The 107,568-nt window shown below is 63.5% G+C and overlaps 1 protein-coding gene, 1 long non-coding RNA gene and 1 pseudogene across 3 annotated transcripts; 2 read left to right on the forward strand and 1 right to left on the reverse strand.

Moving 5' to 3' along the window:
- Positions 1-301: 301 nt before the first annotated feature.
- LOC118552947 (thyrotropin-releasing hormone receptor-like) lies at positions 302-4,105 on the forward strand (annotated as a pseudogene).
- Positions 4,106-32,907: 28,802 nt separating this feature from the next.
- Positions 32,908-99,209, reverse strand: ZFPM1 (zinc finger protein, FOG family member 1). Its single transcript, XM_078063682.1, has 10 exons — positions 98,818-99,209; positions 72,309-72,437; positions 69,776-69,901; positions 49,320-49,453; positions 40,151-40,253; positions 38,289-38,495; positions 35,656-35,889; positions 35,235-35,330; positions 35,022-35,168; positions 32,908-34,837 (listed from the first exon to the last, which is right to left on the reverse strand). Exons 1-10 carry the CDS (start codon positions 98,855-98,857, stop codon positions 33,063-33,065), a joined length of 2,991 nt encoding a protein of 996 aa, XP_077919808.1. The 5' UTR covers positions 98,858-99,209; the 3' UTR covers positions 32,908-33,062.
- Positions 33,869-37,873, forward strand: LOC118532786 (uncharacterized). Of its 2 annotated transcripts, XR_013444413.1 has the most exons (5): positions 33,888-33,983; positions 36,053-36,119; positions 37,002-37,077; positions 37,187-37,311; positions 37,744-37,873. It is a non-coding gene; the product is annotated as an uncharacterized LOC118532786 (long non-coding RNA). The 2 variants fall into 2 exon arrangements; XR_004915886.2 differs by lacking the exon at positions 36,053-36,119 and having other exon boundaries at positions 33,869-33,983.
- Positions 99,210-107,568: the final 8,359 nt, after the last annotated feature.

Genomic DNA, 107,568 nt, shown 5'->3' on the forward strand with positions numbered 1-107,568 from the left:
CTGCCCCTTGTGTGTGAGGTACGGCTGCCACCTGTGTTGATGCTCCAGGAAGGCGAGGCTTGTAGGGAGGCTCAGTAATGTTGTCAGCAGAGCCTTGGACATGTATTCCCTGTCCCGTCCCCTCACCTGGCCAGGCGGAGCAACGGCACAAGCACAGGGCCCCGTGTGTCCCTGGGGGCCTGGCTTCTAGCAGAGGCCGGTGTTGGTTGGGCCCTGCAGGTGCACGAGGCCCGGCCCCACTGGCCGTGGATGTGTGCTGGAGCCCCCTCTTCTTGCCCCCTCCAGCACCTGGTCAGCCACCATGGAAAACGGGAGCAAGCTGGACAAGCCCAGCCATGTGTTGCAGGCACGTGGAGAAGCTGTCCTGGGCCTGACCGAGTACAAGGTGGTCTCAGTCTTCCTGGTGCTCCTGGTGTGCGTGACTGGCATCGTGGGAAACGCCACAGTGGTCCTGGTGGTGCTGACTGCTCGCGACATGCACACCCCCACCAACTGCTACCTGGTCAGCCTGGCCCTGGCTGAGCTCACCGTGCTGGTGGCCGCAGGGCTGCCCAACGTCTCCGACAGCCTGGCTGGGCAGTGGGCCTATGGGCATGCCGGCTGCCTGGGCATCACTTACTTGCAGTACCTGGGCATCGGCGTCTCCTCCTGCTCCATCCTGGCGTTCACCGTGGACAGGTGGGTGCTCCCCAGCCCTGCCCTGCCTGCATCTCCCTCCCACAAAGCAACCAGCCAGGACTTCCCAGCTGGGAGGCTCGGAAGCTGAGCCTCAGCTGAGCAGGAGGGCTGATTTCCCCTTTCCAGAGAGGGGAGTGGGGTGGGACCCTGGAAGCCCGGGCCCGGGAAGCAGGGGTCAGAAGGACTCTCCTCTCATCTCTGTTGCTGACTTGCCTTGAGATGCCGAGGCAATCCTCCATCTCCAGGCATCAGTTTCCCCACCTGGGAAGTGGGCATTTGGACTGGACATTCTCTGGGGTTCCTTCCGCTCTGATTTTAGCCCCGAGAGGTGGTGTAACCCAGAGTTAAGCATGTGGACTCCGAAGCTTGCTGACCGGGTTCACACCTGGCTCTGCCCCTTCCTAGCTGCATGGTCTTGGGCAGGCTGGCCCAGAGGCCGGGTGGCTTGTCCAGGGCCACATAGCATTGGGACATAATTGAGGCCTTCGGACTTCCAAATGCTGGCCTGGTCCTGATTCTCCTGGGCTGTGGCTGTCTGGGCTCCAGTGACCTCCATCTCCTGCCCGTGCTGGTTTACCCCAGGGCCTGGGCATGGCAGGGTGGGGACCCGCGTCCAGGCTGTGAGCCGGCTGAGAAGGGCGTGTGATGTCATTGGCTGCCTCAGTTGGTGACCTTTGGAGGTGGGCAACTAAAAACCCACGGGGCTCTCGCAGGGGTCAAAGGTCTTTGAAAGGGCCCTGGGGTCCCTGAGCCTGCAGCAGACACCGCTGAGCCTGGGGGGCCTCAGGGGCCTCTCGCTGCAGCACTTCCTACACGCCCTCAACACGGCCGCCTGGCCCCCTGGATCTTCAGGACCCTCAAGTCCTTCCATGACAGGACCAGATGGGGGATCTGATGGGCCAGGCTGGGTCGTGAGCGCGTGCACGCACACACACACGTGCTCGTTCACACGTGCACACGCCCATGTGCCCACACAGGGCTCCCCGACCCCGCTGCCCCAGCGCCCAACACGGCCACCCCGTGGCTGCAGGTACGTCGCCATCGGCCACCCAGTGCGGCGCAGACCATGTGCACCGTGGCCCGGGCCAAGCGGATCGTCGCGGCGGTCTGGGGGGTCACGTCTGTCTACTGCCCGCTCTGGTTCCTCCTGGCGGACCCGCACGTCAGCAAGAGACAGGGCCCGCAGTGCGGCTACGGAGTGCCCACAGCCCTACCTGCCCGTCTACCCGCTGGACTTCGCCCTGTTCTTCGCCACGCCCCTGCTGGTGGCCACCGCCCTCTACCGGCTCATCGGGAGGGTCTTGTCCCAGAGCGCGCTGCCCCACCCGCCCCACCCCGGGGCCGGGCACGGTGAGGCCTGGCAGGAGCCAGGAACCCAAGAGAAGCGGCCCCGGGGGCCAGGTGGGAGCCCCAGGTCTTCCAGGAAAGAGGTGGGTGAGGTCTCCGGGAGAGTTGGGTGGGGTTGGCCGGAGGGTGGCTGGTGGGCAGAGAGCAGGGAGAGGTGCGAGGCAGAGCTGGGCAGAGAGGGGATGCAGGCGGGACGCGCATTCGTTCACTCTCCACGCCGGGTTCTGGGCGCTGGGACTTGGGACCACAGGGCAGACCCCCACGCAGCCTGTGGGGGACCCGGGGACGAGGTGACGCGGGACGGGGCTCAGGGAGAGGCAGGGAGGCCTCACAGAGCTGACAGCGGAGGCTAGCAAAAGGGGCAGGCCAAGCATGTACCAGGAAGCACTGGGGGGAGCAGGGTGAGGCCTGGAGGCGGACACAAGCCTGGCGCACTGGGCTGGCAGGGGGCAGCGTGAATGGTTGGCGGCTTTGACTGCAGGGAAGCAGGGGCAGCGACGGGGGCTCTGAGACAGCGGGAGCCCCACACGTGGGGAGCCTGAGACAGGTGCACACTCAGAGACACGGAGGGAGGGAGAGCACTGAGCAGGGGGGACACCTGTGACCGAGCCACACACTCGCAAGAGGAGAGACAGAGACAGAGAGATAGAGAGACACAGACCCACGAGAGGAGAGACAGAGACGGGGAGAGACAGAGCCAGGCTCACAGAGTGGCCAAGACCCTCACTCTCAGGGACATAGCTCTGGACACACATGTGGTCACACCTCCTGGGGCAAAAGCCAGCGATGACTGCATGGTCCCCCTGCCTCACCACAATTCGGGAAGGAGATTGCTGACATCCTGATGCTGTAAGCTGGCAAAGGAGGCTCAGAGAGGCTCAGCGGGCTGCCCAGGGTCACACAGCAGGAGTCTAGGAGCTGGGATGTCACTTGGCCCTGCAAACCCCAGCACCTACACCCCCTGGAGACGGCAGCAGGGAGGGGCCCCCTGGAGACCTCTCCTCAGCTCCGGGGCCCCCAGGAGCCTCCCAGCATGGGTCAGGCTGGTAGCTGTCCCCCAGAGGCCCGGACGGGTGCCCCTTCCCCTTCCTGATGACCCCAACTCCCACAGACACCCTGGTCCTAGCAGACTGTCCTGGACTGCACGGAGGTGGGCTTTGAATCCCCCACAGGCCTTTCTGGGTCTGCGACTCACTCCTGAACTGAAGGATAGGACAGGGTGCAAGTAGGGGTCCCACCTAGAGGGTCACGGCTGCGGATGGAGGGGGCCGTTCGGACAGTCATGAGCATGGGCGGAGGCCTCTCTCGCCCTCCAAGCTGTGCTTCCCCATCCCGGAAGGGCCACCATGATGGTGCCACGTCCAGGGGAGCTGTCCCGGGCTTGCGGCTGCGTGGGGCCCCAAGCATCAGTGTTTGTCCCAGCTGGGAGCGTACGCGGTGTGGGGGCAGGGAGCCCCTGGGGACACAGGGCGGTGACCAGGGAGCACCCGAGGCGGAGTGTTTCACGATCTCAGGCGCCAGCACGGCCGGGAACGTTAGCCCTGGTCGGCGCCCGGGACGCAGCACGCCGCGTGGCAGATGTGCCGTCTCAGATGACTCTTCCAGTGACGTTCTCGTCCGGACTCAGCACACAGCTTGAGGCGGGAGGTGTGGCCGCCCCTTCCGGGGCATGTGCTTGGCCACCAGCCTGTCCCCGTGTCCCGCAGGTCACCAAGATGCCGGTGGGGGTCGTGTTGCTCTTCGCATGCCCAACCGCACGCTGGTGCTGCTCAGCTCCCTGGAGGCCCAGCCCTTGCTGGACCCCCGGGTGCCCCTCTGCTGCCGCACCCGCATCTCCACCAGAAGCGCCGTCAACCCCATCGTCTACAGCCTCGTGTCCCAGAAGAGCCGGGACGCCTTTTGGCGCCTGTGCTGGTGTCCGTCGGGGGAGCGACAGGGGCGCGCGGCCTGCCGCACCGTCACCAGCTGCAGTGCGGCCCGAGAGACCCCCCGAGGACGCAGGAAGACAGGAGCCAGGGCTGGGGTCCTCAGGCCGCAGGGTCCCCCCCAGCAGCAGGAGCCCTCAGTCAGCGGGGTCTGAGGGCAGCCCCCCTCCTGCCCAGCGCCCTGCCTCGCCCTGCCTCCGCTCCCCATCTGCTCACGTGCTGGATCCACCTGTCCACTGGGCCAGGACAGGCACAGATGCCCCTTTAGCCCCCGGGGCCCCCGCCGCTTCCCTCCCTAGGAACACGGGCCATAGGGTGGCCTGGGTCCGGGCGCTTGAAGTTCAAGTCTGGACTCCATGTGGGAATCCCTCACCTCCCGGGAAGCAGGGGAGGAGAGGAACAGGAGGACCACCAGCCTTCACCGGTGTGACACTGTGACCTTCTACCCACCAGCACTTGTTATGTTAAGCGTCTTTTCCAGGAGAAAGCCTGGTATTAAAGTGTTTGTCAACACTGTCCTCAGCTGTGGGTGGAGCCTGCCCAGGATTGCGTAGTCCCCTGCAGATAGAAGCTACCTGGGGCCCCATTGAAAGGCCCCCAGCTTCTACTGCAGACACCCAGAGATACTTCATGGGTCAGGGGAACCCCGACCCCAGGCCGCCCCAATGCCCTGGAGCCCCAGCCTGAAAAGCATATCCCCCTGGAGGGGTCAGCAGGGCTGGCCCCCTCCCTAGCCCACTGCCACTGCCAAGGTGCTAAGCAGGAGCTGGGGGTGCTGGGGTGAGCAGGGAGCCCCTGAAGAGGCAGGACCGTCCCCATGTGGTGCTCCTCAATGAAGGGAGGCTCTGGGCACCCCGCCGAGCCTGCCACTCTCACCCCAGCAACGGCCTGCTCAGCGGGACTCCCACTGTCCACGTTACGTGCGTGAGACCTGGATGCCTCCGGGCAGGCAGGCCCCTGCCTCCTGTGGGTGACCCGCTGTGCTCCCGACCTCCGAGATGGGCACGTGTCCCCGACCCTGTCCCTATTCCTTTCGAGATCACTTTTCTGCTGGCCTCTGTGGTGTCCATTAAAAGCAGATTTTCCGTGGAGTGGTTTGGGAGGAGGTGTGTCTCCCGCTGGCCAAAACCCTGAGGTCAGGCGGGGAGGAGGGGATGAGACGGTGAGGCCTCGCCAGAGGATGGGTCCCACGCCTGTGACTTCGTGACCAAGCTCAGTGGGCGAAGGCACCTGGATGTTCGTGCCTCTTCCGGCCTGTCAAGGTCGAGGTCCGTCCTTGGCGCTCAGTGGCCAGTCCTGAGTCAGTCTCGCTCTCTGAACTGTTTCTTTACTCTCTATTTTTTGCACAGGAACATCTCACTGATAGGGAGGCTGTGTTACTGTCCCTTACCCCGGACACAGGAATCAGGAACTAATTCGTGCGCCCTGCCTACCACACCCCCCCACCCCGCCAACAAAAAGTACCTCCCACATATCTGGGAGCTCAGCAAGCTGATGGACAGGAGTGAGCCCCCTGCTCCTGCCGTCGGGGAACCCAAAGCTGGTGCATACCAGCCCCTCTCCATTTCGCCAGTGGTCTCCTGGGACTGCGTCAGAAATGCAGAATGCTGGCCGGGGCGCCGAGGCCTGGGCGTCTGTGACAGATGGGCGAGGAGCCCGGGCACCGTGAGGTAGAAGACTGGGGCAAGGAGCTCTGCGTTAAGAAGCATGCGGGGTGGGGGGTGGGCTGACAGCTGGGCCCCCCACCCCCTAAACTGAGCCAGTGCCACTAACAGGCAAGGCCGCCATTCCAGGCATGATGCTCTGGATCTGTTTCCCCCCCCAAGTGGCTAACAGCCGAGAGCTCTCTCGTGCAGGCGTAACCGGTGCTCACGGCTGGCCGTGAAATCCGCACAGACGTGTGCTGAGCTCTGATTTCTGCGTGAAAATCATGCTGCCACAGCTCGGATGTGAGCTGTCCCTGTGCCGCCCACCAGAGGAGCGCGAGCCTCAGCCCCCCGACGGCGAGCGCGTGTCCAGAACGCGCCCAGAACATGCGCCCCGAGAGCGCGGGGGGTGCGAGCCCCCAGGGCGGGGGTGAGGCCGGGGGAAGCCGGGGCCATGGTTCACACCCTCGTGGTGCTGACCCCCACCTTCTGCTCTCCGGTGGGCGTGTGCGGCCTGCGTGGGGAGGGGACAGGGCCCCAGACCGTGTGACCCTGGCGGAGGCGACAACTGCTCTCCCCCAGGGGACAGCTATGAGGACAGAGGGGGCGCAAGGGGCTGCGTGCTTTCCGGCACAGCGTGGGGCTCAGGCAGCCGTGGGCCTTCCTCGGGGAAATGGCTGGACCAGCTGGGCTCCCTCTCAGCTTTTTAGGACGATGGGGAACTTCACCTGTGTGAGCCGCCGAAAAACAGGGACAATGAAAAAGGCTCCACAAACCTTTTGTTTTCCAAAGTCCCCTGGGGGCCAGCTTTCTGCATCGATCCCCTTCCCCTAATGACTTACAGGAGACTCCGGTCCGCTCTTCCTCGTGGCTCCACAAGACCCACAGATGACCCCTGGGTCACCAGGGACCAGGCCAGACCCTGCAGCTCCCTGTCCTCTGTCTCATGGTTGATTTGCTGAGACCAGCGGGACGTGGAGACCATTTCCGGATCAGCTGACCCAGATTCCCCTGATTGCAAGACAAGCCCAGCCGTGGACCACCCAGGCCCCCGTACACCACCCACCTGTCGCCTGTCTGTTCCTCCCTCCACGAGCCCAGGGCAGAACCACCTGCAGGACATGAGGTCCTCAGCCCCACGGAGCTCTCCCTATTTGATGGCCTCGCTGCAATCAAGGTTCTGCTTCTGGTTCTGTGTCTCGCGTCCTCTGAGCTGAAGACGCTGTTGGCCTTTTCCGCCCTTCCAAGCAGCCTCTGTTCCCTCAAAGCAGGGGCACCCCCCCAGCGTCTGGGCATGAGCCTCTGTTGGAGGCAGGCGGTGTTTTGGCTGTCAGCGTGGGACCCACGCGGCCCCTCCTCGAGCCCCGCCCCCACGCCGGCCGGGGACAGGTGCGCCTAATGTGTCCACGCCCTTGCCCGAGCACCCAGCAGGCACCGCGGCCCTTTTCTTCTCAATTCCCCTTCGCGAGCCCCACCCAGGCCTCGTCTGCCTGCACCCGGCGTCTCAGGCGTTTTCACGACGGCGTTTGGTTGTCGCAGGATTGGGCGGAGGCGTTGGTGTTTAGAGCCGCCTGAAGTCGTCCAGGAGCTCGGTGACCCTCCAGGAGCTCAGTGACGATGCGCTCCCACAGCTGGACCCTCGTGGAGGTAGGACTCCTGTTTGCAATTCCGCGTGCTCTGCGTGCAAACACCAAGCGCTTTTCTCGGGAAGTTCCGGGAGAGCAGGCCCCGTGAGGCCGAGGGGAGACCGCACTCCGATTTGGGGAACTTTACAGACGTGGGGGGTTTGCCCCTCAGGGCCATGCCAGGAACTTCCTCCAGACGCCCCAGGGGCAGCTCCTAGCCTGATAGCCTCTCTCCCCGCCCCTCCGAAGACCCTAATACGTTCCCCCTTGTGCTCAATCATGACTTCTGTGGCAGCTTCTCTCCTGTTTGAGACTGAAAATGTGGGGGTGATGAGCAGTTTGCTTGTATTGCTTTGAATTTTTTGCTTGAATTCTTGTCTGGAGGCACGAATGTCCCCTAACGCTGGGTCCAGGTCTCACCCGGGATGGTGTGTGTGGTCAGGTGAGCTTGGGGAGGCCCCTTTCCTCGGGGCTCTGGTCAGGGGTGGAAGTGGGCTCGGTTGCCGAGGCGGGGCCGGGTCTGCAGCCAACACTGGCCTGAGTCAGAGCATTCCAGGTGAGGCCCTGACCTCAACAAGGCCTTGGGGGTCTTCTTGCTGCTCTGTGTCATGAACAGAGCTGGTTCTGGAGGGTCCGAGGGCCTGAGAAGCCATGAATTAAATCACAGAGAAAAACGCAGGGCAGAACCTTCGTCCAGGAGATTGATTGACACTATGCAAATACCTGCAAATGGCACATGATTCGCTCCTAGCCCCCCTTATTTTGCACACCTGTAGATGGTCTCATGCTGTCCTAGAAGCCAGGTAACCACCGCAGGGGCCGACTGGGGGCGGGCAGGACACCGGCAGCCTTGCTTAGTTCTGGAACATTCTCAGGCCATGAGCACCTGCCCACAGCCCCCTCCCCCGCTCCCGTGGCAGAACACATGGGCTCTGTCTCCCGCCAAGCTGAGATAGCTTCAGAACCCTCCGCCACCCAGTATGCCCTGGTGCACCTACTGTTCATTCCAGGTGCTGCATTTTCTGAAGGCTTCTGTCACCCTACACCCATCGTCTGCTTCTAGGAGCAGGGGTGACCTCTCCTCCCTCCTCCCTGCAAGGACTAGGTGCTGAAGAGGAGCATGGGGACCCTGGTCCAGGCCACACCTGCAGGCCATGGGAGCAGCCGGGGAGGGACGAGTGATGGAGCGCTAAGGGGGGAGGGTGGTTCTTGGCAGGTGCGCTCCATCCAGCGCGGGCACGGAGTTCCCAGCGCTTTACCAGGGAGAACAAGTTTGCATCCCTCAGGCCTCTGACTCCATCTGGCTTAAGCAAAGGGATCTGGTGGGTCCACAGGAATTGCCCAGGAGGTGGGAAGCTGGCATCCAGGGGGAGTGACACTGCCTCAGTCACCCATGGAGAAGGGCCAAACGTTAACCCGTCCTGTGGTTGAGCCTGGGGTCGAGAGGGGCTGCTCCTGGGCAGGCACAGGGGAGAGGTGCCTGTGCTGACCCCCCAGTGCTGGCTTCCCAAGTTAGAGCTTGGGGGGATAGAGGCTGGGGAGACGTGGGGGGAGGGGCGGGTTAGAGTCACGCTGGGGCAGGAGAGCCTGGGTGGCCGCCGCGCCTCTCCAAGTCTTGGTCCCTCATTTTCTGCTTGGAATGGCCCTCTGGGTGCTCCGAGGATGAGGGAGGAGAGTCCTGGAATGCACTCTGGTGGGGAGGGGGCCATTGGGGACCCAGCTCTGTGACCTGGGCCAGTGGAGGCCACTTCCTGTGCAGGGGACCCAGGCCCCAAAGAGGTGGCCTGGGAGGGAGGCCTTAGTAGAGGTGAGGGGGTCAGAATGGAGGGCCGGACTTGCATGGCTGGGGGCTGCGGAGATCCCCCCCCAACCCCTCGGCTGGCCCTGTGTGGGGTGGGCGGTCTTCCCAGATTCCTGCCTGCAGAGACAGGAGGGGCGGGACCCCAGGGTACCCCGGGCGCGTGAGGCACAAGGGCTCCGGGCTCCGCACGTACCACCTTAACGTCACCCAGTCTCCAGTTTCTTCTTCGGCAAAACAGAGCTCACCCCCGTGACCTGGGGTGAGGGCTGGGGGTGGGTGAGTGTTTAATCTAGTGGTTCTCAAAGTGTGGCCCACAGAACCCTCAAGGTCTGTGACCTCAAATAGCAGGACTGTCTTTTCCGTAAGTTGACCTTTGCCCTGCAGGGACAGAGCGGCTGTGGTCTCAGTCTGTGCTCAGGCCTCCACGTGCGTGGCGTAGGAAACACGGCTTCCCGGAGCCTGTCCTGCATGAGGCAGCAACAAATACCAGTGGTTTTTCGTCTTGAATTCTTTTTTTAATATTTGAGAGCTTGTGAGTGAGCATAAATGGCAGTGGGTGGGGGAGCAGAGGGAGAAGCAGGCTTCCCGCGGAGCAGGGAGCCCGATGCGGGGCTCGATCCCGAGACCCTGAGATCATGACCCGAGCCGAAGGCAGACGCTTAACGACGGAGCCCCCCAGGCACCCCTTGAATTCTTTTCAGTGTTTTGTAGTGACAAGATGGGAAGTCACCTGAAACATTCCACATCTATCACTGGGAGCGAAGTGGGAGGGTGAGGCGCGTAGCGCGGTGACAGGGCTGCCCGGGAGCGAGGCTGTGCGGGGGCTCCGGAGGCTGAGCCGTGAGCCCGCGGCGTCCGCGTCTCCTTTCTTGTGTGCCTTCCACTCGCTTGGGTGAAACATGCGGTGAGGGTGAGGACAGACTTGCTCAGAACGTGGAACCCTAAGCCACGGGACCCTGCAGCTCCCCTTCAGGATGGCCCCAGAAGCCCCTGAAGCCAGTGTGTCACACAGGTGTCCCTGTGCAGAAGGTGGACACGGCCTCAGCCCGTCAGCGGCCGAGCGGACACACAAAGCGCACACGAAGCTCTGCCCGTGGCGGGGAATACCACTGAGCCGTCAGAAGGGACGAAACACGGACTTGTCGCACGGAGAAATCTGGACAACATGCCAGACCACAGAAGCCCGTCACAGAGTGCCACGTGGCCTATGATGCCACTTTTGGAAACGTCCAGAGAAGACGTCCACTGAGGCGCAGAGTGGGCTGGCGGTGGCCGGGGCCGTGGAAGGGGGAAGGGAGTGGGCAGCCACGGGCCCGGGCCTCCCTTGGGGGGAGTGAAAATGTCTGGGACGGAGCTGGAGGTGGCAGTGGGGATGGGCCCCCTGACAGGAACTTCCCTCAGAAGGAGGAAGGGAGGAGGAGGAAGAGCAGAGGGCCGGTTGCCGGAGATGGTCCGGCTGGGCCAGTCCCTCCCGAGCACAGCTTCCGGCCGACCGCACTCCAGCATCGGGGAGTTAGTCTCCGGATGGGAACGCGGTCCGGCCGGTGTGCCCACAGGACCTGGCCGACGTGCTCAGGTGCCTGTCCCCGTGACCCGGGGCAGGGCGGTCGCTGTCTTTCTGACGGCAGCGGGAGAGGACCATCACGGAGCTCCACGCCCGAGTCCACATTCCCCAGCAGGGCCCTCAGCTCTGAGCCCTTGTCCTCCCAGTGCCCCCCCAGCGCCCCCCGCACACCCTGGCTTTCCCGGCCTTCTCCACTCCTCAAAGATTCTGAAGCTTTAAAAAGTCGCCCAAGAGCGCCACCCGACGCCGTGGTTGTTGAGCAGGAATGTCCGTGGGGCGCCAGCAGAGCGGTGCTGGAGTCGGAAACACTCACCAACATGCCTGTCGCGGACAGAGCCTAGCCACTCCTGCGGCCACCATGCTGGCATGGCTCCCGGCCGGTGGCCCAGGTTCCCCGTCCCTGCCCGCAGGCTGAGGACCACGAAGCAGAACAGAGCTCTCATTTCACAGCGGGGAAACTGAGGCCCAGGCGAGGAAGGGACAGGCCCAAGGTCGTACACGGGCCGTGGTCCAGGCCCGGCGGTCCTGATGCTCACGGGACGGCCTCCGTCACAGCAAGGCCCCACCCAGATCCGGATGCTCCCGGGGTGTCCCCCTCGGCTTGCTGATAGTGCGTGTGTCCTAGCCACGGGGAGGCATCTGCTGTGGCTTTGTCCTCCTGGAGGGCAGGCAGGGCTCCGCAGCCGCCTCTGCCCGCCTCTCAGCCCGCCTGGCCCTGGAGTGTCCCTGGAGCTGGACTTTGAGGCCAGGCTGGGGAGGGGCCCCGGGAGCTCAGCCACGGCCCGGTGTCTCCAGCTTACAGTGTGAACCACACAATCAGAATCCAAACTGGCCCCATGAGCTGAGCTGTCCGTCCCTCCTGCTGGCTTGATTCAGCACCTCTGAAACTTACTTTGAGGTCAGGAGTGCGTGAGTACACGTGTCCCAGGCTGCTATGACAAAGTGCCCCAAACTGGGGGCTTAGAGCAACGGAGACGGGGCCCGAGTCTGAAGTCAGTCTCACTGGGTTGAAACCCAGGTGTCGCAGGCCACGCTCCCTCCGAGGCTCCAGGGGAGGGCCCGTCCCACCTCTCCCAGCTCCTGGGGGACTCCCGGGGGCTCCAGGTGTCCCTGGGCTGTGGCCAAGTGCGCCCAGTCCCTGCCTTTGTCGTCACACGGCCTCCGGCTTCCGTGTGTGTCTTGGCATCGGGTCGCCCAGAGAGTCCAGCATAATCGCTGCATCTCAAGACCTCTGATTTACTCTCATCTGCAGAGACCCTTTTTCCAAATAAGGTCACACTTGTCGGCTCTGGGGTGAGCATCTATCTTAGGGGCCACTACTCCACTGGCCACAGCAAGTGTGGATGACCAGACCAGATTCTGATCTGAGGCCACCCCGTGGTCTGTGCTTGGCGCTACGAGATTAGGAGGAATAAGATCAGTGGCCCCTTGGTGTGTCTGTGCCTTAATTTCTCTTTCTCCAGCGGCGTGTGTAGTCCAGGTGGGTCCCACATCTGAGTCCCTCGCCGTCACCCCGAGCCCTCTGAGCTTTCCTGTCCTTTCCCTGTAAATGGGGCTACAAGCAGAGCCTCCCCTGGGTGCCCCTGGGCAAGACGCCGTACGCAGGCTTGGTGGCAGCCTGGCCTGCGGTGAGCTCCTCAAAATGGGCAGCTTTTAGCATGAAACATGGCTGAGAATCCCCAGGGAAATGAAGGCCTGGCCTCCTTGTGAGGTCAGAGGAGCAAATTCTGGTACAAAGTGCTTTATAAACTGTGGTGTGGTCGTTGGTGGGGCCGCAGGGATGGATGGCATACCTTGGTGGCGACCTTGCGTCCTGGAAGCCTGCTCGTCTGGAGCAAGCCCTCGGTCTGCCCGTGCTCAGCTGCACAGCGGGCCCAGCAGGTGCGTCTGCTAGGGTCCAAGACGGGCTTCCCAGGACACGATCCACAGAAAGGGAGAAAACCACTCATCCGACCAGAGATCCAAACCCAACCACAAAACCAGACATCCGATGCAGAAATGGGCAAAGGACATGAATCCTGGTTTCTCTGGAGAAGACATACAAGCGGCCAGTGAGCACACGACGAGATGGTCCACGTCATGCACCATTGTGGCACCGCCCCCACAGCCACGATGATGGTTGCTGCCCGAAACTCAAGCGTGGTGAGGATGTGCAGGACCTGGGAGTTTTGTGCCCTGTGAGGAATGTGAGGAGGTGCGGCTGCTGTGGGAAACAGTGTGGTAGTTCCTAAAAAAATACACAATTACCACACGACCCAGCAGCTCGATGACTGGGTACACACCCGTGAGTTTTGGAAGCAGGGTCTTGGAGAGCTCCTTGCACCCCCACGTTCACAAGAGCGTTGCTCACAATAGTCAAAGGGTGGAAGCAACTTGTGTCCATTTTTGGACGAGGCACGAAGCAAAGTGTGGCCGATCCACCCAGTGGAACATTACTCAGCCTTAAAAAGGAAGGCTATTCTGACACCTGCCACGGCGCGGGTGGACCTGGAGGGGACGGTGCTCAGTGAGGTCAGCCCGTCACGGAGGACAGACACGGCAAGATGCCACTTGCATGGGGTCCCTGGAGGAGTCAGCTCCACAGAGCCAGGAATGGATGGGGCGCTGGGGCCAGGGAGTTAGGGTTTCATGGGGATGGAGTTTAGGAAGATGGAAACGTTCTGTGGAGGGTTGGAGGCGGCTGTGCGGCCATGTGCGTATGCTTGGTGCCCCGGGGCTGCACGCCTGGAAGCAGTGAAGGCGGGCAGGCCTCTCGGACCTGCAGCAAACAGGTGTTTAGAAAGGGGGAGCCCAGTCAGATGTGCTCTGTGGGGGCATTCGGTCACTTGCTCTGCTCTTGAACCAGGGCCAGCTACCCCAACCATGTCGGGTCCCCTTTGCAGATGCTGGATATTTGGGGGTGCCGCAGTGGTGGACTCGAGGCAGCGGGTGTCCACAAACTCTGACTTGAGCCCTGTGTGCACCTCAGCCCGGGCTCTGGGGACACAGGGTGATACATAAGACCGTGCAGGGGCTCCCCTGAGCTCCCACCCCCAGGCACAGCCTAGGAGCTTCTGGGGCCCAGGGAGCAGGGAGATGGGAGATGGGAGACCAGAGCGAGAAAGCTACTGGAGTAAGATGCAGAGAGGAGGAGTATTTAGATCTGGAACAGAAAAGTGGGAATTCAGATGAAATTCTGCTTAAAGGTTATATGCTCCATCCTGCTGTCATTCAGCAAGACGGAAAAGGCCAGTGTTTGCAGACGGAGGGGGAGGAAGTTGCTGCCGGGAGGGGGGCTGTGGGGCGCTAGGGGTTGGCTGGAGCTGAGGAACACTGGGAAGGGTGCAGGCGCTGGGGCCATCCGGCTGGGCTGGGTCAGACGGGGGCCATGGGTAGGGGGGCGGAGGCGGGAGGCAGCAGGTGCAGGGGAGGGAGCTGCAGCCAGTGTGGACGGGACAGACCCAGCCAGAAGTGGGAGTCCTTCGTTCACTCGCTCGCTCACGTTGGTGCCGTCTGTGAGGGGACACAGGCAAGGGTACTGGGCATCATGTCACCCGCATGAGATGAGCCTCCAGGTAGAGGCCTGACCTGGGCAGGGGGCTGGGGGGCTACAGAGGCTCCTGAGGGGTGAAGTCCCAGCAGCCACAGGAAACTCCTATAGGGACAGTGTCCTGGTCCAACCAGGGCTCCCAGTGACCCATTCGGACACCTGCTCTTCTCTTCTCGCTGGGCGGCTGTCAACATTGTGTATCTGCTGAGTGTGGCTGGCATGAGGTGTGTGTGTGCGGCTTTCTCGAACGGCGCGGGCCACGGCCTCCACGTGCCTGTTTCACCAGCTTTACATCGCAGCTTCGAGGGGCAAGCCAAAGTGTCCCTTCACTCGCAGTGCTTAAAAAGTGTGGCTTTGAAAGGTTGGTTCAACATCTGCAAATCAATCAATGTGATACAATCCATTAATAAAAGAAAGAACAAGAACCATATGATCCTCTCAATAGATGAGAAAAAGCATTTGACAAAGTACAGCATCCTTTCTTGATCAAAACTCTTCACAGTGTAGGGATAGAGGGTACATACCTCAATATCCTAAAAGCCATCTATGAAAAACCCACAGTGAATATCATTCTCAATGGGGAAAAACTGAGAGCTTTCCCCCTGAGGTCAGGAACACGGCAGGGACGTCCACTATCACCACTGCTGTTCAGCATAGTACTAGAAGTCCTAGCCACAGCAATCAGACAACAAAAAGAAATAAAAGGCATCCAAATTGGCAAAGAAGTAGTCAAACTCTCACTCTTTGCAGATGATATGATACTTTATGTGAAACCCAAAAGACTCCACCCCAAAACTGCTAGAACTCATACAGGAATTCAGTAAAGTGGCAGGATATAAAATCAATGCACAGAAGTCAGTGGCATTCCTATACACCAACAACAAGACAGAAGAAAGAGAAATTAAGGAGTCGATCCCATTTACAATTGCACCCAAAACCGTAAGATACCTAGGAATAAATCTAACCAAAGAGGCAAAGGATTTGTACTCAGAAAACTATAGAATACTCATGAAAGAAATTGAGGAAGACACAAAGAAATGGAAAAACGTTCCATGCTCATGGATTGGAAGAACAAATATTGTGAAGATGTCCATGCTACCTAGAGCAAGCTACACATTCAATGCAATCCCCATCAAAATACCATCCACTTTTTTCAAAGAAATGGAACAAATCATCCTAAAATTTGTATGGAACCAGAAAAGACCCCGAATAGCCAGAGGAATGTTGAAAAAGAAAAGCAAAGCTGGCGGCATCACAATTCCGGACTTCCAGCTCTATTACAAAGCTGTCGTCATCAAGACAGTATGGTACTGCCACAAAAACAGACACATAGATCAATGGAACAGAATAGAGAGCCCAGAAATGGACCCTCTACTATATGGTCAACTAATCTTCGACAAAGCAGGAAAGAATGTCCAATGGAAAAAAGACAGTCTCTTCAACAAATGGTGTTGGGAAAACTGGACAGCCACATGCAGAAGAATGAAACTGGACCATTTCCTTACACCACACACAAAAATAGACTCCAAAGGGTTGAAAGACCTCAATGTGAGACAGGAGTCCATCAAAATCCTAAAGGAGAACACAGGCAGCAACCTCTTCGACCTCAGCTGCAGTTATTTCTTCCTAGAAACATCGCCAAAGGCAAGGGCAAAAATGAACTATTGGGACTTCATCAAGATAAAAAGCTTTTGTACAGCAAAGGAAATAGTCAACAAAACCAAAAGACAACTGACAGAATGGGAAAAGATATTTGCAAATGACATATCAGATAAAGGGCTAGTATCCAAAATCTATAAAGAACTTATCAAACTCAACACCCAAAGAACAAATAATCCAGTCAAGAAATAGGCAGAAGACATGAACAGACGTTTCTGCAAAGAAGACATACAAATGGCCAACAGACACATGAAAAAATGTTCAATATCACTGGACATCAGGGAAATCCAAATCAAAACCTCAATGAGATACCACATCACACCAGTCAGAATGGCTAAAATTAACAAGTCAGGAAATGACAGATGTTGGCGGGGATGTGGAGAAAGAGGAACCCTCCTACACTGTTGGTGGGAATGCAAGCTGGTGCAGCCACTCTGGAAAACAGTATGGAGTTTCCTCAAAAAGTTGAAAATAGAGCTACCCTGCCACCCAGCAATTGCACTACTGGGTTTTTACCCCAAAGATACAAATGTAGGGATCCGAAGGGGCACGTGCATCCCAATGTTTATAGCAGCAATGTCCACAATAGCCAAACTGTGGAAAGAGCCAAGATGTGCACCAACAGATGAATGGATAAAGAAGATGTGGTGTACAATGGAATATTATGTAGCCATCAAAAAACCCGAAATCTTGCCATTTGCAACAACGTAGATGGAACTGAAGGATATTATGCTAAGTGAAGTGAGTCAGAGAAAGACAAGTATCATATGCTCTCACTGATATGAGGAATTTGAGAAACAAGACAGAGGATCATAGGGGAAGGGAGGGAAAAATGAAACAAGACGAAACCAGAGAGGGAGACAAACCATAAGAGACTCAATCTCAGGAAACAAACTGAAGGTTGCTGCAGTGGAGGGGGGTGGGAGGGATGGGGGGGCTGGGTGATGGACACTGGGGAGGGTATGTGCTATGGTGAGCGCCGTGAACTGTGTAAGACTGATGAACCACAGACCTGTACCCCTGAAACCAATAATACATTCTATGTTAATAAAAAAATTTTTTAAAAAGTGGCTTTGAGGAAAAGCGTACAAGACATGATGACTTTGGGGCTGCGAGCCTCCCAGGGTGGGTCCCCGTGTGTGGTGCGTGGTCCGGACCGGGCGAGCCTCACCCACTGTCCTGCCGCTCCTGGGTGCCCGCCGCCCGCGTAACAAGCAGAGATGCGGGTTTTGTCTTCAGGGGGCCTGTGTCTGAGGCGGGAGGTAAAATCCACACGTAAATAGCAATCATTCCACGTATACATTTGTGGGGCAGGTGCTTCCTGCAGCTGTGGGGGGAAGGACCCCATAGCCTGGCAGCCTGGCGCAGCAGGACTGTGTTCTCGCCCGTCCTGGGGGCTGCGAGTCTGCGATCCGGGTGTGGGCCGGCCGCCGCTGGAGGCTCTGGTTTGGGGGGCTGTGCTCTCCTCCCCCAGCACCTGTGGGTAGGGCCATCCTTGGCATCCCTTGGCTCGTGGCCGCCGGCTCTGCCTCTGTTGTCCCGCGGGGTGCTGGGTGTCTGTCCTCTTAGGAGCACACCCGTGATTGGATCAGGGCCCACCCCGCTCCAGCATGACCCCCTCTTAACCTGATTATCTCTGCAAAGACCCTATTTCCAGAAACGGTCTCAGTCACAGGTACCGGGGGTTACAACGTGGACATACCACTTTGGGGGACACAATTCACCCCATCTCGGCCCCCACATGAGGTTCCTGAGGAGCGGGCAGGATTTTGGTGTGGAGAAGATCTGGAAGGGCCCCCCAGATTGAGGGGACAGCACACAGGAAGGTGTGGGGGGCTGTGGGGGGGAGCAGGGTGTCGTGGGCAGGTGGATGTGGGGAGGGGAGGGCGAGGCTCCTGGACAGGGGCTTGTGAGCAGGTGTCACATGTCACAAGAGGAGTTAGACCCTGGGGGGATGCTGCCAGCTGGGTGTCCCACAACAGAACCCCTGCTTCCTGGAGAGATGGCCCAGCCGTGTCCCCTGTCGGGCAGCCAGGAGAGCCAGGGTTCAGCCCTACCGACCTCATGACTCAGAGCTGTCCCTGCCCGGCGGCCCATGAGCACATTTAAAACAAGACAGACCCCTGTCCATGGATGGGCTCCAACAAAGCGTGGTGTGTCCACATGGTGGAGCAGCACTCAGCCTTAAACCGGAGCCACGCTCTGACGTGGACGGACCTGGGAGCGTGGGAGCGAGGGAAGCCAGGCGCGGGGCCCCGTGTGCTTAGCTCACGTCCACGAAATGTCCAGAACAGGCAAACCCGTGGGGCCAGGCAGTGGAGGAGTGGTGGCTGGGTGTGGGGGGCTGGGGAAGGAGGGGAGTGACGCCAGTGGGTCCGGGGTTTTCTCGGGGTGATGGAATGAGAGGTGGGGTCGCACGTCACTGCTAATGTGCTAAATGCCACTGAATCATGCACATGAAGAGTGGACTTCGTGTCTTGACGGTTTGATCTCCAAGACATTACAAGAGGAGAGGGGCGTGGGGAAGCTGCCCCCGGTGTCCCTGGGTGATCTGTGCCCTGCTGGGGCCGGTCAGAACCGGCCGTATTCTCCCCGTTGGTGGGGCGGAGTTCGGTGGGCACCAGCCCCGGGTGGGAGGGCGATGGAGGCACGCACGGTGCTGGGGGTGGGAGACCCCAAACTGGGCCGCACCCCATGGCAGGAGACGGAGGAAGCTCCCTTACCTCTGAGCAGTTTGGGTGGGGCTCTGAGGGAGTGAGCAGGTGTGGGGGGCCTTCGGGAAGGTCGCCTGCGGACAAGTGTTTCCGGGGAGAGGCAAGGGCGTAGTAGGGGCTCAGTGCGCAGAAGAGTCCTGTGTCTTCCCAGATGGAAGGGTTCCGATCAGGGCCCCGGGGCCGCCCGCAGGCCTCAGGACAGGATAGGACAGGGGCCGGCCCCACGGGCGCCCCGGTCTCCATGCCCTGCTCCCCAGCCCCTGCGGGCACCTCACCCCTCCCCAGGCTCAGAGCAGCCCAGAAGTTCTCACTGCTATTTCAATGAGTATTCCCCAGAAAGCTGCATTCCTGACGATCTAACAGGGTGGAAGAGACGTGCTTCCTCTGTTGTTTTGATTGAGCCATTGAAAGTCAGCCCAAGGATTTCAGACATTACCGTTAAAGTGAGACAGCAGGACGACTCCTTTTGTGCAATTGACTCTGACATGGGACCTATTCTTAGACGGAGAAACCAACTTTATTCTGCTTTGGTATTTTTAGCGTATTTTGAAACCCAAGCCTCATCTCTTCTCTGTCGCGCGAGTTTTGGTGGCTTCTGGCTAAAGCGGACAGATTTGGGCGCCCATCTGTGGTATTTGTGATAAAGTTAGAGGTGCACAGGGGCCCTGCCTGGCGCTGAAGCTGCCTGCGCCTTTCACCACTAGGACCCTCTGTTTCTTCTTCTGTAAAACAAAGTGGGGGCTAGAAGTGTTCCGATGGGAGCAGATGTTCCCAAACCTTGATCCATGGATCTGTGCTTTTGTGCGAACGGTTTCATGAGTCTGCAGTGAAATGAGGAAAAGGAAAGTCGGGGATTTCGTGAAGTTGAATTAATTTCTTTAAAAAACTGTCTTTTGTTCTGAGTTCTGTCTTCCTAACATTTTTGATGTTAACATGTATTATTAGGAAACACTGAAATGATTAACCTGTAGTTAAAAAAAATCAGCATCTGGAAAAGCAGAAAAGAAAGTGACCCCAGAGCAGTTGCTGACCATTCCCTGGTTGGTGAATTTCTAAAGTCTGAGGACCCTGCTGTGGGGGCTCGACCTTCCAGCGTCCAGCTCCGAGTCCCCGTGCTGACCCCCTCGGATGGGCCCCAGAGGCCGCGGCGGGGAGGGAGGGGCTGGGGGCCCAGCTGTCAGCGTGGCCAGATCGCAGGGGCAGTGGGCAGGTGGGCCCCTCAGGGGTCCGTCGAGCAGCGGTCCTGCTCTGAGCTGGAGTAAAGGAGGGTCCCTGGGGTTCCACGGCTTGCGCTGCGTGGGAGGAAGGCACCGGACCCTGGGGGAGGCGAGGGGGCAGGAGGTGGGGCGCTCGCCCCGGGGTGGGGCAGTCTTTGAGGATGACGGTGGGTCTGGCGCTGATCTGGGAGGGTGTGGTGGGAGCCAGCGGCCAGCACTGTGGCCCCAGTGGCTGTTTCTGTGGGGCCAGTGGGACCCTCCCATTTACAGACCAGGCCAGGGACGCTGAGGGCGTCAGCCTTTGTGTTTTGTTTTTTCTAGAGAGAGGGATGAGGGGCCGTGGGAGAGAGAATCTTAAGCAGGCTCCTTGCTCAGCGCCACCAACGGAACCGTCCAGGCGCCGCTAGGGAGTCAGCCTGGAGCTCCCACCCCCGGGCCTTGGAGGCGTCGTGAAGGTCACCTGTCTGCCATGCTGTGTCCCTCGCCTCCAGTCTCTCTGAGCCCACCCAGAATCTGTGTGCCCCCAGCTCTGCTCCTGTCCCCCCCGGGAAAGGGGCGTTCATTCCTGCTGCTCAAGGTGCCCGACTGCCCCAGTGCCCACGGACGTGGACAAGGTCGCTCCTTCACTAGCTGTTGGCCGGGTGAGGGCACGGGGGTCCGGGAATGAACGCCCAAAGTCGGGCGGCTGGGAGGGGCCGAGGAGGGGATGAGCTGGGGTGTCTGAGGCCAGAGGTCATTCCTATAATTTTTAGACGCCAATGATCTTCAGCTGGTGTTCTCTCACCTTCAAGATGAACGAGAAGTTATAGGGACAGTCAGGGCATCTGCACAGACATTTCTCCAAAGTTATGTGGACGGCCAAGAGCCGTCAGGGAGACCCCACCTCACGCCCCTGAGGACGGCGGGACCTCGCACTCGGCGGCTGGGGACAGGGGGTGGGGGGCAGCCGCCACGCTGGACCGTCTGCCGGGTCCTGCAAAGGTGAACCCCCGAGTCCCCCTGCTGCACGTCCACCAGGTGAAACCAGACCCGCGTCCACGCAAACACTCGCATGTGGCGACGTTATTCGCAACAGCGGGACGGCGCCAACAGCCGAAGCATCTGTTACCTACTGAGCGACCAGGACGCGGCCCATGCACATGATGCGGTCGTGGCCAGTCCTAAACCCTCGGGGCTCTGACGCATGCCACAGCGCGGACGGCCACTGCGCGGGGGGCTGGACACAGGGCGGCGAGCGGTGGGAGCTGCGTCCGCGAGGCGCCCACGACAGGCAGGTCCACAGGGTCAGAAGGCAGGTGGCCCAGGGCTGGGGAGGCGGCTGAGGGGCACAGGGCTCCTTGTGGTGGTGATGGCCACTGAATTGTCCACGTACATGGGTGGATTGTATGGCAGGCGGGTGGTACCTCAGTAAAGCTGCTAGAAAGACCGCTTGTCTCAGTCTCCCAGCATCGTTCTGAGACGCGGCGGGTCTGCGCGTTGGGGCTTTGAAGAGACCAGTCACCGAGGTGCCCGACTGTCCAGGGCACAGCCGCGCAGGGCTTGGGGGCTCAGCCGTCCCCTCGGAGGGCGAGGGAACAGTCAGTGAGACCCTGGCTCTGGAGGGTGGGGGGCTGCCGCTGGGGCCCTCGGTATGATCCTGCAGCCCCACGCGGGGCGCCATGTCTGCGTGCCTTCCACCCCGTCACCTCCAGGAGCGGGCGGGGGTGGTGGGGGGGGCCCAGGTTCCTCCATAAAACTTCCCTTCCCCCTCCCCTTCTCCCTCCCCTCTCCTTCCTCCTCCCCTCCTCTCTGTCCTCCGCCCCTTCCTCCCTCCCCTTCCCCCCCTTCCCCCTCCCCTTCCCCCTCTCCTTCCCCCTCTCCTTCCTCCCCCTCCCTCCTCCCTCCCCTTCCCCCTCCCCTTCCCCTCCACTTCCCCCACCCCTCCTCTCCCACCTCCCTCCCCTTCCTCCTCCCCTTCCCCCTCCCCTTCCCCTCACCTTCCTCTCCCTCCTCTCTTCCTCATCCCTCCCCTTTCTCACCCTTCTCCCTCCTCCCTGCTTCCTCCCTTCTTCCTCCCCTTCCTCTCCTTCCTCCCTGTTTCCTCCTTCCCCTTCTTCTACCTCCTCCCTGCTTCCTCTCTCCTCCCTGCTTCCTCCCTCCTCCCTTCTCCCTGCTTCCTCCCTCCTCCCTCCCCTTCCTCTCCCTCCTCCCTCCTCCTTCCCTCCTCCCTCCTCCTTCCCTCCTCCCTCCCCTTCCTCTCCCTTCTCCCTGCTTCCTCCTTCCCTTCCCTCTTCCTTCTCCCTGCTTCCTCTCTTCCCTTCCTCTACCTCCTCCCTCCCTGCCCTTCCTCTCTCTTCTACCTCCTTCCTTCCTCCCCTTCCTCTCCTTCCTCCCTGCTTCCTCCCTCCCCTTTGTCTCCCTCCTCTGTGCTTCTTCTCTCATCCCTGCTTCCTCCCTCCTTCCTTCCTCCTCTCTCCCTCCTCCCTCCCCTTCCTCTACCTCCTTCCTCTCTCCTCTCTCCCCTTCCTCCTCCTCCCTGCTTCCTCCCTCCTCCCTGCTTCCTCCCTCCTCCCTCCCCTTCCTCCCTCCTCCCTCCCCTTCCTCCCTCCCCTTCCTCCCTCCCCTTCCTCCCTCCCCTTCCTCCCTCCCCTTCCTCTCCCCTTCCTCTCCCCTTCCTCCCTCCCCTTCCTCTTCCTCCCTCCCCTTCCTCTCCCTCCTCCCTCCCCTTCCCCCTCCCCTTCCTCTCCCTCCTCCCTCCCTCCCCCTTCTCCCGACTTCCTCCCTCCTTCCTCCCTCCTCCCTCCCTCCCCTTCCTCCCCTTCCTCTCCCTCCTCCCTTCTCCCTACTTACTCCTTCTCCTTCCTCCCTGCTTCCTCCCTCCCCTTCCTCCCTGCTTCCTCCCCTCCTCTCTGCTTCCTCCCTCCTCCGTTTCCTCCCTCCTTCCTCCTCTTTCTCTCCTTCCTCCCTGCTTCCTCCCTCCCCTTCCTCTCCCTCCCTCCCCTTCCTCTCTCTTCTCCCTACTTCCTCCCTCCTTCCTTCCTCCCTCCCCTTCCTCTCCCACCTCCCTTCTCCCTACTTACTCCCTCCCCTTCCTTCCTCCCCTTCCTCCCTGCTTCCTCCCTCCCCTTTGTCTCCCTGCTTCCTCCCTCCCCTTCCTCTCCGCTTCCTCCTCTCTCCCCTTCCTTCCTCTCCTCCCTCCTCCCTCCCTCCTCCCTGCTTCCTCCCTCCTCCCTGCTTCTTCCCTCCTCCCTGCTTCCTCCCTCCTCCCTCCACTTCCTCCCTCCCTTCCCTTCCTCCCTCCTCCATCTCCTTCCTCCCTGCTTCCTCCTCCCTCCCTACTTCCTCCCTCCTCCCTCCCCTTCCTCTCGCTCCTCCCTGCTTCCTCCCTCCCCTTCCTCTCGCTCCTCCCTCCTTCCTCCCTCCCCTTCCTCTACCTCCTCCCTGCTTCCTCCCTCCTCTTCCTTCTTCCCCTTCCTCTTACTCCTTCCTGCTTCCTCCCTCCCCCCTTCATCTCCCTTCTCCCTCCTCTCTGCCTCATCCCCCCCTTCCTCTACCTCCTCCCTGCTTCCTCCCTCCCCGTCCTCTCTCCTTGCTTCCTCCCTCCCCTTCCTCTCCCTCCTCCCTACTTCCTCCGTCCTCCCTCCCCTTCGTCTCCCTCCTCCCTGCCTCCTCCCTCCTCTTCTTCTCCCTTCTCCTTCCCTCCCCTTCCTCTTCCTTCTCCCTGCTTCCTCCCTCCCCCTCCCCTTCCTCCCTCCCCTTCCTCTCCCTCCTCCCTGCTTCCTCTCTCCCCTTCCTCTCCCTCCCTCTCCTTCCTCTCTCTTCTCCCTACTTCCTCCCTCCTTCCTCCCTCCCCTCCCTCTCTCTCTTCCCTGCTTCCTCCCTTCTCCCTGCTTCCTCTCTCCTCCCTGCTTCCTCCCTCCTCCCTCCCCTTCCTCTCCTTCCTCCCTGCTTCCTCCCTCTCCTTCCTCTACCTCCTCCCTGCTTCCTCCCTCTCCTCCCTCTCCTTCCTCTCCTTCCTCCCCTTCCTCTCTGCCTCCCCTTCCTCTCCTTCCTCCCTGCCTCCTCCCTCCCCTTCCTCTCCTTCCTCCCTCCTCTCTCCCCTCCTCCCTGCTTCCTCCCTCCTCTTCCTTCCTTCCTCCCCTTCCTCTCCCTTCCTTCCTCCCCTTCCTCTCCCTCCTCCCTGCTTCCTCCTTCCTCCCTGCCTCCTCCCCTTCGTCTCCCTTCTGCCTCCTTCCCTCTCCCTCCTCCTCCTTCCTTGCTTCCTCCCTCCTTTTCCTGTCTTCCTCCCCTCCCTCCTCCCTCTTCTCCTTTCTCCTCCCCTCCCACCTTCCTCCTTCCCTCTTCCCCCCATCCACCCCTTCCTCTCTCTCTCTCTCTCCCCCCCCTTCCTCCCTTTCTTCTTTGCTCCTCTTCTCCCTCTCCCCCGCCCTCCTCTCTCCCCTTTCCTGCCCCCTCCCTCCCAGGGTTGCAGGCTGGCTATCAGTAGACTAGCTCACTTAGGTAGGGGCTGGGGGAGGAGGGGGCCCACCCTGTTTGCCCCATGGTGGGGCAGGGGCTCATTTTCCTGTGGGGGACCAGGCTGCCCCAGAGCCCTGGATTAGGGCTGTCAGGAGTGCAGGCCAAGGATGCTAAGCACAGAGGCGGCTGAATTTGAAGCCAGGACGCAGACACGTGCACGGGGACTGCAGCCACGGCCATATGCCCATGGCCCCGTGGGTGCTGACAGGACGACATGGTGCGGTCCAGACGATGAACGGCCTTACGGCAGGCAGTAACCTTCATTCTGTGCACCTGACCTTGGCCAGCCGGCATCCTGTCTGGTCTTCCCCTTCCTTGGCTGTGGGACACTCTCCTGAAGTGAAACAGTGGGATCACCGGGTGCCGTTCTGGTCCCTGAGGATGGAGCTGCCTCCCTCCCCCTCCCACCGCCCCCAGGGTGCCTCATGGACCGCAGAGGCCCTGGGGCAGAGTTTGGAAACCAGTGGTGTCATCAAAAGCCTAGGGGCCTCCTCCCGTGTTCCTACAGCTGTAATGTGGCTGCGTCCACGCGTGTTGGGGCTCAGGGCTCGTCGGCACCCACGCGGCCTGGCGTGCCGTGCCCACCTTCCAGCTGCTCGGCGGCGGCAGGGTCTCCAAGGACCATCCTGCTTACAGCCTGGACATGCCGTGGGGTCCCAGGAACCATGACTTCCCAGATTCATGGCCACGTGGAGCCTCCGATGTGTCCTTGTGTGGAATCCATCTTCACAGCTGTAATGAAGGATCGGGGTGAGGTCACCCCTGATCAGGGTGGCCCTAAATCCAGTGAGCGTGTCTTTACAAGAGACAGGTGAGACACGGGCGGACCCAGAAGAGGACACCTCTTCCAGAGGCAGAGAGCAGTGATGCGTCTGCACGCCAGGGGGTACCAGGTGTGGTGGCCCCGGCCGCCAGCAGCGTCAGGAGGAGGGCCTGCAACAGACCGTCCTGGGAGGCTTCTGGGGGGCGGCCCTGCCTGCACCTTGACTTTGGACTCGTGCCCCGAACTGGGAGAGAATACGTCTCTGCTGTTTGGGCCCCAGGACACGCGTCCAGGGAAGGGGGCTGCGTGGGGAGGGGCTCAGAGGCCGGTGAGGCAGAACCCCGTCATCCAGGCTGACTTCTGGTCCCGCGTCCTCTCCCGCCGGCATCCCCAGACGCCCTGACCTGGGCCGGGCAGAATATGGAGTTCCAGCCTTCTAGAGCCTTCCTGTGCCTCTGGTCCCCGAGGTCCTCCACCTGCGCACCCCTCCAGCCACCCCGTCTCAGGGGAGTCGTGTGCCCACTTGCTCCTTCCTGCGCCCAGTGGTTTCCTCAAGGCTCCCACCATCTGGTGGCTCGGGCGGTCACACCCAACACTGGGTCTCTTTCCCAGAGCGACTGGCTGAGTGTCCAACGTGCGGATCCTGGGCTCCCAGTGGGCGGTGGGCGGGTGGCCCACTACCACTCACGCCTGCCCTTGGAGCTGCCTTTGGGCGCAGTCTCGCTGTCTTCCTGTGGGTGGGAGGGATGTTGGTTTTCCTCCTGGTGAGGGTCACAGCGTCCAGATGGACGACCACTGCTGTTGGTCTGTCCGTGGGCGTTATCCCCTCCCTGAGCAGCCCCCTGCTCCTGCCCCTGACGGCGGAGTCACCTGGGAAGGGCGGTGACGTTCACTCCGCAGGTGCAGGCCCCCCACGGGAACTGTGCGGCCAGCCTCCCCCGCGTTGGCGGCACGGTCTACTGTGGGCTCATTTGCTCTGAGAATTGGGGCGCTTCACACAGGGGAAGCGAACAGTTTCGCCTCTCTGTACACTGTGCACCCGGACACGTCACCGTCCCCTTTGATTTTGGCATTTGACTTTCAGAAAGTGTAAGGCCAGGACAAGAACTGAGTTTTAGGTTTCCGCGTTCACCCTGCGGACCCCGGCTCCCGCCGGTCTCCCTTCCCTTCCGCCTGAAGAACTTCACAAATTCACGTTCTGCTTCCATGTGTCACAGAATGACTGTTGGGCTCCCGTTCTGGAAGGACGTTGTCACTGGATCTAGAATCCCGGGTGGACGGTGTTACGATGTCCTTCCCTTCTTTAAAAACCAGACACTGTGGTCTCGTGGACTCCGCTGTTCCCCGCAGAGAAGCAGCTGTTATTCTCTCCATCACCCTGTGGGCTGGCGGGTGCGTCTCCCACCCACGCGTGATTCTGCAATGCCCTGCCTCTGTCGTGGGCAAGTCGTGGACTCCCTGAGTCACCCAGGGCTTCCCGCGAGGACCACCTTCATCTCCCAAAGTAAGAAAAGGCAAAAAAAATCTGGTATTTCTCCCCGTCTCGCCAGCAAAGTCTTTAAATATGGAGAAGCTGTTCGGTGATGGATGGAGGCATCCCCAAATTCTCATTTTCGCTTGAAAGCTCTAATCTCAGGGCAACATATTCTGCCCGCTGTCTTCCTCGAAGCAACGGGCTAGCTGTTCACGTTTCGAAAACGTCTTCCCGCTGCCCAAGTCGGCTCTGTCCTCCGTCCATCAGGCGGTGATGGTCCCTGGGAACATCGGGGACTCAACGCTCAGCCAATCTCCGGGGCCTTTACCTCGAGGCGGCCATCGTGAGCTTTCTTGTTCATCACACAGAATAGCAAAAAGACTGCGCTCAACAGTTGAGATTTAATGCAAGCCCAGAGCATCTGGGGGCGGTTCTCTCTGCCGCTCGGCCCCTTGCCCGCCTCTGCCGGGGAAATGCCTTCACTCTTACCAGCTGAGGTGGACGAGGATTACGGGTTGTGGCTCGGGCTGATCCCCTTTGCCTGGGGCTGCAAACATCTAGAAGGCCAGCTCACGCTGCGCTGTGCAGGGGCCTAGGACTGAGCTCCGTCCAGTGTAGGGTTTCAGACGTCTTCTCGCTTCCAGCTTGCTGCTAACTCAGGGAAACCCGGGCTCCCGGGAGTGTTGACTCTGGATGCTTCCAGGCTCAGACATGACACAGCGGTCCATGGTTGGGGGAAAGTGTGGCTGGTTTCTTCCAATCCCAGCCCAGCCAAGCCTGGGTGGCCGGGAGGCTCACTGCTCTGCCGGACCCGGCCAGTCTGCCTGGGCCTTGCTCACTGTGCATGTTGTCCCTCTGGGATCGTCCCCCACCTCAAGGTCATCTGACCAGCAACCTTGATGCCCCTTTTCTGTGTAGGCAACATAATTCTCAGGTTCTGGGGAGTAGGATGCGGATGCTTTGGGGACCGTATTCTGCCTATCATACCCTGTTCCTTGCAGCTCTCCATGGCTTAGCTGCCTGTATTTGAATCCAAAGCTATGCACGCACCTCTGTGCACCTTGCCCTCCCCCTTCGCGTCGTTGCTAAAATTTCTCTGCGCTGACTCACGGAGCCAGCCCCGTTGTACCCTGGAGTGTGGAGATGGGATTTCTGTGGAGCTGAGAGCCGCCTCCGTTTCAAGCAGGACCTGATGAAGTGGCTGGTCCAGCTCTGGTTCATCCCTCCACATGATAAATGGCACTCACATCAGCGGCAGGGAGCCTGGGTGGCCCCCGGGGACACTGCGGGGCCTCGGGGATCTTTCTTTCTCTGTCTCATTGTTAAGTGTTAGCAACCTGCCTGCACGCGATGTCCTTGCAGGGACCCCCGGGGGAGTGTGAAGGTGACATTCAGGAAGCCCGGGAAAACCCACAGAGGGACGTGCAGTCCCAGCCACAGTGCCGAGGAACTCCTGTCCCGGTGCTCCTTGGTGACATAATGTGGTTGGCTGTGCCCATCCTAGTCACAGGCAGGGTGTGCGGGCGCTGTGTCCCTGCTCACAGGCTCAGAGGCCACATGGTGTGTGTTGGCAGAGGACAGGGAGTCGGCTGAGGTGGCAGACGCCCCACCAGCTGTGGGTGGGCCGGGCCCCGGGCTGGCTCGCTCTTCTCTCTGCCCGTGATGCCCCGTGTTCTGCCGGCTGAGAGCGGGCGGCTGGAGGTGTGTGCCTTGTGGGGATGGTGGCTTGCGGCGGGGGTGAGGAGGATCTCGGGAGGAGCACGTCCTCCATGGAGCACATTCTCTGCACTGTCTGGGCTGAGGCTGGGCCTCGTCTAGGGTGGGTTTTGTTTCTGAGTGTCTGCGGACAGGTTGGGATGTCCACTGCCTTTCTCACCATGGGACTGACCAGAGAGCACTTAAAGATGGAATTCTAAGTACTGGACTGAGGGCTGCTGAGGATTCTTTGGATGTGGGGTTGGTGGGGCACCTGCGTACTGGGGATGAATCGGGGTCATCTGGGTGGCTATGGTCAAAGAAGTGACAGACCTGTGGGACCAAACCACAGCTGGGCTTCATCCTGTGTCTTCCGCTGAGCCTGGGCCACAGTCCCTTGGAGATGGGGTGGGCTTGGCCATAGGAGTCCGAGTAAGCAGGGAAGGGGTTTGCCCTGTGCCTGGAGGTGCTTGGGGCCTGGCTCTCCCTTGCCCATCCATGCCTCTGCTTTGATTCTGACTTAGTGATCTGGGTCCTGCCCCTCCCCCCGCAGCGGGTGGTCGGGGTCACCTGTGTCTCTAAAAAACGTGGTCCTCAGACGCTGGCATTGTCCAAGGTTATGCATTTGGAGTCTTTGGAAATAGGGCGCATGCTGCACTTCTGGGGGGGCAGTGACAGCACGGAGCCAGCCGGCGGCCCCCTCTCCTCCCTCCTGCTGTAGAAAGCTTTTACATTGTCTAGGGTCTCGATACGCTCACAGTTTCAAGCTTGTCTCTAGTTCTCCACTGTCCTCCACTGCCCTGACCTCTGAGCTTGTGAAGGTGTGCAGGGACCGTCCCCGATGGCCGTCCCCGATGGCCACTGCCCTCTCCAGACTGTCCGGGTCAGCCTTGCTGGGACCAGGGCTGGCCCCCTCCAGCGCGGCGGCAGCAGGCTCGTGGGGGCTGGCCCCTGTCCACCCGAGAGCGTGGAACCTGCGCCGTGGCCGCCTCTGTTCCGTGTAGTCTGGACTTCTGAAGTCTCAGCCGCGTGACGGGTGAATGGCAGAGCAGCAGCGCGATGGGGTGCAGGGCTGGGAGGGTCAAGCACGGGCTCCGCGAGCAGGTGCTGGTCTGGTCATCCCACCCCGGGTTCCGAAGGGCTGACACCTGCCCCGCCCCCCGGAAATACAATCTCCTGTTAGGTGATAAGAAAGGCGCTAACAAGCTCTGAGCACCTGCTGTGTGGGCCTTTCTCAGGCTGGCCAGAGAGCGTGTGTTCTCCGGGCTCAGGGACGCTCTCCTACGTGGTCCCCAGGAGCGGAGGGGTGGCTGCCCCATCAGGGAGAGGCTCGTTCTGGCTGGACAGGAAGAGAAGTACAGGGAAGCCCAGGGCCGCTGCTTCCAGTGAGAGCCCCGGTGAGGGTGAGGGCAGGTGTGCGCACAAGGCGGGGCCGCAGCTTCAGGGGACAGCCTGGTGGCCTCCTCCAGTGCGCCCCTCGCCCAGGGCCCCACCCCAGCCTGGCCCTCCTGTGCTGGCTGCTTCTCCTTTGTGCTCCCCCGTGTTTCCTCCCGGCTGGGACCTCACTGCCCCCATCGAGCCCCTCCCTCCCCTCCCCACCTGCCGGAGAACAAGGTCAGCTTCCTGGACGGCCTGCTGGCCCATGGAAATGAGTCGCTGCTGACCCCTGGCGTTAGGAATGCCCACCTGCAGGAATTGCTGGAACCAGCGGGTGAGCGGGCAGCCCGGGGATGGCCGGCGGGATGTGCAGGGAAGTGGGCAGTGGGCAGTGATGACCGGTGCGTGGGGCTGCACATCAGACTCTGGGGGGATGGCCAGTGAGGAGTAGATGGGGTCGGGTGGTGACCTTGAACGTGCACCGTGTGCTGTGTGTGCCGAGGAGCTGCGGCTGGGCACCACCTGGTCAAAGCTGGCTCTAGGGAGATGCGGTTGGCGCAGTGTGGAGGGCAGCCGAAGGCGGGAGACCGGCGGGAGAACGGGCTCAGGGTCAGGAAGGTGTCCTGGGTGTGGGCAGGTGGGGCTGGCTCACCCCACGGCCTTTCATCCCCTCATGCCATCGGTGACCCAGGGCCCCTCCCGGTGCCAGGTGTGCAGGAGGCAGGGGCCAAGGCAGGTGAGCCCGTGGGGAAGGCGTGACGGGCAGGGGTCCCAACGGTGACTCCTTTGTGGTGTGACGGTGGAGGGTCAGGGTCGGTCCCTAAGCCGAGAGCTGTGTGCCGTGAGGGGCGGCCCTTCCTGGGGAGCGGATCCTGGCGGCCAGGGTGGCACGGAGCAGCGCTGCGCGGCGTGGCGGGTGAGCAGGGCTCGGAGGCCACCTCTGTGAGGCGGGAACTCCCGAGAGCCTGAAGCAGGGCGCGAGGCCAGCCCCGGAGCACAGCAGGGGGAAGAGCCGTGGCGGCTGGGCGGTGGCCAGGCCCGGGGTGGGGGGAAGCGGCCGCTGTCCCCAGCGGTAGAGCCTGTCAGACCTGCCGATAGTGTTTGGAAGTGGGGGTTGAGGGAGGACAAAGGCAAAGTGGCAGCCCTGGGAGCCAGGTGCAGCTGGCGGCTGGGGGAAGGTGCGCTTGGGCAATTCAAGAGCTGCTCCTGAAAGGGAGGCGGGAGTGGGTAGGGTGGCACACGTCCCCGGCTTAAGGAGCAAAGGCTGCTGGCAGTGGCCGTGTCTGCGCAGAAGCAGGGGAAGACAGGAGGGGCTCTGGAGGGACAGGTAGGGCAGGTGCTCAGAAGAGGCTGGGCTGGAGAGAGATGGAGGGCACTGAAATCCTGTGCGACCCCCTCCCCCGCGAGAGTTTCCACGGAGGGCCCCGAGAGCCCCGAACCCCCCTAGTTAGCCTGCGGGTTTGGGGGTGTGGTCTGGGAGCAGGGAGCACCGGGTTTCCTGGAGAGGGGCCTGAGGGTCTGAGCTGTCCCTGGGCTGCCCCGGGATGGTGTGGGGGCAGAGGAGCTGGAGGGGGCTTGAGGGGGAGGCAAAGCCACCGGTGGTGTGTGCGGGGGGTGGGAAACCCGGGGCCTGGGAGGGGGTGACTTTACCCAGGACCCCTGTGCAGGGACCTTAATGAGCCGTGTGGCACTGGCTCGTGGCTCCAAGCCCAGCTTCGGGGGGAAGGGGGCTCCCGGGGCGTGGGTGGGGGCACGAGCTGCAGGGCCCAGCACCTCCCTGGTGACAGAGGTCAGCCTGGCCCCAGTCCTGGCCTGGAATGGGAGTCATGGGGTCTGCCTGCCTCTTGAGCTGGGAGAAGGGGCTTCGGGATGATGGAGCGCTCCCCCCACTGAGGCCCTTGTGTGTGCGGCCCTCCCATTCACTCTGCACGCCTGCCTCCCCCATCCCACCCGGCCTGTGTTGGGTTTCTCCCCTTTAAGCATCTGTTGCTCAGCAGGAGCCATATCCCTCATGTTCCCCAGCACCCCTTTAAAGATTTTATTTTACAATTTATACACAGGAAAATTCACTCTGCATTAGGTTTAAGTTTTTAATAACAGTATGTGCGGACATCGGTGATGTGTGCTTTCATCCGCTGGTCTGACTCGGAGGCAAAGCCTCTTGAACCCTCCATGCAAATTCATGCGGGACAATGCAAACAAGGAGCAGGGCTGAGGGTCTGAGGGCTCCCTCTGCTCCAAGCCCGGGTGGCAGAGGCCGGGCATCTTGGAGGGAGGCGGTGTGGCTCCCCTGGGACCCTCCCTCCACTGACTTCCCCAGAGCGAGTGGGCCCGGGGAGGGAGTGGGAGCCCTGACTGTGGCGCCCGGGCAGAGCAGCCCTGTCTGGTCAGGCCCAGGGCGGGGGGGGGGGGGGGGGGGGGAGGGGGGGGTGCTGGGGGGGGGGGCGCGTGCCTGGGTCAGACGGGTAGGGGCCTGTGGATGACGCGCGGCTGATCTTGTCCAAACATGGTCTGCGTAGCCCCATGAGGGCTGGGGTGGGAGAAACGTGTGCCTCGAGCAAGGAGAGTGAGCCTGAGTGGGTGGCGGGAAGCACCCCTATTACCTTGAGACAGAGAAACGTCAAAGGTCAGAGTTCACTTCCATCCCCCATAGGCTTCGGTGTAAAAGTGTTTGGAAGAAACTGCTCCTTCGAGCAAAGTTGGAAAAGGACTGAAGGGTGTTTTCTAGCAGGGTGACAAGACCACGCTGGCCTCTGCTTGGGTGTGGTTGCCCAGGTCCCGCGGTGGCCCCCGTACTTCCACGGCGCCAGCTAGGCAGGCTGGGGTGGGGGTGGCCCCCCTCCCTCACACCCACTGTAGCCCCCACAGCCGCCACGCTACACCCAGCTCAGGATTTGGCTCCCACTCGCCCCAGGGGACGCTGTGGGGCCTGATGCCCCCTCCCCTGCCCACCGTGTCCCCTGGTGCCTGTCGGCTGTCTCGCTGTCCCTTCCCTCCCCACTAGCCTCCGCAAGCACAGGGCTTCGTCGTCCCCTGCTGGCTGGCCAGTAGGAAGTGCTTCCCTTGGTATCCGGCGGCCAACGCAGAGCTTCCGGTGGCATCCCGGAGGGCAGCAGCAGAGGGCCCAGAAGGGCGGGGCCTGCTCCCGATGCCCCACGTAGGTCCAGGGCAGCGATTACCAGCGTGTGCTGTGGCATCACACCGACCGGGGGTTCGGTCCGGCTCTAGGGCCGCTGACCACGTGACCCTGGCCGTGGCCTGTGCGTACGCTCCCGGCGGCGGCGGCGGCGAGCCTCTCGGTGCCCAGCGCGCAGCCAGCGCCCGAAGGGCGGCCCTGTGTGCGCCCCCACCCACCGGGCCCCCGTGCTCAGAGAACTAGGCCGCTGCACTACTGTGCTCATCAAACTGAACTTCTTTATTAAGTGCCAAGGGTCCGGGCGGGCGCTGTCCCCCGCAGCCCCTCCGCCGACACCCGCGCTCGGCGCGCCCCCGCCCGGGCCCGGGCTGCAGCGGGGGACGCCAGGCGCGCCCGGCTGTAGTGTGGCGGCCGCTCACTTGACGTGCTCGGCCGCGTGCGAGGAGCAGTAATACTTCTTGTGGGCGATGAAGGTGGACAGGCTGCTGAACCTGATGTTGCACAGGCGGCAGTACCGGTGGCTGCCGGGGGCGGCGGGCGCCCCCTTGCCGGGGGTCTGGACGCCCTTGTCCGAGTGGGAGGGGGGCGTCGGCGGGGGCGGCAGCACCGCCTCGGGGCTCGGGGACGGCGGCGGGCCGGGCCGGGGGCTGCCGTCCGCCGCGCCGGGGGCCGGCTCCCGCGGCTCCTGGCCGTTGAGGCCGTCGCGGGGGGCGGCGGGCGAGGGCGTCCGGGCGCCGGGGCCGGCGGGGGGCTGGCCCAGCAGCAGGCCGTGCGCCAGGCGGAAGTGCTCGATGAGGTCGCCGCGGACCACGCCGTTGGGCGGGCAGTAGGGGCACACGACGGCGCCGCCGGGCGCGTCCTCGGGGGCGGCGCGCAGGTGGCGCGGGGCGGCAGGGCACGAGAACTTCTTGTGCGCCAGGTAGGCCTCGAGGCTGTGGAAGCTCACGCGGCAGGCCGTGCACTCGTGGTAGTCGGCCAGCGCAGGCAGGCCGGGAGCGGGGACGGGCGCCTGCCGCCGCGGCTTCTTGCTCAGGTCGATGGGGCCGTCGGCGGCGTCGGGCCCGCTGCTTCCGCTTCCGCTTCCGGGCCGGGGCGACGGCGACGCGGGCGGCTCGGAGGCGGGGCCGAGCGGCGCGGGGGCGGGGCCGGCGGCGGGGGGCGGGGCGGGGCCGGCCGCGTGCAGCTCGTACAGCTTGCGGCGCCTGCGCGTGCGCACGGGCGGCGCGGCGGGCGCGGAGGGCGCCGCCGGCGCGGGGGTCCCGGGGGTCCCGGCGGGCGCGGGCCGGCGCGGCGGCGGGTCGTGACGCGAGGCGCAGTAGTAGCGCTTGTGCACCGTGTAGGTCTCGTGGCGGCTGAAGCGGATGTTGCAGGCCTCGCACAGCGTCCGGCGGGGGTCGTCGTCCTCGTCCGCCCCGCTGCCCGGGCTCGGGCTCCCTGGACTGCCTTCCCGGCCCCGGCCGCCCCCCTCGGCCTCGGGCTCGGCCTCGGGGGTGGCTGCGCCCCCCGCCTCGTCCTCGCGCGTCCCGGAGCCTGGCGACGCGTGCCTCGCATCGGCCTCTGGGGGCGGTGGGCCGGGGGGCGCGCGCGCGGGGGTCTGGGGCACCTTGGCCCTGCGCGCGGGGGGCGCGTCGTCGGGCGGGCGGCGGCCGGAGCAGTAGAGGCGCTTGTGCACGTAGAAGTTGTTGACGTTGTTGAAGGTGATGTCGCACTCGAAGCACGTGGCGCCCTTGGGGGCCCCCGCGAAGAGGCCGGCCTGCGCCCCCGCTCCCGCCTGCAGCCGGCTGTGCACGAGCTCGGACATCTTGGCCAGGATCTCTGAGGCCGGGGGCGCGGCGGGGAACTGCGGCAGGAAGAGCGCGCTGGGGCCGGGGCTGGAGCCGGGCGTGGGGCTGGACAGCTCGGCCTTCACCCTGGCCGGAGCGGGGCTGGGCGGTGAGGGTGACCGCGATGCGGCCGTGGGCCCTGGCTCCGCCTCGGGCTCCTCCGTCGTGGCCTCCGTCTTGATGGCCCGGGGCGCTGCCGGGGGCTCGGTGCTGCCCCCGTTCTGGGGGGCGGCTCTGGCCTCTCCATTGGTGGTCTCTGCCAGGGCCTTCCTGTCCAGTCCTGGCGATGGGGTGGGCGCCAGGCCCAGGTCGGCAGAAGCCAGGGGGCCGTGCAGGGCCGTGTGCTGCTGGAAGCTGGCCAGGCTGTCTGCAGGGAGACCCCGGGGGCCACACTTCAGGGCTGGAGCAGGACCTACCTGGGCCAGACCTGAGGAGGGGTAGGGTGGGAAGGGTCGAACTGGACTGGGCAGAGGTGGCGGAGGGCCCAGATCGAAGTGGACTCCTGGTCGCCATTAGGACGGACCCCATCCCTTCCCAGCCCAGGGCCTCACCTGCGGGGAGCTTGGCGGCGGGGTGCCCGGCCTCCGGTGAGTAGATCTCAGCCTTGGAGCCCGGTTGGCAGACCATGTGGTTGGTCACCAGGTGGCTGTAGAGGATGTCTCTTGTGGTGGAGATGAAGCCACAGCTGTGGCAGACACCTGCAGGCAGGCTGGGTATCAGGGCCCTGGGGTGGGGGCCCCCCCCCCTGCCCAGCCCCCACCTACCGCTCAGCGTGTCTGTGTGCACCTTCAGGTGCCGCTCACAGTTGGCCTTGGTGGTGAAGGCCGACAGGCAGATCAGACATACGAAGGGGCGTTCTCCTGGAACACAGGGCTGAGTGAGGGGTGGGCTCCTGGAGCCCAGCTGGCCAAGGACCTGTGACATGGGGGCTCTGTTTAAACCCTGCCTCCTCTGCCCCTTGTCCCCTGGGGCTGTGGCAAGGACCTGGCCCCGAGCTGACCATTCTGATGAGCACCGGTGGGCCGTGTACTCGGGAGCACTGTGAGGTGCCCTAGGAGGGTAACAGGCCTATGTGGCAGGGCGGGCACCCGGGGCCAGATGGGACAGAAATGCATTGTTGGGTGGGCATGCACACTGCGTTGCAGACCGCAGCGGGGGGTCCTGGGGAGGGGGCGTGGTGCTCACCGCTGTGGCTGCGCATGTGGATCTCCAGGGAGCTGGCGCTGGGGCAGCTCTTGCGGCACTGGGGAAAGGGGCAGACGCGCTCGTGGGGGTAGGTCTCCTTGGGCTTGTCGTCGGCGGCGGTCGCGGCCGCGGAGCCGGTGGTCTGGCGGCTGGCGCAGTAGTAGAGCAGGTGGGCTTGCAGGTTTCTCTCGCTGCGGTACCAGATTCCACAGTCTTTGCAGGGGAAGACGTCTTCTGTGGGGCGGGGGAGAGAGCGCGCCCGCAACTCAGGGCAAGGCACGGAGCCTCCAGAAACGGAGGGCTTGGTGCTGCCGGCCCCTGACTTCCTGAGGAGTGGGGTGTGTGAATGGGGCCTTCCCTCCTGGTCACTGCTGGTCACTGGGTTCTCTTTCTCTAGCTCTCCAGGATGCCCCAGGATCGCACGGATGGGGTCTCTGACTAACCCCCCAGGCTGCCTCCCAACAGTGAGCCCCCCAGAGACGCCAGAGCCTCAGCGGGCACCCGCGGCAGGGCTGTGGCCATGTCCACAGGCACCTGAGGGAGGGGGGCGGCCACGTGCCAGTGATCGTGTGCTGTGAGGGGGCTTGAGGGATGGCGTGAACCTGGGCCCCTGTGGAGGAAACGTGTGTGTTCATCGGGGCAGGTCTGAGCGGCCAGGTGCACAGGGAACCCCTGAAGCACGCGGGCAGGAGGACGAGAGTGGAGCGTGGCTCTGGGCGGCCTCGGGGGGGGGTGAGGCTGGGGGCTGCAGAGGAAGAGGAGCTTGCCCTGTCTCTCCTCTTAGCCCTCCCCGCAGTGTTTTCACATCAAGTACGGATGGGCCAGCATTGCTTAATTCAGCACGTTTATCTCAAGACAGGTGGCCTGGGACTTTTCGGTTTGTAGGAGCTCAGATTGCGGGGGCGGCAGAGGGGTTCCCAGCTGGTGAAGGTCTCTGACGGGTGGTTCTCAGGGTCTTTGTAGCAGGATGCTGCAGAATGCTGTTTGTCTCTGCTCCATGGCCCCCTGCCCCTTGGATGAAGACAGGGCGGGGGGGGGGGCTTGTTCTGGGCCCCGGGACGTGTCCGGGCTCTAGTGCAGCTTAAGACCTGATTCTCACCCCGGCGTCTCTGAGGTTTATCCTGGGTCCACAGTTGTGGCGGGGGGGGGGGGGGGGGGGGGCGGTCCTCAGGGCAGCTCTGTTCTCTATCAGCTGAGGCGCTGAGCTGGGATTGGAATCTGAAAGGCCCCTGGTGGGTTTGTTTCTGTCCCTGCGGGGCCAGGGCTGCTGGCTGTGGGTGGGGAGAGGGGCGGGGGGGCCTCAGCCCTGAGGTTTAGTGAGGACAGTCGTGGTCCCCCTACCCCAGGGCTGACCACGGCTGAGTCCTGGTGGTGCGGGTACCCTGCACAGATGCCTGGTGTTACCATGACCCCATTGCACAGGTGAGAAAACAGAGGCCAGAGTGGTTGAGTCCTAAGAATTAAACCAGGTATGATGGACTCTGTATTGAGGCTTTTCTAGGCCACAATAGCAACGGTCCTGCTGTTTCAGGGTAAGGCGTGGATCCTCAAGCGGAGAAAGTTCTCCCAGCACCTCGGAGCGTCCCCTGCCTCAGCGCTGGGGACTGGACTGACCCTGCTGGGCACTGTGGGCACCAGATGCTCCTGGCAACCAAGGTAAGGTGGCCGTCCTGGCCCCGGAGAGCCCCTTCCCCACCCACAACTTCAGTGTCTGGATGGGGTCCTGCCCCCAGTCCCCCCGAGGACCCACGCTCCCTGGAGGGCTCTGGGGGGGGTGAATCTCACACGTGCAGCTCGTCCCTCTCCCCCCGTCATTTCCATCAGCCCACAAATGCACACCAGGATTGCCTGAGTTTCAGCAACGCAAACCACATCCCCTCCACACACTCGGTCTCTCCACGGCCAGGATGTCGTGCAACCCCCCCCCCCCCCGCCTGCAGCTGATGCCCCCGACGTGGGTCTGCAGGTGCTGCCTCCAGGGCTCCCCTTTGGTGTCCCAAAGCCACCTGGGGTCAGGGCAGGTCCCCCACCTGGCCTGTGCTTCCAGCCCTCCTCATGTTTGACTTCCTCAAAAGGTCCCTTTGCAAGTTCGCAGCCCTGTAGTTGGATCCTACCCTTCACTCTGAGAGGAAATCCTAGCCCTTGCCTGGAACCATTTTGGGAGAACACCGTGCTGGGCTTGGGCCCCCCCAATAAAGTCGGCCACGGCCATCCTATGATCGTGTCCCCACCTTACTTCCTGAGATGCGTCGTGCTCGAGGCCACCCCCCCCGGAAGGCTATCTGTGCCCCTCGCAACAGGCTGGGTGACCCCAGACCCCTCGGTTCAGCGTGGATGGCGGGAGTGCAGCAGAGTGAACCCTGCTTCGCAGTGAGAGAGCACCCCAGCAGGGAGTGAGTGACGGTGCTCTTTCGGCCCAGGCGATACCTGGCCGTGTCTAGTGACGCGTGTAGACGCGGCCCTGGCATCCGCCGGGGTGGGAGCCAGGCTGCTGCTCAGCATCCCACCGTGGGCATGGAGCCCGCCCCCGAGCCACCCTCACGGGCTGCAGCACGACCTGCGCTGCTCAGATCCCAGTGGTAGCCCACCCTGGTGGGTCCACGGCGCCCAGGTGGCACGGGCTGTGTACTCACTGTTGATGACTGCTGTGGCCAGGATGGACGCCATGCCGGCCTGCTGGGGCAGGAGCTGGATGTCGGCAGGGGCCGGGCACTCGGGCTCCGCTGGCTCCTCCTTCACAGGGCGGCTGGGGGTGCCCCGGGGCTCGGCCGCTGTGAGCAGCACGCTCAGCAGGCCGCCCGCGGGCACCGGCTTGGTGAGTCTGCACCAGAGGGCTTCATCTGTGGGGGCAAAATCCTCGGTGGCGGGAGGGCGGGGGGCGGCTCACCCTACCATCCCGAGCCCCTCCCCACGGCCCCCTCCTGGAGACCAGGGTTCTGAAGTCGGAGGTGGGGGATGGAGCCTGGTCAGGGGGTGACCGGCTGGCTCCCCGGGCCTGCCCGCTCCCACCTAGTGGGAAGGCCCTGAAGACGTACCGCATGGCTGCCCGGGAGAAGGGTGGCCTGAGGGACAGGCAGCAGAGCCCGGGGCTACGGGCCCGGAGCTGCCAGGCAGGCCCTCCCACTTCTCAGCTCCACTGGGAGCCGCCGTTCCCACGGTAGCCAGCAGGGGGCAGCCTCTGCCAACCACCCAGGCACCTGCCTGCTCACCTGCATCCTGCTTGAGGCCACCAGGAACCCTACACCGAGGCGCAGCCCTGCCCCCCACCCCCCAGGCCAACCTCGCGCCCGTCAGCTCTGTGAGGACCTTGTCCTGCCTGGTGGACAGTGGCCGGAGCCCTGCTGACCGGGGCGGGAGGGGCAGGCCAAGCAGCACTAACTGGCCCGCTTGCTGGCTGGGTGTACAAACCCAGGGCTGACGGCACCTCCAAGCACCCCTTGATGGGTGGGGGGCTGGCGTCCTCCCCCACCCATGGAGGGGGCAGAGGGGTGAAGGGTGGCCCAGGTTCCCAGACGCTGGGCTCAGCACCTGCGCTGGACCTCCGTCATGCCACGGAGGCTCCCATGTGGGGACAGAGCTGGAGGGAGGGGCTGCCCACAAGGCCCACTGGGCTGGGCTGGGCTGGGCACATGCCGCCTGGCCTGCCCCTGATGGCTTCTAGCTCCCTCCTGAAATGAGAGCTGCCCCCAGGATAGGGCTTTGCCTCCTCTGGGAGCATTCAGCCGAATGTGCTGCGTGCAGGGAGGCAACGTGTCCGTGGCACCCCCCCGGAACATTCCAGCAAAACAGAGCCCCCCACTGGGGAATGAGGCCCTCTCCTGTGGTTGCTGGGCATACACCCTCCCGATGGCCACGCTGGCTGGACAGACCTCGTGTGGCTGTAGAAATTGTCACGATTCTCTGCTGACATCATCCCCTTGGGGACGGAGGGGATCTCCACTGCCCTGACATGCTGGTTGTCACACACCGAGAAGACCGTGTCACCCTTCGCTTAGGGGTCAAACCTCCCAGGCAGGCGGGACCGTGGCCTTGGCAATGGCCCCCGCCTCACGTCTGAGCACCTTGAGCTCTCTGAGCAATAGGGGAGGGGGATGCTCCTCCTCCTCCCTCCCGGGCCACTCCTTCTAGAAGGTGCAGGGAGGCAGGCCCAAAAACAGAGGCCCAAGAAGGCCAGGGGACGTGGCCCCGGCCCCACGAGGCTGGGTCTGAACGTGGCCCTCCTGCTCTTCCCCCAGGACGAGCCAGACTACATAGGACTGTAATATGTGTACATACCTCAGCCCACCTGGCCTGGGGTTCTCTGCTGACCCCGGCGGTCTCCCAGAGGCCCGGGAAGAGAAGCAGCGCCCCGGCCCCCCGAGCGCCCCGAGGCCCGGCCCTAGCTCGCCTCCTCTGCTCAGCCCGGCAGGCTGCTTTCCCTTTAAGGGCCAGCCCAGGGCCAGCTGAGGGGCCCCCACCTGCCGGAAGGCCGCGAGGGAAGCGCCAGGATACCAACCCTTCCGGTAGATCTCCGCGTTGGCTTCGGCCTCGGTCAGGGCCCGTGGCAGCGACGTGAGCCAGCAGGGCTGGTCCTCCAGCAGCAGCGTCAGGGCGGGGCCCTGGGGGGAGAGGAGGGGAGAGGAGGGGCTCGTCAAGGACCCGGCGCGGGAAGAGGCTGGCCGAGGGCCCCGCGTGGCGCCCGGGGAGGAGCCCGTGACCCCCGGCAGGGAGGCCGGGCTGCAGCCTGCTGCCCCTCACTGGGCGCTGTGCGGCCAACGCCGAGCAGGCTGCCGGCACCTCCTGTGCGCGGGGCATTGGGCTCTCTTGGAAACTGAGGCCCAGGGAGCAGCGGAGCCGGGATTCGCCCAGATCTGTGTTCTCGCCCTGCCCCCCTGCTCTAGCCGCCTGATGGGTGCCACGGGGCAGCCCGTGGGGCGCACGGGCCAGACTGAGCACAGGTTCCTCCCACACAGGCCCCCAGAGTGAGCTCCCAGAGCTGAGGCTGAGCGTGGCCTGGAGGAGACGGTGTCTCCCCAGAGAGGGGCTTCTAGGTCCTCCCCGAGGCTGGGGGGTGGTTCCCTGCCTGCTACGGGGCATGGCAGGCCCACCTCTGTCCCGTCCGCCCCGAGGCCAGCCCACGGCAGACATGAGCACATCCTCCTGGGCCCAGTAGCTGAGGCCCCCAGGCAGCAACATGACCCCACGCCAAGGCTGGCTCGGCCTCCCTGAGGCTCCCAGAGACTGACATCCGTGTGTGGGGTTAGGGCGGAGGGGGGAGAGGGGGCAAATGGGGGCGCGGCTCACGCAGCACCACCTCGCCCAGCCACGTCCTCTCCCCGGCTCTGTCTGCAAGCCGGGCCTTTGCAGTGCCCGGAAGGCAAGAGTGCTCTGGGCTCAGCCCATGAGGCTGCTGCTGGGGGCCTGCAGAGTGGGGCTCCCTGATTTCTGACACCCAGGGCCACCCCAGCAGGAGAGGAAGCACACAGAGCCTGGTGCCGGGGAGGGAGGGCCCCCGCTCAGACGTTGAGGAGACCAGGCACAGGTCTGTGGGGGCAGAACCCTGGCCTGGCTTTGCCCTAGGAGGCTGGGGTGACTCCTGCCACATCCGGGCCCTCAGCCCCAGTGCCAGGCCTGGGACCGGGGTGCTTCGACCGGGGTCCCCAAGCTCCGCCACCGGGCACATTACGCACCCACTTTGGGGTACTTTTGTTTTATGCAAATAAGTGCCTTTTATTCAGAAATGGTGCATGGGGACCTGGCATCGGAGAACCAGTATCACCTGGAAAGGCTGCCACCTAGACTGGGTGGCTGTGTGCACCCCAGGGGTCCACACAGCCGCCGGCCGGGACACCACCATGGTGGGACACGATGGTGTGTGAGGTGTCCTCCGAATCTGGGCACCTCCTTGCCAGCTCCAAGCCCAGGTGCTTCCCTGGGCTTTGCCTCCTGCCCGGGGACAACACAGGCTGCGGAGCCGGGCTTTGGGGTCCAGGCCAGGCGTGGCCTCCCCTGCTGTGACCTTGAGCCGAGTATCACCTGCAATCTGAGGTGAGCCCTCTGTCCACTCTGCCCGCTCGTCCCTACCCTGCGGCAGACTCAGGCCCACGAGCCCAGCGCTCCTGGGGTAACCCCTAACAAGGCTGGGGCAGCGTGGCCAGTGGGGTGCCATGGAAGGGGCAAGTGGCGACTAATGGCCAGAGGGGCGAGCTCTAGCTGTGGGAACAGAAGCGGCCTGCCCCCATGCCTGCCCTCTCTGCAAATGGGCACTGCCCCTCGTGCTCGGAGCTGTGACCAACCCACGTGCCTGTCGCAGGCCTGCCATCGCCCTGCTCCCTGCTCCCGGTGGTGGGGCTGGGTGGTCGAGGCCTCTCTGCCACTCAGCCCCTCCTGGGGCACCGGAAGCATCGATCTGCGCGAAGCCCTCCCTTCCAGCCGTGCCCACCTGTGCGCGACCAGCACACAGACAACAGGAGCCCCCTGCCTCCCCGCTTTCGCCTTCCCTTCGGCCGGCAGGACACGGCAGGCAAGGGCCGCGCCTTTGGGTGCAGAAGGCTGGGGTCCACTGGGGCCCCAGGTCAGCAAGTGCCACAGGTCAGCCTGGGGAGAGCATCTCCACCACAGCAGGTAATACCCTGCTTTTCGCAGACATCTGGTGATCCCACAGCTGGGGGTCCCGCCGGCTCGGGGGGAGGGGGCACGGCGGCCCCCACGTCCAGCTCCGTTGACCCGGACAGCGGCTTGCAGCAAGGCGGGGCCGGGCCTCAGGAGTCTCTAATGAATATTAATGAGCAGAGGAGGGTGAAAAAAATTAATCTGCCTGATCCTCCGATTGGCGCTGTGGTAACGATATGAAATCTAATTATTCGTCCCAATATTTCTAACCCTCAAACTGAGACTGACAGCCTCCCGGTAGGTTTAATGCTTATCACCCGCAGGAGCTGCGTGCTCCCAGCATGATAAAAACGCGCACGGCTTTGCTGACGCTGCACATCCCCGCGCTCTCCGTGTACCGCCCGCGAGCGAAGGCGGCAGCGCCGCGGTCCCACCAGGGCCCAGCACCTGCGTGGCGGCAGCGGGCAGGCCGGGAGGACGGGGACAGGAGCAGAACGGGCCGGGAGATCTGGGGCCGCCTGACTTGGCCCGTGACCCCTCGATGCCGGGGCCTGGCCCCCCCCCCCCACTTGAATGGGGGCGGCTGGAGACACGACCTTCCGTGGCCTCTCTCCCAGGCCTGCGCTTTGGTCCTGGGGGTGCGGGGTCGCCACCCAGGGAGGGTCTGACAGGTTTTCTCTCCTTCCGCCCCAACCCCCCCCAGTTCCGAGCAGCCCGGGGACAGAAGCGCCTTTCTCTGGTGCCTGAAGGCATTGGGCCGAGGCAGGCTCTCTTCCCGGCCGACGCTGTGCTGCCCGTGCGCAGGGACGTGGGGTGTAAGCCTGGGAGGGGCTGTGTGCTGCCGGCCCCCTTCCCTCCACAAGCGCCCCCGGGTCCCATCTGGGTACAGCTCACCCTGGACAGGCCGTGTCTGGGTTCAGGAAGAAGCCTCTCCACCCGCCCAGCCTGCAGCCCCTTGGGGTCGTGCCTGTTCCTCCTGGCTCCAGGATGGCCCCACCTGGCCCTGAGATAATGGGCGGCCGCTTGAAGTTCTCTGGGTGCATCTGAGACCACTCCTTGTTTCCCCCAACAAAGAGGTCACTGTCTGGATTCTATGCCTGCCGATAACCATCAGAAACTCTATCTCTGCCCCATCCGCTGTGACTTTATCTGAGGCTGATCCCAAACCTTGCTAGCCATCTCATGAAACAGCATCAGGGGAAAGGGAGATAGGGGCCCCATTCGGGCAGGGGAAGGGGGTGGCCCAGCCCAGCGAGCCAGACCGCCCTGCAGAAGGTCAGTGGGGTTGCCCAAGCCTCCTCCGGGCCACTGTGGGGCAGGCTCATGGGAGGTCAGGGCTGGGGCAGGGCCCCCACCCACCTCCTTCAGCTCATTCTGAGAAGTCATGTCCCTGTCCTGCGCACCCTCCCAGAGGCAACTGCCTTTCTGTCCTCGGCTCTTCCTCTCCCCCAGACCCTGCAAAGAACCTCCTTCACAGATGAGGATGGAGGCCCACAGAACAGAGTGATGCCCAGGGCCACAGGAGGTGGCTGTGCATACACAGGACTAGAACTGGGGTCTGCATGATCTTGGCTTCCTTCCATCCACTCATCCATCCATCTACCATCCATTCATCCATCCACCCATCCATCCATCCATCCACCCACCGATCCATCTATCCATCCATCCATCCCTCCCCTCCCTCCATCCATCTACCATCCATTCACCCCTCCACCACCTACCCATCCACCCATCCATCTACTCATCCATCCATCCACCCACCCATCCATCCACCATCCATCATCTATCCATCCACCTACCATCCATCCACCTACCATCCATCCACCTACCATCCATCCACCTACCATCCATCTATCCATCCACCTACCATCCATCTACGCATCTACCATCCATCCATTCATCCATCCATCCTCCCTCCCTTCCTCCATCTACCATCCATTCACCCCTCTACCACCTACCCATCCACCCATCCATCCATCCATCCACCATCCATCCACCATCCATCCACCTACCACCCATCCATCTACCATCCATTCATCCATCCACCATCTACCATCCATCCACCTACCATCCATCCATCCCTCCCTCCCTCCTTCCATCCATCCACCCACCATCCATTCACCCGTCCACCACCTACCCATCCACCCATCCATCCATCCTTCTATCCATCCACCAATCATCCATCCACCATCCATCATCTACCATCTATCCATCCATCCATCCTCCCTCCCTTCCTCCATCTACCATCCATTCACTCCTCTACCACCTACCCATCCACCCATCTACTCATCCATCCATCCCTCTACTCATCCATCCACCCACCCACCCATCCATCCATCCATCCATCTGCCCCTCCACCCACCTATCCTTACCTTCCTGCCTCCGCCCATCCATCTGTTCATTTGTTGAACAGTCGCCCAGAGCCTGGTGTGTGCCTGGTGTGGGGGGACCATGACCAGAACATGCTGTCCTGATCTCCCAGTGTGGATGCTGGAGTGGGGAGGCTGACAAGAAACAACCAATGGAGCCAGAACGTTCTAGAGACACAGGCTGAGAAGAGCATGAAGTGTGGTGGGGGTGAGGTGGGGAGCTGTGTGGACAACAGGGATGTGGGCCAAGTGGCCCCCAGCCCTCTTCCTCAGGTGGCCCTTGGGCTCAGGGAGGGAGCCAGCTGTAAGGGTGGGTCTGGTGCCCATGGCTGCCTTGGCCCCAGTGTGGCGGAAGGTGTTCCAGGGTCCCTGAGACCAGGCGGTTCCTCCTCCTGGGCCTCCAGGAGGCCGGTCTGAGTTGACCCTTTGCACCCACAGCATCTCCCAGACCCTGCTCCTACAACTGCAGGTGGAGAGGCTGAGGTGTGGGGAGGAAGGGAGTCAGAGACCCAGAAAGGCCAGTGGCAGGCCTCCTGTCCAGGGGACGTCCACCTCAGAGTGCCCCACACCGCCTTCCTCACCACCCTGGTGCTCCAGCCAAGCCCAGACCTGACCATCTCCTCAGGGGCTGCCCTGTGGAGGCTCAGGGACCAACCTGGGCTGGACCCTGGCTCTGCTGCTTGCTAGCTCTGTGGAGCAGGCTGAATGTGCCCCCAAAGACATGTCCACCCAGAGCCTGTGGACACAGCCTTATTTGGAAAAAGGTCTTAGCAGATGTGATTAAATTAGGGACAATCCAGATGACATCCTTCTAGATTATCCAGTGTCCTAAATCCAGTACCGAGTGTCCTTATAAGAGCAAAGAGGCAGAGGTGGGTGGCCCTGCTGGGAGGCTGGGCCCTGCTGGGAGGCTGGGCTCTGCTGGGCAATGACCCCCGGTGCCAGCCTCAAGGCTTCTTGCACGAGGGCTGCTCAGAGCCCGTGGGGCCCTGAGGGCCCTGGCCCCACTGCCATCTCCAGCTGAGGGATGGGGGAGGTCCCTCTAAGCTGATCCCTGCATGAAGATGCACGACAGGGCAGAGCTCAGCTGGTCTCATTCCAACCACTCTGGAAGGGGCTTCTCCCCAGTGGACCCACTGTCCTCCTGGGCAGCCACGGTCCCCACTGCCAGGTCTCACTGATGTCATGGTGGTCTCATGGCTATAGTGGGTAAGCCCTGGGGGGACTACTGGACAGATGGGTCGAGCCACTGTGGGCCAGGCTCGGCATAAGAGTTCGCTCATTCATTCATTCGCTCATCTGCTCATTCATCTATCCGCCCACCCACCTATCCATCCATCTATCCATCCATCCACCCGTCCATCCATCCGTATGTCCATCCGTCCATCCATCCATCCACCTGTCCATCCACCCATCCGCCATCCATTCATTTATCCACCCACCCATTCACCATCCATTTATCATCCATCCATCCACCCGTCCATTCATCCATCCATCCATCCACCCGTCCATTCATCTATCCACCCGTTCATCCATCCATCCGTATATACATATGTTCGTCGGTCCATCCATCCATCCATCCACCCACACATCCACCCAACCATTCTGAACATTTTTTTGGTATATGACTACAAATTTTAGAGCTGGCTGGGTTTCCAAACCCTGGGAAGTGGAAGCCACAGGTGGATCAGGGAGGGACCTGCCCAAGGTCACACAGCATGTTGGAGCAGGAACCACTCTCGACCCGACCCCTGCCAGGCTCTGTGCACTTGCTGTGTATTTCCTGGGGCTCCCACCCCCAAAAGTCTCGTGTGTATGTGTGTGTGTGTGGGAGGACTGTGAGGGGAGCCCTCCGTTCCCCTTCCCATCTGCAAGTGGCCCAGGGGCTAAGGAAACCAGCAGGGAAGGGTTGCCACACTCTATCAGAGCCCCTCTCTCTCCTTCCTCTCCAAACAGCTAAGACAAACCGCCTGGCGGCTGATAGCACGATCTGGGGTGGGAGGTGCATGGGGGAGAGAACTGGGACCCATCAGCTGAGCTCGATAAGGGGCTCGCTGAAATGTTAGCAAAAATATTTAGACAATAAATGAAGTATCGGAAAGGCGCGCGTATCTTTAAGAAATCAATCATCGTGTACGCTGTGTCTGGACACTCGGCGCCAAGGCGCAGATAGCGCTTGCTGGGGAGATAAGGGTTAATCAAGGATTTAATTCTGTAGGAGATAAAGCTGCAGGGAAGAGCCCGAGAGGCTCCTTCCTCCCTCAGCTGCTCGGCGAGAGCCTCAAAGGCCACTGGCTTCCCTGGCGCGGGTCCCTCACTCCCCGTGGACATTATCTCTCCGCCTGGAGAGCGTCTCCAACCTTGTGCCAAGTCTCCCCAGGCTGACCTGCGCCCCGGGCGCAAGGAGGACAAAACCCTCAGAGAGGAGGGCGGGGCGGGGACGTGGCCAGGACTCTGGGGCCAGCTCAGCCCTGTCCTTACAGAGCCCGCAGGGGTCTCAGCTTGAGCAGACGTGGGTTGCAATTCTCCCTCTGCTATTTGATCCTGGTGAGTTTACCAAGTCACTTAACCTGCTGGAGACTCAGTTTCCTCATGTGTAAAATGGGGAGCATGCCTCACAATGGTGTGGGCGGGGAAGACCAGGGCCCAGGCGTAAGGATGGGCGTACCCCGGTGTGTGCAGTGAGCGACACCTGTCTGTCCTGGAGGGACTGACTGTCTCCAGAGTGGGGGAGCAGAGGAGAGAGGTGCAGGCCACACGCAGCTGCACCCCTTTGTCCTTTCACTGCTTATGAGAATTCGGAGCCAGGGAACTCCCAGCCCACACACTCCTCCTTCCAGCCATGAACTGCCCCTCAACAGCCCACCCTTTGAAAAGAGAACTGCTGCTTGCATGCCTCCAGTGACGGGGAGCTCATTGCCTCAAGAGACTGCCCTGAACACTAGGGTCTCCATTCCCGCAGTGGAGCCAAAGTCTGCCTTGTGGTTGCCACTGTTTTCTCCCTGCTTGGGCCATGGGACAAGAGGGTCAGCCGTCCTGCAGGGTGGTGGTAAGCTGCCCTGGGAGGTGGGGGTGCCATCAGCTGCCCCACTTTGCAGACCGGCTACAGCTCTGTCCGCCCACCCTCTCCTCTGCAGGGACGCTGGAGGGTCTGCAGGCTCAGGCCCCAGGGACCCCTCAGGGCCTCCCTGTGTCCCCACCGAGGCCCCACAGGCTCAGGAAGCAGAGGCTCAAGGAGCTCAGAAGCCTGCCTGGGAGCATAACTGCCATGAGGGAGGAGGCCACGGGATCGGGACCCTGCGCCACGGGGATGGCCTGGTCATGGGCTGGGAGCCCTCGGTCCTGGGCCAGCCTCCCGCTGAGCGGCCGAGGCCTGCACGTGCTCCCCTGAGCCTGGGCGCTCCGCTGTGATGAGCAGTGTGGATGGCCCAGGGGGCCTCAGCCGGGCTGCACGTTTAGACCCTGGGAGACTGCCCGGATCTCTGGAGGCCTAGGCCCCAGCCCAGAGATTCTGACTCGGGTGGGCGCTGTGAATGGCGCTCTGAGGGTCTGCAGCTGGGGACTCCTCCTGCAGCGCCCTACCAGCCCTGCGGACACTGTGCAGCCCGAGTTCCTGCACCCTGGTTTCTGTGGCTGAGAAATGGGGGCTCTGTCGGGCTGGAGCCGGATGGGGCTGTCAGGGCAGCATGGGGCCTCTAGGTGTGGGCAGACCCTCCCCTGCAGCCCGGCCACCGCCTGCTGACCACAGGCCCACACCTGGGGCCTGCAGACCAGGAGGCCCAGCACTGCGGGGCACCCACCAGCCAGGGTGCACCTGGATCAAGCTGCACCTGAATGCAACCCCGGGAATCAAAAAGGGCGCAGGCCTTGGCCGTGCCTGCACGTCTGGGGTGCCTGAGCCCGGGCTTGAGGGGACCCACTCTGGGTGCCTCCTGGCCTTTCAAGCGAGTGGCAGCAGGGCTAGGAGAGGTTTCTTGAATACGCGTCACGGTCAGGTCCCTCCTGGTTCCGGTCCTACCCCATGCTGCCCATTCAGCGGCCCGGTTTCCCATACATCAGTGCCCTTTCTTCCCCAAAATGTATTTTCAAAGGAGCCTTCGTACCCGTGCAAGAGGACGCAGACCGACTTGCCGTAAACAGAAGGCAGTCCACAAGGAACCCCGAAGCGCGTGACCCCATGGCGGCGGCGACTAGCGGGAGGGCGCTGCCCGGGTTGGCTTCCTACTGACAGGCAGGCCAGAAGTGCTGCGGAGGTGAAGACCCTGCGGCACCCGAAGGACCCACAGGGACGAACTGAACCCCAGCCTCTGCTGCAGCGGTCCCTCAGCTCCCGGAAAACCGCCTCGTTTGCCCCCGTTCACGAAGGCCAGGTCCAGCCCCCCACCTCACACACCCGTCTCTTTCTCTGTCTTGCCAGCTTCTACTCATCCAGTAAGGACCTCCTCCAAAAAGCCCTTCCCATGTCACCTCCTCCAGGAAGCCTCCCTTGTGCTCCCAGGCAGTCAAGTCCTTCCCGCCGTCCTGGTCCCAACACCTCAGGCCCCCCTCTCCCGACACACTGCACGCGGAGGGGCAGGCGCTCCTGGGTGGGAGCATAAGCCGGCTGGGCTCCAGGGGCAAAGGGGGTGTGCGCCCTGGGCCGGCCTGCGCCCTGGCTGCGGCGCTGCGGCGGGTGGGTGGGCTGCCGGGGGTGGGGCTCCTTACCGGTTCCACCTGCCCAGGGGATGAGGCTCTGCTCTGGACGTCCCCGCGGAATGGGCCCCAGGACAGGCCCTCGGTGAGGCTGCACCGAGCCCGCACGCACCTCTGCCTGTCCCGCAGCAGCAGCTCCAGCTCGTCTGTGGGGAGAAACAGCGGGGATGTGAGGCGTGCCCCTAGCGGCGGCCACCCAGCCCCGCCGCCTGCCCGGCACGGTCCAGCTCGGCAGTCCCGTCCCCACCAGGGGTGGGGGTGCCCTGGGGGCCTGGGTTATGGGGACGGCGGCCGGTGTGTGGTTCCAGGAGCTGGCCCAGCCCCTGCAGCAAGCCCTTGTCTGGGGACAGCAGGGACAGGACGGGGTGTCTGCGGCTGGATTTGAGCCGGTGGGACCACGGCTGCTCCGGGAGGACACGTGTCCCCTTGTAGCACCTGCCCGTGCCCAGGATGCACGCGTGGAGCTGGGTCATCCCCGCAGCTCACGTTAGGGGGGCACGTGGTGGAGGGCGAGGACTTCGACGAGGCTGGTCTCCTGGCCTCCGCACAGTCCTCCCAGCCCCTCCCCACCGGCCTGAGCCCCCCACATCCACACAGCAAGCAAGCCTGTGGAGGAGGTTGTGGAAACGCTGGGCCCTGATTTCCCCACATCTAAGACTTCCTGCCTCCTTGGGCTGCACGAGGCTTGAATGCATTAATCCACCAACATGCTTAGCACAGCTCAGAGGGGAAACCAAGTCAAAGAGCCACGCACCTCCCCAAGGCCCTTGGCGAAGCCAGAATCTGCCCCTGGGTGGTCCTGACGTTGGCTCCGTTCACTCCCTGCAGATCGGCAGGACGGGGACTATCCCCAGAATGCTGCTGCCCCCACCCACCCTCCCAGGACCGCTGCTCACTTTCTGGAAAGGTCTGGGCCCTGAGCCTTCCTGCCTCTCTGCATGGCCTCTCCTGGCTCAGGGTGTAAGATGCTCGGGAGCTGCGGCCACCTGCGCCATGGTGGGGGGCGGGGCTGCAAACTCTCCAGGCGCCGACAGCTCCCGTGGCCCAGGTGGTGGCCCCCGTGGCACGTGTTGGAGGGCCACCACAGGGTGTGGTCGCATTTCTACAGACAGACGGGCCTCTGCTGCGAGTCCCTGAGACAGTCATTCTCCCCAGGGCGGGACATGGGGTCGGACAGGGTCTGCATTCAGGCTCCTGGGTTCAGCCCAGCCTCACTGCATGGTCCACAGGACCTTCTACAGTGGGCTGAATGATGGCGCCCAGAAGATACCTCCACCTAGAACTTGTGAATGTGCACTTATTTGGAAAAAGGGTCTTTGCAGATGTAATCAAGTTAGAAGCCCGAGAGGAGACCATCCTGGATCATCTGGTGGGACCCTAAATCCAATGACAAATGTCCTTATAAAAGACACACAGAAGAGACAGGGGAGGCGGCCACGCGAAGACAGGCAGAGACCAGAGTGACGGGGTCAGGAGGAAGCCACACTGTAGCCCCTGGAGCTGGGGGAGACAGGAAGGACCCTCCCCCCAGAGCCTCCAGAGGGAGCGCGGCCCAGCACTTGGAGAAAACAGATTTCTGATGTGTTAAGGCCCCAAGGTTGTGTGTGTTTGTCGGGGCCACCCTGGGAGATTCACAACGGGCACGTCACCTGCCCTGCCTGAGCCTCAGTGTCCTCATGGGACAAGGGGACGTGGTGGTCACGCCCTCAGAGGGCGGTCCCTTCCCTGATCCCACGCCCTCTGCCCAGGAAGGCTGGGCCACCTTGTACCTTGGGTGCCATCCGGGCTGCCTGGGCCCACGGAGGCCTCACGTGGCCTGCCCTGGTCCCCAAGCAAGCGCTGTGGCGGCAGCCCCACTTCCTGGAGCCCCGATCGGGCAGGCTGTGGCCTTAATGGGCCCGATTATCAGATAACTGCCGGCCTAATGGCAGAGATAAGGTGTAAATACGCCAGGAGGCCCAGCTAAAACGTTCTAACTGGGTCCTTGTCTTCCCAGGGGCAGATAAGATGGCAGGGGACCAGGTCGAGGCTGAGGAGGCCGGCGCCCCTTTATCAGCCCCCCAGAGAGGGGGCAGAGACTGGCTCTGTCACTTTGCAGCTCGCCCATGAGGGGCCATGTCCCTTGCCAGCCCACCCAGGACACCTGGGCCCCAGCCCAGGGTGCTGCCCATGGGCCACCCCCTCCCTGGCCCCACAGGTCCCATCCTCAGGGATGGGAGTGTGACCCAGCCGGCACAGTCACCCACCCCTGCTCCAGTGGCCTGATGAAGTCAGCCCTCTCTTTACGCCCCCGGTACAGATGAGAACACTGAGGCCTCAAGAGGTCACGCAGCTGGCAGCGGGATGTCAGGGTCTGAACCCAGGCCCCCTGGCTCTAGATGCTGACCCAGGGCCCTGGGTGTATGTGGGTCTCTGGTTCCCCGCCTGGCTGGCCCTCAGGGGACGGGCATACATGAGGGAGGGGAGGAGGAGGAGGAGAAGACTATCTAAAGGCAAGCTTGCTGGGACTCATTTGTCCGTCCACCTGTCTGCCAAGCCATCCGAGGCTGGTGGGGAGCTCACGATGGACTGAGCCTGTTCACCTCCCCCCCCGACTCCCCAGCTCATGGAGGGGGGTCAAGGGAGAACTGTCCAGCGTCCTCATGCTGCGGCCTGCCCCTCTGTGGGCAACCAGAAACCTCAAAGCAATCCGGGGTCGGCTTGCACTTGGGCCTCTGAACAAGGATGGCCACACACCTCTCTGGACTGCATTTCTCCTGCTGGGACCACAGACGAGACAGGGAAGGTGACCGGGAGCCCCTCCATTTCCACCTCGCTCCCCATCAGCATCCAGAGCATGTGGAAGGAGCCCATTGTGGCCTCATCGGGCACAGAGCCCCCATTAGGACATGACACCTTCCACCTGAGGCTGGTGGCCCACCTTCCCATGGGAGGAGCAACTGGGAATTCAGTGCGTGGGGGGCCGGCCCGGGGGTCCCTGAGAGTAGAGGAGGAGTGGGGGCAGCCCTGGGCTGTCTCAGGGCCCCGGCCTCGTGGTGATGGAGGGAAGGAGCCGAGCCAGTGTGCCTCCTCGTCCCGCCCACATGGGCACCCACAGGCAAACAGCCATGCTCCCTAATCGGAGCCCCAGGGCCGGCGGGCCGAGCCTGCCAGATAACAGCATGGCTGGTATTTCCCACGGCAGCCACTCCATCTTCTGGGTATCATGCATTGCCAGAGGGAGGGCTGGCTCCCGATAAAGGCTGCCATTCTGCAAGCCTGAGGGCAGAACCCACCACTCAGGCCTGGGAGAGGTGAGGAGGCCAGGGAGCCGAGGAACTTGGGTTAGGGATAGGGCAATGCTCACCACGAAAACCCACCTTTCTGCTTCAGGGAGGCCGGCTCCGAAGGGCTGTGCATTAGGAAGGGCTATGGCAGGTACCTGGCTGGGGGAGGGGAACATGGCTGGATCTCAGCCCCAGCTCACCCAGAGCCCTTGCTACAGTGCACAACCTGGGCAACTGTACATGGTGGCCCTGGTGATATTCAACATCCATCTACTCAGATAAGCTATTTCTAGCAAATAGTTCCTGTCCAACCTCTTGCACAGCGGAAACAGGGTCAAGCGGTATTAGAGCCTAGTTAGCACCTGCCAGAGACCCTCTCCTAACCAGAAGCAAAATTGCATCAGCAAAGTGGGGTGGGTGGGGCCACCCACTCCTGGCAGGCTGGGAGCCTCATAAGGGTTCAGCTCAAGGCCAAGAATGAAATAAACGTATAGATGAGCGAGGGCAAGGGGCGAAGGGGTGGGAGACGCGGAGCTGGCAGGCAGGGACTGATAGGCAGGAAGACACAGTTATTTTTAAACAGCCTCTATAATAGCCAGAGGGCCCGTGGTGGCCGAAGAGACAGCTCCCAACCACACACACAGGAAACCTGGGGCCATGAGCACCCCAGCCACACTGCAGGCTCTGTCTCTGGACTCGGGGCTCAGTGCTCACTCAGTCACAAAACCCCGTGTGGGCACCTGGCACAGGGATGAGGGAGGCATAGCCTCTGCCCTCTGTGTCTCCCAGGAAACATGGGTGGTGGCAGCTGGGAGGGTGGGCCAGTTGGGGTGGGCTTCCAGGTGGAGGTGTCCTTCTCCCGGGCAGCCTCCTGTGAGCGGGCTACTTTCTCTTCCCAGCTCCAGCCCAGTCCTGGCCTCCATCCCCGTAGTGAGCTACAGGGTGATGCCACCTGCCCTGAGAACGCGTGATCCCAACACGCTTCCTGGCCCCATTCATGGAGCCTTGGCCACGCCCTGTACAGTTTGCAGGGACCCCCCCTGCCCCACTGAAGTTCTCCCCGTGCACAGGGGAGGGCATCGAGGCCCAGAGAGGTTCAGCTACTGGCTCAAGACCCGCGACGGGGAGGTGAGATGCGAACCAGAGCCCCAGCCACGCTCACGGCCAGGTCCCCGACACCCTTTCCTGGGCTGACGCGGAAGGCGGCAGAGTGAGGGGGACGCCGCTGGAAGGGAGGCGGGCACGCGCGGCAGGCTGACTCCTGCTGTCCTCAGTTTCCCCTTCTGTACTGGTCTCCTCGGGGAGGGGGCAGGCCCCCATGGGGGTCAGGCTGTCACTACAGACACCACATCAGGGCAAGGACTAATTTATTCCGGCAAACAACCCCACACACATGATTTCCAGAACAAACACGCCGCAGCGGGTTCAATTTCGCCCCCCAAGCATCTGTGAGGAACCAGACGAGAGAATTCAGCCCTTACATATTTATATGATTTAAATGTCTGTTTGGGTCTCAAAGCCCTCTGACGGCGTCCCAAGGGGACTAAGGAGGCAGGGCTGAGTGTTGCCCCTTCTGGGGTCCCGACAGAGGGGGTGGCCAGGTGAGAGACCTGGGGTCTGCAATCAGCAGGCCACGGACGGGTCCCACCTCTGTCCAGCGCCCGCTGGCCTCAGTTTACCTCCTGGGCCGGTAGGTCTGAGGGTAAAGGCGAGCGTGTCAGTCTGAGAGGCCAGCACTGCTCTTCCTCCCTGGGCTGTCCCGGGTCGCGGGGCCCAGCCCAGGGTGGCCGCTGAGCCACGGCCCCCGGCCCAGCTCTGCCTCGTGCCCTGCAGAGCCCTCGGGGGCCACAACCCCCACAGTGCGCAGTGAGCCGGTGAGGCGGCAGCTCTGGTCTGCAGAGAGCTCGAGGTTCCACGGCAGGGGTGCAGCCACTGCTCAGACCTGACCTCCTTTCCGACGGAGGGGCCGGGGCTCTGACCCCGAGCCCACGAGGTCTCGGCCCCCCGCCCCCGCCTTGTGGCTCTGACTGGGGGCAGCCCTGTGGCCTGTGGGAGTATCCGAGCTCAGGGGCTACCTCCGCACCCTGCGGGCTGGCTTCTCCTTCCAGGGGCCAGGCGGTGCTCATGCTAATGGCCGGTGGTCTCCAGAGCAGAGCGGCAAGCCCAGCTGCCCCGCAGCCCCCCGCCCTGCACGGTGGGCTCTGGGGTCAACGCCAACGCTCACTGATCTGACGGGCCCGTCGCCTGCCCCCACCCTGTGGCTCCCATGGGCCAGCTGGCCCCCGCCTTGTCGGGAGCGGCCCTATCTCAGGGATCACGCTGTTTGCCTTTGATAAAAGTCACACACACACACACACACACAAAAAAAAGGGAGAGAAAAAGAGGGAGAGGGAGAGGGAGAGGAAGAAAGCCGCAGGGCCGAGCCGGCCCCACCCTGCGGGGTTCCAGAAGTCTCTGTGGGTGTGGGCCCAGAGCAGGGCAGGCTAGGAGACTCTGTGTGTTTCCAACACGTCCTATATCAGCATGGAAACCAGGCCCAGAGAGGGTGAGCGACTCTCTCAAGGTCACAGGGCAGAGCAGGGCCAGCGGGGGTGAGTGGGCTGGGGTGGCGTGGGGGGCACCGGCTGGCACAAGCTGTCCCGCAATGAGGGGCCAGGCAGACCCTTCCCTCACTCGCTCGGCCCCTCCGCTGCAGGTGCAGCCCCCTGGGCCCCACCCCCGGCCGGGGGCATCAGCCTAGGGGCCTATGCCCGTGTTCCTGAGGTGGCGTGACTTGCCCAAGGTCACTGGCTGTCAAGTCCAGCCCTTTTCCTGCCCCCAACATAGCCCTCTTGACGGGGAAAGCCATGAGCTCAGTGGCAGGTGAGGTCCTAGAAGGACAGAGAGAGGCCACTGCCGTCCAGGGTCTGACGGTCCTTCTGGAACCGTGCCGCCTGGAGGAGGAGGTGGAAGGCGGACCCCTGCGAGTCCCCACGCCGGGGATGACGCAGGAGTCTCCGCCAGCCCTGGGAGCTCTAGAACCCAGGTCTGTGTCCCAGCATGGACATCTCCCAGCCGCGCGGGTCACCTCCCTCCTAGCCCTCGGTTTCTGCTGATGTGAAATAGGGGAGAAGAGCCCCCGCCTCACAGGTCAGTGCAAGGTGAGGGGACATAACGGAGGTGGCGCATGAAGGACAGGGCTGGACCCACAGCGGGTGCGCAGGGAGCACTCAAACGCGGCCCCGCCACGGCCAGGGGACATCCAGCCAGGCCATGGCAGTGCCCACGTGCCGCTGGCCAGGCTCTCAACCACTCTGGGCACAGGGCACCCCACTCCTAAAACAGACGGCACCGGAGCCCACTCTTGGCGGTGACGGGGCTTCCTACGGGCTCAGGTACATAGAGCACCGCGGGAGCCCCAGTCCCTCCTCCAAGTCCTCGGTGGTGGGCCACAGCGGCTGCCCCCACCAGCTGCCCACCTGGGTACCCCTAGCCTCAGCACGAGGGAGATTTGGGACCTGCACACGGCGGGCAGAGCCTGCTCACGTGGATACACCAAACGGGGGCCATGGGCAGGCACGGAGGGCCACCTCCTGGACGGTTATCTTGTGAACAGAGAGCCCAGCCAGGTGGGTGGGAAGCTTGGGAACCCCAGGCCTGTGGCCACAGAGCCTCTTGGCTGGGATGGGAGGGCTGATTCTGTGCGGGTGCCATGGTGTGCCCCATCCTCTCGGGATCTGGCTGGAGGGGGCAAATCTGGGCTTGGGGAGAACTGTCTGGGGGGAGGGCGAGTTCCCATCAGCTTCTGGGAACATCTTCACCTGCTGGGCCCATCCTGTCGGCCGCTATTTTTGCTTCCTATGTACCGATGAAGCCACAGGGCCAGAGGAGGGGGGCTGGGGACAGGCTGAGCAGGAGGTCCTTGTGCTGGGGCATGAGGAAGGCGTGGGGCTGTGTGCGGGAGGATCGGCAAGGTCCCAGTGCCCGGGGGGCTGTCCGCTACCCCACAGGAGGCCGGCCCTGCTGCTGTCTCCTCCGTGAGCTGGCCTCCTCAGGCCTGGGGCAGTGGCAAGACTCCCACCGGGGTGCTTGGGGCGTCCTTCCTGCTATCCCACCTTGAAGGGCCTGGGACCTGGCGTGGGTGAGGGTCTTCACCCTGCCTCTGGCCTGGGCAACCCCACAGAGCACCGCTGGGAGGGCCAGACCCTGTGGGAGGGCAGCCAGAGGGCCAGGACCTGTGACCTGAGGACACAGAAAAACGAGGACCATTGGCCGTCATCGTTGAGAAACTGTGTTTCACCTACGATCTGGGACTTCCGGCCCCGCACCGTGGCAGAGCCAGGCTCGCGGTCCTGCAGGGCTATGGCCCCTGAGAGAGGGAAGGCCTCTCCGGGACGATGCCCCACCCCTGCACCCACCCTGGGGGCTGCCACAGGGCCACGCCTCCAGCCAGCCGTCTCGACGTTAGCTTCCATCACGCGGTGCCCAGCACAGGGGACGTGACTGAGACCAAGACTAGGGAACATCAGAGAGGAGCCCCTTCCCAGGGAGTGTCCTGACCCACCGCACAGGGCCTCCTGGGGGGCCCACCCCAGCCCCGCCACCACCGTCTGCAGTCTCCAGCTTCTCGGGCCTGGCCCCTGCTGGCCTCTGGGCCTGGTTGCGGGTGTCCAGCCTCACCTGGCCCCCAGGCCCCCCGAGTGGCCAGGCTGGGTGGGGTGTGCAGGGCCTGAGTCCTCCCTGGAGGGGGGTTTCCTTCTCATCCAGGCCCGAGGTTTTCAAAGGGCTTCAAGCCCAGAACCTTCCTTCCTAAGCAGCCGGGGTTAGGCTGGAGCAGTTGGGTCCCGGAGCTCAGACCCTGAGGCCTCCTCTTGAGCTCCTCCCTCGGGAAGGGGCCTGTCTGCCAGGAGCCCCGGCGGCCTGCCTGGGGTGCGCTGTCCCCTGGGCGTGCTGCCACGTGTTCTAACCTTCCCTCGGCCACCCAGCACTCTGGCTGGGTGGCTGTATCACGTGGGGCCGGCCTGAGCCCGGGCGGGCTGGCAGGCAGGCGACCTTCCTGGGAGCCAGCTGCAGGGGTCGCGGCCGGCAGGGCCACATGGAGGCCGGCTCCGCCGTGGGCCAGTGGGTGCCGGGCACAGGGCCCACCCCAGGGCATGGCCCTGGACACCCTGGCTGGGACCTCTGTGTGCCTGTGCCCTCGTGCAGGCAGGGGGACCATGCCATCGGCTACCGGCCCCTCCCTGCCTCCGGCTTCCCTGTACCCTGAGCCCCGCTCCCCCGACCTCTAGTGCTGCGGGGCGGACGCTCACGGCCCACGAACTCAGCCTCTCCGGCGGGCTGTCCGTCCCTCGGGCCGGGCTCACCGACAGCTGTGTCCTGAAGGCACGGACGGTGCCTGGGACCCAGGGGGCAGCTGCGTCTGGAGGACGGGGGCAGGAGCCAGAACCAGCGCTGGACACCCCAGAGCAGCCGACAGGCCATGGGCCCGGGAGAAGGGCCCCGGGGAGACACGCGGGAGCCCAGGTCCTCCCTCTCCACAGGCTCCAGCTTCCCACACCCCCATCCGGCCCTGGGGAGGGCCCAGGCCTTCTACAGAGGGTAGCTCGGGGGGCGGGGCAGGCCAGGAGGGGGAGGGCTGGGCCTAGGTCTCCCGGAGCTGCCCTTGGACCACTGTGGGTCTGCACCACCAGCCAGCGGGCTTAGAAGTGGGCAGGGAGGGCGGCCCCCAGCTCTGCCCCTGCCCCACCCACCAGCTGGTGCCTGGGAACTTCTCTTCCTATCACTGGAACATCGCTGGAAATTATTGATTTTCTGACACAGAACAACAGCCCATCTTTATCGGGCTGAACCCTGGCCCCAGCTAATGGCGGAGCTGGGGCCTCCTGGGAATTGCCGGCAGGGCAGGGTGGGGCCTGCGGGGGCCCTTCCCCACTGGGGGGTCAGCAGCCCTAAGGGAAGGGGGGCTGTGGGGCTGGGATGGGGCGGAGCCATCTGGACCAGGCCCCGGGTCGCTGGTAGGGGCCCTGCGGGCAGCTTGGACTCAGCTCTGGGGGAGGTGACAGCGGGCGCTGCCTTGAGCTCTGATCACCTCATCTGAACCCCCAAGCAGAGCTCCTTGGGGGTGGGGCTGTGCTCTCAAGACACTGCCCCCGTCCGGCAAAGCCAAGAGCCGCTCGACTGGCAGGAGGAGACACAGCGTAAGAGGCGGGGCCCGAGACCCCTTGGTGGTCTGCGTGTTGGACCCGCGACACTGCCCTGCTCCCCACCCTGGACGGGGCCTCCCCCAGCCCCATGGGGCCTGAGAACACCACCTCCCCGGCACCTCCGAGTGTGAGAACTCATGGTCCCTCCAGCCTTCTCGACAAGCCAACTGCCCTGGGTCTCTGGGCCGCAGTCTTCCCAGCTATGAATCGGGGAGAGGGAGTCCCATTAGCTCCTGGGAGACCCTGAGGCCTGGGAGCTGGGGTGGGGGTCCCTGGCCCTCCCCAGCCCTGCCTTGTCCTGGCTGCAGGCTGGAAGCAGGATGTGTGATAAGGTAAAGAAAATGCCTCCCATGCAAACAGCCTCTCGGGCTCCTATCGGCGTCCTGGCCCCTGCCCCCTGTTTTTCCAGGGGCCGACGCCACCGAGGGCCCTTCCTGCCCATCTGGCCTCCAGCTCACTACCTCTTGGCCTCTGGCCTGGCCAGCCCACCCTGCTCCCTGCCTGGGCTGGGGTGTGGCCAGGGGTCTAGGCCCAGTCGCCCCTCTATAAATGGAGGGTGGTAAGTGAGGGTCTGGGCAGAGGCCAGGTGGTCGCAAGGGTGGAGGGACAGCCCTGGGTATTGACCCCAGCCTGGCAGGTGCCCGCTTCCACCCTGGGGGGGGGTTTGGGGGGGGGCGGCAGCAGGCACCAAGGTCAGCCAATGTCACGGAGAACATGACACTGTCACCGCCTATGGCCCAGTGAGCCCCTTAGGGATTACAAAGATCCTTCCAGAAAAGCCGATAGTCCCTGAGCACCTGCTGACCCTTTATGAGCCCTGCGCTTCTCATCTGCCCCACCCACAAAGGAGGCGCTCTCACATGGGGAGGGAGGCTGGGACCCAGGGAGAGGCCTGGGCCTGCAAGGCACGGAACCCACAGACACCTGCTTTCTCGGCGCTGAGCAGCCTGGTCCTCAAGCCCGCCCCTCCGCCTCCCCCGCCAGGCCATCAGGGTGGCTCCCAGACAAGGCCAAGGGTCAGAGAGGACCTGGCCACACAGTGAGGGGGGTGACGGGGTTCAAGCCCGGGGGTCCAACTGCATCCAGTGCTCTGTGCTTCATGCCCCTGGAGGCGGAGGCAGGAGAGCAGGGCTGGGCCAGGGCAGGGGAAGCGGGTGAGGGGCATGGACAGAAAGCCCAGCTCCTTCCCACCTCTCCTCTGCTCAGGAACCCTCAGGCTCCCCACTGGGCCCCGAATCTGGCTGGAGCCCACCGCTGGGCTCCGCAGGGCGTCTCAGCCTCCGGAGCACGGGGCTCACTCCCACCTCCACACCTCACCCCTCGCTCGTCTACCAGGCTGGCAGCACGTGCCCTCTGAGACCCAGCAAGGTCCCAGGCCATCAGGGAACGGGCTGTTGCTGCCCTGGGCCCTGGGGCGGGGCAACTGGGAATTATGCAGAACCAGTGAGGGCTCAGGGAGTGGGGCCTCCCCGGCGTCAGCCCCAGAGCTGCTGTGACCGTGGGCCTTGGCGCTGGGTGAGTCCACCCCACGCGAGTGTGTGCGGGGCGATGCACAGGCCGGCCAAATGTTTAGGAATCTGTGTAGAATTTGCTTCTTTTAGAATCGTTTCTCCCTCTTCTAGAGATTCTACGGGTCGGCAAAATAAATTACTAAATAAATGGCTTCCCATCATCAAGACCGCCGTGATGGCACTCCTCGCCCGATGCCTGTCCACGCAGAGAGGACTGTTCTGCGACCAATTCCTAGGAGCTGAACTGCTGAGTCCAGGCAAGAGCTAGGGGCTCCAGCCAGGCGTCTGGGAGCACCGGCCTGGCGGGGGCAGGACCCAGGCTCGGGAAGCGAAGGACCAGCTGGCCCCGCACAGACCACGGCTGACCGAGCACCTGCCGAGGCCGCTGCAGGGAGCCGGGGCGGGGGGCGGCGCAGAGGCGTCTGTCTTCTGTCTGCGGGGGCAAAGGGGGGTCCCGGGCCGGGGGGGCAGGCGGGCGGGCGAGGGCCCCCTCCCCACGACGACACACAAAAGCCCCCGCGATAGCATCACGCCACATTTCAGGCCCAGCTCGGCCCTTTCGGGCAGGATATGACCAGCCCTCGAGCCAATGGCGGCCCCTTTGTCCCATCTCCGGGGACCGATCTTATCGGCCGCGTCCACCGCCGCCGTAATGGAAAAACACGGTGAGGAAATCAAAAGTTACGCACAGAGATAGAGGAATAATAAATAAATAAATAAATAAAGAGTGAGCCCGCGCTGGTGGCAGGGGAGGGGTCTCGGAGAATGGAGTGTCGAGGCCCGAGGGGCGGGCAGCAGGGCTGCGGGCGGGCCCGGTTCCCATCCTGGGTCTGAGAGGGCTGCCGCGCCTCGCCAAGCCTGTTTCCCTGTCAGGTGGGTGTGACCGAGGCGCCCACTCCTTGGGGCAGAGGCGGATCCTGGGAGACCCTGGCACATGACAGCAGAGGCCGCATGGCCACGGCGCCCTGCAGCCCTCCAGCCGCCCGCCCTGCCCAGGCCCGTCCCTCCTCATGCCTCCAGACAGCCCCGGTGCCCTGGCCCCATCCCAGAGGAGCAGCCTGAGCCCACAGAAGGGCACAGTGGGCCCGAGGTGCCCAGCGACAGGGGACAGCTGGAGGCCATCTCGGGCCCCGCCGGCCAGGGAGAACAGGAGAGGGACAGGGAGGCGGACAGCCACACCAGCAAGGGGAGTCCTTCCGGTGGCCAAGGGGCAGGACCAGCGCTGGCCCCAGGAAGGGAGCCCTGCTGGTCTTCATGAAGGTCACAGCCGTGGTGGCCACGTGGCGGGAACGGCCCGCAGCAGGCGCCAGCCCCGTCGTCCCCTGGTGTCTCCCAGGTGCGTGTCTGCGGCCACCACACCACAGAGGCCACGGGCTGAGCATGCTGAGCTGACACGTCCCGGCCACATGGCCAGGCTGGGGAGAGTTTGAGCTTGGGCCTAGGAGGAGGACAGGGAGAGAAACTTCTGGAAGGGGCCCCAGGTGTGAGCAGGCAGACCCAGACCTGCAGCGCACTGACATTGGGAGGTGCTGGTAGGGCCGAGGAGGCCGCTCAGACCCAGCCTGGGGCCAGGGGGCGGTCTGGCCGGGGCAGGAAGCTGGGTGGGAGGGCGGAGGAGGAAGCTGGGCTCGATTAGCGTCCGCGGCCGAGATAGGCCACCCTGGCCACAGATAGCCGCTCCCGGAAGGCCGGTGAGGTCAGCGGGCAGCACAGGGCAGGCGGCCAGGCCTGGGCCCCCACCCGCTGCCGGGCGGCCGACGACTCAGGCCCCAGCCACGCGCCCTGCCAGCTACTGGGCTGCCTACCTGCCCTCCGCCAGGCGGCGTCTACACCCTGGGAGGGGTTGGGGGAGCCCCCAAGAACCCTGTGCGATGGGGCTGGGAGGTGGCCACTCCCCAGGAGGCAGGGCTGCGGGCTCAGTCTCCACTCAAGAGCCCAGTGGTGGCAATGGGACAGCCTCAGTTTCCCCGTCTGTAAAACGGGGGCTGTGGCATCTGATGTCAAATTTCCATCAGCTTTCTCACGGGTCTTGCAAGTCCACCCACGAACCCCTGCGGTCCACCCCCACACGGTGGTCAGCCCCTCCCTCAGCCTCCCTCCCCCCTGCAGTCCCACCGCAGGGCCTTTGCTGGGCTGAGCTCTGTGGGGCGGGTTACCCAGCGGGTCTGAAGCCTGCTCCCCCAGCCGGGCGCGGTGTGTGCACACCCGCGGGTTCTGCCCCCCCCGCCCCCCTGCTCCCCTGTCTGCATCCCTGGCTCAGTGTCCGAGCCCCTCGCTGCTGTCCCTGTCCCGGCCTGTGGCTCCAGGAGGGCGGCGTCGGGGCTGCTCGTTCAGGCCGTGTCCTCAGCATCTGCACAGCGGCTGCCACGCAGTCGGCGCTCAGCGAGCAGAGGCACCGGCTAGGGAGCGAGCGGGGATGCGCTCTGGCTGCAGGACGGCGGTCTCTGAGTCTTGCTAACACCTGTTCCTCTCACAGGTCCCGGTCCTGGGGGACCTGCAGCCCCCGTGTTGCTGGGGGTGCAGTCGGAAGACAGAGCCAGTCAAGGGCCCATCGGGGTGCCAGGTGGATGGCGCCTCCGCGGTCAAGAGCCACTGACCGTGGTGAGGGGCTGCCCGGGGCCAAGGGGTCAGCAGCCCAGCCATGGGGGAAGCCACGGCCAGCTCCACGCCTCAAGGGTCCCCACCGGAGAGGGACAGGGAGGTCTTACCGCAGACGCCCCTCTGCACATGGCCTTCCTGGGGTGCTGTGCACGGCCGGGCCCCTGGCGCCCACTGGGTAGTGCAACAGGGGCACCTATGTGGGCCGGGCCGGCCACGGAGGCCAGGCCACAGGCTCAGGCATGGCTCCCACTTCAGCCCTGGCCCAGGGGCCCATCTGTAGGCCTTGCTCGGAGACGTGGGCAGGCCTGAGCTGTGGCGGTGGACGCAGGCCGAGGGTCCAGGCCCCTTCCCTGGCCCAGGACCAATGTCATGGAAAGAGCTCGGGGCCAGCAGGCAGTGGGCAGCCGAGGGGCCCATCGATCAGCCAGCCACCCTGGGCCTGTGCTGGTGGAAGCCCCTGAGCTCCGTTTCCTAGACAACCACATATGCGAGGCAGCCCCCTTGCTCTGAGCTTGCCTCCTCCCTCCTCACCCCTGCACTCACCCCAGCTGCAGCGGGGCTCACTCCGGCCTCAGGACTCTCGCCTCCGCTGTGCCCTCTGCCCGGGGCACTGTTCCCGGGACAGTGCTTCCCCTCCCTGTCCTGGTCTGGGTGCCGCGTGGGCCCGGCATCACTCCCCCTCTATTCCTCGGCCACATGAGGGTACCGCTCCTGTATTACGCAGTCTCTGTCCCCCGGACTCGGGCGTCAGCTCCCCGGCCACCTGCAGGCTGCCGGCCCAGGCAGCTGTCTAACATCCAAGTGTTTGTGGAGTGAATAAATGACCTCCTTCTCTTCCTACTCCTGGGCCCTAGACACCATGCTCTTTGGGCTCTATGGCCTGTGTCACCCCCACAACACAGCTCTAAGGGGGGGCCATCTCCCACTGCGGCCAGCAGCCGCGGCGTACCTGACCCCCAGCAGGTGCTCAGTAAACACCTGGGCAGGAAGGAAGGCTGGCTGACCACAGCGACACACAGCACCCCCACCCCCGGGACTGCCCCCCATCTCCTGGAGGCTCAGGCTGCTCAGCTGTGAAATGGGGAGGCTCAAGGATGGGCAGAGGGCCTGCTGTGTGGGTCTCAGGGCACGCGTCCACCGGGGACCACAGTGTGGACTCCCTTCCCGGGGACCCAGAAGGCGTGACTCCTGACCCAGCCACTGGGTCTGGTCTCTGGAGCTGACCCCAGGCTGACCCTTGCCACCCGCCATTACCCTCTCCCTCCCCCCTCCCCCCCATCTGTTAATCTAAGACAAATAGGCCTATCGGGCCGCGGTGCCAGGCCCCACGATAACGCAAAATAGCTGAAATGATTTTTCCCACCCACACATGCCGAGCCGGTGGGAGGGGACGCGCGGCCAGCCCGTATCGGTCCATCTCCCGGGCTGTCCATCAGGACAGGCCGTCCTGCCTCGGCAGCCCGACCGCCCGCTGCCGATAACAAACCTTGAGGTTTGCCTAGAAACTCCACAGTGAGATTAGTCAGCCGAGAACGGCCCAGATAGCCAGCCCAACGCCCTTGCTCACACTCCAGGGGCGAAAGTTCCAGCAGGCTCCCCAGGACCCCAGGGGTGGGGGGGGGGGTGAGGCTTCAGCGCTTGAGCAGGAGGAAGCTGCCTCCTCTGGCCCATTATAGCACCATGCTCCCTGGGGGTGCACTTTCAACCCATCCGCTGCACGGCACTGAGCCCAATACCTCACTTAAAACCCTCCCGTCTCTCATTTTATAGCCAAGACAGCAGAGGCATCTATACTCCCTACACTGAGCCCAAACCCTGACCAGTCTGTGCCCATCCTAGTGCTCCAGCCACACCCACCATACTGAAACCTCAGGGCCTTTGCACGTACCAGCTCAATGCCTGGACACCCTCACCCCGCTCCAGTTGGTCCTTTAAGCCTCAGCTTACGGAGGCTTCTGCTGACCTACAGTGCCATGAGGACATGGCCAGCCTTTCTGTCTCTGCCTCCAGGGCCCGACATGGGGACAAAAAAGGTAACCCCTGATGCTGGCCAATCAGATTTTGTTTCGTAAACAGTGGTCACCAGGAAAGACTTCCGGGCTCCAAGGCACTTGTGGGTGAAAGGGACCCCTGTCCTGGGGCTCTGATCACAAAGCCAGGCCTGGCCACCAAGTGTGACTCTGACCACGCCCTTCCTTCTTCATAGCCACCTGATGTCCCCGGAGCTGGTGGGGGGCCCCTGTGGGCCTCCCAGGTTCACCTCCCTGCTCCCCACCTGGCACGTGGCACCTGCAGCGGACAGCCCTGCACTCAGCAGCCGGGTGCACGCTGCTCCCCCGCCAGGCTGTCTGGACCTTGGCTCCCAGAGGGGCAGATGGAGAGCTGGTTCTCGCCTGCCCTGTGCCAGGCAAGCAGGCGGGGAGGGGACCTCACACCACGAGGCTAGTTGCAGAGGAGGCTCCCAGACCCCCCTGGGACTCCCCACAGATGTTCCCTTCATCTAGTTCCCATGACCTGGCCAGGCAGGCTGAGGGCACGCTGACGGCCACGGGACAGAGGCTCCCATGGGGGCCAGGAGGTGGGTGACGGGCCCAGGACCCCCACTCAGGATGGGACCCTACAGGCTCTCAGCCCTAACAGGGCCTGGCCTGCCTGCCTGACCTGCTTTTTCTAGATGTTAAGTGGGGAGACAGGGGGTGGGGAATGGGATGATGGCAGGAGGGCTGGGGGGGCATGGAGTGGGGGGCCGACCCCTCACAGGCAGAGAGCTCCTGGCCAGCTGCCCTCCAGACATGCTTTGGGGATTACAGATTACAGCTCTCAGTCATTTGCATGTCGGAATTTTAAACAGCCTGCCCCTCCAGCGAACAAGGTCGTTTCAAAGATAAAAATACCGAGCTCTCCCCCTTCCTGACACCCACCCCTTTCCCTTCAAAGCCCCCCAGCCCAGCATCCCCCTTTCCCCAAGCCCCAGTGGGTGCCTTCCCCACCATGGGCTGTACCCCCTCCCTACAGACCGGGGACCAGGCCTTGATCGCACTCCTGAGCCTTTACTCAGACTGTCCACTTGTGACCAGAGGACCTCCTTGCCCTGTGGGGCCCGTGTGGGGGCCTCCCTGTCCGCCAGGACCTCCTCCCTTTCCTGCACACTCCATGGTTCACTCGCGGGTGTGGTCTGAGCTCCCAGCATGGAGGACACATCCCCGCACACCAACTCATGAGGGTCCAGAGAGTATTCATCAACACGGGGTGTGGGCTCTGTCCCAGCCCCTGCAGGCCCGAGGTGGGCTACTGTCCCGCTGCTCAGAGGACAGCAGGGACAGAGCCGGCTCAGAGCTGGGTCTGCAACCCTGCCTGGCCCTGCCCACTCCAAGTGCGGTGGGGGCCTCTCATGCCCAGGGCAGGGGGGGGGGGGGACGAGACCACACCGGGGACAGGGAAGCGAAAGGCGGCCTCTCCCTGCCTCGGGGCCGCGTGGCCGGGCCGGCTGAGGGGTGCAGTGCCTTTCTGGCCGGAGAGCGGCTCCTTGTGGACCCCGCTGACACCCCACTTCCCAGAGGAACCCAGGCTGCCGGGCGGGCGGAGGACGCTACGGCTGGCCCTCTGCGTGCTGGCCCCCCGTGAAGCTACGGCTCTCCCTAGCTCCAGCATGGACAGGAGGAAACGGGGGCCCCAAGAGGTCAGGGACACAGTCCACAGTCACTCGGCAAAGCTGGACCCAGGCCGGGGCAGGTGTGCTCGGGGGTCTGTGATCCTGCCTCTCAGCACAGCTACGCCGGGGTGGGGGGGCTCCCACGGGACCAGTCACGCTCGAGAGCTAAGCCAACAGAGCTCACAACTCTTTCAAATGAAGACACATCCCTGAGCACCTCCCCGAGCACCTCCCCAGACTGCTTTTGGAGCTCCGGGGCCAGCAGGTATCCGGTGGGGCAGGCACGGGCCTAGGAGACCGTGGGCCCCTCACGCGTCCCGGACCCGCACTCTAGCGTTGAGGACGTCCTTTCGCATCCAAGACCTCCCCTGTGTTGGTGGTGTGTCCAGGCCCCCCTGGGAGGCCGCCTTCTTGCCCGGTGCCCTGGGGGTGCCTCCTGGGGGTGCTCGCGACCGTCTGCTCTGGGCCTTGACCACCGGAAGGGCAGCTCCTCTGCACACGCTATGCTGCGGCCGAGAGGCCCTGAGGCCCGGTCTCTGCTGGGCTGTGGTCACCGGCTCCTGGGCCTCCCTGGGTGGTGGGTCCCAGCAGGAGCAAAGGGGGTCCGTGAGAGCCCCAGGAGCCCTGGCTAGCAGATGGCAGCCAGAGAGGGGAGGTGGGGACGAGCAGCGTGTGCCGTGCCAGGTGCGTGCTCAGCCCTACGCTCTGTGAGGTGACCGAGGCCCACCTTGTGCAGGCTGGGTGGGAAACGGAGGCTTGGGGCCCAGCCACTCCCCCAAAACCAGACAGTGCACAGTGCACTGGGGTCCAAGCTAGCCCCTTCATCCTGGAGGAGAACGGTACCCGGTGTCCCCCAGGCTGGCCCCCCAAGCCCGGTCCCCAAGCCAGGTGGTGGGGCCAGCACTTTTTCCCCATCTGGGGACAGAAAAGTGGCGGCCAGCCAGAAGCAAGACACAGACTAAGAGACACAGGGAGGGAGAGAGCCTTGCCCAGGACATGCAGAGGGGCTCAGGGGTCAGACAAGGGGAGGGGGAGCAGGGCTTCTGGGCAAAGGCCACAGCAGCAGGCCCCCCTCCCGCGGCAGGTCACCGGGCTGGGCACTGCCCTCAGGGACGCCGGCCCCGCCAGGCCCTGGCAAAGCCCTGCTGCCCCATCGCTGGCACGGGCAGCCCCGCAGAGATAAGGATGCAGTGGGCCTCTCTGGCTTCCCTGGCGGACGATAAGTGTGGCCTGTCCGGGGTCTGATAGGGGGCAGGCACCGCGGCGGTTGGCCAGGGGCGGCTTATCGGCCCATCGCTGCCCACTGCACAGAAATTCCTATCTGCGGAGGCTGAGAGGGAGCCCCCCGGCCCCAGAGGATGCACCCCAGCCCTAAACCACGGCCACCCCAGCTCCAACCCCCCTGCCCTGGGGTCAGCTCCCAGCCTCTCGGGGCCTCTGGGCCCCCATCTATAAAATGGGGGTGAGGCACTGTGTTGCATCCTGGGATGGCAACTGAAGCTGCTGTTGACACGTCGCAACCCCTGCTCCGGAGCCAGGCCTGAACCCCCAGAGCCGGGCTTGCACCCTGAGAGCTGTGCTTGCACCCTGGGAGCTGGGTCTGCACCCCAGGAGCCGGTCTGCACCCCAAAGCTGGGTCTGCACTTCCAGAGCCCGGTCTGCACCCCACTTTGCTGCTTCCCAGCTGGGTGACCTTGGACAAGTCCCTTTGTCACGCTGTGCCCACCTCAGAGGCTGGTGTGGGGACTGCGTGGTGCTTTCCTCCCCAGGGATGCTCTCCCCGGTGGTTGTGGCCTCAGTCAGGGCCCCTCAGGCACGTGGGTGGTCCCTGCTCCCCCCACCGCAGCAGGAAGTTTCCTGATAAAGACTGAAATGTGAGGGGTTATGGGGCCCGTGGCAGTGCTGACCTGGCTTCTGGGGGGGGCGCCTCGTTGTTACCTCATCTGCAGCTGGAGAAACTGAGGCAGGAAGAGCAGTCTGACCACAGGGTCCCTGCCCAGCCCTAAGGCACTGTGCTGTGTGCAGAATGGCCCCGGTGCGGACCCAAGCACCCAGGCACCCATGTGGCTTAGCGATGCCTGACTAGGCCCTGAGGGCCTCAAGGACACATGGCCCCATGGCCCCCCTGGCCAGCTTCTCCTTGGTGGGGACAGGGCACATGGCTGCCGCCTATCTACCAGGACACCTGGGCACCCCCCCGCCATCAATGGGACCCCAAGAAGTGGGGGGGGACGGCTGAGGGACACAAACCCAGTCTGTTTGAAGGGCAGCGGGCTTACTGTGCTGGGGGCAGCAGAGGGGACCCCCAGCACTGTCTTGCCCAGGATGCTCGGCTCCTAGACAACACCACGGCCCACCCAGGCGGGAGGGGCTGAGAGCGGACTCGCTTTCCCCGTGGGGTGGGGTCACCATCCTGGTTGTGAGCGCCAGGCCAACCCCTCCTTCCCATGGCCCTCTGAGGAGGAACGGGGGTCCCCTCTGCCCTGGCAAAGCCCTCCCTGACCCCACAGCAAGGCAAGGCCCTGCCTATGTGCCCCTTGCCACGGCCCAAGCCACACTCGCATCACCCCTGCACACACACTCTGGGATCATCTGCTCACAGCGGTGTGCGGGCACACGGCACGCACTCAGTGAATGCTTCCTGCATGTGCACACGTCTGAGCCAAGGGCCGCCTCGCCCCCGCCCTTGAGGACAAGCCATACCGGTGTCCGGAGATGCAGCCCCACACCCCCGCACGCCACCCCACTTTCCCCGGAATTATGGAGAGCACCTCTGGTCAGACTTTCGGCTGCAAATTGGTGGTCGGGGCGACGGGTAGCAGGAAACCACCCTCAGAGCCACGCCCCGCGCTCCAGCACCGGGCAGGTGGGGCCGACGCCTGCCTCCCACGTGACTGCAGCCACCCCACTCCGGCCCGAACCCCCAGCCCGGGGGGGACGGCCCTCCAGACGCACGCCCACAATGCCTCTCCCCGCCCTCCCCACCTGAGGCTCCTCTTGCCCAGCCAGAGGGGAATGCCTCCCGGGAGCCCCGCAGCGTGCTGGCACAGCGTGGTGCCCGGCCCCACAGGCTGGCTGGACTTTGGAACGGGCACAGGCCCTGGCCCAGAGGGTCGCCACCGGCCTCCTCAGCCAGGAGGCAGGGCCTGTCCCACCCAAGCTGCCAGGACAGCAGGCTCCTTGGATTTTCAGAAGGCTGGGCCTCCAGGCCCCGACCGACCGACCAACCGACCGACCGACCGCAGGGGTGCTTTACCTGGCCCGCTCCAGGAGACGCCGGACTCCTCCTCCAGCCTTGTCTCCGACTCCTGCCCCTTCATCTCCTCGGGGCCTCCTGGGGGCGTGGGGGGCGGTGGCGATGGTGGGGGTGGGGGATTAGCGTCTGCAGACAGAAAACACCATCAGGCCCTGCCATCCCTGGGCGCCGATCCACCCACCTCCCCATCTCGCCCTGTGGCCGGGAGGGAAACTGAGGCCCCAGTGGGTGAGCACGTGCTCAAGGTCACCCCCCACACCCAGGTTTGTGCTAACGGGGGACAGAGACCTCAATTTTCTCTTTGGCCTTTAAAACCTCTCATCCCCTCATTAATTGCCGCAGTAATTATTCCAGCTGCAGCTAATAATTAGAGGGTAGGGTGGCCTAAAGGGCACACGTGCAGGCCCCAGCTCCCTGGTCTCCTCCGCCGGCAGCTGGGGGCCCCTCGAGCCGGGCCCTGCACCCAATTCCAGCCCAAAGGGCATATTTGCCTTCCCTGCCGAGCCTGATAACTACCGCGGTCCCCAATCGATGAGCTCCCATAAAAGCCCCCCCTTGGTGACGTCACGCGCCCGGCAGATTATTAATACCCGAGATAAGAGCTGTGATTAACATCAAATAAATCAATCACACAGTATAAAAGTCCTATTATTTTTGGCTATAAATCAACGTGGCTGGCATTTGAGCTCCAGCCCTCGCGCGGGAGCCGCGCTGGGCCTGCCCGAGAGGCAGATACGGCTCCCGCTGCCTTATCTCGCCCATCTCGGCGTTATCACCGCGGCCTGTGCCAGGTGCAACCCCGGCTGTTTTTTCCAGCTCCTTCCCCGGCCCCGCCCCCACCCCGCGCAGCCCCAGCCCCGGCTAGCAGATCAGATAAGGGGCCCGGCTCCCCTGGAAAACCACCGGGTCAAAGTCCACCAGCAACAGCCACTTGGCCTTTGGCAGCTCAGGGCGCCCCCGGCAGCACACAGCACCTAACAGCGGGGACGATGGTGGCGGTGATAAGGGGCCCCTCACGCACTCCCGCAGCCTCGGCCGCCCAGACACAGATGCGGAAACTGAGGCTCAGGCAGGGCAGGAGCACGGGCCCGGGGAAGGGCCGGGGGACAGCGGGCTGCACCACTAGCCGCGGTGATGAGGCAGGCGGCAGAGATAATAGGAATGACTGCAAAGCAGCTCCCCGGCCACTGTCGCTGGGTGAGCTGGGGGGAGGGGAGCCTCGGCCCCCGCTCCCGATGAGACTGCCACTGTGGGAAGGGACACCGGGGCCAGCAGGTCTCAGAGGATGAGGCTCGTTGGGCTCCTGGCCTGTGGTCATCGCGGGGGGCAGGGCACGGATGCTCGGAGACTGGGAAACGCTGGGGGCGGGGGGTCCACAGTGAGTACGTCTGCCTAGGATCTCCGCTGCCCACTGGCCAGTCCCTCTCGGCCTCTGAAGTGGCAGGTACGCCCTTCTCTGTGCGTCCTCTGGTCTCTGCTCAGTGTCACCCCCGCCCCATCTCTCCCTTACCCCATCATGTCACCTACTCACTGCCTTCTGAAACGGCCTGCTTTGGGGCTACATCGCCCCCATCAGACTACGGCCTGGGGGTCACTCAGCCCCCGTGTGCCAAGAGCGTCACGGCCCTGAATGGGGGTAAGACCCCCGGCCACGGCCAGCAGGGGGGAGGCAGGGAGAGGTGAGTCCGGCTCAGAGCAGGCACACCAGATCCCCCACTAATCCCCCAAGTCAAGTATCCTCCTCAGGAAAACAGGGGTGAGGGTGCTGACCTCCCCCACGCGTCCACCTCAGGGAGGCCTCTCCTCCCGGGGGTGTCTGCGGGTACGGCTAGAGAAGCTGCCCTCGCTTTGAGGCCCGCTGGGACCTGTCCAGAGCAGGCTTCCCGATGTCAGGTTGATTCACCTCTGGGTCTCTCCCCACCACCACCCCCACCCCCGAAATTGCCACCAAGAGGGTCCAAGGAAAGGTTCCAGGTGCCTGGGGCGGGGGGAGCAGGCTCTGTACGAAGGGAAATCAACCTGAATCCAGACCTGGGGGCGGATCACTGCTCGGGTGTTTATAGGCTGTGTGACCGTGGGCAAGTCCCTTCACCACTCCGGGCCTCAGGCCCTCGTCTGTAAAATGGGGTACAGTGCCGAAGCAGGAGAACCTGCTATGCGCTGAGACCACGCGGGCTGAGGCCTCGCTGTCCCATCCCACAGACGGTAAACGGAGGCGGGGGAGGGCATGGCTTTCTCGAGGTCACTCAGTGGCCCAGGACTCCCTGTCCAAGCCTGGACTAGACCTTCCCCATCGAGGCCTTCGTCTGCCCCTCTGTACCAGAAGGGGCTGGACTCCCAAGACCCTCCTCATGCTGAGGGTGTACGTGTCTCCCGCGCCCGCCCCTCCAGGCCCCCGGCCGCCAGCTGCCCAGCCACAGGCCCGCAGACGCCAGCAAGCACAAGGCGCACCTCACCGGTGGGGACGTGGGAAGGGGTGGGGCAGCGCAGGGCATGAGACGCCGGCCTGTCGTGCACCCACCGCCGGGCTCACCTGGACTGGAAGGGCTCAGGGGCTCGGGCTCTCCCGCGGCCTCGGGCTCCGGTGTTCCGGCCTCCCGCTCTGGGCAGCTGGCGTCCATGGCCTGAGCCTCTTCCGTAGCTTCCACGTCTCCAAGGGAACCTGCAGACACAGCCCGAAGGGAATCGTGAGGCTCTGTGGGGCGACGGCCCCCGGACTCCAGACCCCCCCGGGCAGAGGGCCATAGGCTCTGCCACCTCACAGGGCCAGAGGCCGTGAGCGGCACCCCCAAGACTTGTGCACATCTCACCCTTGTATCACCCCAGTCCCTGCAACAGTTCCAACGCCTGGGGTCACCCTGGCGTCCCACCCCCACCTCCCCAGCTCTGCAACCTCTCAGCCCACTGACCCCTCTGGCCAGGAGGGTGGTCCTGGCCCATCCCGGGGTCTCCCCTCCGCTCTGTTCCAAGCTCTGGGAGCAGCCACGGTGCCTCTTCCGGTTCAGGGGGCTCCTGGGGGCTGTATGGACCACAGCCCTCGCCTCCCCCTTGCCAACCCCCTCAGGGGGTTCACGAAGCCCCAGTGCGTATGCACAGCCCCTAAGACGTGAGGGTAAATCTCTCCTGGGCCCAGACAAGCTCCCCGAGAAGCTCTCCACACTCAGGTACCGAGGTTTGGGAGCTTCGTGAGGGTGGGCCCGTGTGCGGGGCCCATGAAGTGCTCAGAACACCTGGCTACGGGAATGCGTGCTTGATGGGGCGCAGGTGCGGGCGGGCACAGGTGTCGGCGGTCAGCCTCTGGGACCGGAGGGCCTCAGGCCTGCAGCCCCTGATTCCAATCGTCACCTTCCCCAGGAGGCCCTTGCAGGTCTGCTCCACGGAGCCCCCTTACAGCTGAGAAGGTGGACTCAGAGCCCAGAGACTTCCTGGGAGAGGAGGGAAGCCAGACCCGCCAGGGCAGCACCCTCCATCAGACCGGCGCGTCCGGGGGAGGGCGGGCAGAGGGGAGAGTGGTGAGCAGGTGTCCCTCCTTATTCTGCTCTCCAAATCTCCCCAGGCCCCTTGTGGCTGGTTCAGCCTGGGCCCTGAGGCCTGGAGACAGGTGCTGGGGCTGAAGCTGCCTCCTGCCCTAGTTACCTTCCCAAATGGCTCCTCTAGCCACCTGTCCTGCCCCCCCGGTGCCCCCTCCCTCCCCCCAGTCATCAGGGAGATGATGCCCATCATCTGGGCGTGGCCATGGGGCAGGGTCCTGACTCACAGACCCCTGCTCAGCCCAGGCTGCCAACCACACAGCAGCCAGGCCCTCTTGCTGCTGAAGAAACATCTGGAAGTCATCTGTAAACGACAATATCTGCAAATCCACATGTCGGGGGTGCCTGATGGGGCCGAATGGGGCTAGCTCTTGCTGGCATTGGGGGCAGAGGCATTCGGAATGGAAGGGCCACCTCTCAGGGGCTGAGCTCCCCATCCCTGGAGGCAAGCAAGCAGCAGCTGATGGAGATCTGACTGGGATTCATGCCTCTGTGACCTTTTCTACATCACGACCCCCGTGGGGATCTGGTGAAAGCCAGTATCTTCTCCCCAGAAAACACAGAGGCCAAAACGTGCCGTTTCAGGGACTTCTCAGCAAACCCCTAGTCTTCTTCTGGTGCCCTCCCTCAGTCCCTCCTTCCCTGTATTTCCCCAGGGGTGAAACCTGGTGCCACCAGCCAGCTCCACCGCGGGCCACAGGAGCTGGCTCAGGGCAGTGGTCCAGGGAGACGATGATAGAAGGAGCAATGTGAGAAACGAGGCTCCACCTGACTTTCCGAATGTAGCAATTTCCACGGGGCAGGGAGGTGGGCAAGCTGGTTTTGTCTGCCTTCCAGCTCAAATCCCTGGTCACTGGCAGACGGCGGCCGGCTACAGTAAGGAAAACCGAGCGTTCCCGGTGGGGCGGATGCCCTTCCTGCCTCCCGCCAACATGTGGGGCGGACACCGCTCCAGGAGGCAGAAGTGCCCAGGACGTCGAGCCTCTGCGGGGGACTCCCAGGCCTGCTGGGGAGACCGTCAAAGAACAACAGACGGGCCCCAAACAGGAAACAACAGATTATAAGTGCTGGGAGGGAGGGGGGCACACGAGGGAGGAGAGAGCAGGGGTGATGGCACGAGCAGAGCGCAGAGGGGACAGACAGCCGGGAATGCGGCTCCGGATGGAGGGCCTGGGGCTGGACAGGGCTCGGCTTCGAGGCTGGAGAGAGGCCAGCGCAAGGAGCGGATCCTCATCCCAGAGGCACTGGAGGGCCCTAGGGAGTCCCCGGCAGGGTTGTTTCCCGGCTGCGGCCGTCTGGACTCCAGCTCCGGACCTGAGTCCCAGCCTCCCCGGGACACCCCGGAGCCGTAATTACAGGAGATGGGCTGCTCACCACGCCGTGGCCGGGCCGAGACCGCACAGAACCAGCCCCAGGCCAAGTCCTGTGCTTTCTTGTCAACGCACCCACATGGACAGACGAGCCTCTGAGGTGGACTGGGCACAGCCCAGCTGGTCCAACGTGGCCCCTGGGACAGGTGGGAGGCCCGACCTGCCGTGGCCTGCCTTGGCATGCATCTGGGCAGGAAAGCAGAGGCTGCGGGAGAGGCTGGCCTCAAGCTGCCCCGCCTGTGGGGTTGGTGCTGGGCAGGTACCACTGGTCACGGTGGCCAGCGGCCTGGCAGCCATCCCAGCCTCGGTGGGCAGCACAAAGGCCTCTGGGGTCAGCCTGAGACGGCTTGTGCCTCCTGGGCTCATGAAGCTCCAAGGGGACGGACCGTAGCTGAATGGCCATAGGACCTCAGGGCCTCAGTCACCTGCTCTGGTGAACGGGTACGAAGCCACTTGCTCTCAGCGCCCGCAGGGACCAGAGCGTCGGGGCAGAGCTGACGCCCCCCTCCCCACCCCTGCCCGACCCAGGGATGCAGCTCCGACTGTCAGGGCCCCGCTCAGGCGGGCCTCAGCCACCCAGGGAGGCCCCAAGCTCGTGGCGGGTCCGTTTATGGGAGAACAAAGGCCCCCGCGCCGCACAAAGGCGTGACGACGAGCGTGAAGAAAGGCTGCCGGGCTGCAGCAATTTATTCTAATGCCGCTAATTCAGTTCCAGCACAATTAAACCCGCTCTGATAATGTCGGAGACAGCCGCCAACCAGCAAATCGCTCCGAGCCCATGAGGGTACGTGTCACGGCCAAGGCTGAGCCGTGCCTGCCTCCGCACCCCAAGAGCGTGCCATCCCGCCCCCGGGTCACCCTGGGGTCCCACTCCACCGGGGGCTTGGGGAGGAGGGTTCCTCCACCGGCCACCCAGCAGAGAGACGCTGCTGCTTCCCCGGCTGCCCTGGGCCAGGAATGAGCCCCGCCTGGCCCCTGGGGGATGCTCTCTGGCAAAGATCCCAACAGCTAGTCCAGGCCAATCCATGCAAGACAGGTGTCCGTGCGGTGTGACCTCAGGCAAGTCACTCTACCTCTCTGTGCTCGGAAACCACAACAGCTCCTATGTCACAGGGTGAAGCGTGTAGTAAGTACGCACCAAACATCATTAGCTGTCACCTGCTGCGCAGCAGGGCCTGGGGAATGGGGTGGGGGGCGTGCGGTTATTGAGCATCATCTGTCGTACACCAGCCCTGTGCTCAGCATTTTACAACGTTCTCCTTTAACCACCCCGGCCCGGTGGCCCAGACTGTAGGGGTGGTGGGGAAAGCGTGTGTGGACTGCACAGGGGTACGGAGGGGGCCGGCGGGGCCCTGAGCCGGTCATGATGGGCAGATCTCCTCCCAGCTTCTCAACACCACCCAGAGGTCACGCCCACTTTGCAGATGAGTAAACTGAGGCCCAGCAAGGTGAAGTGACTTGCCCATGGCCCCCGTGAGGAAGCAGTGGAGGGGGCGGGCAGGGCAGGACCCTCCCCAGACATGCTGCCCCTGCAGACGTGGCTCAGGCAAAGCCGCCTCTGCACGGACGCCTGGATCGAGGGTGACACCGGCCGCACAGCCCAGCAGGGTGGAGAGGCCAGTGCCCAAGGCTGGACCCTGTCTCGGGGTGCCCGTGGTGATAATGGCGGTCACAGAGCTGCCCCCGCTGCCCGGAGCCCCTCAGTTATCACGGCGAGCAGACGCCCCGCGCCGACCCGTCTCCTGCTCATTAAGCCGGACGTGGAAATGGAAATGAAAACATAATAGCTATTTGATTGGGGGCGAGATAGTTTGCATATTGGCTGGGCGCTGATAGCAGAATTTCATCAACTCCCGTTCTTCATGCTTTAAGACTGAATTACGGAGACAGGCTCTGTGCGGCGGGATGATCCCCGCTCCCTTCCGAGTCCCCGAGCTGCACGACTAATGGCCCCTCCTGGCTCTGATGGCGAGGCAGCTGGTGGGGGGGGGTGGCTTTGAATGACCACCTCTAAGAGAGCCGGAGCTGTTCTCTGTGGAGGGGACAAAATCCCCCCAGACTTTGGCCCCTAGGCAGACCTGTCGGGCAGGGAGTTGGTGAGGGTGTCTCCGAGCACTGGACGGGGAGTCCCGAGGCCCTGGGCCTCCCGCTGGTCCCAGCTGGTCCTGCAGACTGCACCTGCATCCAGTGGAGGTGACTACCGCACCCCAAGACCACTGGAAACATGTGAAAGAACCAGGGCAGAGTCCCCAGGAGCCCCCCACCCAACTTGGGGCCTGACCACAGTGTGATTCTTTACCTGAGGCCCCGCCCTGTGCCCGCCCATTACGTGGGTCCTTTATGCCTCTCTGGGAAGGTCCTTTTTCTTATACCCCATTTACAGAGCAGAAGACAGAGGCCCAGAGACCTGCCCTGGAGCCCCTCCTGTGTCAGGGCTGGATTTTGAAGGCAGGCCCCCTGGCCTGGGGGTGGGGTGGACGCTGATGGACCACGTGGCCCTGCCCTTCCGCTGGAGTGCCGGCAGCCCTCATTCTGGGCCTCATCCTCCACCACTGTTCTCTCATTCACCCCTCCCTGACCCCCGCATTCATTAACCTGTCCAACCTTTCCTGGGTCCACCGAGGGCCAGACTCTGCCCCAGGACATACCCCAAGCAAAGTGAAAAACCCAAGTGTGGCCATTGCCACGAAGGAGAGGTTCAGGTGCCAGTCAGGGAAGGCTTCCTGGAGGAGGCGGCAAGTGATGGAGATCTGCAAGGGGACAGGGGATGGCCTCAGCTGGGGCCAGGGAAAAGCATTCCGAGCAGAAGGCACAGCAAGAGGCTGAGGCAGGTGGCCGTGTGCGGGCCACACCTCCCCAAGCCTGGTTTCCTCATGGAAAGCAGGGCTGGGGTCAGGGTTCAGCAAGGTGGTGCCCTGGTGCTGAGCACAGACAGGTTATTGTTATAACTGTTACAGTTTCAGCTCTCCAGGGGGTGCCACACCTGCCTTCTGGGGGTGGCAGGTTGGTGGACGGGGTTGAGGCCTGGCGGGGGGGACAGCGCTGGCAGAAGGCCTTGGCTTCTGGTCTCGCTGGGCCTGGCAGTGGTGGGCAGGCCGGCGGCACTGGGCCTGGGGCGGGTGGGGGCGCGGGGCTGCCAGGAGAGAGACCCTGGCCTCTGGGCGGCGCACGGTGGCCAGATAAGGCCCTGATAACAGAGGGAAAAGTGCAACAGATTTAGACTTTCCCACCGGGGGGCGGTGGGGCAGCTCAGGCCACGGTGGGGACAGCCCTGCTCCCCCTTAGGGGGCCTCGCTAGGGGAGCCCTGGGTGCCTGGGGGCCGTGGGCAGCCACCCCAGGGGCCCGGGTCCCCCAAGCACACAGGGCTGGGTCTAAAACCCAACCTGCTGGCAGCAGGCAGCGTGACCCCTGGGGAGGCACTCCCTTCTGTGGGCCCCGGCCAGCAGGACCCCCGGGGAGGAGGGTCTCTAACTCAGCTGGTGTCTGCTGGACAAGGACGCTGAGGCACAGGACGCAGGGGCAGCTGGCCGCTCTGGCCCAGCCCTGGCCTGTTAGCTGCACCCCCAGCCTGCAGCCGCTGGCTGCCAAGGCTGCCAAGGCCCTCAGGGCCCAGCGACTCGTGCTTTACTCACAGTCCTGACAAGCAGCTGAGCTGATTCCCAGGCCCAGGTGGATGGAGAGAAGCAAGCTGGAAGAAGGGGTTGCTGAGCAGGGCTGGGGGCGGGGCAAGCCCAGGAGGGGCGGGGGCAGCCCAGTGTATGTGGCGCTGCTGAGGGCAAGGGTGTTCCCCGACCCCAGAGCCCCAGGGCCCAGCGCAGAGCAGCCCCAGACAGTTCGGGGCCCGTGAGGTCGGGCTTGTGCCGCCCATGGGTAGCAGGGCACGACGGCAAAGGGGCGTGGAGGGCGATGGGTGGGCACAGGTGGCAGTGGGGGGCGAGGGGCAGGTTCTAGGCCCCCACTGGGAGCTACAAAGGCCTGGGGGGAGGAGTCCATTCACTGGAGAGCTTCGAAGCTTCTCTGACGTTTAGAACCGAGGCAGGGTCCTAGCCCACTGCCTCCTAGGCGCTTACAGCCCCAAAGGGGTGGGGGCTCCCCGGGAGGGGTGCAGGCACCCACGGGAGGGAGCTGGAGCTCCGGGGAGGCCCAGTGCAGACACTGCATGGAGCCCGGCTCTCCTGGAGGGTCCATGTCACCCCCGATCCTCAGCCCACCATGGCCTGAAGCCACCGACGTCTGCCGGCCCCGCCAGCCATGGGGCCTTCACCACGCTGCCCCCTCTGCCTGGTGAAGGCCTCCTTGGCCCTCAGCAGGATCTTCCCACACAGACTGGGCCTTCCTGGAGCCTTCTGCGTATCTGCAGGTGGTCTATTCTCCCGCAGTGGGGAGGGAAGCTGGCCGGCGGTGCTGCCCTCCTGCCCCAGGAGCCTCGAGGGGCTAGGGCTGGGAGGGGCCCGTAGGCCTCCGCTGTGGCCCCACCAGCAGCTTCTTCAACCCAAGGTCAGTCCCCGCTGACAGCTTGGGGCGACCACAAGAGGATGTTGGTGAGATAATCTTGGCTTACTTGCGCGGGCACCCTGGCTCGGAGGGGAGAGGAGGCATCTGAGCCTTTGCCTGCGCCCGGGTACCCTCCCACACTGGCTCTGCCCCCCGACTCCCGGAGTGGGCCGCCGGCGGCAGGGGCGGGGGGCTGGGCAGCCGGGCTCTCCACCTTTCCACCAACGTCAGTCTGATGGTACTCACATGCACCCTGCAGGGGGAAGCTCACTACTCCTCTTCCAGACATCTGGGTCCTAGACCCGCTGCTTCTCAGCCTGGCCCCCCCACCGCCACCTTGGGGGTCTCCATCAGGGCTGAGTATAACTGACTGTCGATTCGTCGGCTCTGCTGTCTATGAGCCAGACCCCGACACCCGTGGCCTTGGTGAGGCCAGCAAGCACTCAGGCCACACTCGGTGGGGCAGGGGTGCTGTCCAAGGTAAGCCAGGCTGCAGGAGGGTGGCCAGCTGCCGTGGCGACACACTCGGGGCCGGCTGAGGCCAAGAAAGAACGTGGAGTGCTGACCACGGTGCCAGGCAGGGCCCCACGCTCTCGGGGGCATGGACCGAGTCTAATGAACAAGAGTGGGATGACTTACTTCAGCTTTGAACACACTGGAGGTATTTATTGAGACATAATTCCTATGCAGTAAGATTCATCCTTTTAAGGGTGGTTCGGCTTTCAAAGCAGCGTTTACTGAAAGATGGGCACGGTCCTGTGCAACCAGGGCCCATGTGGGCCGTTCCAGTGCGGATCTTCACCTACTCCCCCCCAAGCTTTCCGGGAGCCGGTCAGAATCCGGGGCTCTTTACAGGAGTGCCCACCCCCTCCGACCCCTGCGGACCCAGCTGTGTGGGGCGCATCCCAGCGCTCCTCCCCACGCCCCCTCTGAAGGGCTCTATGACCAGAACTCACTGTGCAGTGCCCAGGACAAAATAAAACCCTCCCCTGGACAGACGGCAAGCAGGTGAAGGGGGGAGGGCCAACAAACGCATCCCTGTGTCCCCGATCGCCTGGGGGCCGCTGTAACCAAGAGCAGTGGGAGGACCACCTCCCGGGCCTCGGGCACCTCTCACCCTGCGGCCAGCCCCTCTTCCAGGCCTCACCCTCCCCGCACCCAGCCAGTCAGCTTCCCCAGCTCCTTCCTTTGGGGCCTTCAGCATGGATGCTAAGGACACACCCATCTCCTGACACACGCCTCCACCCCTCCACCTGCGCTCCTCCGCTCATTTGCCTCCCCGGCTCCCTCTTTCTCCCAGTGTAAGCCACACGGCCCACCGGGGCCCAAACCAGCACCCATCTCGCTCCGGGAGGGGCCGTCCTGGCCTGAGCTCCGACCCCTGCCTGGCTCTGGCCAACCCCACCGCCGCCCAGATGCCCACAGGGTGTTCACTTGATTGGTGTGCTCACTGGCTGTGCCCTGGGGCAGCACCGGGCACACGGTACGTGCTCAGTGAGTACCGGTGCCCATGGGCCAGGGGAGGCGGAGGGCCTGGCCAGCGGGGAGCCTTGGAGTCTGAGCCCTCTTGTTGGGGCTGGGGGGTCAGAGGCGTGCCCCCTCTCGCAGCGGGCAGAACACAGGCCAGGCCGGCCCCACCCGGGGTCTCTAGGGACTCCAGGCTGGGAGACGTGAGATGAAGGGAGACAGGGCGCTGACACCCGGGGGGGTCCTGCATCCAGATCCCAGCCCCAGCCACCACCACTTCCTCCTGTGGCCAGCCCTATAACCGACAGGCGGAACTTGGGGGGCTTAACTGCCCCAGCCCCACGGCCACGCCCAGCGGGGGCCCAGGCTAAGCCTGGCCCCCCCTGCACACGCTGCCCTCAAGGCCTCTCAGGGCAACTGGGCAGAAGAAACGGGCCTGGTTCTGGGGACAGAGCCACATGGATGGGGGACAGGCACAGGGAGGTAAAGATATGTGCCCAAGGTCTCACAGCTAGGACAGCGGACAGGGGGCCGGCCTGCTCCCCTTCCTGAGCCCTGCGTTCCCCTCGAGGTCTCATCCGCCCTCTCTGTTTATAGAGGTGGGGGGGTCTGCTGGGGGGATCCGGACCCAGGTCTGTGTGGCCCCCCCTCACCAGGACTCAGTTTCCCTTCCTGGCTCTGCAACACTGTGGCTCAGAGAAGCCCTCCCTGCCTTTCTCACTCCTTCCCCGTCAACTCCCTGCCTGGTTGCTGTGTGACTGATCTCTGGCCCCCCTCAGACTCTCTTCCCCAAGGCCAGGACCCAGGCTCTGGCAGCTCTGTGCTTGCTGGCCCAGGCTGGCACACCCCTCCCTCCCTGCCACGTGGGCATGGCCATCTGCCTCTCCGCTGTGGGGGAGGGGCATCAGCGGGGGTGTGAAAGGCCTGGCACCCGGGGCCCTCTCCCGCTCCGATCCCCGGGACACGTGTGCACAGCCCTCGACAGTTTATAAAGTTCCACCAGGACCCCCATCAGCACCAGCCTGTAGGGAAACCGGCTCCACCGAGCAGGGGAGGAGAAACAGGCAGAGAACAGCCACCGCAGCCCCCACCTGCCCCATCAGAGGTCTGTGGGCAGGGCCGGCACGGCCACGCAGGGCAGGGCAGAGCAGAGGCCTCCCGGGCCGCGAGGCCCATGGCGCTCAGCCTGGGGGACCTGCCCAGGCCCTAGTTTATGCACGTGACACACGGGGACTGACCCGCCAACCCCGCAGAGGTGCGGTGCGGGGGTGTGTGTGTGGGGGGGGACGAGAGAGGGCTTTGCAGGAGGTAAAGACCCCTCCCAACGTGGCTCATCCGCAGGTGCAGTGGGATTTCTTCCACCAGGCTCCTGGTGCCCACCATGGGCTGGGTCAGCTGTGAGCACACGGGTGCCGAGCGGGGCAGGACACAGCCCCCAGACACCATGATGCGCAAGGACGGGGTGCAGATGCAGACTGGCCTGGGGGTGGGCAGCGAGGGCTTCTCAGGGGAGGCACTGCTTACACTGTGATTGCAAAGAATGCCCCAGGCAGAGGGGAGTGCCAGACCAAGTCCCAGGGGTGGGGGTGTTTGGTGGGGTCCTGCCGGCAGCTAAGGATGGGTGGGGAAGACGCAGAGGGCTCTCGTTGCCCAGGGTCCGGTTCTCCCACCCTGGGAAGCAGGGCGGGCGCTGGGCTGTGGGAGACCCAGGCCTGCCACCACCTTCAGGCAGCCCCCAGCTGGGTGCCACCTCGCTGGCCTGGCTCAGGATCCTCCCCTGTCTCAAGCCTGCCCCCCCCACCCCCGGGGCCCGGTCCCCTGGGGCAGGGGCCGGGCCAGGCGAGGCAGAGGAGGGGAGCGGGCCTGGGAAAGCCCGGCCTGCCTGATAGCGAGAGATTGGTTTCAGCCGGAGCTGCGGGCTGCCAAGTCCACATCCTATCCGCGGCCTGCACTCACTCGGCATTCATCACCGCTGCACTCGGAGACTTTATCGTCGCTAGGGGTTGGCGCCATCTCTGGGCCTGGCCGCTCCCGGCCCTCCGATGGGCCCGATAGCCGCTGATAGATTACCCGAGATTGCCGCGCCAGCGCCGATCGCCGACTCCGCGGGGCGGGGCGCGGACCACGTGGCCGGGCAGAGAGCAGCGCACGCCCGGGGGGGAGGCGGGCACGGCCGCCCGGGGGCGGGGCCAGGGAAGTAGCGCCCGCCGAAGGGCGCCGCGGGCTGCGCACTGATTCTGCAGATGGGCCGATAAGGGCTGATGGATGGGAGCGGGGGCCGCGCTAATGGAGCCGTCGCCGGGGCCCACGCGTCAGCGGGATGCAGGCAGACTGCTTCCCGGAAGGGGCCGGGGCTCCAGGGCGACAGGACCCTCCCTGCCCTGGGGGAGGGGCTGGGGACACGGCCTCCTGGGCTGCAGACCACCCCCTCACCGCCGGCGCTGGCTCCCCCTGCGGCACTGGGCCCCGCAGTGTGCCCGCTGCACCGAGGAGCCGGCTCTGGGCCCTGCCAGGCCCCGGGCTCAGGACCGCATCCCCGCCACAGCGCCACGGCCCCTTCCCCAGGCCTGGCTGTCCTGATGCTCTGGGGGTCAGGAGCACGATGCACACCCAGGCCTGGCAGACCAGTACCCGGGCTGTGTCTCCAGCCCCTGGGGAATGCCATGCAGGGAGGAAGAAGCCGGCTCCTCTGGGCTAGCCTTTTTCCCTGTTGGGTGTGGCTGCGTCCCAAGCAGCCGCTCTGCTCAGCTCTCACTGCACAGATAGGGAAACCGAGACGCCGGGAGTGTGGAGGGGGCTTCCCGGTCCCCGGGGCGTCAGCGGCTATGCGGGGCTGAGCCTGCACCTCCTGGCCCAGTGGGCACATTGTCCCCACGGGGGCCAGAGAGAGCCACAGGGTCCGGGAAGCTGGAGTGGGGCACTCCTGGGCTCAAACCCTGCCAGGCAGGCCCCGTGCCCATTGAAGCCTGTTTCCTCAACTGAAAACTGGGGGTTGAAAATCAGCCCCAAGTTTCTATAGAGCAGAGCAGAGGTAGGCAGGGGCCGAGGAAGGAAGGAGAGACGTGGGGGACAGCATGGGGGATTCGTGCTCAAGGGGGACAGTTTCTGCAGCCCAGTGCCACTCCATAAGCGCCTGTCCCCATCCTAGGGGGTTCAGAGACGCACGTTCCCACCCGTGCGCACAGCCCTCCACAGTGACGTGGCCTTCTCCACCACCTCAGGCTGCCTGCTCGCCATGGACACTGAGGCAGGGCTTGCAGGGGCCGGGACTGCATTGATGGCGGGCTGGGGGATGCTAGGGGCTGTGGCGAGGTTGGAGGGAGGCCAGAGGCACTGACCCGTCCCATGAATGGTCCTGGGCAAACCTCTGCTGCCAGTTAGCGCTTGGCCCTATTGATCTCTCGGGAGGGGGCCGAGACTCGGGGGTCTTAGTGACCGGCCCAAGGGGACCCGGTGAGTGGCAGGGCTGGGATGTGCAGCCAATCTATGTGGCTCCAGAGCCCATGGCCTTGACCCTGGACATTACAGCTTTGGAACCAAACCTTCTGGCCGCGGGCCTGAGGGTGCAGATGAGCCTGGGCGGGTCAAGAGCCCTGCTTGCATCTGGATTCCTCAAGCCCATCTGGCTGGGATAGAGTACGTGGAGAGGAAAAGTCTGGTCCATGAGGAGGAGAAGGGAGGGGAGGAGCCCCGCACTTCCTGTGTCCTACCCCACATCCTGGGCCTGCCTGTGACACGGCTGCTGAGGGCACACAGGAAGGGAGTGCCTGTCCTGGGGGCGGCGCCCTGACTGAGCTGGTCAGCGCGTGGCAGGGGCTGTCCTCCCTCCTCCCCACCGTGGTAGCTCATTCCCTGCTCAGAGCTTTGCCTCTGCTGTGCCCTCTGCCAGGTGGCTCTTATCCACACACACACACACAGCCCACCATCTGTCTCTGCTTAACGTTGGCTTCAGAGTGGCCGCCTCGCCTTCCACGACCCCAGTCCCCCAGCTCCAGGGGGCCCCTCCATCCTTAGGGTTCATTTCTGGTGTTCTCTCTCTGTTCCCCAGCAGCCTGGGGCTATGAGGGCAGGGACCGAGCTCCCATGAGGGTCAGGGGATCCTGGACGAGGCCCCAAGCACAGCAGGGCCTCAGACAAGTTTGGAGGCCTGAACACACAAGGGCACCCAGAAGTCAGCCTGCTGTCCCTATTCCAGGCACCCAGCCCTGAAGGAAGCGAGCCTGAGCCCTGCTGCAGGGGACCGGTCCTCCTTGTCTGCTGGTAATGACCCCAGCTCCCGGGCCGCCACGGCTCTGTCCATGACAGCGCTCACTGTACGCACTGACTTGTCTTTCAGTTTCTTTTTTCCCGTGGGTTTGCTTTGCTTTCCTGGGACAGGGGCCAGGGTGGGGAGATTTTGAAATCAACTGAGGGAGTATTTATCAAGCACCTACTCTATGCCCTGCACTGGAGAGACTCTGAGGCAGGTGCTGGGGGACCCCTCCCGGGGGACGGGGCCTAGGTGCTGTCCTTTCACTCTTGAGTGCTGAGTCCCTCTTACTCCATGCCCTGGGAGGCACTGTCACCCTGTTTTGGGGCGGGGGGGTGAAGGCGCTCAGCTGAGGTCACATGGCAGCAGTCTGGTTCTGGTCCGACAACCCCCTCCCTGTTTCCATCCCTTAGATCTCAGCCCAAACCTGTTCCCTCCTTGCCCCTCTGCTATTTTCCACTTATGCATTTTTGCAAAACGCCCACACCTGTGGCTGGTTTTCGGGTCATGGAGCCCTGCAGGTGCTGCGGAACTAGGGGAGCCTCTGGCCAGGCTCTGGGCCAGCTGGGCCTACCTGGGCCCCCCATCTCACCAACAAGACAATCTGTGGGGTGCAGAGTGACTTTGAACCCCCAAAGTTTCTTGAACACCTCTTGCAGACATGGTCTCCTGTTATATAAATTTCTGAAAATGGAAAATCTGAAGACCCTGTTTCTAGAATGCAGCACAGCCACAGATAGACTAAGGAACCCCTTGAGAAACTCCTGTTTCAGCCCTCATTGTGTGGATGGGGAAACTGAGGCCCAGGGAGCAGATGGTGCTCATCAGAGTGCACAGAAATTGCCCTGGGAGACAGACAGACCAGACCCTCCCATTTTACTGATAGGAAAGCAAGTTTGGCAAATGGGTTGGGACTCTCAGTCATTAAAATGGTACCATGGCCCCGTCCCGGCCTGGTGCTACAGCGAGCCTGGCAGTGTGAGGTTCTGGATAAAAATCATAGCGGGGGGGGGGGGGCAGAGATGGGGGGGACAGCATGCAGAGTGTGGAGGTGCCCCAGACACAGGGAGGGGGAGCTGGCCGGCCTTGAGTTGCCCCGCCCCATTTTTGAACTCAGTGTTCCCATCTGGGAGTCAGAATTGCCGGGGCTGATCTCGGGAACGCCCAAGTCCTGGTCCCCTAATTCAGGCTGTGGGGGTCTGGGCTCTGAGGGTCAGCAAGAGGTCATCCAAGGGCCAAACTGTCTGTCCCCAGGCACCTGGGCAAACGGATGACCCCAGCAGCAAGGCCCCGGAAAGGCTGGCCCTTCCAGAGCTGGGGGTGGTGGGATTTCCATCACGGGGTCAAGGTCCGGGCAAAACAGTGTCCCCCACTCCCTAAACTAAGGGCTCCTCGTAGAGGAGACCCGCCCCCTCTGGAGGCCCCGCCTCACATGGAGCTCAGCCAATCCCCAGGCCTCACTCCCGCTCATTTGCATGTCCGTTTCCATTGGCGGCATAGAGATTAGGACCTTCATTCCCAGGCCGCGGGGGCGGGGCCTGGGGAGAAGTTGTTGCGGGGCTAGGCTGGGCTGGGCTTTGGGGGGCCGGGCTAGGGGCGCTGGGGGGTGTGGGCTGGGGGGCCCGGCTCTGGCCTCTGAAGGAGCAGGTTCTGGAGGTGCCAAGCTCTGGATCACCTGCCCCAGACCCAAGTCTGGGACACAAAATGGCCACCTGCCACACGGGGAGGACTTTGGTTATAGTACATGCTCTTCCTTTTCCTCTAAAGCTCCGTTAAATCCTCGGACTCCCCCCCCCAACCCCGCCCATGGTGAGTGACTCAGAGGGGGAAAGATACTGACCCAAGGTCACAGAGCTGGGACGCAGCAGCACAGCTGGGACCTCGCCCCTTGTCCCAAGGCTGGGTTCCTTCCCTCCAGGGAGGGCCTATCGGGGCAACTTCTTATTTAGAGCTGCGTCTCCTCAGGGAGGGCTATTTTTTGGCTTCCTTTGCAAAATAATGATGAGGACGATGATGATTTTAAGGGGACCCAAATCCCCCAGGCAGATCTAGTGGCATCATGTTCCTGGGGCTCCGGGAACTGCGGGGTGGTGGGCTTGCGGGTGTGAGTGTGAGTGTGCACACGCTTTTGTTCCTGGCATTTTGGTGGGTTGAGATAAGGGGAACAACAGACCGGCTCGGAGAGAGCAGGCAGATAGATAAGGCGATAGGGTTCCTCCACCACACAGGCCTATCGCCTTTTATCAGAGTTCCCTTTTCTTTCTTTTTTGTTGGGGAGGAGGGTGCAACACACCCCACCCCCAGCCCCCAAGCCGGGTAACGGAGGGGTGGGGGCCTCCCTTGCTCAGATCCCTCCTGCTGTGTCCACATGCCCAGAGCCCTGGCCCCCCGAGCTCCCGACTGGAAGGGTGGGGGTCCGAAGGACTGTGTTCACAACAGGGAGAACAGAGAAGAGCCCCAAGGGGGAATGATGAGGGCAGGGAGGCCCAGAGGCTAGTGGCCTGGAGACTGGGTGCTGAGCCCCTCTGTCCAGACGGCCTGTGCGCCCCCGTGGGCTTAGCTGTGCAGGACAGGGAGACCTCGCAGCCCTAGGTCTCTAGGGCAGGCCTCAGCATCTTCAGCCCCATTTTACAGATGCAGAAACTGAGTCTCAAAACAAGGTTGTGCCTGTGAGCCATAGCAGTGGGGGCCCCCTCTGCATTCCCTCTGGTTCTGGGAGCCAGACTCCCAAGGCTACAGGATAAACCTTCCAGAACCATCCACAGCACTGTGTGACAGGGGCCCCACACCTCTGCACCCTGGAGCTATTTGCCAAAATCAGTCCAGGAGGAATGCTGATGGGATTCATAGAGGGTGTGCAGCAGGCAGGGAGGGCTTGCGGAGGCAGCCCCGCCCCGACGGCTCCAGCCCCTGCACAAGTCCCTGGAGAACACGGCCCCACTACACACGGCCGGGATTATGATTATGCCCATTGCACAGCTGAGGAAACTGCGGTGCAGGGACAGTCAGTCGCTTGCCCAGGGTACCCACCCAAAGGGCAGAATTTGAACCCCGGTCACCCCACTCTACACTTGTCCTCCTCCCCCACATATGCACCCATTTCACTGGAAATAGCTGACTTCCTTTAGAATAATGAAACAAAACCCAAAAGACAGAAAGAAACCAATTTTATCACCAAAGGAACCTATTTTCTGGGGGCAGATGAAATGACCCCCGGAGATAAGCGGGAGTAGAGGCGCCCCATCACCTCCTGATCTCAGACAGGGCTGTGTGGTCCCAAGCACTCACTCACCCTCTCTGTGTCTGGGCCTTTCTCCCCTAAATGGAGGGAGCAGACCCCTTAGGAGAGGAGGAGACCCCCAGACCCTCCAGCTATGATGGAGACCCAGACCTTGACGAGGCCTCTAAGTCAGTCTCTACTGCTCCCTTCTGTGCTGTGTGACCTTGGATGAGTTGCTCAACCTCTCTGAGCCTTGAGTCCTCTTCTGAGAAGAAATGAGGTCAAAGGTGGCGCCTTTCCAGGGCTGCTGGGACTCCACAGGGTAACACAGGTCAAGCCCAGGCCTGGCACACAGACGTGCTCTGTGAAGGGAGCTGCTACCTGACAATGGCTACCATTGGAACTGTTAGGACCGTGGCGTCCTAGCACATGTCGGAAATGTTGCTGGCGGCCCACTCAGGCCTCCTGTCTCTGGGATCACAGAGAAATCTTATTTCTTGAGAGTCGCTTAAAAAAAAATACACAAAGGGGGAACCATGGGCTGCATGGGTGCGCCTGCCAGGAGTCCCGGGCAGCCCCTCCGCGGGGGCCCCAGGCATGCGCCGGGGGGTGTCGTGCCCCCCCAGGCCTTGGGCGTCCCCTCTGGCACAGCTGGGGGTGGGTGTCGCCCTGCGGGTGCGCGGCCCCCACCTGGCTGCCGCACCTGTCCCTCAGTGGGAGGATTAGCCACACGGGGGCCCTAATCGCTGCTAATCGCTCCACCATCACCGCGGGATCTCGGATCAGCTGAAGGAGGCGGCTTTATCCAGACAGACGTGGAGATGGCACCTAGTCCCATCTGGGCGCCGACTGTCACAAGTGGCAGCCGGGCCGGGGAAGGCAGGGAGCCGGGAGCCCCTCCCCCTCCCCCACCGGCCAACGGCGCTCAGCTGGGTCCCAACATTGGCTGGGCACGCACTGTGTGACCTGGTACAGTTCTGGGCGCCCGGAGACAGCAGAGACCCTGCCCTCGGGGCACCGCATCCTCTCGGCAAGCTGGGGCCCATCTGATGAGGATGGAACTGAGGCTCACGCGCCCAGAGTTAGAGCGGGGCAGCCGGGGCAGACTCCCAGCTGTAGCGGGGCGCCTTGAATCCGCCCCCGTGCCCCCAGAGGTTCAGCCCTCAGGCCGGGGGCACCGTTCCTTCCACACCGTTCCATCCTCCTCTGCTGCAGCTTTTCTGAGCGGAGGCCCGAGCCTTCCCCTCCCCAGCCGGGCCCCCGGACACTGCCTGGGTGCAGAGGCCTGGGAGGCACAGGCTGGGCGGGCTGAGGTTCACGGCCGGCCCTGGGGGCCAGGAGAGGCAGAGACGGCCAAGGGCTCCCCTCCAGGGCCCCCACCATCCCCACCCTCCTCCCTACCTTCTTTTTCAAAAACATAATTTATCTGTGTATTATCAAGAAATCCAGACACTTTAATCAGTGAGCTATGAAGTCAGAATTTCCATTCTTATCTGCGGGAGGAGTGGAAACGGAGGAGATAGGCGGCGGGAACGGATCGCTGGTAGGGAATGTTAATGGGCGGAGAGGCTGGGCTATTGGCCACGGAGACGCCGTATCTCCCCCATTATCAAGGCCGTATCTCACCAACCATCTCAGCGCGGTAATGGGGCCAGTTCAACTTTCCGAGTTATCACAGGAGCTGAAACCTGCGCCCGCCAGAGGCCGGGCCGGCAGACAGTTCCGGGCGGACTGGGCTTCGGCCGGCAAAGCCAGGAGGGGTGGGGGGGACAGCCGTCCTGGCTGGGGTCCCCCCGAGGGCCTGGGTGCCCCCCGACCATCAAGGCCACCACACTGAATGTCGGGAGTCCCTCTGTTCTCCAGGAAAATGTTTGGTTTGGGCAGAGCCGGGCATGGGCATGTTGCACAGGAGGGGAAACTGAGGCAGGAAGCCAGCTGAGGGTCCCAGGGCTCCCGGGCCCTCCTGAGCTGTGCCAGGCCCATGAGGTGAGAGAGTGTGGTGTGAGGGCATGGCAGGTGGGGGGAGGGGGGATGGGAACACCACGCCCTCCTACCTGGTGGCCCTTTCTTGGGGGTTTTTCCAGGCCCTAAGCCCCAGGAGCAGGAAACATCAGTAACAAAGACAGCAGGGTGAGGACACCCTTGTAGGCTCTGCCCCTGCAGGTCCTGAGTGTGAGGCTTGGCTTTGTAGCCCCTTGGCAGCCTGGGGTACACTCAATGCACCCCTCAAATGTGAAAGGGCCTCCCACCGCCCTCAGCCCTCCTGCGTGGGACACCCCATGGGGGCCAGAGCCCATAAGCGGAACACTTTTGTTCATTCAAAGGAAGGGACCCCAAATCCACTCATTCCAACCCTGTGAGGACTTAGTGCTCCCACTTTAATGCTCAGAGGGGCATCTGAGGTGTGGAGTAAGAGTCTCCCCTGAGGCCCGTCCACTGCATGGAGCGCCCATCGGACTCCGAGGGCTCCAGGAACTGCCCCGGCTATAGACCGGGCCGACCGGGGCTCTGGTCCTTCTCCTGCAGCCACCTGGGCCCAGAGAGGGGAAGGGACTCGCCCAAGGTAACACGGCCGGGGAGAAACAGCCTGGTCACCACAGCTGGCCACTGCCCGGAACCACAGGAAGGCCTCAGTTTCCTGGACTTGAGCATGGGTGTTGCCAGGCTGGCTGAGAGCCAGGAGAGCTCGACCCCTGGAAACCACCTCTGTAGCCATCCTCTCCCCCTCCCCCTCCCCCAGGTTGGGGAGCTCGGGCTGCACTCCTCCGTCTGAAAACCCACTGAGCCTCAGTTTCCTGGGCTAATCACTGAGCGTCCCTCAAAAGTGGCTGCAGGAAGGGCATGAGCAAGTGTCTGTAGGTTCTGGGCACACAGCAGGGGCTTAGTAAGTACTTGGGTGGCGCCTGCTGCACTGACCCAGCAAGGCCTGGCGAGCCCGGGGTTGATGGCAGGATGAGCCAGGGGCCCCAGACAAGCTGGGTCTGGATGGGAGGAGGCCACGCAGAGTCCTGTGGCTGCCCGAGGCTCTGAGCAAAGGCCTTCTCTTGGGTCTCAAGCGTCGGAGCACCTGATGCCTGGGCAGCCCCGAGCCCTCCCTGGGGGCTGAGAATCCAGCAGAGCCCAGGACAGATCCCCCACTGCCTGCGAGGCCCGTCCCCAGGGGAAAGCCCACCGCAGGACAGAGCCGTGACCACCTGGCCTGGGCACTCTTCCCCTCCTGCTCTCTGGGTCTGACTTGCAGGGTGGAGGCTTGATGGAGAAAAGGGAAATTGAGGCAGGTGGCCTGTGACAGGTGTAGGCACCCAGGGCAGACTGGGAAAGCTGGAGGGCCTGAGTCAGACACCAAGAGGAACTGGCTGGAAGCAGGCCCAGGGGGACAGGACAGGACAGATGACCCTCTGTACTCTTCACTTTAACTCTGTCAGACAAGCCCAAGGGCACCCCAGCTCTGGCCCGGGCTGCACCTCTCTACCAGGTCTCGGCCTCCCCACCCTGAGCCGTCGGCATCGATGTTCCACTTTATGGGGGAAACTGAGGCTCAGCTACTTGCAGGAGGCCTGGGCACCCTCCGAGCCCAGCCTGGCATCCCCATAACATCCCCGTCTTGCAAAGGTGAAGACTGAGCCTCGGGAAGGCAGGGAAACTTGTGTGTCTCTGCAGAGTCTTGTCCTTGACCCCAGGATCTGGCCTGTCCTTGGCTGTGGCCACCCACAGGGAAGCTCCTGGAGGCGCCCACGAGCACAGCCCACACAGTGGTCACCCCTCCTTCCCAGGAAGCAGCATGCCTGCCTGTTCTGGGGGGCCTAGGACACACGCCCCCAGCCTGGGAGCTGCGGCAGGCCTTCTGCAGACCACCGCCTCAAACCTGTTTCTATACTGCTCATGCGCTGTGTGACCCTGGTGTAGCCACCCACCCTCTCTGGTCCTCCACTTCTTTGTGTGTAAAACAGGTTGAGAACCCCAACCTTAGCAGGCGTCCAGGAGAATCACGGGAAGGGATGCCTGCAAAGCACTTAGCAGATGGGAGCTATCAGCTGCTGGCTGGCTGGGTCTCTGTCCCCATTGTAGCTCCTGGACTGAAGGAACCAGGAGCCCCCAGGCTGGTCTGAGCTCTGACCATGCTCGGGCTCCTGGAAGCGGTACCCCAGCACCCTCTCTCCTCTTCTAAAGCTGGGGAAAGCCAGGCTCTGGGAGTCCACGGCCTCTGGTCCAGGGGAGGCAGACAGGAGGGACAGGAGGTGGAAGGGAGGGGCTGGCTTATCTGCCTAAGCCAGCTCTGGCCCAAGGTCAGCTGCCACATTCCTGACCCAGCGGGGACACTGCCTTCTCCCAAACAAGGGGCCTTGGGAGAGGGAGAAGGAGGGGAGGAGTGGGCTGGAGAGGTCCTGGGACAGGTGGCCTGGGGGGGCTGAGGCAGTGCGGTCCAGAGAAGTTCTGTCTACCCATCCTGCGGCCTCCGGCATGTCCCAGCCCCCCAGGGCCTCAGTTTTCTTACCTGGAAGATGGGTAAACCAATAATGCTGATGGTCATAATGGCAGGGAAGATCCTTGGGCAGGAAAAGGACTGAGGGGGTGTGGTGCATCAGGGTCCCCCTGCCCACAAGTCCCTTCAAAAACTATCACCCGAAGGTGGGAGCAGGGGGAGGCTGGAGACAGGACTCTGTGTGAAGTGTCCAGTCTTCCAGGCTTCTGGCAAAATCTCAGTAATGCAACCAGCAGCAACCAGGGCTGCCACATCCACCAAGGATGTGACCTTGGGACAGGACTGTACAGTTGGCACTTGGGATCTCACAGACCTCATAAAGACCCCAGGAAGGAGGTGCTGTTATTAAGCTCTTGCTTCGAAAGAGGGAACTGAGATGAGAGAAGTCATCTGTCCGCAGGGTCACGGTGAGGCCAGGACCCAAGGCCAAGCGGTGGCCCCCTCTGTGGTGGCCTCCCACTCTGGAGATGCGGGCAGCCCAGGCCTGGAGCATAAAGCCTCTGCTACCGGTGTGGGGACAGGGTGGGGATGGAAGCACTAGGGTCCCAGGGGGCAGGGTCTCTGTCCTCAGTCCGCCCACTGGCCACACGGGCAGCAGGCGTGGGTGGGAGCAACATGTCCTCCAGCAACAAACAGCTCGGGCTCCCCTCCCAAGCCGGGACCCTGGGTGTGTTCCAAATAGCACCCACAGTATCCCAGCCCTGCTTGGGCACTCGGCACAGCCACAGGAGCAGGCACCGTGTTATACCCATTCTACAGATAAGAAACCGACTGGGAAGGAAAGAGACACTCACCAAAGCCACTCAGCCAGGAAGCTGAGCGGACGGGAGGCCAGAGTGGCAGTCTCAGATGATGTGAATTTCCTTGGATTCTCATGGCTCAGGTGGCCAGCCACGTGGCCAGCAATGGCATCATCCCTATTTTGCAGATGGGTAAACCGAGGCTCACTCGGGAGGGCCTTGCCCATAGTCCTACATCCATTTCACACTGTGTATCCGTTAAGTCATTATGTGACAGAGTTCTGGAAAGCCCACTATGTGGGGACAGGACAGATCCAGTCCCTACTCCCAGGCTGCAGAGATCTGAGCTGCCTGTGCAAAGGCCCTGGGGCCAGGACTAAAACAAGCCAGCGAAAAATCCTCCCCTCTTAGCTGGAACACAGCTGGGCCAGCCCTGGTGAGGGGCTCTGCCCGATGGGGGCTGCCTTCCCCCAGCCCCCACGTGCTCCTTTTCTCATAAGAACCCACGAAGTGCAACTTCACGGTAGCCGAGCCCTCACCTATGGGCATCTGTCTCCTCCTGCCACTGCTGAGGACACTGAGGCCCACAGGGGGCCAGGAGGTGCATGTGGAGACCAACTCCCTCTGCAGGTGTTACTGCGCCCACTTCTGGATCCCCCTTCACCCCAGGCCACTCCTGCTGAGCGGGGAGCAGTAGACAAGGCCCAGAGAGTAAACACGTGGCTGTGGCCTCAGTTTCCCCCTCTGTGAAATGGGAACAGGGACCCTGGGGCATCTCCAGGGGTATGGTGGCTGGGTGGGCAGGAGCCTAGCCAGGGCCCGAGGTCCCTGGGCTTGGCGATACCAATCAGCGGGCAACAGCTGCCTCCAGGAGGAGGCCCGTCGATGGCAGATAGGCCGGCTGGGAGTATTATTCACGAGTCCGTCAAGCCCCAGGAACGTCTGGTTGGCATAGAAACAGGAGATAAGGGGTACAATTAATGGCATCACATTCCCTCCTCCTTTCTTCCCCAACTGACCCATTTAAATCCCTGGCGGGTCTGGTGCCATGCTGGGCTCCCAGTGACCTCCAGGGAGGGGCTGGCTGGGCAGGCAGGGCTCGGCCAGGGCTCAGGTCCCCGGGCAGGGCTGGCTTCAGTCTCCCCAGGGAGCACCCCTGCGCGGCAGCGGCTCAGCAAGGAGGCTCTGGGAGACTCGGCAAGGGCTGGGCTGGAGAAGGACCCCACAGCATCTCCGCTCCCAAAGGCCCATTTCACAGATGTGGAGACTGAAGGCAGATAAGCCTGGGGGCGGGAGACAAGAGGAAGGCAGAGTGATGCTCACAGGCTGGCTGGTTCAGGGTGCGGGGCCGGCTGCCTGCGTTCCACCTCTGGCCCCGCCACTTCTTTGGGGGAGAAACTTAAGCAATCTGTGCTCAGTTTCCCCAGATGTAAAGGTGATAAGAATAGGACCTATTTTAAGTTAGTATGTGGCCTGGCACAGAGTAATCTCTGTAAGTATAAGCTGCTGTTAATATTATTACTGTCCAGTGCATGAATGAGCTGCGTGTTTTTCCTGAGGCCCAGGAGTGCAGGAAAACCAAGAACCATCTAGAGCCAGGGTGGAAGCCAACCTCAGGGGTGACAGCTGGGCTCCAGGGTCCACCTGGCCCATTCAAGTCCAGGTTCAGAGCTGGGGGCCCGTGAGGAAGGCCCTCCTGGCCTCTCAGCCCTTCATCCCCTGGGCTCACCACAGATCGGTCCCCATGTTCCCAGGGCTCTGAGGCGGGGGCAAGGGCAGCAGAAGGGGACAGGACTTGCGTCCCTGCTGACCCTGGGATAGCAAGCACTGTCACACCTGTCTTTCACGGAGGGGAAACTGAGGCCATGGAAGGCAAGTGAAATGCCCATGGTGGCTCGGCACCAGGATCAGCCAGGTGGCCAGATCCCCCTCTCTCTTCACCCTCTGCCATCCCAGTGAGGTACGGCACGGTGAGGGGCCCCGGGGGGCCATGCCAACTCCCACGTGCCTCCCGTACTTGGGAGGAGACTGTGCCCGGCTCTGCTCTGCGCAGACAATCCCTCTTACGTTCCTGAAAACCTCCTCCCCGTCCTGGGCCTCAGCCGGCTCTCGCACACTGGCCCTCACCAGAAAGCCCTGGCAGCGCCATAGGTGGGTGCCGAACCGCTGGCGAGAGCACAGGGTGAGTCTGAAGCACGGAGTGAATTAGTCATCCTGGCCACCAATAATTTGTTTAATCAAACTGGGAGAATGTGTGAACAACATCCTCCCAAAAGATGGAGTGGCTGCTGGAGGGGGATGGGCGGGGCAAGTCCCCAGCTTCTGCTGGAAGCCCCCACCCAGCTGGCCTGGGTTTCCACTAGGTATCTAGCCCCATGGTCCCTGAGGGGCTTCCCCCTGCCAAGTGGCCCCCTTGACATCACCAGTCTGACCTGGGGGCTGATTCCCGTCAGCCTGGCCCAGCCTCCTCACCTCCCACAGGCATCCTTCCCTAGCCTCCCTTGCCTCTGAGCCCTTCACATCCCCGACAACAGCCAGGAATCATCATCCCATTTTTCAGAGTTGGAAACTGAGGCTGGCCCATTGTCCCTGGAGGTACCTCCACGGCGGGCCTACTGCTGACCTCGATGCAGGTACCCCTTCTGGGACGTGTCCCTGACTGGACTTCCACCTATCACCCCCCACCTAAGACAGGGCTGGGACCCAGTGCATGCATACAGCAAGTGCTCAATAAAGACTTGCTGAGTGAATCAAGGCAGGTCTTCCATCCTGATCTGGGGGACCTGCTTGGAAAGACCATCAGCACACTGGCTTCCTCCCTCTCCCCCCAAACTCAGCCCTGGAAACGGAAACCACCTTGATTTTTTTCAACAAAACTCTAAGCAGCCTACACCTAAAACTTGCCAGGAACGCACACCAACCCCAGCACCATTCAGGGGGAAAACACGCTCTCTCCTGAAGGTGACAACCCCCCCTCGGGCTATCTCACACCATCTCCTAGGAATGGGACGGCTGTCCCCTCCCCTCGCCCCGGAGCTCTGGGCCAGCGCAGAGTCACTTTCCTTTCATTTTGACGGACTGTACCACCCGCAGGGGAGGATCAACTTCTTGGCAATTAAGTATGTTTGGGAAGAAAACTCGCCTAGACGACCCGGCGCAGACGCCCGCTCCCCCTGCCCCCGCTCTGGCCCGGGTCCGAGGCCCCCACTCCCCCAGCCACGACTCCCCCGCGCTGTTGTTGCTTCTAACCGGGCGGGCCTGGTGGCCATAGATAAGGCGTCTTATCGCTCTTGGCGATCGCCATCCGGCCGACTGGCCCTGCGCTTATCGCAGCTCACATCGACCCGGGCGGGAGGAAAGCTCGGATGGCCGGGGGTCCCGAGCTGGGCTCTGCCCCGCGCTCCCAGCCAGCGCGGCCCGGCCTATCGTCTCGGCCATCTGGCCGGCCAAGGCCGCGCTCCTGCCTCGCCCTCCCCCGCTCCCACGTTTGAAGTTAATAAATGGAAGCGCCTATCGCCTCCACCATCGGTTGCGCGCCTTATCAGCACGGCACATCTATCTCTGCGTGGAACAAAAGGCGCACAGAGGCGCGGGCAGCTGCGCCCCGGCTCTGGTGAGGGCGCAGGGGGCGGTGGCCCCAAGCGCCCCCCCCCCCCCACACCCGCGGCCTGGTCGCAGGTGAGGCTAGCGGGGCGGGCGCACAGCTGCGAGGGCCGCACGCACCGCCGCGGGCAGAGGGAGGGCGGGCGGGCGCCGCCGCTTGGTGACAATCAGAGTTCGCATCTTAACGCGCCAAGATCTGCCAGAGGGAGGAGGCGCCGGGGGTGGGGGGGGGCAGGGAGGGTGCTCGGTGCCGCCTGCCGCGCCCCGGCCCCTGCCCGGATCCTGGCCGCGCGAGGGTCAGCAGCGGGGGCTCGTCTGCGTGCCCTATGCGGTCCCTGTCCCCAAGGCGCACCGCTCGGCCGACCCTTCTGGGCCAGGGCGCTCGCCCTGCTCGAGGCCTTATCGGCGCTGTCGATCGGTTCCCAGCCTGAGATCTCCCTGCCCGCGCTATCTGTATTTCTCATCACGCTGAAACACATACACACGCACACACGAGAACAGACCGAACAGAGGCGCACAGGGGAGGAGGGGAAAAAGAAACCAGAGAACGAGCGCAGATCGGGACCTGTGGGTGGTTTTAATACTTAAGTTGACTCGATAAAGGCGACTTTCGGAAAACAGGTCCTGCTTGCACATTGGGGGAGTGGGTTACCGGAACCCAGATTCATGCTCGCGTTCCCCCTGTCCAGGACCTCGGGGGTAGACACTCCCCCCCAGGCGCGTGCACATGGGATCCTGGTGGCAGTGGTCGTGTGGCCAGCCCGGGTGCCTGGGGCTGGCAGAGCGCTGGAGGCCTCCCCTCTTCGCTTCCCATCCTGCCTGGCAGATGCGACCCCCGGAGGACACCCCGTACTCAGGCCCTGGCTGAGAGGCGCGAAGTTATTGGTGTGGGGTGGGGAGGGGCGCTTCCTGTACGCGCGCTCCCTCGCTCCTCGCGCAGCCGAGCGGCCCAGAGTGCGCGGCGCTTTTATCACCGGGCATTGGCAGTATGAACTCAGCGGCCGCGCGGTCCCCTGGGGAGTGGCCCGCGGGCCGGAATAGGCGAGAAACTTGGGACACGCGCAGAGGCGACCGTGACCTGGGGCCGAGTCCCCGGAAGCCCCTCTTCCCTGACTTGGAGTAGCCCCTCGGATAAGGGGGTGGGGGTTGCCTGCCTGCTACACGTGCGGCCTTGGCCGGGACAGAGAGTAAGGTCGGACCTCCAGGAGGCTGTCCCCAGGCAGGGAAGGCTCGAGTTGGAGACCCCAGCGACAGGGCGCGGGGATCTGAGCGGCTGGAGCCGAGCGCACGGGCTGCGGTGGCCGCCCCCACCCCCCAGCCAGGCGGCGACTGGGCCAGCAGGAGAGGTGGTGGGCGCCGGCCGGTCCCCGCCACTTGGTCATGCATTTCCACGCGGCCCGGGTGCCCCCTCTCCCTCCCAGGTCTCTCTCTGTTTCTCCCTCTAGATACAAAGCCTGGGAGAGTCAACCGCGCGGCGAGATAAGATCACAATTTCAGCCCGTCCCGACAGAGCGATCTTATCAGGATGGGACTTGCAGAATGGAATATTTTAAACTTTATCTGAGCCCAGATCGGGGCCGCCTTATCGCAGCACCATCTCGGGGATGCGGGGGAGGGGCAGGACGCAAGGTGGCCGCGCCCCCAGCCGCCCCGCTCCCGGCCCCCTGGGCGGACACCCCTCCGGGCCGGACCCCCGGTGCAGGGGCCGAGACGCGGGGGCCCGGCCGGCCGGCGGAGATTAGATTACTGCGCGCTTGGCGCACAGCGCGGGGGGCGCGGCGCGGGGTGAAGGTCGCGGGCGCCGCGAGCGCAGCCGGCCGGCCGTGTGGGGGCGGGCCAGTGGGGGCCGACGAGGGTCGGGGCGGGCGGGCAAAGTTTGACTCACGCTTGATCTGCCGGGGGTTGCTCTGTTTCCTCCTGGACATGTCTCCGGCGCCGCGCGCCCTCCCGGCGGCCGCCTCTAGCCCCTGGAGGGCGGCGGCGGGCGGCGGGGGCGCGGCGGGGCCGCGGGGCGGCTCATGCCCCCGGCCCCCGGGCTCCGCGGCCGCCCCGGCCCGCGCCCCAGCCCGCCGCGCCCGGCCCGGAGCCGCTGCGGAGGCCGGAGGCAAGGCCCTGCGCTGCGGGCGCGCCGACCGCCGGGGGCGGCGGGCGGCGGGCTGCTGCCGGCTCCTCGGCTCCCGCGCAGACGCCGCCGCCGCTCGGCTTTTCTCAATGGAACCTGCGAGCAGCGCGCGCCGAACCGGGCGGCCTCGGCCAGGGCGCTCCCGGCGGGCGGGCGGGCCGGCGCGGCGGGGGCGGGGTCTGCGCGTCCCCGGCGCCGCGCCTCCGGCCCGCCCCCGGCGCGCTGGCCCCGCCCCCGCCGCCGCGGCCCCGCCTGCGCCGCCGCGCTGGCCCCGCCCCTGGGCGGATCCCGGTTCCCAGCAGCCCTGGCCCCGCCCCCGGCCCCGCCCCCGGCCTGCGTGGCGCTAGCCCCGCCCCCGGCCCCGGGTAGACCTCTGGCTTCCTCGACTCCTCCTTCGGTCCCGCAGCTTTGTCCCCAGGCCTAGCTCTGATTCAACGACCTATTCTGTCCCGGCGCTCCGCGGCACTGGGTCCGGCCGAGCTTCGGGCCGCTCTGGACCCGCCCCCTCGGCGCTAGCTCCGCCCCCAAGCCTGACACCGCATGGCTCTGCTCACCCCCTCGCCCCGCCCCAGGCTTCTCATGGCTCCGCCCCCAGGCCCTCGGCCCCGCCCAGGGCCCCTGCACTCCACGACAGCCCCCTCCGCCTGAGGGACGCGGGCAGTAAGGGCCGGGTCAGGAAGTCGAGGCCTTGATGCCCCACAGTGTCTTGGGTCAGATTTGGGGTGTGGAGGGCTGTGGCCGGGTGGGGACTTCCGTCCGAGACCGAGGTGGAAGCAGCATTCCCGGGGTCCGCCGCCTCCTGCGGCTGCGACCCCCAAATTGGAGAGCAGGGACCTCTGGCCCTCCTCCCTTGGGCTCCGGTCTGGCTGGAAGTCGGGGAGGGTGCGGAAGCCAGCATCCTGTCCCTGCTGCCCCTGCCGCAGCGTTCCCCCCCTACCCGGGCATTGCCCCCTCGGCAGGCCCTGACTCCCCAGTTGCCCCTGCTGGAGGCCCGGGGAGGAGGCCCCTCCATGGGCTGAGCAGACACCCGCGTCCCCTCCCGGCCTGGAACAGGGTCAGTACTGTCTGTTCTAGCCCTGGAAACGGACACTGTCTCTCCTGTCTTTTGGGATATGTTCATAGGATCCCAGAGGCCCCCCATTTTCCAGGGCAGCTCAAGTCATTAGGAGCTGTGCCCCCAAGTTGAATTGTATTCTTTTAATATTCTTGGCTTGCATTTGGTTGGTACCTGCTCCCTCTGTCCCATATTCAGAAGAAATAGGGGGTGAGTGCAGCCCAGGGGCTAAGCAGAAGACCTTTGCAAAGACACCTGCATGGCCCATCCAGACGGCTAGCCCACCCACCTGACGGCAGATAATCATCACAACTGTCACCTTCAGAGGCTGGCTGTGTTCTGTGCACTTTGCCTATGAGACATCCCCCCTCCATGTGACCCTTGCTAGCTAAGCCCCCACCCCAGGGAGGAGGAGAAGGATTACCCCTGGAGCCTGGGCACTCTCCCCTGCACCACCGCTGCTCTCAAGGGGCCTCTGGGCAGGACAGTGGCAGGCAGGGCGGGAGTCTGGGGTCCACCCAGGTCCACCTATCCACCACTGGACAGATGGGAACCCTGAGGCCAGGAGGCCAAGATACTGGCCCAGGGTCACATGGCTCACCAGCGCTTCCTGCTCCTTGCCCAGGGCCAGTGGGGGCAGCCTTCCTCCAGCACCCCTCTCTGGGGACAGTGGGGGCCATGGTGGGCTGGTTCCCTCAGCCCAGAGACAAATACCCACAGTATTTGTCCACTGAATGAGGCCCCCCACCTGTCTGGGCTTTCCACTGGGCCTTGTTGTCACTCCCAAAGCAGGGCCTCATTACAGGATGGGGAAATGGGAGGGGGGAGGAGTCCTAGAGGAGGGGGCTGTGAGGCCCGGTGGCATCCGGGCGGGTGCTGCTGAGATGGCTGGGGACCTGCGCTGAGCAGGCTGCGGAGGGTCAGCAGGAGAGCAAGAGCCATGCCCCATCAGCGGTGCCTGTCTCTGCTGCAGAAGAGAGAGTCACTTTGGCTGCTTGTTTCCCATACACAGTTTACAAACCTGAGGCCCCGAGGGAAGGACACATCCAGCTCTCCAGTGCCTTCAGGGGTGGGTCAGGAACAGAGTCTGCTGACTAGGACCGGCGACCATTTGGGGGGCTGAGTGCAAAACGAAAATGTAGAGCTTCTTGTTTAAAAATTAACAATTTCAGGGCAGCCAAATAGCGCATTAAACCAAGCGCGGGGCCTTCCGAAGCGTGGGGCCCCACGCACCTGCATGGGTCACACAGCCCTGAAGCGCCTGGACAGTCCTGACCCAGGACAGAGCTGTTTCTGGAGCACTTTCCTCCTGAACTTTGCCCCTTCTATCTGCCCTGTTGGGTGTGTGTGGGGGGGTACCCCATGGCCCCAGAAGAGGAAACCACAGCCTGCTTAGGACCACTGGCGATGCCATAGGGCCTCGCTGGCATGGGCTGCTGCCCCTCGGGGGGGCCTGTTGTTGATGAGCACCTACTCAGGAACGAGGAGCAAGAAACACTGTCCAGAGGAAGGCCTGTATGAGCCCAGAGTACGAGCAACCACCTCTGCCCGGGGAGTTCAGGGTAGGCTGCCTGGAGAAGGTGACATGCGAGTGCAGCTTTGCAGGGGCCCCTGATCAGGTGGCAGAGGAGAAGCAGCGTGTGGGGTGGCTGAGAGTGTCCACCTCCATTCCCCACGGGCTGCCCATTGTGCACCCGTTTCCGCCTGCCCCTGCATGTCTGCCAGGAGCGCCAGGGCTCCCGTCCAAAAGCCCCTGGTGGAGAAAACAGACCTGCGTTCAGCCCGCGTGCAGGGCTATCAGTACCCGACGTGGAGCTGGCTGCCCAGCCGCAGCCTGGCTGTTCCTTGCTCCCTGGATCTGACTTCGGGCAGCTGCCCGCTGGGGTTGCAAAGCTCCCCGGAGGCCTCCTGGGCATGGCTTTGACCGGGGTGCTGGCTCTAGGGGCGATGTCATCATCGTTGTGCCCTCCACCTTTGTGAGCCCTTCCTTTGGGCTGGTTCCTATTTTCTCACGACGTCCTTGTGCTCTGCTCCGGTGGTTAGGACGTCAGAGTCACCCCCGCAGAAAGTGGCTGAGCTGGGCCTGGGACATGTAAGACTTGCTTTTAAGTACCTGGAGGGCTGTGGTGGTGGTGATGAAGACACTGAGGCTCAGAGTGGTCCTATAGCTCAGACGAGGTAAAGCTGGGATGTAACCCCAGGCAGCCAAACTCCAGCGCCTGTGTGCTGAAGCCTGGCCTGGGAGCAGGGAGACCTGGGTCCAAATCCTGGCTTTGCCATTTTGGAGGGTGCGACCCTGACCAGGTCCTTAACCAATCTGGTCTTTGGTTTCGTCGTATGTAAGTGGGGGTGGGGGCGTGACCCCTCGGGGCTCCTCTGGTCTTGATGTCCTGGTCTACCTCTGCCCTCTGACCTGTGGGATGGCTGGTTGTGGGCATGTGCTGTGCTGCCCCGCCCCCCAAGGAGGGCTGCCCGAGGCTGGGCAGTTGTGGGGGGTGGGGTGGGGGGGGAAGGGGCTCCCATGTGCCAGGCCCTGTACTGGTTTCTGGGCTATGACTAAGGAAGTCACAGAATATTCTGGAAACTTAAGGGGGCCCTTGAAGGATGAAGAGGATGCTCACGAAAGAGTGGAGGGCAAGGGAAGAGCAGGTGCAGAGGCTGGGGGAAGCCTGGGGCCGAGCTGATGGGGGAGTGCGTCTGGAGGCCAGGCCAGATGAAGGGCCTTCTTTCTGAGACCCTGCCCTCCCCGTGTCGGGGACTTCACCTGCTTGTAGCTGTGATACAGTGCCACCACCCACCCCGCTCCAAGCCCCTATGCCCATCCCCCTGCCACTGCCCACCTTACTGGTCCCCCATGGCCACTGCTGCCCTTGCTGCAGACTGAAGCCAGTGGGACCTTCCCAGAAGCCATTAGTGATAGCCTCGGGCTCAGCCCTGCCCCATTCGACCTTCTCCTCTGAACCTCTTCCCATGTCCTGTGGCCACAGGGCCCTTGCACAAGCTGTTCCTGCTGCCGGGTGCACCCTTCCCCAGGGAAGCCCCTCCCTGCTCCCAGACAAGATCGGGCTCTCGTCTCTGCTCCAGCTCGCAGGGCCCACTGTCTCTTCTGTCCCCTGGAGCGCCATCGCCTTACGCCCACGCCATGCCGCGGGCTTCCCTGGTGCGGGGCCGTGATGAGCACAAACAGTTCAGCGCACTGCCTGCTCATAACAGTGTTCTGAAGAAGGGGCTCTTAGAATTCCCACTTGCCGGAAGAGTAAACTGAGGCTCAGAGGAGTGAAGTAAGCCAGTTGCCCAAGGCCATGTAACAGGTGAGTGGCCAAGGCAGGTCATCCTTGGGGAATCCACACGCTCTGTTCCGGAATGGACGCTGGTGGCCGCGTTGGAGGAAGGGGGACCCAGGTTCCGTCTGTGGCCCCTGCCAGGGCCCGGCCTCACTTCCCCACCCCCCACCCTCACACTGATCCGCCGGAGGCCCGTCCTGACATTCATCAACACTGGCTCTGTGAAGGGTTTAATTAACTTCCTGTTGGAATGGGGGGATAATGAGTTTTAAGCACCACGTGACTCCGTAAGGAGGTCAAACGGCAGCGAGGATGTCAAAATAAATTAAGTTAGGAATCAGGAGGCCGCCTGCGGGAGGGGCAGGGGAGGAGCCCAGACAGTTCTGGCGACAATGAGGTGCTGCCCTGGCCACCCTGGGCGGGCGGGCGTCGGGGGTGGGCTGCTGCCTCCGTGGCCCCCATCGCGGCGCTCTGGCAGCGCACCCACAGCTGGGGACCCCATCTGATCTCCGGGATGCCTGAGGGACAGAGCGAGCGGGGCTGGGACCACGCCGGACCAGCCCGGGGGTCCTCAGCGAGGCCAGCATCTCAGACATCCCGGGACAGGACGGTTCTCATCTGCAGACGGTCCTCGGGGGTTAGCGAGGGCCACCCTTCCACGCAACTGGCCACGTGTGGCCACTTCCCCCGCCAGGCAAGGCTGTACTGGGCACAGACAGGAAATATTTTCTGGATATTTCCCAATCTCTGAGAGTTGGGGTCATGTGACATCACCAGATAGAAAATGTTCGCGTCCCCACTGGACTCCTGCCTGCCTTTCTCCTTCTCTCCCCGCTGCTTCCTGCCTCCCCTCCTGCCCTACGTCCTTCCTCCCTTCTTCCCACCCCAAACACGTAGGGAACCCCTGCTTGACGCGGCACAGGGACAGCTCTGGACAACACACGCACAGTGCGTCACTCGGGGTCCGGCGGGAGCGGGACTGTGGCCACGGGGGAGGAGTGGGCCGTGGGACACGTGGCAGGGTGCAGTGTGCTATAAATAAAGCAGGGAGGGGGGACGGGGCACTGCGGTGGTTCTGGAGGCCACAAAGAGGACGTGCTGGCCGGGCAAAGGCCCGAGGCCGGGGGACAGCCGTGGGGAGAGGGTCCAGGCAGCGCCAGGGAGACCTGGCTGGGTCCAGCAGGCCACGCCTCAGAGGCAGCCCCTGGCTGGACAACTTTTTGGTGATTCTCGTGTCCATTGATGGCCGGGAGAGCTGAGGTCTAGAGAAGATGGTTTCCAGGTCCACCCAGGGCTCTGCTGCCCCTTCGTACTCCCCGCAGGGCACAGTACACTGCCCCAGACACGGGCCTGTGGGTCTTTCAGTTTGGGCGGTTGGTCCAAGCCCACCAACCCCTGGGCCTGGGGAACGCCCCGGCCTGCCCGGCTCCTTGCCTGGGGGCTGCAGGTGAGGGGGAGGCTGTCCTGTGGGAAAGGGGCCATGGCCTTGGGCACCCAGGCCTGGAGCTGCTGGGAAGGAGAGGTGGCCCCAAGGGGCTCAGCATGCCACTCCCAGGGCTATAATCCTGCAGGGGGACCCGGGGCCCTGAGGGCACATTCCCAGGAAGTGAGCTGCCTGCTGCCTACCCACTGGACCGGGGGAGAAAAGGGGCCGGGGGGACGTGGCTTCAGGGCTGCAGCTCCAGGGCCCACACGCGGCACATTCACAGGGGACACGGACAGGACCCAGGGGCCCCCAAGTCCCATCCTCTCGGGGTGCTTCGAGGAGCCCCAACACCAGCGAGCTCCGCAGAGTGCAAAGATTCAGTCCTTCTCCGGAGGCTCTTCACTCCTGAGACTGTCTCTGTGGGTCTGTTTTGGTCCTGAGTCTTCCCACTGTGTGAGTGTGGCCGTCTACACACTCTCCCCGGGAGGCAGGATTCTGACCCCACCGTGTTCTCCGGGGCGGCGGCGGGGGGTGTCCCTGAGCAGATATGCCGTGGGAAGCCTGTGGCTGTGTGGGAAGCCTCCCCCTTTATGGGGCCTGGGGGGAGGAGGTGGGCATGCCTTCTCCTCCCTCTGGTGGCCGGTCCACAGGCAGCTGCCCTGACCCCCCACATCCAGGGGCTCGCCCGTCCCGTCCCTGCACCTCCCTCACCCGGTCCCAGGAACCATCTCTCCTACCCTGTCTCTGGGCTGGTGGGGCCAAGGGGTCATTGGGGTCAGGCTTTGGGCCTAGTATAGGATGCGACTGAAAAATACAGCCTTATGTGACCTTGTTGCTAAAGTATGGTGTCCCCTTGCCCACCCTGCCTGCCTCGGGGCAGCTCCCAGAGGGACCTGCAGTCGTGGGGCGAGCAGGCACGCTGGCTTCCTAGAGGGGACGAGCCAGGCCCTCGGGGGCTCAGGGAGCTGCGGTCCCTGTATGGGGCCTCTGCCTGGGCTGCTCCTGACCCAACCCTTGTCTTTGTCCAGCCCTGTCCCGTGGATCAAACGGGGTGCTCTGGGGCGCATGCACAGGGCCCTCTGGAAGGCCAGGTCCCCCACTCCGGATGCACCTGTGTCACTCACTTCGCAGCGAGTCAGGGTGAGGTGGTGTTTGTCCGTGTGTGGGTCTGTGGGCCCCGGTGTCGGTGTGGGTGAAGCTGTGCAGTAAGCGTGTGTCTCTGAGCCTGTCGATGAGGTCAGGGTGCCCCCGTGCCGGTCGCGGGGCCTCGGCAGCTGAGCTGCCCGAGCCACGGAGCTGGGCCAATGCTGCCACCTGCCGGCCAGGTGGGCGCTGCCGCGTCGGAGTCGGATTTGCAATCTGGGGTGGAGCCAGGAATTTCCCTCCTGTTCCCCGGGACTGGAATGCTGCTGGTCCCTGCTGCCCCAGGTTTGGCGAGTTGAACAGAGGCGCCCAGTGCTGCGGACCCCGCCGGGCCCCAGGGGTCTGCATCCCCAAATCACCAGATAGCTGTTGCCAACACAGCTCAGACTCACTCCACCCTAACCCCAAATTCCAACCCTGAGCCCCTTTGTGCCCCCCTCTCTCAGGCCCTGCTAGAGACCCCCGAGGAGACCAAAGACCCCAGCTCACCACAGAGCCTGTCTGGAAGCCCCCAAGGGCAGCACACAGTAGGCGTGTCCATGTGAGAGGGTGGCCCCGGGCCCCCGAGGTGGGGGTTGTATGGCTGGGAGGGGCTTGGACTGAACGGGAGCACCTGGGAAGGGTGTTTCTGGCCAAGGAAGGTGAGCAGGAGTGGGTGGGGGCCCCGTGGGCTTGGGCAGAAGTGCTGGGATCCCACGTACGGCCCCACGTGTAGGCCCCCCTCCCTGTGGCTCCCCTCCCCTCCCCCACACATATTGTGGGGTTCTGCTCTGAGTGCCCCTCGTGCCCTGGGGTCAGGGGCAGGACGGATGGGTGCTTGACTCTGGACAGCCCTGCTTGCTCTCCAGGCACTTGTCCCGGACGCTGGGGTCTTTGAGGGTTGTCTTGAGGACACGGTGGGCCCCGGGGTCTGAGCCTGCGGTGGGGTGGTGTCTCCCACTTTGACCCTTCGTACTGCCCCTGCTGCTGTCCCGGGGCCCCCAAACTGAGCTGTGCTGATGACTTCCCGACACTTTACCTCCCCACTCTGATCCCCCAGGGGCCCCAGCCGTGTCCGCGAGCCCAGGGGAGCTTGCCGCTCGGGTGCGGCTTTGTAGGGACGAAGTGTCCGCTGAAGCCGATGCTCTATGAGCCAGGCCCTGGGCTCGCGTGGGGCGGGGGGGGGGCAGGGGGGGGCGGCCGGAGGACAGATGCCACAGCCAGAGGCTCTCTGTGAAAATAGTGAGGATATATTTGACAGGATGAGTTCACTACGATTCGCACAGTAGAACCTCAGAGTCCTCGTGTTTTATTTATCAGCACTAAAGGCGTTCTGAGTGCACACAGCACCTTCGAGAAAGGCAATTTGGGCCCAATTTGGTCTCTTTCAAAATATCAAAATAAAAACTTTTGACACACACATTGCACCCAAGGTAAAAAAGAAAAAAAAAAAAACCGAAACAGAACGACACAAACCACGAACCTCAGAGACACCTAAGAACAGAAGGAAGCCTCTCCTACCCTCCTGCCCCCTTTGAAGACACGATTCCATCAACAGGACATGCGCGCCAACCCCTGGGTCATGTCAGTGCATGAGATGCCTCCCTGACTGGGCCACGGCGCCACGC

Source organism: Halichoerus grypus, chromosome 15, assembly GCF_964656455.1.
Source record: "Halichoerus grypus chromosome 15, mHalGry1.hap1.1, whole genome shotgun sequence".
Lineage (NCBI taxonomy): Eukaryota > Metazoa > Chordata > Mammalia > Carnivora > Phocidae > Halichoerus > Halichoerus grypus.

Excerpts from the sequence above, each read along its gene's own strand:
- ZFPM1 (XM_078063682.1), bottom strand. The coding sequence starts at position 98,857 with ATGTCCAGGAGGAAACAGAGCAACCCCCGGCAGATCAAGC. Across the intron at positions 72,438-98,817 it reads CAACCCCCGGCAGATCAAGC|GTTCCCTTGGAGACGTGGAA; the intron begins GTGAGTCAAACT and ends CTGTGTCTGCAG. Across the intron at positions 35,890-38,288 it reads GGCCACAGCAGTCATCAACA|AAGACGTCTTCCCCTGCAAA; the intron begins GTGAGTACACAG and ends CCCGCCCCACAG.